At 36.6% G+C, this 144,179-nt stretch overlaps 6 protein-coding genes and 2 long non-coding RNA genes across 10 annotated transcripts; 5 read left to right on the forward strand and 3 right to left on the reverse strand.

Annotated features, from left to right (window-relative positions):
• Positions 1-3,849: 3,849 nt before the first annotated feature.
• adcyap1r1b (adenylate cyclase activating polypeptide 1b (pituitary) receptor type I) lies at positions 3,850-49,940 on the reverse strand. Its single transcript, XM_055212882.2, has 14 exons — positions 49,464-49,940; positions 38,037-38,211; positions 30,851-30,947; positions 16,203-16,313; positions 14,932-15,032; positions 14,027-14,124; positions 11,856-11,988; positions 11,358-11,511; positions 11,199-11,259; positions 11,017-11,086; positions 10,811-10,902; positions 10,577-10,706; positions 9,841-9,882; positions 3,850-5,726 (listed from the first exon to the last, which is right to left on the reverse strand). The coding sequence occupies exons 2-14, from the start codon at positions 38,091-38,093 to the stop codon at positions 5,538-5,540; spliced, it is 1,335 nt and encodes a 444-aa protein (XP_055068857.2). The 5' UTR covers positions 38,094-38,211; positions 49,464-49,940; the 3' UTR covers positions 3,850-5,537.
• On the forward strand, positions 18,510-21,409 carry LOC129426259 (uncharacterized). The gene is made up of 2 exons (XR_008638359.2): positions 18,510-19,592; positions 20,006-21,409. It is a non-coding gene; the product is annotated as an uncharacterized lncRNA (long non-coding RNA).
• LOC141365641 (uncharacterized) lies at positions 49,874-64,280 on the forward strand. The gene is made up of 3 exons (XR_012370721.1): positions 49,874-50,989; positions 52,988-53,075; positions 62,362-64,280. It is a non-coding gene; the product is annotated as an uncharacterized lncRNA (long non-coding RNA).
• Positions 64,281-71,356: 7,076 nt separating this feature from the next.
• LOC129451293 (membrane-spanning 4-domains subfamily A member 12-like) lies at positions 71,357-76,130 on the forward strand. Its single transcript, XM_073870957.1, has 5 exons — positions 71,357-71,515; positions 71,589-71,702; positions 71,790-71,846; positions 73,797-73,971; positions 74,023-76,130. Exons 1-5 carry the CDS (start codon positions 71,357-71,359, stop codon positions 74,196-74,198), a joined length of 681 nt encoding a protein of 226 aa, XP_073727058.1. The 3' UTR covers positions 74,199-76,130.
• A 6,368-nt stretch (positions 76,131-82,498) lies between these two features.
• LOC129450929 (membrane-spanning 4-domains subfamily A member 4A) lies at positions 82,499-92,531 on the forward strand. The gene is made up of 8 exons (XM_073870967.1): positions 82,499-82,568; positions 82,847-83,006; positions 83,087-83,200; positions 83,281-83,337; positions 83,802-83,933; positions 84,048-84,161; positions 84,548-84,644; positions 91,729-92,531. Exons 2-7 carry the CDS (start codon positions 82,848-82,850, stop codon positions 84,605-84,607), a joined length of 636 nt encoding a protein of 211 aa, XP_073727068.1. The 5' UTR covers positions 82,499-82,568; position 82,847; the 3' UTR covers positions 84,608-84,644; positions 91,729-92,531.
• Positions 92,532-100,280: 7,749 nt separating this feature from the next.
• LOC129450799 (immunoglobulin superfamily member 1) lies at positions 100,281-104,433 on the reverse strand. Its single transcript, XM_055213809.2, has 8 exons — positions 104,278-104,433; positions 103,020-103,099; positions 102,685-102,723; positions 102,190-102,480; positions 101,606-101,851; positions 101,469-101,510; positions 101,286-101,373; positions 100,281-100,840 (listed from the first exon to the last, which is right to left on the reverse strand). Exons 2-8 carry the CDS (start codon positions 103,063-103,065, stop codon positions 100,645-100,647), a joined length of 948 nt encoding a protein of 315 aa, XP_055069784.2. The 5' UTR covers positions 103,066-103,099; positions 104,278-104,433; the 3' UTR covers positions 100,281-100,644.
• On the forward strand, positions 104,344-118,091 carry pomgnt1 (protein O-linked mannose N-acetylglucosaminyltransferase 1 (beta 1,2-)). Its single transcript, XM_073870252.1, has 21 exons — positions 104,344-104,474; positions 104,619-104,721; positions 104,883-104,998; positions 105,562-105,627; positions 106,286-106,399; positions 107,267-107,384; positions 107,524-107,622; positions 107,754-107,881; positions 108,739-108,809; positions 109,752-109,827; positions 109,917-110,000; positions 110,089-110,130; positions 110,210-110,268; positions 110,459-110,531; positions 110,608-110,736; positions 110,956-111,081; positions 111,205-111,269; positions 111,375-111,419; positions 111,507-111,642; positions 112,490-112,599; positions 116,314-118,091. The coding sequence occupies exons 1-21, from the start codon at positions 104,355-104,357 to the stop codon at positions 116,393-116,395; spliced, it is 1,962 nt and encodes a 653-aa protein (XP_073726353.1). The 5' UTR covers positions 104,344-104,354; the 3' UTR covers positions 116,396-118,091.
• A 136-nt stretch (positions 118,092-118,227) lies between these two features.
• Positions 118,228-135,265, reverse strand: LOC129449930 (tetraspanin-1). 3 transcript variants are annotated; one of them, XM_055212253.2, is made up of 8 exons: positions 135,031-135,265; positions 133,799-133,861; positions 127,279-127,485; positions 126,946-127,020; positions 121,504-121,602; positions 120,563-120,709; positions 120,311-120,394; positions 118,228-119,252 (listed from the first exon to the last, which is right to left on the reverse strand). In XM_055212253.2, the coding sequence occupies exons 2-8, from the start codon at positions 133,853-133,855 to the stop codon at positions 119,187-119,189; spliced, it is 735 nt and encodes a 244-aa protein (XP_055068228.2). In that variant the 5' UTR covers positions 133,856-133,861; positions 135,031-135,265; the 3' UTR covers positions 118,228-119,186. The 3 variants fall into 3 exon arrangements, with proteins under 3 accessions (XP_055068228.2, XP_055068229.2, XP_055068230.2); XM_055212254.2 differs by lacking the exon at positions 135,031-135,265 and adding an exon at positions 134,218-135,015; XM_055212255.2 differs by lacking the exon at positions 135,031-135,265 and having other exon boundaries at positions 133,799-134,201.
• Positions 135,266-144,179: the final 8,914 nt, after the last annotated feature.

The raw sequence follows: 144,179 nt of genomic DNA on the forward strand, positions 1-144,179 counted from the left end.
CTTAACAGCATTGGGGGGTTGAATAATTTTGAACACAACTGTATATATATATACATATACATATACATATACATATACATATACACATATATATATATATATATATATATATATATATATATATATATAAATTTATGGTTAATGCTTTTATTATGCTTTAAAGTTTAATAAAGTATACAGAATGCTTTAAAAATAAACCATGAATTCAAAATTATAAGAGACTGTGAACTCAGAATACAGTTTACCTGTCACTGAAAAAAAATCACATGTATTTGTTAATGTTTGTTTTTAATATTGTATTGTTTTTCATTCAGCTTGTGAAAATTTTATAGGTGCCTGTTTAGATTACAACCTCTGCTGTCCTAATAGCAAGAGCTGTCTCTATATTCACCCACCTGCCTTAACGGAATCTGTTATGAGATGTGTACTGGTTTTGTTGAACTTTGAATGTGTTAATGTCTGTGTTATGTGAGAGACATATTATTATAAGCACTAGTAATAGTGATGTCACTCTGATGCCCCCTAAAGGATGTAATTTAAAATGCATTTTTAGCAGTTCTGTAAAGAAGTAAAGCAGGTGCATAATACTGTATAATACCCACCCACAGTGTCATCGTTTGTAGATTTGTTGCAATTGGCGGTAAGCAAAAATACACATTGATAAAAATAAGGTTTTGGGTACACCAAATTATTTTATATTTTTAAGGTAAGTGGTTGCAATCAATTTATTTAAGCTACATTAAAACAAAAGATTTTTATTTTATTTTACTTTACTACTATTTTTTGTTTAATGTAGCTTAAATAAAGTGATTGCAACCACTTACCTTAAAAAAATTGAGTAAATTAAATGAATATTTTTTTTAAAAATGACATAATGACGACCGTAATGCCTACACTGTAAAAATAAGCTGCAGTTATGCAGCTGGTTGCCAGTAACTTACTGTAGAAGATAAAGACTGGAAATGTTTCATGTTCATTTAACTTTGAACAAACTGTTGCCAGTAAATAACATAAATGTAAAATCTACAGTAAGTTGGCAGCTAGTTGCCAGTTATACTGTAATTTATACAGATTTTTTTTTACAGTGTACCGTCTTTACTCTCTCAGCTGTCTTTAGTGAGGAATAATTATTATTAGAAATTTTCTGCTTAACATTTTAAAATTATTTAATGGTGTTTCAGAAAACAATATTCTATAATCGGCACAAAGAATTGCAATACATAAAAACATAAAATGCCAACAATTAAAAAAATACACCATAAAATATAAACAAAATACACAAAAAAACTATTTACAAATGTAAAAACATGATTAGTTGCATTATGCTGCAACATTGTGTAAAACATTCAAAAAGATTACAAATCTACGCCCAATAAAAATCCTCTGATATATTAGTATTCTAAACACTATTATTCGGTGAATGATGTGCTTCATGTGGTTTAAAATAAGACAAACACTCACAATTTCCATATGTAGTTTGCCTTAACCACTATTTCCATTAAAGCAACATTGAATATACTATACATCTACGTATTATATTTTTTTCTACAGTACATGTTACTTACACATTTACACACGTTTTACATTTACAAGAGAAAGAACAACAAGAAAAGCATTCAAATCTAATTATCTGCTTGGGTTTAGTTAATGTTAAGCCAGCAGCCTATATATGTAGGACAGAGACAATCATTTTGATGTAGTTGATTTTTTTTTATATTGATGATTGTTGTAAGGTTAAAAGTTGTGCAGGTTATCTGGCTTCCAAACCCAGGTGAGGCCTGGGTAGATTTCAATGGTGACCTGTATGAGGGTGGTCTTGTAAAATAAACGTATGTGCAGTACAGTGAATTGTTAAAACAAACTTTCAAAAAACCTGAAAACAACAACAACAAAAAAATGAACCAAGTTACCTGGTTGCCTTAAAATTTTCAACAATATTAGTTGACTCAAAAAAGTTTTTGTCAACTAATATTTTAAGTTGAATTAACTAAAATATTTAAGGCAACCAGGTAAACTTACTTTTTTAAAGTTGAACCAATTTTTTGGTTCAGAGTGTACTGAATTTATTGAGAAATCCAAAAAGAGTGGACATGGTTGTTGGCCTTAAATTTAGACTAGATTATACTAGATCTCTTTTTTTTTTGGTGGTGGGACAGCTGTTTTTTTCTTCAAAAACAAGAATACTACTGCACATCAATACGATAAGCCACCTACTTTTGTTGTATGCTTTAATGCCCACAAATTACAGAAAAGCATGCATCGTTTGCAGCGAATCTGAACTTTACATTTAAACATCACAATGCAGAGAAAAGTTTTTGTGTTATTTTAACATTTACACAGAAAAGTACTCATAATCTCTGCATTAAGCATCCACAGTGTATCGCTCCAGCATCTTTACTGTTATAACGCTGAGCAAAGTGTAATGCTTCACACTGTTATTAAACAAGAATTACAGAGAATGATATACAGAAGTAGTGAAAATGCAAAGGGCATATTTCATAATTATTATTAAATTATTCATATTTTTGCTCATCGCTTCATTATAAATCTTGGACAAAGGGTATATCAGGTTAAAGTTCAGATGAATTGTGTAAACACTGAGCTTAATCATTCTGCATAATTCTTGATAGCTTATGGAGTTACTAAAAAAATCTATTTTGTAAATAAATAGTGATCATATAAAACATACCTGTATAACATATTTATAATTATGTGCCTTTTCTTTTTTTCCAGTTATGGTATAAAAACAAGGCATTTTGTTTGTGATGGATCCATCTAAAAACTATAATCACAATGCTTTACAAAGATTAGATCTAAATATAAACAGTTTGTTAAATAAATTTGAAAGTAAGATGCAGCATGTCTCATTTAATCATTTTCATTAAAACGTACATTATATTTAAGCAAATTACCTACATTCCCTTAACTATTGGAGTTCATCAATTAACACAAAAAGCAATTGCCATTTATTTTTAAAGGAATAGTCCATTTTCTTAAAAGAAAAAAGATAATTTACTCACCACCATGTCATCCAAAATGTCGATGTCCCTCCCCGTTCAGTCGAGAAGAAACCGCGTTCCTCGAGGAAAACATTGCAGGATTTTTCTCATTTTGTTGGACTTTAATGGACATCAACACCCAACACTCAACTAAACACGCAACAGTTTTCTCCAACGGAGTTTCAAAGGACTATAAACGATCCCAAACGAGGCACAAGGGTCCCATCCAGCGAAACGACCGTCATTTTTGACAAGAAAATAAAAAAATATGCACTTTTAAACCACAACTTTTCGTCTAGATCCGGTCCAGCGCGACCTAACGCAAATGCGTAGTGACGTAGGGAGGTCACGTGTTACATATATAAAACGCACATTTGCGGACCATTTTAAACAATAAACTGACACACTGAACAGTCCTCTTTCTCAACACTTGTAAACACTGGGGCGGAGTTTCGCGTTCATCCTCTGTGACCTCTTGACGTCATGACGTATTGCGTGAGGTCACGCTGACGCTTTCTGGAGCAGACCTAGAAGAGAAATTGCGGTTTAAAAGTGCACACTTTTCATTTTTCCTGTCAAAAATGACAATCGCTTCGCCAGACAAGACCCCCATGCCTCGCCTGGGATCGTTCACAGTCCTTTGAAACTCGTTGGAAAAAACTGTCACGTGCTGAGCCAAGCGCCAAGCGTTGGTGTCCATCAAACTCCACCAAAATGAGAAAAATCCTGCAATGTTTTCCCCAAAAAACACAACCCCCTCTGGACTGAACAAAGAAAGACATCAACATCCTGGATGACATGGTGGTGAGCAAACCGTCTGGATTTTTGTTTTAAGAAAATTGACTATTCCTTTAACATTAATGCCTTTTGTCTTGTCGGCTCTGATGAACTCTTGTTTTATAAGCGTAAAAATTAAAGCACTTTCAAGCAGGGATGCAATTTTATGTATGTTGTAGCATAACTTTAAAATAAAAAATGTCTCTTTGCAAAAAAGGCACTTTGAAGAAAGAAAAAAAATAATGAGAATATTTGAATATTTTCAGTTTAGTGACATCAGTTGCAAAGACTTTGCCAACGTGTACGGCAGGTGCTCTCTAGTAGGGGTAAAATACAAAAAAACCCTCTTTGGAATCTTTAGTGCTATATTTGTAAATGTGGTATCTGTGGTATCTTACTAGTAATATTAATTTCATGACATCAAATTACAAAATGAGCAAAAGGTCAAATAGTATCAGAAAATTCGTCTGAATATTTTCCTTTAAAAAAGTTTTACAAAATTTGCTTAGTCGATTAAATTATTCAGTGGTTTAGGTGATTTATTGTAAAGATTCAAAATTAATTTTTCATAATCATTTTCTTCCTCTAAATTCACTGTACAAGACCCAATAACCACTGTCTGTTGGGGAAATAGAAGTCTTATACCAAACCTATACCCATTTTACCCAATTATAGGTAAATATGCCAAATCTAGTGGCATGTCTGTTGTTGCATTGTCATATTTTAATTGACATTTTCTGTAATAGCGGCTGTTTAAAAAACTAGAAGCGCATCTAAGCACATTAAAAATTAAATGAGGAATCCTCTTAAGAAAACAAGTGATGTAACACGTGAGGTCATCAGGTTCCACAGGAGAAAAAATCTGATCCAACCAACCAACCAGAGTAGAGTATAAAAGTCTCTTTCAGCCCTTCGACTGAAATGTTCAGATTGATGTTTAAGCCTTATTTAAGGCTGTGACTGAAGCCCAGAAGTTTTCAATCCTCCTATTAGAATGCTAAATAGGTCACATGACCATGTGCACTGTACTGCTCCCAAAAAACATCTATATACCTGTAAAGAACAAATCTCCCAAAAAAAATCATGGCATTTATCATTTCTCCTTAGACTTGATTTTTCTGCATATAAAATATTTACATGACTTTGACATGAGTCTGTGCATCAAGATTCAGGGACTGATTAAGTCCTGTGGGAAATTTGTGGTTCGTCCTCCTTCAAAAACTTTTTCATGTCACATGTCCCTTTACCACAACACCAGCTATAACTCTCTTTATCTTCTCCATCTGTATCCTCAGAGATTTTTTAAAAAAATGTATCGTATTGAGCATAAACACAAGTTTCACAAAATAGAAAAAGCGAAACAGATTCACTGTTGGTATGTACAAAGACATCCACCTTGTTCTTCATTACCCGATCATCAGTTACTTAAAACACTGTCTTTCAATGGATTCATCAATTTCTATAGTACACAGCCTGTGGCCTTAGATTCCAATCCTTTTAGATCAACTCAGTTCATAGCAAAAGTATCCATCATTGTTTGGCACACAATAGATCAGTGATTGTGAGCTCCTCAGATTTCCATAGCAAAGCCTGCCCTCTACAGACCATCAATGTTCATTACACCTTTATCCAACACAATACAAACCCCAAAGATGAGGAAACCTTGCTTGGATTTTGATGTAGATTATTATACAGATGCAGTTTTGAGGAGTTTGGTATTCAGTCTGCACTTCTGAACCGTGTGTGTGGTCTTCTGAGCTCTCATGTGGCCGGAGTTTCAGCCTGCAGGCTGGACATGCGAATTTGTGAGCTGCTTTTGCTGAGGATGGAGAGCTGGGTGCCTCCGTTCACGCCACTGCTGGCCAGGGACGGATGCCTGTGCTTCATATCCACGGCGAAGTAGCGGTTCACCGTCCAGCTGCGCCATTTCCGTTTGATTTCTGACTGCACCTTTAGAGAGAAATGTCAAATCTGATTGGATCGCAGATAGATATCTTTGGATCTCTTTCTGTTCTCATCATGAATCTTAATTTGAAAATCAGTATCGTTAATAAATTATATATTTGGCAAGTGTAATGAGTACTGCAGTAAGAAAAAACTTTATCTTTTGTAATCAGTATTATTGTCACTTACAAAATATCGAAATAAATATTTTTTACAATTGCAAAAGTGCAGTATATGTAACTACAATAGTATTTATATGTGTTTTTAATAAATAAAAAAAACACCCTTACACTCAGTAAACCTCCTTCCTTAAAAACAATTTCTGAATTTTGCTAGAAGGCTGCTGAATGAAACCAGGTTGGGCTACCATTTCTTGATATTGAAGTGATGATGAAATGGGACACATACTGTAGTCTCCAGTTTCTACTTACTTATTACAAATAACAAGACCTTTACGGTAACACTTTACTTGATCGGGGTGTTCATAAGACCATCGGCCATGACACCTTCATAATCATGATATGACACGTGTAAGGAGCTTGAAGAAGAACATGAACATGAAGGAGTTATGCACGTTTATGACATCTGTCATTAAGTGTCATTTGTTCAATTATGTCATTTTTAATGCAAAGATGACATTGTTAAAGATGTCTTTGTTATGACTTGACAATAACCAATACATCTAACTTGCCATGACAACTTGACATAATCTGAATTTGTCATTAAAATGTCATTAAGTGTTAATACTCTGTCAAATTGTTTTATAACAACATCATGAATATTCTTCAGTTCATAATGTTTTTTTGTTTTTTTTTAGTTTTTCCAAGTGTTAGAGAATAATATTTATAATAATAATAATTAAAATGGATAATATGATATTTTATTGCATTTGGAGACCGATTTACCTAAAATTATATGAAAACGTTGCAGCGATGGATCCATATCGCTGCAAAAACAGTTAATTACATTAAATTAATTAATTAAATATTTTGTTAGCTTTTTCTTCTATGTCAGATAATTGCAGAACCCTTTGTGTGAGGAAGAACAAGTTCTGTTACACTGTCAAAAATAAAGGTACAACGCTGTCACTGGGGCAGTACCCTTTCAAAAAGGTCCTAATTTGTTCCATTTAGGTACAAATATGTATCTTTGAACTGCCAATATGTACCTTTGAATTACTTATATACACTTTTTGGGTACAAAGGTGTACCTTTTTGAAAGGGTACTGTCCCAGTGACAACTTTTGTACATTTATTTCTGAGAGTGTTGTTGTCAGTTTTTTAATGTATTGTGTAGATAAAGTTAATTATAACTTTTGACGTGTCTGTTATTTAAACTTATTTGACATTGTATTAACACTTAGGGCCCTATTTTAACGATCTAAGCGCATTGTCTAAAGCGCACAGCGCAACGTCTAAATGGGCGTGTTCGAATCCACTTTTGCTAATTTAACGACGGGAAAAATGGTTTGTGCGCCGAGCTCATGGTCGAAAAGGGTTGGTCCTATTGTAATGGGAGTAATTAGGGCATAACATGCAATAAACCAATGACAGTCTCAGCTCTCATCCGCTTTAAAAGCCTGTTGCGCTGGCGCTATGTCTAATCCCTATTTAGATGACAGACTTTGCAAACTGAAAAACTAAGCGGAGGAAGAAGATTCCCAGTTTAAGATTAATGTTAAATAATTGTGTTGTTCTTCACTTGTATTGAAATTGTTATTTTTTTATTAAAACCTTCAAAAATTGTTTTCTTTTAGTCATGGAAGTAAAAAATCAGGCTTTTAATTGCTTTAAATGGCTATCCAATATCATAAAAAAATAATTTACAAGTATGTAAGAAAAGGTTTGTACTCTAAAAATACTTTATTTGTAACAAACAGAAGATAAAGAATTTACAAGCGGCTCTCCGCACGTTTCAGCACTTGGAAAGCGTTTTTTTTAAGCAAAGAGTTTTTTTAAGCATTACTTTAAAATGTTTCTCATCTCACCATATCCACAGGTACAGAGTCATCATATACAATAAATTCGTGAGGTAGCATTTAAAAAAAAAAACATTTAAAAACAGATGCATTTGTTTAAAGCAAAGCATTTATTTACTTACCAGGCTGCAGGTGAAGCAGCCTTCTAACGTCTCATAATCTGTCCTCATTTATGTCCAAGAGACTCAATAATAATATTTTACATGCAATCCTTTAATCTTTCATATTTAAAAGCGTTTTTGTGCTGCTGCGCATTCATGTGTGTGATAAGCAAACCCGCGTTGTCCTCCCGTTTATAGGCGCATATTACTAATGTGCTCTTTAAATAACAAAAAAACATATTGCGCTGATATTTTGTCGGTCAATGGCGTAGTCTATTTTAGTTGCGTTAAAATATCAACGCGCCAACAATGTCCCTGAACACACCTCGTTTTTAGAACAGAACGCCCATGGGCGCAAAAGGGGGCGCAAATGCATTTGCTATTTAAACAACGTGGCGCTAAACGTGAAAATTATAATTGCGCAGGGTGGAAACTAGCGAAAGACACTTGCGTCGCGCATTGTGCTGCATTGCGCCGGGTGTAAGATAGAGCCCATAATGACATTTTAATAAGTTTAATTTGTACCACTGTAGTTGAGGTAAAGAAAAATATTCATGACACTGTTATAAAACTATTTGACAGAGTATTAACACTTAAAGGGACAGTAAGTAGGGTTTTATTATTCAAAATCAATGTCTTTCATAAATATGTCCTTGTTGGTGTCAAATGACCTCTGCCAGTGACCTGACTTTTCTTTGTAAGCTTAGAATTGTCACGATCGGTTAAACACCGGAAAGTAGAAACAAAAGGATGAACCCAAACGCAGAGGAATTGTATGAAAATATAACTATGAGTTTATTTACAGAAAATAAAAGAAACACCCACGATGGGGTAAAACAAGGAATAACAAAGTAATGTGATGAAACACAAATGGAACAAGGGAAATAACTACACAGGTCACAGGATACATAAACACTGACTTCGACAACGCACGCACACCACACAGAGAACACAAGGGCATTATAAAGACACCACATCAATGGGGAACAGGTGAACATAATTAATCACTTAAGACATGAGTACATAAGGGAGTAGGGTAAAAGTGACAAGACACTGGGAACACGTGTCACACATACATGATGTGAAACAACACGTATTCCCACGTAAACACAATGCTGCCCTGACCTTGCCCTCAGAACATAGACCTGAACCTATACTAAGGTCTGGCAAGATCACGACAGCAACAAGACACCGGAAACATGTGGAAGCCACGCACACAATGTGATTCCACATGCCCCCACACAGAACATAATACTGCCACGGTCCTGTCAGATGCACTCAGACCTACATCTAGCACAGATGTCTGACAGGACCGTGACAAGAATTTCTTCTCTTTATTTACATTGAATGGGTAAGACCAAGGAGGCTTCTATGTCGTTCTGCCATACTGATAAACTATAATAGCAGGGTGGCACAAAAAGCACTAGCCTATCAACGCGTTTTCATTCAGAACACGTGAACCAGCTGAAACGGACACGGAGATTCGTGATTACATAACGGCTACTGTAGTTGCAACACGCATTTGGAAAAGCGAGGCGCTAGAGAGCACTATTTGTTTGAATGCAAAATACAATTTCACCACTAGATGGGGGTAAATCCTACTTATTGCCCCTTTAATGACATTTAAATGACAGTTGAATGTAATGTTAACTCATAAAGCTAGGTAGTTTCTGAAGTTTGATAATTATTCTGCTATGTCATGTTTATGACAGATTTATGACAAGTTATGATGTATTGGTTTATGTAAAGTTGTCATAACAAAGACATCTGAACCAATGTCATCTTTGCATTAAAAATGACATAATTGAACAAATGACACTTAATTACAGTTGTCATAAATGTGAACATAATCCCCTTCATGTTCATGATACGTGTCATCTCATGATTATAAAGGTGTACTTATGCACACCCCTTCAAGTAAAGTGTTACCGACTTGCCTAAAAAGACAGGGATTGACATACACACTGAGCTAAAATTTCTATCTTGGACCTAGTGGTAAAAATAGGACATAATTATTTTTTATCGACAAAGAAACACTTACTTCTCCATTGAGAAAGCAGTAAAGGACAGCTACTACAAAACCCTAAAGAGAACAGAGGATGATGGGAAAAAATGTAAACCATGAAAAAGTACTGTATTAGTAGATATGCAAACCTAACAAAACAGAAAAATGAAATGAAAATGTATTACTGTAGTGCTTTTCACAATTTTGCACTGCTGCAAAGCTAAAACATATTTGTTAAGACAGACAAAGTAAAACAAAATATAATTTAAAGGTGCAGTGTGTAATTTTTAGAAGGATCTCTTGACAGAAATGCAAAATAATATACAAAACTATATTATCAGGTGTATAAAGACCTTTCATAATGAACCGTTATGTTTTTATTTCCTTAGAATGAGACGTTTTATCTACATACACAGGTGCAGCCATGTTTCTACAGAAACCCCTAACGGACAAACTTTTTTAATAAGTTGTCTCCAGCGATGACATGTTTGTCCGGTGGCGGCTACCGTAGCTTCTCCGTGTGTTTCAAAAGCAAGAGGTGAGCAGTGGACTGAGCCGTTGGTTGCAATTCGCAACTTCACAACTAGATGCCGCTCAAATTTACACACCGCACCTTTAATATAGGCTAGATACATTTTTTATTATTATTTATATTTACTTTTTTTAAAAAAAACATTATAGTATACATAAACACCAGAACAAAAAATAAACATCTTAAGTTCCGTTGTATGCAACTACATGACCCGTTTTAAATGAAAAGCTAGGTTTTTACCTGAAATGAGCCAAGACCTAGTTCAAACACAAGTCTTTCTCTCTTGCTGACATCTTCTGGTGTAAAAGCAAACACAGTATAGTGGATTCCAAACAGAGGAATGAGGAGAAGTGTGGAACGGGCCAGACGCCTGTCAATCACATCAGTGAACTTCACATGAATATACTGATGTTCATTTAAAATAAATATAAATAAAACCAATTTGTAATACAAAGTTATATATATAAGACTAACAGATAAATGCTGGATTCATTCCCTCCAACATCTGGAGATTGAAGCTTTTGCACCAGGATTATAATGATGCCAATGAAGAGTAGAAAATTAATCTGAATGTGCATAAAAAAATAAGGACATCTTAATTATAAAGCTGCACGGTTAAAAAAAAGTTTAAATACAATATCTTTAATTGTATTGTGTACAGTTAATGTTTTATAACATACCATGATAGAGGCAAGAACAGGACCCTTGATAACCCACCAGATGGCAGCATTGTCATTAATGTCCCAACACCTGCACACAAAGTCATTGTTCTTAGTCTGATGTTCTTACAATGATTTGTTTAGAAACAATATTAACTGTTAATATAATATTTATAGATTATATGAATAAATCATTTATTTACCCAATGTTATCAAAATGAGCTCTAAGGACAGCCCAGACTGTCACACAAATCGTTGGAGTACCTGAGGGAGAAAATGTGGGCAAACATATGAATGTAGGGAGTCTTTTCAGTTTTTTATATAGTAATAATATATGTATGTTGGCAAATTTTATATCTCACCCCATCCAATAATGGTGTACCAGTAGAAGTATCTTTTTTCGGGGAAAAATGTCTCAACAAGTAGTGTGAAAAGGTACAGGCCCTCTATAAACAGCCAAAAGTAGTTTGACAAAACGCAACAATGGAAAAATACCACCACCGCCTTGCACTCCATCTGCAGAATAAGGAACAAACCTTTATGTCTTTGTGATTTTGACGACCCATTGGACAAGCTTAACTACATTAAATATACCATGACCTAAAAAGACAACTCACTGGAGAATCATACTGTTCTACAGTATAACATTTAAAGCACATTTAATATGTTGGCCAAGCCAAAAGGAGCTGCGGTGACTAAAGAGACCTCATTATCTAAAGCAAATGAAAGCATATAACAGCTACACAGATGTGTCAGTCTGAAACTAATTCCTTTCACAAAGCAATGACATGGGCGAGCCGGAATGTTAATGGGTCCGTCACCATGACGGACTGTGTATGTGTGTGCGTGTTGTGACTCACGGTGTGCATGAAGCAATGGTTGCTGTCCTCCTCTGCATATAAAATGCCGTCTTTAATAAAGACTGCGATTGCCCTCAGGATGAAGGATACAAACAGGTTCATATGAATAAAGTTCCTGGTGCAATGTAGTTTCCTGGATGTAAAGCCAATAAAAATGATTACAAATGATACAAAAACATTTACATTAATAAAACAGTTCGTTATAGTCCTTTGTTCTGATCGGTCGATTTCCGATAAAACACAGCTATGACCGCTGCACCCATCCATTCTGTGTATCACTGTGTATCACCATATGAAACATTCTGTTGCTGTTCACAGTCAGTCAGGGACTGTGTTTTTCAGCGGAAGGAAGGCATTTAGTGATTTTACTTTAGAAATGTACACATAAATATTTGAGTTACTTTTTAAAAATATACTTTTTAAATAATGTACTGAATTAAACTGAACATATTAATGTAGTATTACGCAATCTGTGCGCCTGAGCGGAAACAGTTTAAGTCAGAAACGGAGATGGCAGACCAGAGCTTGAGATTTTTGCGATCATAAAAAACACCTGCAAGGCCTGAAAGAGATCAAGCCTAACCCAAGTAAGAAAAAGTAACGCAAAAGTAACTTAAAAGTAACGTAAACATTACTTTCCATGAAAAGTAACTAAGTAACCCAATTAGTTACTTTTTTGGGGAGTAACTTAAAATTGTAATGCATTACTTTTAAAAGTAACTTTTCCCAACATTCTGTATAACAAACATCTCTTTTCATGCGCTTGTCATTTCAGGCAGAGATTCCGCACAATGTAGGGGCAGGACGCTTTAGCATCTAAAAAGCATTTGATTGGACAGGAAGCTAAAGTGTAGATTGACGTCATAAAAATACTCGATTTTTTTGAGCGCAGTATGCTTTGAATGGTTATATCTTTTGGATGCGCATTTCATCAGCGTTTTGGACCATACCAGCTAATATATATCATTAAGCCTAACATATTAACACTATAAAGAAAAAAGTTTCATTTTGATTTCATGGGGACTTTAAAGGGACATTCCATTTTTTTGAAAATATGCTTATTTTCCAGCTCCCCTATAGTTAAACATTTGATTTTACCGTTTTGGAATCCATTCAGTGGATCTCCGGGTCTGTCGGTACAACTTTTAGCAGCTTAGCATAATACATTAAAACTGATAAGACTATTAGCATCGCCCTCAAAAAATGACCAAAGAGTTTCGATATTTTTCCTATTCAAAACTTGACTCTTCTGTAGTTACATTGTGTACTAAGACCGACAGAAAAATTAAAAGGAGTGATTTTCTAGGCCGATATGGCTAGGAACTATACTCTCATTCTGGCGTAATAATCAAGGACTTTGCTGGCTGCAGCAGGTGTAGTGATATTACGCAGTGCCTGGAAGTAGTCCCCTTAGTAACTTTCAATAGCAGGGGATTATTTTCGCATACTGCATAATATTATTGAGTCAAGTTTTAAATAGAACAAATATCGAAACTCTTTGTTGATTTTTTAGCGCAATGCTACTGGACTAATCAGATTCTATGGATTGTGCTAAGCTATGCAAATGGATTCCAAAACGGTAAAACACAAATATTTAACTCTAGGGGAGCTGGAAAATTAGCCTAGCTCCGCCCTCCTACGTGCTTCCGCTTAATTTTCATTTCGCTTCAGTACTACGTCTGGGACTGCTGTGTAGAGTTTCGTTTTCTCCTTTGAGTTAAAGTACGTTAATGGCAGCGGAGAAAGACGTGAGAAAAGCTATTCGGTCCGCTGTTGCAAAACTGCCGAATATACAGAAGTTAATCCTGGAGCAAGAACAATGTTTGCTAAGTTTTGTTGGTCTGATCATTCGGACTTGTTGTTTCTGACTGGTTTCGGCGCATGACATACGTCACGACCAAACGTTAGCGATTGGTTATGGCAGATTCAGAGTGACTCTGGGCAGATCCAACAGTTTTAAACTTCAACATAGGACCCTCCTAGAAGTAATGCTTTGCAATGGAGCGTGCCCAGACTCTCTGTACAAATGAAATTAATGTACAAGAGTCTAGTTGGACCAGGCTACTGGAAAATGAGCATATTTTCAAACAAGTGGAGCGTCCCTTTACGGGTATAATAATGGTTTATGAAATCTTCCACAACTGTCAGGTTAATCGGAGGTAAACTCTCACCTGAATCTGCAGAGAATGACCATGGCAGTGGTAAGAGACACCAGTGATGTGCTGTAGCCCACAGTATACAGAGCCTTTACTGACACATAGTAGATATCCTGCTCGACAAGGAAAGAAAATATACAGAGCATCATTGTTAATTATTTAATTAACTTAGAATTAACTATAGCTGCACAATATATTTGATTTATTGAAATATTGGACATGTGCATACAATATGCAGATCACAAAAGTTTACAATAAACTGAAAAAAGTTATCACAAGTTATCACATATAGCATTTTCTTTATTAATATCATACAGCCCAGCATTTTCACAATACACTGTAAATACATTTTGCTGCCTTGAAATTATAGTACAATCACATTGGCTTTACGAGTCATTACAACTTACTTTTTATGTTTTTACGTTAGCAGTTAATAATTATTTTAAGTTTCAGGAACTTAAAGCAACACTATGTAGTTTTTTACCTTTAAATAATGTCTGTAAAATTATTTCAGTGATAGAACAACTTTTAACTGGACAAATTGTACTGTTGCTGCAACCTGAGCAGCCTCCTAGCTGCTACAAGCACACTCTGAAAGTGGTGGTGGAGGGTAGAGCACACAGCCCCGCCCCTCCCCCCACCTGAAGAAGAGTGTCTGATACCAGGCACTGTTGCGCTTTTTAACCACATGGGGGAGCTGTAAATCATTTTTACATGGAAACTACATAGTGTTGCTTTAACACTGCATGGTTAAAATTAAACATAAACTGAAGTCAATCTGGTTTTGCTTAAAAAACAGAAGGCAATCAAATCTTTTTTACAGTGTACTGTACGGTTTATACTGGATTCATTCATTTATTTATTAGTCAGAGATTGTAAATAATTCAATTAATAGAATGACAAATTTTAGAGATACTTACTGGGTTTGTTCCATTGTCATTAAAAAGGCAAACGTCAACATAGTGAGGGAACATTTCCGACCAGCCATATTCTGTGCAGTTACGACTCACCTTTCCAAAGTCTACAAAGAAATAAGCAAACAATAAAAATTGTCAAAAATTACTTTCACAATAAAGACATAAAAACTCATGTTTTAGGGTAAGAGGTAGATTTTTAGTTTCAGAAATCCGGTGGATGGTAACTACTAAGGATGCACCGATATGGAAATTTTGGCCGATACCGATAACCGATAACTCTTTATATTTGGGGGCCGATAACCGATATATATATATATGTATATATAGGCCGATAAATATTCATATTATTTTCACAAAGAAAAACTCCCAGACCGCGGACATCTTGTCTTTGCGCTAGACTAGCATACTCTTCTTAAGCTTGCAACATGTGTCATCTTTGTGCGTTATCACAAAAAGCACCAATCAAAACTCCACATCGCCAGCAATGAGCAAGTGAAGTGGTTCAACAAACCAAAATAATCCATAATTTATCGGCTTTCATTTATCGGCCTAATTTTGCTATCAGACCGATAACCGATAATATTAAAAATAAGCAGTTATCGGCCGATAACGATATGTTGGCCGATATATCGTGCAGCCGCTGCATGCCATTATAAAGGTATCTACATGATTTTAAATGGAAATTAAAAATCATTTTCTCACTCTCATGTTGTTACAAACCTTATCATTTTTTTTCTGTTTTGATGAACATGAAGGAAGATATTTTCAGGAATGTTTGTAACCAAACCAATTATGAGCTCCATTCACTTCTAGGAAAACAAAAATTCTATGGAAGTGAATGGGGCTCATAAATGGTTAGTTACAAAATATCTCCATTCGTGTTCATCAAAACAATGACATTTATACAGGTTTGTAACAACATGAGTAAGTAAATGATTTTTCATTTTTGGGTAAACTATCCCTTTTAGTATATTGAAATGCCGGGTCTTTTATATAGTTAAGACATTGAAAGATTGGTGGCCGAAGTCAAGAGTGGCACCCATGATGTGCCTCTATACTATTTTTAAGTCAGCTGCTGAAACTCACATTTACATTTACAACTAAGGGGTTTTATATTTGACAGGGTTATGTGCAAATGGTCCTCATTTTATGATCTTGTCAACAAAATTCTGTGCTTCGTATAATTACTTAAAAGTTTTATTACACCTTTCTTCAAAAGGCCATAATTGCAATTGTTATATTTGGCTTGGCAAGCACTACAAAATAGTACTCACCATTGTTTTCTTCGCCCATGAAGTCAAATAACTCAGGGCAGGGCATCCAGACCACCTGGCCAATTCTTGCCGGCTGCCAACAGGTGAGATTGTCCCACATCCATCTGCAGACTGAGGAAATAAAAAGACATCCAATACATTAAAGGGGTTGTGTCTTTATCTCCTCATATATTGTAGATTACAAACATTCATTACCATGGACATTCCCTTGAATATTGGCTTTAAACAACAAAAAGTCTTATAAAAGTGAAATCAATTGTTGTAATGTGAATGAGTGGGTAAAATATTTATTTTCATCTTTTTGTAGCAAACTCTAATTTGCTACACATCTAACAAATGTTTAGAACGTGTTCCCAGGCCTTATTTTAGCAACTTCTAAAAAATATTTTTATCTACCATGCATAAACATACAGTAATTTACTTAAAAATAGAAACATGTTACTCGCATATTATTGTAGCACAGATTGTGCTAAATACAATATATGTGATATTAGCCATTAATATGTTTTAAGCCACTGAAAAAAAGACCAAATGTAAGAGCATGTCAAAACTTTTGCAAAGTTCCAAAACACGCTCAGACGCCAGAGGGTTACTTATATAAAGTATAACACTTTAATAAAAGACTGCCTCTCATAAGCAGACTCAGTCAGTGAATGGACTGTGAACGTGATGTCTGAGGCTGTGACCCAGAGTTCTGTAATAGTAAGACTCTGTCTCTGAACCAGTTTATATTGGGGTATTATGGCACCTGAGAATTGAACAGCCTAATTTAAGATATATTTAGGTGTGCTACTTGACACATACAGTGATACAGTGGAAATCAGTAAAGATGACAAGTGACAGAAGTAGTTCTTTATCTGTTCATAAGGAAATTGATGGAGAGCTCAATAAAACAATGCCACAGCATTTCAATGTGTGGGTGATTCTCACGAAACCATTGAAACACCACGGCACTAATGATTTTAGCTTTAAAATGTGTAATATAGTAACATTAAAAAGCATCAGAATTAACACAATACTGTGTTCTACCTTGCACAATGTGTGATTTCAACATAAGAATTTATAATTGTAAATTTTATCTCATTTTCTGCTGAAATTCTCATTACCGCAATGTGTCCGGCTGTGTTTGAACATGCGTTATGTTGTAATTTAATCAAATTAACACAAAAATATTAAGAAAAAAATAATAAATGGATGTTTTGCTAGACTACTTTAGATGACAGAAAAAATATTTACTGAATATTCATATATAATAATAATGAAGAAAAATTAGGAAAATGATGTGTCCATGCCTGATGTTCTCATCCCCCGCAACACTTTTTGAGAACAGTTTAAGCACACATACAGAATTTTAATAAAGTTTGATTTTGAGTGACCAAGCACATGGACCAGTTACTTCAAGATGGCTACCAGGTAAGATCATTTTTTTACAGTTAATTTGAAATATTGTCTTGTCAGAATGCTTACACGACATTTTGATTATCATTACCGCAACAGATGCTTATAAAATGTTAATTTAATTAATAGAAGCATAATACTTTGATTTTAAATGCATGTGCAGAATCTCCAAATTATGTTCTTTCAGGTTTGTCATGTCATTTTGAAAATATGTCAGTGTTGATGTTTTCTGACTGTTGCGGTAGCGAGATTTTTTAGGACTAATTTTTTAAATTATGTTACCAAAAGTGTTAAATGATAAGTAAAAGTTTTTAAATTAATGTTCCCATTTACTTCAGACTTTGTTTTTCAATGTCTGGTGGGAAAAAAAGTAAATTTAAGCAATTTTTACATTTTTATGCTTGACATTTTTAAAACCAAGTTTTCGTGAGAATCAACCGTGTATATTGTATAATAAAATCCATATATTGACATATATATGATTATACCAAATGCATGGTAAAAATCAGTTGTGGCGGGTAACATTATATAATCACTTGCCAATTTGGCGGGTTACTTTTTATAAATTATGTTCAATCGTTAACTGTAAAGCTCATGCAAGCCAAATCTGCACAGTTTTAGCTCAAATGGTCATAGTGGTATACTAAATACAGCATTATTTTGCAGCATCTGAGCATCTCTGGCTTACTTGAACACACCCGTCAATACGCAACAAACAACGCACGGTAGATTTAAAACTCTAACATAGTATTATGCCGATACTTAGCTGGGTTTACTAACCCCGGTGTGAAAAGGAAAGTCGCCCTAAACAACTAAGGAAACCAAGAGAAGAAGAGCAGAAGTTTTAATACCAAGTGGCAAACTGGACGTGCATGACTCGTCTATCCGTGTCTCAATCAGATCCCTACCCACGTAGAAGGTGACGTTCTCGCGACCTTTCGCAACGTTCCCTAAAAGTTCTCTAAAGAGGATGAAAAGACCTGAACCTTTAGAGAACATTAGGTACATTCCTAAAACGTCCTTTGTTGGTTATAAAAGTCTTGCAGTTCAAGGTTCCTCATGTGACTTTAGGGGGACGCCCGAGACATTTACAGAACATCCCCACATGGTACTATTTTGGTCATATCATAACGTTCCTGATATGACTGTATGATGACGTTCCATATTGGTTATCCTGTGGTCACATAAGAACGTTACAGATAGGACACCTGCGACTTTAACAGAACATTCCCACATGGTACTATTTTGGTCGTATCATAACGTTCCTGATATGACTGTAGGATGACGTTCCATATTGGTTATCCTGTGGTCACATAAGAACGTTACAGAAAGGACATTTGGAACATTAACAGAACATTCCCACATGGTACTATTTTGGTCGTATCATAACGTTCCTGATATGACTGTAGGATGACGTTCCATATTGGTTATCCTGTGGTCACATAAGAACGTTACAGAAAGGACATTTGGAACATTAACAGAACATTCCCACATGGTACTATTTTGGTCGTATCATAACGTTCCTGATATGACTGTAGGATGACGTTCCATATTGGTTATCCTGTGGTCACATAAGAACGTTACAGAAAGGACATTTGGAACATTAACAGAACATTCCCACATGGTACTATTTTGGTCGTATCATAACGTTCCTGATATGACTGTAGGATGACGTTCCATATTGGTTATCCTGTGGTCACATAAGAACGTTACAGAAAGGACTTTTGGAACATTTACAGAACCATCCTACATGGTCCTCTGTTGGTCGTATCATAACGTATTATGTTATACTCTCTGAATATAATGATGTAGATTGCAATGCATCTTGGAAACAGTAGTCAGTTAACAGCAAATCGTTCAATCCGCTTTATGAAAAGAACTACCTTTCCCATAATGCAACAGCTTACAAGAGGACCCGGAAGTCACATGAAATTCAAACTGCCACACTTGACGACGCGTGATCTTTGTTTTGTCTTTATATAATACTGTAAGGTAAGTTAAGATACTTTTCTTTTTAAATAGATTTCACTCGTTGTTCTACAGCGAGTTACATAAATGTTTTTTCTGTTTATTTGCTATTCTTTTCTGTGATGTTTTTTATTTCTATGTTAGGCTATATATTCTTATTTGCCATTTAAAGTATAATGATAAACATGCAGGCTTACAGTGAGCTAAACAATTTTCATAAAGAGGATGTTAAAAAAATCTTTAAGATGTTCGATCTTTACAAAATAAATTAATGCTCAGCCCACAAAGAAGCCAACCAAAGATCAAATGATTTGTGTACAAAACAAAAAATCAACACTTTTTGGAAATACTTTTGTAAAGGAATTTAATACCTAAGAATCATAAATTAGCGTTTGTCTTACAAAAAAAATGTAATCATTATTGTGCTTTGTTTGCAGAAGTCATGTACCACACATTGTCAAACCTGAAGAAGTGTATCTTCCTGCAATCTGGGTAAAGAAGGTGTAACTTTAACACACATTATTTAAAAACATAAGAGTCATGTTCATTATTTATCTTTGTGTAATTTGATTTAAATTACAATATTGAATGTATTGAATTTGTTAAATTTTGTATGAGGTAATTTCTTGTATGGGTTAATTTGCCTAATATTAGTATTAGATACAAAAGCACAAGTGTTTTGGCTTAAAAGTGACAGCATGTTTTAAAAATGTTTCAGGTACTGGGGCTTGGATTGTTTGAAGTAGTAAAGAATAATGGCAAATAATGAAGCAGGCAATAAAAAATACTTGACCAAGAAGTTTTGGAGCTTAACATTTTTGTAGTTTGTAATTGCTTTTTTCTTTAAGTTGGTAATTTGAAAATCTTTCTGGCAGTCTGAAATCTTCCTACATATTTTTTTCACATCTCGATTTGAATGTTAAAAATCTTAGTTCTTGGATTTGTGATGTTTTGTAATATGTGTTTTTGCCCTTACTTATGCATTTTATGTAAATATATTTTTAACTGGATTTGTATTTGTATGCTCTTATTCTGCAGGCTCCAGACCTGGGGCCTATAACATGAAGCTGGTTTAGTTGGTTAGCCAGCTTTGTTTAGGATTAGTTTGTGCAAATCCTGGGTTTTGGGTACCATGAAAATAGCTTTTACCAACAAGGCCTGCACATTGGCTTGGTTTTGTCAACCTGAAACTAATCCTGTAACCCTGAGTTTGTTGAACCATTTTCATGGTACGGGCCCCTGGAGATTGAAGTTCCTAAAGGTTGATGTTTATCAAGCTTGTGACCTTATCACATGGTGTTATTTTTTTACATTTATATATCTAATACACATTTGCACATCTGTAAACATATATTTAATATTTTGTGGGCTATTTTTTATTTTATTTAACCAGTTGTTGTATATTGAAATATGTTACATTTTATGCACTCCAAATGTAAATGTTTTGTTTTAATTGCATCTTTATTGTTTAAAACAATTTAATTAATGTGGGTTTTTGTTAGCTTTTATGTTATTCTTGTATTTTTTGGCTATTTATTTGTTTTTGTTTTTTATTATCCTTCTGTTAATTTGCCAGATTTTGACCTTCTATTTGTTTTTCCTGTAATCTCACTTCATTTGGACTTCATTTCCCATAATCCTTTTCACTCTCTCACCTGAACTGTGTATGTTATTATCCTCACCTGACAGTCATCCCCCTCATCACTCCATTGTCTAAATACCCTGCTTTTCCCTTTGTCTAGGTCAGTTCTTGTTTATAGTGATGTGTTGTGTGTTTTGCTGTTTACCAGTTTCCATGTTCCTTGTTTTATATTAATTAAAGATTATCATTTTGGATTCATCATGATCTCCATCTCATCCTTTATCCTCCACCACACCAACCGTATCAATTTCACAGTATAATTATATATTGTTTGAGTTATGGCTATGTTCTGGGGGTTCTGGATAAGTTGTGGGTGAGTCTCAAATGTTCTGGGAACTTTACTAGGCAATGTCCTTAACACCAGCGGTGTCGTTCTGGGAACGTAAAATTTCTACATAAAATATGGTTCCCTTAACATTTCCAGAACGTCCTGAATGTTCCGTGAAGGTCTGCCAAATAACGTCCTTCAACCTTTTAAAGAACTCCACATCACGTCAGTCTTGGAACGTTCTGGAATCTTTACTGGGCAACGTCCTTAACACCAGCGGGGTCGTTCTAAGAACATTATGGGAACGTAAAGTGTACATAAAATATGGTTCCCTTAACATTTCCAGAACGTCCTGAATGTTCCGTGGAGGTCTGCCAAATAACGTCCTCCAACCCTTTAGGGAACTCCACAGCACGTCCGTCTCATAACGTTCTGGGAACTTTACTGGGCAACGTCCTTAACACCAGCGGGGTCGTTCTAAGAACATTATGGGAACGTAAAGTGTACATAAAATATGGGCCCCTCAACATTTCCAGAACGTCCTGAATGTTCCGTGGAGGTCTGCCAAATAACGTCCTCCAACCCTTTAGGGAACTCCACAACACATCCGTCTCATAACGTTCTGGGAACTTTACTGGGCAACGTCCTTAACACCAGCGGGGTCGTTCTAAGAACATTATGGGAATGTAAAGTGTACATAAAATATGGTCCCCTTAACATTTCCAGAACGTCCTGAATGTTCAGTTGAGTTCTGCCAAATAACGTCCTCCAACCCTTTAGGGAACTCCACAACACGTCCGTCTCATAACGTTCTTGGAACTTTAATGGGCAACGTCCTTAACACCAGCGGGGTCGTTCTGAGAACGTTATGGGAACGTAAAATTTCTAGGGGGGTAGAGCCCAAGGCGCTCGGGCACTGGTAAGGACATTGGGTCACTATACATTGGGACACTTGATTACTTATTTTCCGGTGACATGCTTATAAGCATCATGCAAAAACAACATATCTCTGACTTATTAATTTATAAAGTTATAAAGACAGTGCTAGTACAGCGTTAAGTTTAAATAAATCAGTTAAATATATAAATATATATGTAATGGAATTTGTTCGATGCTTTATTTGATCTTCATTGTAGTGTGTTAATTTGCTTACCTAAAAACGACAAGTGAACAGGACAAGAATGAAAAAGTAAGGAAGGAGATGGCAGGATGACAGATTTTTGTTTGAATAATATGCAATTCAGATTGATAAATAAATGTTTATAAATAAAGATGTGACATAGTTAATCCAGCTATTTCCTTTCTTTCTAGAAGTTCTAAATGACCCGTAACTTAAACATTTAGGGCTCTATCTTACACCCGGCGCAATGTAGCGCAATGCACGACACAAGTGTCTTTTGCTAGTTTCGACCCAACGCAATTATAATTTTCACGTTTAGCGCCGCGTTGTTTAAATAGCAAATGCATTTGCTCCACTTTTGAGCCCATGGCCGTTCTGGTCTGAAAACGAGGTGTGTTCAGGCACATTGTTGGCGCGTTGCTATTTTGAGGCAACTAAAATAGACTACGCCATTAACCAACAAAAACCTGCTCTAAAGTCTAAAGTCAATGCCGCAATATGTTTTTTTTTTGTTATTTAAAGAGCGCATTAGTAATATGCGCCTAAACGGGAAGACAACGCGTGTTTGCTTATCACACACATGAATGCACAGCAGCACAAAAACTTTTTTAAATATGAAAGATTAAATGATTGAATGTTAAAGATTATTATTGAGTCTCTTGGACATAAATGAGGACTAATTATGAGACGTTAGAAGGCACAAAGAGCTGCTTCACCTGCAGCCTGGTAAGTAAATAAATGCTTTGCTTTAAACAAATGCGTCTGTTTTTAAATGTTTTTAAATGCTAGCTCACAGATTTATTGTATATGATGACTCTGTACCTGTGGATATGGTGAGATGAGAAACATTTTTAAGTAATGCTTAAAAAACTGACGCTGTCCAAGTGCTGATCCTTGCGGAGAGCCGTTTGTAAATTCTTTATCTCCTGTTTGTAACAAATAAAGTATTTTTACAGTAAACCTTTTTTTACATTCCGGTAAATAATTTTTTGATGTTATTGGATAGCCATTTAAAGCAATTAAAAGCCTGATTTTTTACTTCCATGACTAAATGAAAACGGGTTTTAAAGGTTTTAATTAAAAAATAACAATTTCAATACAAGTGTAAAACAACACAATTATTTAACATTAATCTTAAACTGAGGATCTTCTTCCTCCGCTTAGTTTTTCAGTTTACAAAGTCCGTCATCTAAATAGGGAATAGACATAGCGCCAGTGCAACTGGCTTTTAAAGGGGATGAGAGCTTAGACTCCCATTGGTTTATTGCACGTTACGCCCAAAATACTCCCATTAATCATAAAAAAATTAGGACCAACCCTTTTCGACCATGCGCTCGGCGCACAAACCATTTTTCCCATCATTAAATTAGCAAAAGTGGATTCGGACCGCCCATTTAGACGTTGCGCTGTGCGCTTTAGACAATGCGCTTAGATCGTTAAAATAGGGCCCTTAGTATTCAAATTGGCTGGTGAGCAAAAAGTTATATATTTATGATTTTTTACACAAAAAAGGCAAAAATCTCTATGTGCTGTGATCGTGTTTGTGTGTGCGTGTATGTATGAACATCATAACTTATTCATCCCTTTATCTGTTTTATTTGGATGAAAATGATTTTACGCCAAACTTGGCATGTAAGTCTTAAGCATCTTATCTTATCAAGGATTAAGGGCAAGTTCATGTCGGGAGGATATTGCGCAGATCTTGATTTACATGGCCAGAACAACATCTCTCTAAAGTGTTTTCTATACGCTCATAGTCATCAGCTCTAGAAGTACTTTCTTGCAAAGTTTTTACCAAAACAGAGGAGGTCTAATGTGGCATTCCTTTTGCATTCTGGGAGAATAATGGTCGCACACAGCACTCCTAATAAATGGTCCAAGTGTACACATCAGATAATATACAGGAGGGGGGACTTCAGCCACCCTGTATGTCGTCTTAGCCATCTTAAAATTAATAAGTCTATCAAACTATCAAAGATATTTTTCAGAAGTTTTATTTAGAAAATAATTTATTCAAATATAACCATTTTTGTATTAATAACATCCACACTGTCATAAAACTGTTAAAGGTGCAGTGTGTAATTTTTCTTCTCTTGACAGGATGTCTTGACAGAAATGCAAAATAATATACAAAACAATATTATCAGGGGTGTTTAAAGACCTTTTTATAATGAACCATTATGTTTTTATTACCTTAGAATAAGATGTTTTTATCTACATACACCGAGGGTCCCCCTACGTGGAAGTCGCCATGTTGTGCCACCATGTTTCTACAGAAGCCCTTAATGGACAAACTTTGTTTACTAAGTTGTCTCCATCGTTGACATGTTTTTCCGGTGGCGGCTACCCCGTAGCTTCTCTGTGCTTTTCAAAAGCGAGGGGTGAACATTGGACTGAGCTGTTTGTTGCAATTTGCAACCTCACCACTAGAAGCCGCTAAAATTTACACACTGCACCTTTAAGAGTAAAATAAAATGTATAACTGTATTGAAAAAATTAACAAAAATGGCATGTGCATAATAATATGAAACGCGGTGTAGATGATTCGACTATCAGGCGACGATATAAAAGGTTCAACAATTCTGATTCGAATATGTATTCCTAAAGTTATGTTACATGACCTACACTAGTTCTGGTAAAGAAAAAAAATCTTTGTCTTGATAGACACTTATTAAAAAGCAAAATGGATTTGTGGTCAATTTTAGTAAAGAATGTTTTCCTGTTTTAAAAAAGTACATGGCATTCAGAAAGTAATAAAGTAGATAGAAATTTACCAAATCTGTAATCTTTACTTTTACTGTTTCAGTAAGTGTACTTTTATGAGCAATAAAATAATTGTAGGCAATCATGTTATAGAGGTATAGATGAAATGTGTAAGGGTTAGATTGTATACAGTTGCTGGTTTGCGGTGGCAACACTCCATTGTTTACTGCAAGTCTGGGCCTCAAACTTATCCTGCTTAGGGCCCCCCAGATTTACAGAGCCGGCCCTGTTCCTAAAGTAAACTTTGACTATACACACACACACATATATATATATATATATATATATATATAATACAATAATAAACAGTAATAAATAACTTGTATACCTCTATAGCTGTTTACGAGTTTTGGTCACGATTACTACAACCGTGTAATTGTTTATTTTTTACTTAAACAGTATGGGACAGTAATATATGTATATGAATGTATTAATGCTAATTGATATAATAATACTGGTCCCAATTTATTAAAAGGCATCACAATGCTCTTTTCACATCATCACTGAGGGCTAAACCCCCCTAAGAATGAAATCCTAGAACCACCACTGATATACAGTGCATAAATTTAAGTGACATAGAGTTGACATTTGTTCCTTGGTGGTCTGAGTAAATGCAGCACATCTGTAATAACAAAAGCCTGTGAATTATCACTAGAATGAGTGTTATTGGACACAATCTTTTTACTAAGTGTTAACAATGTTCTCATTTGTGCCTCTTGTCTTTCCTAAGGAATTTTAGATCATTTAGGAGAAATTTGATACATACACGAGTAAGGTCCCTAATAATTCTAAAAGAGCAACCTCTTAATATAAGGTTAACATCAGTCTTCCTTTCTTTGTGTGGATAGTATTATACTCAGCATCAGAACAGCATAGAAAGATTTAATGCAAATAACAACAAAGACATTACTATACAAGCAAACACTGCATTTGAAGATCAAGAGTCAAGATTCTTAATACTGTAGCAATAAACTCCATAACTACATTATCTCTGTAAACACAAAGAAGCAAACAAATGAAATCAAATTCTTTGAAACTGCATGGATTTTAAAACCAATTCTTTTCCTGGAATACACTGCAACACTCACAAAAAATAACAGATTTTGCTCCTAAACGCAGCTGTAATTACTTGTGTAAATTGGACACAGATGCGTAATTAGATCAAAGGCAGAGCTGTTCGTCCTTTTACTCTACAATTTTTCAGATATATATGGTCCGGTACACACTGCATATTTTTTGGTTGTCATTTCACCTTTTAATGTTTAATCCTGTTCTGTACACACACAGTTCAGTAATTTACACGACTGACAACCGCATTCTACAACCGAATTGACTCCCACAAACTGCAGGTAGTGATAACCGCATTTACAGAAACTCTGCATAGTGTGTACCTAACCGAACTGAACAACTAGTAGTTAATAAAGTGTTTAAACTCGTGTCGCCATGGACATGACAGATCTCTCCTCTGACAAAATAAATGCCTAGACGGGCGAAAACGTCTTTTGTTTGCGCGGTGCAGAAAATGACAGAGGCACGATCGTTTGCTGAATAATGTTGCCAGATCTTGCACGAAAAAACAGCAAACAAGAAAAATCTAATAATAAACCAAAATAAATCTGAATGCTTTACCCCAAAGATCAAAATATTGGTACCGGCACCTTTACACTTTAATAACACCAAAAACAGTTGTCGAATCTAGCTACATTACATTGACTCCATTGGGGTCAATGTAGCTAGATTCGCCAACTGGACACAAGCTGGGGTCTGATCAGCCACAGCTGGGTCACCTGGATGAGGGTGTCTGATGTTGAAAGACCCGAAACACCCAATCATTCCAGGAACATCACTGAAGATGTGTCCAGTAGCATCAGTGGATGTATTTGCACAACACACTTTAATAACACCAAAAACTGGATCGCTTCATGAGCCAAAAGCCATAAACGGTTATGTACAAAAAAGACGAGGACCTGGCAACACTGCAAGACTGTGGAGCAGCTTCACAAATGCAAACACAACGCCAAGACGGAGGTTTATTGCAAAGCATAACACTTTTAAATTATTTTGGTCAAAGCTGTGAGTGATAAGCATGCGAGAACGTTGCTATGGTTATCTCCGTGTCAATCATCACATTTTCACGAGTGAGTCTTGCTACGTACAGACATGAATAATGAACATTAGGGGATCCACTCCCGCATTTAAATGCGGTTGTCACTCCCAAAAGATTGCAGTGCGTATGAGACCTATATATCACCATTCCAGAAAGGAGAAGAATGTTTGGCAGAATTATTAAACTTGACTATTTTATAACCAGTCATGAGTCAAAGAGCCAATTTTTGAATTACCAAAATAGGTCCAAGAAAATTTGGCAAAATAGCGGGATAAAGATGCATCTTTGTATCCCATACAAACTGCAGATAGAGAGTTTTCTGCAATCTTCAGAAAAACTGTATGTTATTGATGTGTTTACTTTCTTTTCAAAGGCAGAGTTGGACACATCGACACGGGAGACAATGGACCTAAAGATAATAGTCAAACAACAACTGTTTTCATACATGGCTACATTGTACAGTAGAATCACAAAAAAGACAGAGAGTTAAATGCTGTGATTCATGAAAAATCAACCAGAAGCTGCATTTTCAGACCTGAGCCTTTGTTTCAGAACCCGATGCTATTACTCCCTTGGTTCGTTTAGGCATATGTGAACATGGCAATTGTGCTTGGGTCCACACCAAAACAATCTATCCGAGACCACCTGGACGAGATGATCTCAGTCCGACTGCAAATGGACTCTGGAGCTGTTCGGTATATGTCTGAAAGCAATCCCACTTAACGGACTAACGAATAGGTTATCTTATTGCTTTTCCGTATAGCTCTGGCGAGCATGTCAGCCCAATTCAAAACCAAAGCGCACCTGTTCCTTATAAAATGTCTTCTGATAGCTCTTTTAAGAATGTTATCCGACCTAAGTTCTGATTCCTGCTCACAAAAATGAAGTAATATAACCACAGTTACTAAAAAGCCACACAATAAACCTAAAAAGTGCTGTCTGTCAATCCTGACGGACAACTTTGTGCGAAATCACAGAAAATAAACGAATGAACTCTGACCAATTAAAAGAGAGTTTACTCACATGTGACTTGTATTAACAAAGTCTGGTCCGTTTGGAAATATTGCCTTGTGAATGCAAACCGGACCAATGTGAAATTGCAACATTGTAGAGATTTAACCACTGGGTTCAGAACAAAGCAATCGATCTACAGGTCTGAAAACACCCTTAGATCGTGGTTGCAAAAAAAGCCAGCAGCTGGGCCAGCGATGAGCACCGAGTTGAAAATATTTAACTTTGGGTGAAAAGCTCAGCTTGTCAATGTCAGCTCTCACACAGCCGTCCAATCACAGTGGAGGAGAGGCGGGACAAATATCACAACAACCAACCGGCGCATTGTACAATGACTGATAAACAAAGTCGAAGTATCACAAACAACCAAAGCTTAAATAAAGCTTTATAAAGGGCTGAAATAAAGCTGGCCGGCGGCGTTTTCAGTCGTGTAAAAGCTTTGGTGAATCACTCTTTGATTAACTTTTATCTAACTTTTTAAACAATACCTATAGACATCAAGGTCAGAATCAAATACTAATCATATAACATCAACGCAATATAATGCCTTCAAGCATTATTCAAAGCAACATTCAAGCAACATTCAAAAATAACTTAACAAACCTAAGCAAATGCACTTTTCATTAGGGGCAAACGTCACTTGTAAACTTCTGTTCACTGTTCTTTTTTTTATAAAAATAGTATATGTATTTCTATATTCATTGAGTTAAATCGAGAACTGAGTATAAAAATCGGCCCGAGAACCGGAATCGAAAATCGAATCGAGAATCGAAATCGGACCGATCTGGAACATCTGAATCGATACCCAGCCCTACTTTCCAGCACAATGGTAACCTCCTACAACAACAAACAAAACACAAACTCTTTTAACTACCAACACAACAGAATACTAAACATTAATATGTCTCCTCCTTGTTTTATCTTGATTAAAAATGCATAAAACAGCACTTCATTTCTACATTTACTCTCATTATTCAGTCCCATGCAAAGCATGCTGGGAACTGGAAATCTCCTGCCTAAATTAAAAAAAATCATGTTGAATTAAAGGTATTGCAGAAGATTTTCTTTTTCCGGGTGGATCATCAAGACTATTGGTCCTCCTAGTTGTCAATCAGGAGTGTTGTGCAATTGCATTTTTTTTAAAAGTATAGAAGGCGGTTCTTTTCTAAAATTTGAGAAAATCCTCCGCTACACCTTTAAGATAAAAAATAAATTAATAGGGCAAAGTAGCAAATGTATTGTTTTGAGCTATTGACTGAATCATGTTCTTTCAAAATTAAAACATCGAGTTAAGCCAAAGAGTTACAAATTTCAAATTTGAAAGTTTTAATAAAAATAAATTGTTTAATTAAAGTGCATCTCTTTTTGCATCCCTCTGTGGGCTGTTTCTATTTCATGAAAATGCATTGGTCTGTTCGCTATAAGGACAGCTCCTTGTCATATTAAATTGTCAACATTTCATTACTGGCTGTGAATGTTGCTGTCCAAAGGATTATGATCAATTCCTCACGCAGGCAATGCTGAAGCAAAGTCAAAATCTGAGCTCTCGTGATCTTCCTCCCACTTCCAGCTAAGCATCAAAGTGTCTTAAGGATTAAGGAATAAAGAAAGACTTTATTTTCATTTCTCATTTATTTCAGATCACTCTGAGCTTGGTATAATCCAAAATCTAAATGAAACTTCTCTTTACATGCTCACAGGTTATTTAATTCCTTATATTTATATAGCGCTTTTCTCAGTACTTAAAGCGCTTTACATATGAAAGAGGGGAATCTTCTCAAACACCACCAATGTGCAGCATACACCTGGATGATGCGGTGTCAGCCATATTGCCCCAGAACGCCCAACACACACCAGCTTATTAGTGGAGAGGAGACTGAGTGATATAGCCAATTAGTATGAGGGATGATTAGTAGGCCGATGGGCAAGTTATATGTTAATTTTCAATGTCTCATATAATGTACTGTCAGATAATATTTTTAGCTTAGTGAATAAACATTTTACAATGAAATATGCTACATTTGTCAATTTTGAGCCAATCCAGTGGGTTAAATAACCCAGAAAATGTTTATATTTGACCCAACAGTGGATTAAAAACAACCCAGCATTTTGAATTAAAACAACTTTAGGGGACAAATATGACTCAAACTAAAATCTAGTTTGTTCAGCGTCAAGTTTAGTGCGTTAAACCCTAAAGTCGCTGTCCCAGCATCTCTTGAAAATCATGTAGAATTCAACCAGTCAGATGAACACTTCACATTTAAATTTGTGTGCTTTATGCATAAGACGTTCAGTCAGAGACAAGCTGAGACATTAAAGGACACCTGTATTGAGCACCACAGGGCTTGGAACAGTGTTCATTGATTCTTACCTAATTCAGGTTCACTGCTAGGATCATCCATTGCCATTCTTTCCATACACTTCTCTTTCTCTAGCTGCATTACACAGTCTGGGTGCATGCATGAGATCTAAAAGATAAAAAAACATGAGGTGCAACATTACAATCATGTTCAAGAACTATTTCATTTGTATGAAAATACTGCATGCTTTCAGGATATGAATATAAGAATAGCCAATAGCTTCCAATAACCTATAAAGTCGCCATGTACATTTTATGCTTAATCACATTTACCATGGCAGCCTGTAGAGTTTATAGTTGTTTGTGAAATGCAATGGGAAAACTGACATGTCAAACTGACATACATTAGTGTATGACACCTTACCAAACCCCTGTCAATTTGCACAGGTGTGGGAGGAGAGAGGACTCACTGTGCAGGTTATGTGGCGGGAGAGGAATACAATAATGGCGCACATTCTATCAGGGTGTAAGACCGCATTGACACAGGGGAGATACAGGTGGCACCATGACAGGGTGTTGGCAGTGCTCGCAGACATCCTGGAGCAAGAAAGGGGGAAGAAACAACCAGGCAAAGTAAGACCATTGCTGAACACAGCCAAAGACCTGTCGTTCACAGCCAAACAGTCAGCCCAGGGATGAAAATGTAGGTTGATCTCGGGAAGAAACTCCACTTCCCCGAGGCGGTATTGTCTACAACTGTCTACAAGGGACGATATCATCATGTGGTCTCCAGAGGGAAGGAAGATCATCCTGTTGGAGTTGACAGTGCCGTGGGAGGAGGCCTGTGCGGAAGCCGCAGAGAGGAAAAGAGCCAAATACCAACAACTTGTTCAAGACTGCCAGGACAAGGGGTGGACATGTTGGCTGATGACAGTGAAAGTCGGATGTCAAGGATATCCAGCTCAATCTGTGTGGAATCTATTGACAAAGGTTAGACTAAGGGGCCCTTGAGAGCCTCCTTTTGGCTCTGACATAACAGAGAGGGCACAAGCTAGAAGCTAGGATGAGAGGGGCAGTCACTGCTGACCCACCAACTAGGGGGTGTTGTTAAGGGTTGAAACACCAAGTAAAGGTTGGGGGATCACCTGACGACCTCTTTTCCAGGCCAAGACTTCATCGATTAGAAATGGGTGCATGATACCAAGGATTATTAGGAACTAATACTAATACTGTGTTTGACCCCCTTTCGCCTTCAGAACTGCCTTAATTCTACATGGCATTGATTCAACAAGGTGCTGAAAGCATTCTTTAGAAATGTTGACCCATATTGATAGGATAGCATCTTGCAGTTGATGGAGATTTGTGGGATGCACATCCAGGGCACGAAGCTCCCCTTTCATCACATCCCAAAGATGCTCTATAGGGTTGAGATCTGGTGATTGTGGGGGCCATTTTAGTACAGTGAACTCATTGTCACGTTCAAGAACCCAATTTGAAATGATTCGAGCTTTGTGACATGGTGCATTATCCTGCTGGAAGCAGCCATCAGAGGATGGGTACATGGTGGTCATAAAGGGATGGACATGGTCAGAAACAATGCTCAGGTAGGCCGTGGAATTTAAACGATGCCCAATTAGCAATAAGGGTCCTAAAGCGTGCCAAGAAAACATGCCACACACCATTATACCACCACCACCAGCCTGCACAGTAGTAACAAGGCATGATGGATCCATGTTCTCATGCTGTTTACGCCAAATTCTGACTCTACATTTCTGAATGTCTCAACAGAAATCAAGACTCAATAGACCAGGCAACATTTTTCCAGTTTTCAACTGTCCAATTTTGGTGAGCTTGTGCAAATTGTAGCTTCTTTTCCCTATTTGTAGTGAAGATGAGTGGTACCCGGTGGGGTCTTCTGCTGTTGTAGCCCATCCGCCTTGAGGTTGTGCGTGTTGTGGCTTCACAAATGCTTTGCTGCATATCTCGGTTGTAACGAGTGGCTATTTCAGTCAAAGTTGCTCTTCTATCAGCTTGAATCAGTCGGCCAAATCTCCTCTGACCTCTAGCATCAACAAGGCATTTTCGCCCACAGGACTGCCACATACTGGATGTTTTTCTCTTTTCACACCATTCTTTGTAAACCCTAGAAATGGTTGTGCGTAAAAATCCCAGTAACTGAGCAGATTGTGAAATACTTAGACTGGCCTGTCTGGCAGCAACAACCATGCCACGCTCAAAATTGTTGACCTATTAAATAGTGGGACATTTAAATATGCATAGGATTTCTGGAAATATATGTGGTAACTATACATTTCACTACTTACTGTATAAGTTATTGCACAAGTGTACAATTACAGTATTAAAGGGGTCATAGCGTGAAAATCTAACTTTTTCCATGTTTAAGTGCTATAATTGGGTCCCCAGTGCTTCTATCAACGCAGAAAACATGAAAAAAACAATCCAGTAACTTAATTTTGGTAAACCATTCTCTGCAAGCATTTCAAACATTTTGTCTGTTTTGTGAGGTAGGTAGCAAGGCCAATTAAAATAATACCACCCCTTAATCTTCACTGTCCAACCACTGCACTGCCATTTAGTGATCAGCGTTTGCATTTCATTCGCTCATTTGCATTTTTAAGGACACACCCAAAAACTCAACATTTTTGCTCAGGCCTACAACGTGGCAATTTTAACATGCTATAATAAATTATCTGTGGGGTATTTTGTGCTCAACTTTACATATGCACTCTGGGGACACCCAAAACTTATTTTACATCTTTAAAAAATCTCATAATATGACCCCTTTAAAGACACTAATTGGGTCTACTGGAGATTATATGAAACACTCAAATCCTTAATAGTTAAGTGTTATTCAGAAACCATGGAATGGCCATTTACATGATTATTTTTGCCTGGCAGTCGTTCACTTGGCCTTGTCAAATGAACAGATAAAGCTTAAGCATTTCTGACAGCGTTGGGCAGTTTGATGAGCTCATCATTAGCTTATCGCCCTGGATCAAAATCCGAGTAGTCAGGCCGTAAGTACAGATCCATTTCCACAATATTAAACCTTGGTTATATATTGAAAGGGTTGTGACTGGGAAACTTGTAACATGTACAATAATAACATGGTGTCATGCTTTTTTTGCAATTTTGGCTCATTAGAAACTTGTTGACATCATGGCCTTTATTAAAATGTAAAAAAAATATCTTTTATATTTTGTTTCACAGACAAAATGTGAAATGAGTTTTAAACATTTAGAAGTAGAACGTGCATTTTATTTATATATTTTATCATTATCAGCCATCTTGGCATTGGAAGCACTAGCAACATGTTCCACCAGTGGACCATTTAATTAAGTCCAACTTCATTTTAAAAGTTATTTTAAGGTGCCTGTAAAATCCACCTGTCTCCGTTTCTCTTAATTAGCATTTATACTGCAGAAAGTGTTAGGGGTGCTGTATTAAGGATAAAAAGTTGTCACAGTATCTTAATTTGGAGCTATTAATATATTCACGTCAAAACACCTTTCATGCAGAGAGGCAGTTTTAAAGCACTAACACTTTAAACAACATCAGTCAAGTAAAAACATCAGAGCACATGGATTACAAGGTTACAAATTAAACAATGACAGCAGCTCAACGGCAGCCAAGGTATGTGACGTCTTCAAGGAACTGTTTGCTATGAAAAAACATTAAAGGGCAAACCAAAATGCAGAAAATGAATAAACTGACCTAGGGGGCACATTTAATGAAAAACTATTAACATGTGATGGTAATATGAGATCCCTTGTGTGCTCATATTGAGAGATAATCTAATACATTTGAATTATACCTGAAGGTTGTTTATATTGGTTGTTTGACATTTTTTATTAAACATGCATAAGCCCATATTTTGGATGAATGTGTTATGCCAGCCTGGTCTCATGAGAATTTGTCGTCTTTTACGAGTTGGCTAATTCGTATAAAGTAAATCATACAAAAACATACAATTATCATAAAAAAACCCAACATGATCTCATGGAAAGTCGTGTTAAAGTCACGAAAAATGTGATTAATTTATTATTTTCCATGGCACGAAATGCTGCTTTTTTCGTGCCTTGATCACGAATGTCTTTTTAGTGTCACTCGCAAGAATTTCTATAAATAGTTTTCGTGTCCGTGGCACAACTTTTTTTCGTGTCATTTTATGTATTGTTTTCTTTTTTTTCCCCTATTTTTAAATCACTGTCGCTTGGGGTTAGGGGTTAGATTTGGGGTTTGGGTTATGTTCTTTTATGCATTGGTTTCTACATTGTTTTTCTTCCGCTTTCAAAACTCTTTTCACCTGGAGTTGGGGTTTGAATTTGGGTTAGGATGTCTAAAAATGTAACAGAAAGTGATTCTAACTCCAACCCCAAATGGCAATGGTAAAACTATGAAAAAACAATCCTTAAAATGACACGAAAAAGAAAGTCATGCCACGGACACGAAAAACTATTTACAGAAATTCATGTGAGTGACAGAAAATGACACTCGTGCTCAAGGCATAAAAAAGCTGAATTTCATGCCATGGACACAAATAAATTAAAGGGGCCATGGGATGAAAATCTGACTTTTTCCATGTTTAAGTGCTATAATCGGGTTCCCAGTGCTTCTATCAACCTAGAAAATGTGAAAAAGATCAACCCAGTAACTTAGTTTTGGTAAACCATTCTCTGTAAGCACATGAAAAAATGGGTCATTGAAATTTGGCTTCCCTTGTGATGTCAGAAGGGGATAATACCGCCCCTTAATCTGCACTATCCAACCAAAGCACAGCCATTTAGTGCAAAGAGAAAGAGAGAGAGAGAAATTAATTCACAGCACAATTGAGTTTCAATTGCAACAAACCACCATCATTGCGATCAGTGTATGAATTGCATCAGCTCATTTGCATTTTAAAGGACACACCCAAAAACGCCACATTTTTGCTCACACCTACAAAGTGGCTATTTTAACATGCTATAATAAATTATCTATATGGTATTTTGAGCTAAAACTTCACATGTTTACTCTAGGGACACGATTTATTTTACATCTTAAAAGTCTTGTGACATGGCCCCTTTAATTAAATTTTTCATGATTATAACACGACTTTCCATGAGATCAGGCTGAAAAAAACAATAGCGACCCCCCCAACCACAACATCACAGGGTCAAAAGCAAATCATACAAAATGTGGTCGCATTAAAGGAATATTCTTAAAAGAAAAATCCAGACAATCCACTCACCACCACGCCATCCAAAATCCCGATGTCTCTTTTGTTCAGCCCAGAAGAAACTACGTTTCTTGAGGAAAACACCGCAGGACTCCTCTCACTCTAATGGACTTTAATGGACACCAACACTCAACACCGAACTCAACACGCAACAGCCTCCCCCAACGCAGTTTCAAAGGACTCCAAACGATCCCAAACGAGGCACAAGAGTCCCATCCAGCGAAACGATTGTCATTTCATTAAAAATTACAAATATACACTTTAAAACCACAACTTCTCGTCTAGATCCGGTCCTGAAAGCGTCAGCGCGACCTCACGCAATACGCCATGACGTCAAGAGGTCACAGAGGACGAACGCGAAACTCCGCCCCAGTGTTGAAAGAGGACCATTCCGAATGATACTAATTAGTGTCTTTGTGTCAGTTTATTGTTTAAAATGGTCCGCAAATGTGCTTTTTTTATATATGTAACACGTGACCTCCCTACGTCACCACGCATTTACGCTAGGTCGCGCTGGACCGGACCTAGACGAAAAGTTGTGGCCCAAAAGTGCACACTTTCCATTTTTCCTGTCAAAAATGACAATCATTTCGCTAGATAAGACACTTATGCCTCGTTTGGGATCGTTTAGAGTCCTTTGAAACTCCATTGAAAAAAACTGTTAAGTGTTGAGTTAAGTATTAATTGTTGGTGTCTATTAAAGTCCATTAAAATGAGAAAAATCCTGCAATGTTTTCCTCAAACATTTCTTCTCGACTGAACAACGAAAGACATCAACATTTTGGATGACATGGTGGTGAGTAAATTATCTGGATTTTTCTTTTAAGAAAATTGACTATTCCTTTAATAAATATGAATTAGCCACATTGTAAAATAAGTACAAATTGCAATGAGAAAAAAAGCAACAGAAATGCCTGTAAAATTAAACAGAATATTAAATAAAGTTAAGAAATACAATAAATAAATCACCTATGAAAGCACTGGTGCCCCCGCTGATTTAAGGACCCTGTGGATGTGCACTGACATTGCAGTTAGTTTGATAATTGGTCTCAGAGCACTGTGCTCCTTGTGTGTTGCCTCGAAAACATGAGCAGAATTTAATAAACATGAGCCCTGCATTAATATTCAAGGCTGCACTGTCAGCTCTCTCCGCTCACCCGCATCACACAGTTGATTTCCATCATAAAGAGACTACACAATTTTCTCCTACACTATGGCAGTCACACAAAAATGCACATGAACACACAAAGTAATTGTATGTTTCTTTCTTTGCTTCTTTTCTTTGTTTCCTGCTCCATAATTAACATTCACTAAGTAAAAACAAGGGTATAAACGTTCCTTTGCAATGCACCTGCCTTACTGCTAAAACAGTGAAATAAAACAGCATGGCCTTTGCTGCTTCAAGTACTCACTGTACCAGAACTACATTGGCACTTGGACAGTTTACATTTGGCCTGTCTGGTGCCAGTGATCTTTAGATGCCAGGCGCTTCCTCGATGCCAATGTGTATGTGACGTAAATTATCCTTGGATGTTTGTTTCTACTTGGTTAGAAGCAGAGACGGTAGACTAAAGAGAGAATGATTAAATATAAACAAAACATTGCACTTCTCTCCTTAATTACGAGAGAATAGCATGAAATGATAGATTTTTTAGTGAATTGTTCACAGAAGGCAAAGAAAAATATCTGCAGAGAAATGTTCACAGGTCTCTTTTTCTCCATTCACACCCCACTATAATTTTTTTACACACATACTCTCTCTCTCGCTCTTATTCCCCTTTGTGCTTTCAGCCTTTATTCCCATTTTCGGAATACATCTCATCTGATGCTTTATGTTTCTCCAAGGATATTCTGTCTCATTAGTTTAAATATCTTAGCTCCAGAGACTTTCATTTTACAATGAAGAATTAGTTGTGCTACCGTGTTTAAATCACTGTCAATCTTTCAATCTCAGCATCCAATAATGGATCTGTCATAATTATATACAGTACAGTGACATAAAATGTGCACATAGCTTACCAAAGGCAAAAGGATGAGCAAAAACAAGTGCTGACATTTTCTCTCTGCGGAAGCCATTTTGTCTGGAGCACTGATGCGATTATATACTGATCAGCTGTGGAGATGAACTATAAAGTGCAGGATGGTAAACAGGTTCGCTGGAAAACTGCTGCAGTTCTTCAAATCATCTTTGAACCTGAAACACACACATACACATATAAACACAGTTTTAGATTTGGTTGCATAGGCCTACTAGTTTAAGTAATTATAGTCTACTCTACATTAAAAGTCTATTTGAAGTCTCAGTATTCTAAACACTGTGATTAATTTTATCTAACTAATTTATGCATGCTTAACTGAAGTCTTTATTGGTCACGCAGAGGTTCCTGCTGGAAAGCAGCATGAGTAGTCTCCAGGACAAAAATTTTGCTTGCTGATCCTCAACATATGCTACTGGTGTGCTGTTTTTTTAACATGGCGTGATTGGTCAACCACCACCACCAAACGTTCCACCAGCTACACCAGTTTCAATCCAGCACAAGACAAAATAAGGGTTGTGCTAATTGAAACACAATTTTCATGGCAATTTGTACATACAGTATTTTACGAAATGACTCATCTGGATGAATTTGTGTGACCAAATTTGTACGTTTTTTTGTAAGATTTGCTTTTGCCCATGACGTTGGGTTTAAAGGTGAAGTTGTTTTATTTCTAATAATCATATGTTTTTGTACAATTCACGTTGGTCACTTTGGTTTCCTACGTCACAAACGTAACATATCACACGGACTTAGCAGCGATGTGTCTGAAACTGCCGAATGTAGCATCTATGTACATATACAGTATATCTATGGTCCGGGACTGTGTGATAGAGATCACATAATGAAAAAAAAAACTCTTGAACTGTGTATTGCATCGGGATTACTGTTTCCGGCTCCAAGTCTACACTCATTTCAATAATAGAAACAGCTGTTAATGACCACTATTTTTGCATATTACAAAAAATATAAACTCACAGTGTACACAGCAGTCTCCAGGCTAATGGAATCACAGACAGCAATATATTAATAATTGAAAATCTATGCCCATGAATCCCTGTCTGTTCATCTTATAAATTTGATATGGAGATAAAAATTAGGATTGAGTGTTTTTGTTAGTTTTGCATTATGATTAAAGTGTATATAGTGTGATATTCTTGTTACTTCCCTATGGCATTTGAGATCGGTTGGAAACAGAAGCGATACATAACGTCAGACTTAACAAGCGGATATATAGACTATCCCTAATTTGCATACATATAAAGCAATTATATAGTGATTTAAAATGTCCCTTATTAAAGTGTGCATTTTCAAAATGTATATTTTGTACCCTACACAGGGGCCTCATACTGTGTATCATGTAGAAATGTCGTGGAGAAGATTTGCATTTAAAAAAAAAACTGTTACTCCCAAATTAGTATTGTATTTGTTCAGTATTAAAAAGTAAATTCTTCATTTTACGCAAAATTTAATATCTGCCGGGTTATTATGTCATCTTTTCTCCCTTTTCCCTGAACCATGACAAATGCCAGTCCTTCTTCTCTGTAATAAATCCGTTCAACAAATCACAGCACACCATTCCACGCATTGTAAACAACAGTGTTGGGGGTAACACATTACAAGTAACGCACATTACATAATAATATTAATTTTCTGAAGTAACGAGTAAAGTAACGCATTACTTTATAAATGTACACATTAATATTTGAGTTACTTTTTTAAAAAAGTAATGCGAGTTACTTTTCAGTTTAATTAATTCAATTTAAAAATAAAATAATGTAATGAATTAAACTGAACATATTTACGTAGAATTACACACTCTTTGCGCCTGAGCGGGAACAGTTTGAGTTAGAAACAGAGATGGCAGGCCAGAGCTTGACATTTTTGTGATCATAAAAAACAACTGCAAGGCCTGAAAGAGATCAAGCCTCAGCCAAGTAAGAAAAAGTAACAGAAAAGTAACTTAAAACTTACGTAAGCATTACTTTCCACGAAAAGTAACTAAGTAACGCAATTGCTTACTTTTTTGGGGAGTAACTTAAAATTGTAATGCATTACTTTTAAAAGTAACTTTCCCCAACACTGGTAAACAATAATGGCAGTGCTTTGAATACACACAGAATCCTAGTTTTCCTCATCTACTTTGTACTTCATGATCAACAAACAAACAAAAACAAAATGAAACAAGCCATGAAAATCGAATAATTTACGTGAAAGGCACTCTGGAAAAGGAAAAATGCGGGCTGTTGCTTGTTCGAAGTCAACGAAAATCGAGCAGGACTGAAACATTTTACAGCTGATCGCTGTCAAAAATGTTCAGCAACGACATCCAAAGGATGACAGCAGCAATGACAGTGTTCTTAATATGACAAAGTAAGTGTTTTGATTAATGCCATTAATGTTTTTTATCAGTGTATAGCACTAGTCAACTAAATGAATATAAAAAATGAAATTCAATAGATTTTGAAAAAAATATAAATCTTTGAAAATCAAATTATGGATTTAAATTTTTAATGTTATTATACTCTAAAGATGCTATGTAAAGGTTTGTAACAGAAAAAAAGTAGTTTTATCTCGTCACTTTCTTGGTGTAGAAAACACATTTTTTACCATATTAGTCAAAATGGATTTATTGCGTTTTGAAACCAAACTCTTCTTCAAATTGTAATGAAATTGTTTATCCGGTTTCATAGATCACAGCCGTATGACGCAACTCAGGCAACTGCACAGTACTGCTTGGGGATAGTTGCTGATTCGATTCTGTTCAGCACAAGCACCAATCTCATAAAGGCAGTGCGAGTAAGGGGACTTTGGTACAGTGAGGGAGAAAGGAATGAGATAATAGGGAGTATAAGTGTGATAAACAGATCGATGGAGGAAAAATGGGTGAACGAATGGAACAGCTGTTCTGGAAACTGTTCTTGCTGCAATTACTGGCTATAATGAAGCTGACTGAGAGCTTACCCAGTTGAGTATAAACAACACCCAGACACACACTAGGCAAGGGTGTTTGTAAAAACTGCACAAACATGCATACACTTTCACATCTTAAATAAGTGGCATTTACAGCAGGCATGCAATAAAACAAACAACACAAAAAGCAAATTCTCTTTTAAAGCAGCATGTAATTTTTTTAATGTTGATTAACATTCTCGTACTGCACTTTAACAACTATACACTGTAAAAAGTGAAAAGTTGAATCAACTTAAAAATGACTTTAATTGGTAACACTTATTTTTCTTTTATTTTTCACCTAAAGTGAAACTTATTTTTTAGGTGTTACCAATAATTGAGGTCATTTTATCCAATTTATCCAACTTTTCGCAACATTAAATTGTGGAAAAATAACCTCTTAATGATAACAATTTACGTTGCACCTAGGTGTGTCTGTGTGTGTGTGCACGTGCGTGCGTGCGTGCGTGCGTGCGTGCCTGCGTGCGTGCGTGCCTGCCTGCGTGTAAAGTGTGAGTCCGGTATCCACTGAGAAATACAGTATTGTCTCAGTATGTGTGCATGTACATAAGTGTCAACATTCCCGAGTGTATATTTAAACTACCAGGGGCCACAGAGAGGCTGTGTGCCAAAACACTTTGCAGATACCCTAATCCACATTTACCACAGCAAATCCTCTGCGAAAGCCATGAACAATTTATTGTATTAACAGAACAACTGACTGTCCTGTTTGAGAGTATTTCCGATATGACCCTAAAAATAAAATGCTTTTACAAAGTAAATCAAGTTTTGAACTCGCTGTTTTAGATAGAGGTTATGTGTTATGTTGCCTGTGTTTACATTTGGATGGCAAACACAGTTTGACTAGTTGAAGGACATACTTAAGTGACAGGTGGTATGGTCTGTATACAGTAGTATGTGACAAATTTAGTCATCAATCATTTTTTGGCCTTGAGGTCAATGGCAACCAAGGAAATTCCACTCTAGTATCAAACCACATGAGGTTTAATCCTCATATCATTTCAGAAGTAATGATAGTTGGGTTTGAGACAAGATTATGGTGTGTTGTGTAAATCATGTCAAAGTTATTATGACATGTCGATATGAGTATTTATTGAAGTATACACTTCTCACTAGATTCCTTGGCTAAGATTCTGTATGCAACAACAATTTCTAAACATTAGTTTCTTCTTTATAAATATTTATCTAAAGGCCAGCAAGACTGTCTGCACTCAGTAGGATTTTTCAACAACCAATGTTATGCATCAGTTCTTTACAGCTACATAGCACACTTTTAGCAAACAATTTCAAGCAAACAGATTTTTTGCATTATAGAACTATACAAACAAAAACTATTAGTTTGCATCTTTATTAATATACTTAATTATTAATTTAACCTACATTGTACATAAACAATATATGTATAAACTATAAAACTTATCTACCTTATTATGCTGATACCTTATTTGCGGTTACCTAAATCAGTGGTTCCCAATCCTGGTCCTCGAGGACCTCCTCACAGAAAGTTTTAGATGACTCCTTATTTAACACACCTGATTTAACTCATCAGCTTGTTAGGGAGACATGTTTACCATTTTTGAAGTAAGCTGATAAGTTGAATCAGGTGTTTTAAATAAGGAGACATCTAAAACTTTCTGGCAGGGGGGCCTTGAGGACCAGGATTGGGAAGCACTGACCTAAATAATCAAATCCCAGATACTCATAGCTCATAAAAATCTTTAGAAGGTCTGTAAACACAAAAAAAGTCAAGCTAGTACTCCCAAACCTCCCGGGGCCAGGGATTCAGCCAGGGTTATAACCACACTCCAAATGACTTTACAGAGGTAATATGGCATGTCAGTCTGGCCAGCTGACAACACTGGTTTTAACTCCCCACACTAATATCTATCACAGGTACCCACAACCCACAGACACCATAATATTCCATTGTTACTGCATTACATTTTAAGCTATGTGCACTGACTAGTGGTCACTACTATTCTCTCAAGCTAATTTTCTCACACGTCCTATTTATGTAGAAATTAAAAAAAATTGGAAGTGTGGGAGGAAGAAAAAAAGAAAGAAAAAAGAAAGAAAGAAAGAAAGAAAGAGGGAGAGAGAGAGAGAAGAATGGAAAAATAAAAGATGGAAGGTAAGAAGGAAGAAAGAAAGAATGAAAGAGGAGTGGAACAAAGAAGTCAGAACGAAGTGTGAAAAGAAATAATGAAAGACTGAAAGAAGAAAGTTAATTAAAGAATAAAGGACGAAAATAAGGAAGAAAGGGAGGAAAACATTAATAAAAGAAGGATGGAAGAATGAAAGAAGGAAGAGTAAATAAATAAATAAAAGAAGGAAAAAGGAAGAACGATAGAAAGGAAGAATGAATGAATAAAAAGAGAAAGGGGGAAGAAAAATAAAAGGAAAGAAGAAAGGAAGGAATTAAGGAAGGATGGATTTAAAGAAGGCCGGCAGGAAGGGGGGGATGCATAAATGAAAGACAGATGCAAGAATGAATGAAGGAATAATTAAAAGAAGGGATCAATTTCCATCCTGGAGAAGAATGAATGAATGAATAAATGGATGAAAGATGGAAGGAAAGAAGGGAGGAAACATAAATAAAAATTGATGTAAGAATTAAATTAAAAAAGAAAATTGGAAGGAAAAATGAAAGAAGAATAAAAGATGGAAGGAAGGAAGAATGAAAAGAAGGGCGTAGAAATTATTAAAAATGAAAGTGTGGGAGGAAGAAACAAAGAAATAGGGAGGGAAAGAAGGATGGAAGAATGAAAGATGGTAGGTAGGAAGGAAGAAAAAAGCATAAATGAAAGAGGAGTGAAACAAAGAAGTAAGAATGAAATATGACAAAAAGGAATGAAAGACCGAAAGACGAAAAAAGTGAATTAAAGAATAAAAGACAGAAATTAAGGAAGAAATGAGTAAAATAAAGAAAATAAGAAGGAACGATAGAAGCACGAATGAATGAATGAATGAATGAATGAATGAATGAATGAATGAATGAATGAATGAATGAATGAATGAATAGATGAATGAATTCAAAAAAATTAAAAAGAGAAGTTTGAATTAAAAGATTTTCATCCTAGAAAAGAATGAATGAATAAATGGATGAAAGATAGATAGAAGGAAGGAAGAAAGGAAACATGAATGAAAGATAGATGTAAGAATTTAAAAAGGAAGAAAATTGAGAGAAAAAATGAAAGATGAATGAAAGACGGAAGGAAGGAAGAATGAAAAAAGGGCATAAGAAATTATTAAAAATGAAAGTGCTGGAGGAAGAAAGAAAGAAAGAAGGAGGAAAAGAAAAAGGATGGAAGAATGAAAGATGGAAGGTAGGAAGGAAGAAAGAAAGCATGAATGAAAGAGGAGTGAAACAAGTAAGAATGAAATATGAAAAAATGAAAGACAGAAAGACGGAAAAGTGAATAAAATAAAAGACGGAAATAAGGAAGAAATGAATAAAAGAAACAAAAAAGGACGAACGATAGAAGCATGAATGAACGAACGAACGAATGAATAAAAAAAGAAAAGGGGAAGAAAAATAAAAGGAAAGAAGAAAGGAAGGAATTAAGGAAGGATGATAGAAGGAAGGCAGGAAAGAAGGAAGGAGGGGAAAATGCAAAAATTAAAGATAGATGCAAGAATGAATGAAGGACGAATTAAAAGAAGGGATCCATTTTTATCCTGGAGAAGAATGAATAAATAAACAAACGAAAGTTGGAAGTAAGGTAGGAAGCATGAATGAAAGATGTAAGAATGAAATAAGGAAGCAGGTTGGAAGGAAAAATTAAAGAAGAATTAAAAGAAGGGCATAAGAAATTTAAAAAATGAAAGTGCGGGAGGAAGAAAGAAAGAAAGAGAGAGGGAAAGAAGGATGTAAGAATAAAAGATAGAAGGTAGGAAGGAAGAAAGAAAGCATGAATGAAGGAGGAGTGAAACAAAGAAGTAAGAATGAAATATGAAAAAAGAATAAAAGACGGAAAAGTGAATTAAGGAATTAAAAAAAATTAATAAAAGAATAAAAAAGGACGAACGATAGAAGCATGAATGAATGAATGAAAAAGAGAAAAGGGAAAGAAAAATAAAAGGAAAGAAGAAAGGAAGGAATTAAGGAAGGATGATAGAAGAAGGGCAGGAAGGAATGAGGGGAAGATGCATAAATGAAAGACAGATGCAAGAATGAATGAAGGAATTAAAAGAAGGATAAAGTTTTATCCTGGAGAAGAATGAATAAATAAATGAACAATAGAAAGATGGAAGGAAGGTAGGAAGCATAAATGAAAGATGTAAGAATTAAATAAGGAAGAAAGTTGGAAGGAAAAATGAAAGAAGAATGAAAGATAGAAGGAAGGAAGAATGAAAAGAAGTGCATAATAAATTATAAAGCAAAGAAAGCCATTTTCATTCTGGAGAATGGATGAATTCTGTCATATAAAGCATACGATGGATCTCCAGCCTCATTTCTACACTGAATATTCCCATAAATCTTATTATAGAGTGTTAATACCACACACAGGCTGACCAATCATGAACATGAAGTCACTAATGTCTGCATAGCTATATTTAGGTTGAAAATTGTTGTTTGAAAAGGAAGGAGGGGACTTACCATTACCATACAGACACATTTAAAAAAAAAAGAAAAACAAGAACATGAATTCCTCTTTTCGATCTATCACTCTTAATCCATAATCCATTTTTAGTGTAATTTACAAGGGAGTTCATGGGGTGACTTCAATTACTGTGCCTTAGCCCCCAGGAAGAAAAAGTGATTTATTAATATGAAAACGGCACTGTGATTCTACAGTATGTGTGCATTTGATACAAACACAAATCATTTAAACAAGGTGTCAGAAGCAGACAACAAGCCAGCAAAATATATTTTTACAGTATCATCTCATACATGCAAAATGTGAAGTCCAATCTTTTACACATTATACAACACTGAAGGAAGTCAATTACACGTGTAATTTGTTTAAAATGTCAATCGTCTGCAGCTGACCCCAAGGGTGCATATTTGGTTTAAACATTGGGGGGTGGGGGATGAAGTGTCAACTGTACATATGTTTTAGTTAGACTAATTAATGTAATTATTTGGGGGTGTTATTGCTAGTTTTGATTATTAGGCAAGTTACTGTCCCCCCAACCAACCGGAAACTACACCCCTGGTTGACCATTTAGATAAGTCTGATGTGGTCTATTGTGAGAGGTGTCTCGCCTACTTTTCATCTATTATATCATCTATTATTTTATTATATCATCATCATCGAGAGTGAATGAAACACAACACCAAGCAGTGGTTGAAATCTAATGTGGTCTTTAGAGGTGCTCTGGCATAAGCCTGTACAATTGAACTGAATTTAAAACTTCAAAACTGTTCATTTGTTGTACACAGTGAACTGGCACAGTAACCTGATATGTCTGCTTTAAAAGAGACCAGAGAGTAACAAGATTGCCAATGAACTGTAAAAGGCACTGCAGTGAAAAACTGACTGAAATGTTTGCATTTAAATTAAACCAAATGCTTGCTTTTTGCTGAGTTGATTCAAAACAGAGTTCACAACGTAATAATACATCTTTTCTAAATGCAAGCATGACAGGCACTGATCGAATTTAACTTTTCCAAATGGTATTAGCAGCAATGAGGAGAAAGGTTGATACAAAGGTATTCACATCTATAAAATGTTATTTTATTTAATTGCATGTACATATGAAGGTCCAACGCTATCTCACAAGAATTCGTAAATATTTTACAAGTTAATTCGTATTAATTCACACAACCACATTTGTAAGTTTTGGTACGATTTGCTTTGACCCCTGTGACGTTGGGGTTAGGGGTTCAGTTTCGATGTTGTTGTTTTTTATGAGAATCGTAACACGATTAACTTCGTATGAATTGATACGAATTAGCCAACTTGTAAACTATGTACGATTTCTCGTGAGATCAGGCTGTAAGGTCCCACTTTATATAGGTGTCTTTAACTACTGTGTACTTACATAAGTGAAAAGCATTTAATACATTGCACTTACTGTGTACATGCTTATCATTTGGGGTAGCTTTTGGTCCAGGGGTGGGTTATTGTTAGGGTCAACATTGTAATTAAATGCACATACTTAAAATGTAAGTACAATGTAATAACATGCATACTACACAATAATTACATCATATATATTTTTCTCATGCAAGTACATAGTAGACACTACACAGACAACTAAAATAATGTGTGGGCCATATGAATTTAATATACATTTAAATGAATTTATGACATTTCCTTTAAACACAAAATACAATAAAAATACAAATTAAACACAATACCTAATTAAACACTCTAATGCTGCGTTTACACCAACCGCGTTTAGGCGACAAATTTCGCATCTACCACGCCTACTTTGCCACATAAACAGTTTGAATGCATTTGCGCATGTAGAGCGAAGTAGACGCGCAGAAAAAGCAAGCATTTGACGCGCGTCATAGGCAAAATCCGCTTCTTGTGGGAGGGGCAATTGCTATGCGGTTGTCTGTTTGCAAGATGACTGATGTTGTCCATTTATCATGAGAGTTACCGGTTTGTATTTGGTAACCTTACAATAGGGGGAAAATAAACAACGCGGGTCGATAAACATCACGTGACTCAAAAGTGAAATGTGTATTACAACTTACCAGGTTGCCCAATGTCCTCACTGACACTCTTCCAAGCGAGGTCCTTTTTATTCCTGTCTCCTCTATAGAAATAAGAACTTGTGTCGTATAGCTCCAGGTGACTGGTTACGGACAATATCAAGCGTTTCTTCAGCTTGAATGAGGGAATCCGGGTGGGGCTGCCGCCACAGCAGCAAGCAGGCTCCTGATTGGTTAACGTGACGCGAAATTCCGCAAAAGTTCAAATTTTTTCAACTCGGGCATCAGCCGCCAATTCGCGTCAAATGCAAAATGCACAATTCGCGCCATTCGCACGAACTAGACGCGCAAATGAGACGGAATCGCATCTTCCACGCCAAACGCCTCATCCGCGCCGCGAGACCTCCAGACGCGCGTCAACGCGTCTTCACATTGACTTAACATTGAAATCACTCGCGCTTGACGCCTTTACCGCGGCTGGTGTAAACGCAGCATAAGCAACACTCAATATGTGAAATGCATACCTACAGCTTATATTTTCTGTTACAAATTGGCAATTTTGTACCATATACTGTGATAATCATGGTAATGTTAAAGGGATTGTTCACACAAAAATGAAAATTCAGCCATCATTTACCCACTTTCGTGTTGTTACAAACCCGCATACATTTCTTTTTTTCTGATAAACACGAAGGAAGATATTTTAAGAAATGTTTGTAACCAAACCATTCGTGGACCCCATTCAATTTTATAGTAGGTTAAAAGAATACTATGGAAGTGAATGGGGTCCACGAATGGTTTGATTACAAACATTTCTCAAAATATCTTCCTTCGTGTTTATCAGAACAAAGAAATTTATACAGGTTTGTAACAACATGAGGGTAAGTAAATGTTGACAGAATTTTCATTTTTGGGTGAACTATCTCTTTAATGAAGTTTCAACATAGTTCCTACAGAATACATCTGATCAGAGGGGAGGATGGGGGAAGGTAACCCCCCAATAATCTAAACTAGCACCCCCCCATCATTTATATAATGATTAATGAAAACATATGTCTAGTTGACACTTCTACCCCCCAATGTTCCGACCTAAGTGTTCCTTAATGTTCTCAAGTATTATAGGCATCCATCAATGCAACAAAAATAAAATTATGAGAAACCTGTTTTTGGTTATATGTGTTATAAATGTGTTTTTGGTTATATGTGTTATATTCCAGGCACTTTTATTTAAATGCAGGGTGCATGTATAATTGTGTTATTCATGCATTTGATTTCTTGTCTTACTAACGTGTCTGAATAACAATATAAAGCCTACCAGCTCTCATCATGGGACGATAAAGCTGATCGTGTGGAATTTTAATGCATGTGTTTTTTTCATGAGCATTGGACTATGCACACATTACAGTCTGTTTAAATGAATCATCTGTGCACACCGCCTAACTCCTTGTTGTCTACTTTAACTACCCACATAACATACAGTTTAACGCTATACAGTATCTAGTAGCAAACAAACCTCAAACCAACATATCGTGTCTAAATAACAAATCTATATTTACATGCTATATTTACAAAAAAAAAATGCTGGGTTGTTTCAACCCATCGTTGGGTAAAATATGAACAAACCTAAAGAAAATGTCTATATTTGACCCAACCATGGGTTGTAAGAACCCAGCATATGTTAATTTAAACCCAACGCCTCGGTTTGTCTCTATATCTGACACAACCAGTGGGTTAAAACAACCCGGCATTTTAGAGCATAGAAAAGAAACGAAGAAACTAAATGGTCACATAAAGAATGTATAGTATTCAATAAAGCACGAATCTTACCGTCCATGTAGTCAGGAGGTTTCGCTAAAGGACGTGCCGAATGCAGACTGTCTCGCGCTGTCTGTCACGGCTGCGGCGCGCTCTTGTGCACAAACATTCCCTCAAGACGAACTGAAAAACTTCAAGTTCAGTAGACAAAGAAATGTTCTCCCTCCACAAAAATAAGAGGATGGTTGTCTCTTACAGCAGTCTGATTGTGCGAAATGAGAGATAGGTGGACATATAAAGAAAAGCAGAGATGCAAACTAAGAAACGTGGTCTGGATATCACTCGCTGTTCTCTTGTGTTGCAACACCGGGCGACTATCTGCGCAGACTCGCAATGTTCCCTGATATGCGCTGCGCATTTAGATGAAGCCCCTAAAACACCCACAACTCCCTCTCACACTCGCTCTCTTTATCTTTGGTGTTTTAAGGTTGCTGTTTTGAGTCCATCGACGGCTTAATGGAACGTTTTGCGTAAGGATATAGCCTTTATACGTTCTCCGCATATTTCCTGTCAGATTGCTCACATTCATAAGGTTAAATCTTCACAGAGAGTAACGGCGGTCTTGTGGTTACACATACCAGGCGAGCGAGTTGAAGGATTTCACCATTCAACTCATGCTTGACCCATTTGCAGGACCAGCTGCATGCGTTGGAGTGGAGCAACGCCAGAAAACGCACCAGGACCCTGGACAGCGGCCGAAGAAACTTCGAGTCGTTTCATTAATCATATTGCATTACCTTTGCATTGAAAAAAGCAAATCGTTAATAAAAAGCGCAAGCAATTTCATAAAATGTTAGCTTTTATGGAAACTGAAATGCTGTACCTTCGAAGCATTTCTGATTTAACTCAGCAGATATAATATTTTCCAAATTTTACATGTTTTAACATGTTAAAGTCCACATACAATTTTCTTTATTGGCACAGTTTTTACTAGATTAGCCTACAAGGGTTACTTTTTGGCCCTCATATTGGGAATCAACATCTGGAAATGGCGGCCATTTATTAATGACGTCAGTTTGACAGCTTAGGCAGAGCATCCTTTAACCACGCCCCTTCCAAATTTTGGTCTGCTTCGAGATCCGTTTCTGGCCTCTATCTTACACCCGGCGCAATGCGCGACGCAAGTGTCTTTTGCTAGTTTCCACCCTGCGCGATTATTATTTTCACGTCCCCTTTTGAGCCCATGGGCGTTCTGGTCTGAAAACGAGGTGTGTTCAGGCGCATTGTTGGCGCGTTGCTATTTTGAGGCAACTAAAATAGACTACGCCATTGACCAACAAATACCTGGTCTAAAGTCTAAAGTCAATGGTGCAATATGTTTTTTGTTATTAGAGCACATTAGTAATATGTGCCTATAAGCGGGACGACAACGCGTGTTTGCTTATCACACACATGAATGCACAGCAGCACAAAAAGGTTTTTAAATATGAAAGATTAAAGGATTGAATGTAAAAGATTATTATTGAGTCTCTTGGACATAAATGAGGACCGATTATGAGACGTTAGAAGGCGCAAAGAGCTTCTTCACCTGCAGCCTGGTAAGTAAATAAATGCTTTGCTTTAAACAAATGCATCTGTTTTTAAATGTTTTTTTAATGCTATGTCATATATGATGACTCTGTACCTGTGGGTATGGTGAGATGAGAAACATTTTTAAGTAATGCTTAAAACAAACTCATGACGCTGTCCAAGTGCTGAAACGTGCGGAGAGATGTTTGTAAACTCTTTATCTCCTGTTTGTTACAAATAAAGTATTTTTAGAGTACAAACCTTTTCTTACATACTTGTAAATAATTTTTTGATGATATTGGATAGCCATACATTTAAAGCAATTAAAAGCCTGCTTTTTTACTTCCATGACTAAAAGAAATTCAATACAAGTGAAAAACAACACAATTATTTAACATTAATTTTAAACTTGGGATCTTCTTCCTACGCTTAGTTTTTCAGTTTACAAAGTCCGTCATCTAGATATGGATTAAACATAGCGCCAGCGCAACAGGCTTTTAAAGGCACACCACAGACTTGTATTTTTCACGCCTAGCGCCCCTAGAGGCCACAAGCGCCGCAGCACTGTCGCAAAGGAAAGGAACTGGCCAACCTTAAAACTAAACTAAAAAGTAAACCTTTAAAACGCTAAACGATCAACATTTTGAGGCATCAGGGAGAAACGCAGTCATGTTACAACTTTCTGATAAGGAACTCGTGGCAGAAGCCATTTCTCAATCTGTAGGTTGCAGCCTCCGGATGTCGTATTTCTAAGCTGCATACGTCATCAAGACTGTCTTATTTCAGAATATTAACAATTATAAAGTTGACTATTATGCTTAATTAATCGTAAATTGTTGCAGTATGCTTATGACTTGCGAATGTAATGCTCAGTTTACCTTAATAAACCAGGCTTGATGACGTATGCAGCCTGCATATTTGACCCCCGGAGGCTGCAGCCTTCCAATTGAGAAACGACCAGAAGTATTTCCTTGCCTTTTTCCAAACAAATATTGTTGCATCATCTCTTTCTCCCTCGCCACCAGGATTTTCCGCAATGGCGCTTGTTTTTCCTCTCTTTTGTGTGAAAATTGTCGCTCCAATTCCAAGTAAACTGATGTGTTTCGGTCTGCCGCTTTGTAATACGTCACGCGAGTGACAGCGGAACGCAGCAAATTAGGAAGAGAGAAGAGAGAAACGCTCGGATCTGATTGGCGAATAAATAGGGATTGGTGAATGAATAGGGTTTGGTTTTACACTGTGTGAGTTTGAGCAAGTTTGACTGCTATAGCATCCTGGATTGTAATGTAAATACCATAGACAGTAAAAGAAAGGTAAATACGTGAACATGTGAATGCAGCATCTGAATACAGGGAACTATATGCAAGATAATTATTTATAAAGAAGATCACATTTATGTATGAATCAAGATCGTGAGTTTATATAAAAAATACCTTAAAGGGGAATCGGACCTGGGTCGCCCATGTCAAAGGTCTGTGACACTAACACGGCGCCACACAGTCACATAATAGAAGTTGCTCTCTACACTCTTTAAGTAGCCTCCAGCAAAATTCACGTTAAAAAATTGTGTGGAGGAAGTGACGTATGCCGTAAAGCAGTCGAATTTTGTAGGGGTTTTTTTGTGCTCTGGTTACTACCCGAAACCCTACGTTTTAAAGTACGAGTAAAAGCGATACAGACCCCGTCAGGCTATGGTAGACATCTCATTCAACCTATTTAAAGTCGATGTACTATCACAAGGGTCTTGAAAATTTATTATGAAGGTTGAAAAATTACATGGTGTCGCTTTAAAGGGGATAAGAGCTGAGACTCTCATCGGTTTATTGCACATTACGCCCAAAATACTCCCATTACTCATTAAAAAAATAGGACCAACCTTTTTCGACCGTCGATTTTTCCCGTCGTTAAATTAGCAAAAGTGGATTCGGACACGCCCATTTAGACGTTGCTCTGTGCGCTTTAGACAATGCGCTTAGATCGTTAAAATAGGGCCCTCTGAATGAAACTTCTTACTTTTATAAATCTAGGGTTGAAGACGGGGGAGGAAAACAGTGAAGACACAAGCCACGCCCTCTATTTCCGTGTCATTTGAAAATAGTCACAATGCTAATTAAGGTACGTATTTGGATTTACGCAGATTTAAAGGGGTTACATAAACTGTATATTGAGAAGCATAAACTTTTAAATTAAATACCCTGAATATTAAACATCATATATCTTCAGTCAAATTCAGCCATTAATGTGTCATATCTAAACTGTTTAAAACAGTGGTTTTCAACTTTTTCAGCGTGCAGCCCCCCTTGTGTACGGTGCATTCCTTCGCGCCCCCCCCCCCCAAAGAAATTTATGACAAAAACAGTTCTAAAACTTAACATTTTAATTAAACAAAACATCAAATCATACAAAGTAGTGCCGTTGGTTAGTAGCCTTATATTTTATTTAGGTTTAATTACACAGAGTTCATGAAAATTAATGTATAAATGTCATAAAACTGGGGCCACTGGCACCATCTCGCGGCCCCCCTGGGGGACCCAGCCCCCAATTTGAGAACCACTAGTTTAAAAGACAGACAAGCTTGCAAAATAGCACTCAGATTTTCTACAGTCTCTTCTTTCTTCTTAAAATAACATGTGCTTTTCTGTTTTTCCTCCTACAGGATGAGTCAATCACTTGCAGTTGCTTTAGTGTGTGAGAAAAAGTGAAGTGATAGCAAAATAAACTTTGTCAAAAGTGACATATAATGTCTTGGTTAGTAGGGTACACCAATCACCCTCTGACATCTGTATTTGTAATACCTCAAGTTCTTAGCAGCAACATTTTTCACTTTTGTTATACTTCATTTTTTTAAGGCATGACTCATTCTTTGGCTCTTTGTTACACTGCTGTCATGAATTCTAGTCCAAATGTTCGAACTATGTATTTTGTGCTTCATCTCCACATGATGCCTCATTGAAATGCGAAAAATATTGCAACACTGTGTGTAGTTACCACGGTAACAGGCATTTCGGATGTGAAGAAGCAAAGATCTGGTATCACATATAGCCAAGGGGTATGGGAAAGGGGGGAGGGGGGTTCATAGGGGTGTCTGTACTGTATGTACATGTGAGTGTGTGGATTTGATTGGGGTATTAAAGAAATTACCGAAATCAAAAGAGTTGAGGTTGCTGCTGGGAAAAATTTGGTCATAACAAGATGAGAGGACCTCTGATCACATACGGTTATATTACTAAAGATCACAGCTGTTCTTTTTCATGGCTGCTGTCCAGTTGCAGCTGTTTGAGTGGAAGTCTCTCTTTTAGTCTGGTGGCTAGAGTTTATTCAACCCCTGTTTCTTGGCTATCAAACTGCCTTTGATTCTTCCAGTAAAGCCGCTAAAGCTTTGAAGTTCCTTCAGAATCCAAATTGACTTGAAGGGGATTCATTATTGGCAAGTGACTTTGGCAGTGAACAAATGGGTTTTGCCAAATGGCCTTTCTCTTGTGGTCCATGTAGGTCATGATTCGTAAAAGGGATGTCATGCACCTATCTTTTCACTTATAATAACAATATATATGTAAAAAGAGAAACTATGGTGTTATATGGAAAAAAGATTTCAAGGGAAGGTTAGGAAGATGATGGTTTAAAGCATGTGATTTAAACATATTAATTGCATATTCTGTAACATTTCATAAGCAGAATGAAGGTAGTTAAGGTAGAAAACATTTATAAATCCATTCAAAAATGCTAAAATAATAATCTCCTTAGTTCTCTGAAACTATTGGTGTTGTCATGGAAACAGAATGCACTTTAAAGTTGGATTGCAAAGAGGGAGTACCACAGCTGTCACTGGGGCAGTACCATTTGGAAAGGTTCTAATGTGTACCATTAGGTACAGATATGTACAGTATACATTTGGTACCAATATGTACCTGATGTACTAATTTTAGCTCCAAAGCTTTACTTTTTAAAAGGGTACTGCCCCTCACTGTCAGAAAAAATATTCTTATTTTTGTCCATTGGTTTGTGAAGAACGTTATTTAAAGCCAATAGTTGGCTGGGTCTGCCGTCGCCATCTTGCTCGACGACAGTGACAGCAGTGGCAGTTCCCTTTCGAGAGCGGTCTCTCGACATTGCGTCCGCTGACGCTATGGGTTAACTCCTCCCACTTCACCAGACACTGAAATCTTATTGAACAACGCCATTGCATGGCACTGGACAATCGTCGCCGACAGCGTGACCGCTAGAAGCGTATAAAAAGCGGTGTTAGAGCGACGAGCGCCAGTATTCTCTTCTTCACTCAGCATGATATCTTCTATCAAGACTACAAAATCGACTACCTGTCTTCTCTGCGCGGGACCTTTGGAGCAGCCGGACTCCCATGAGCACTGCATCGGCTGTTTGGGGTTGGCGCACGCCGAGACGGCGCTCGAGGATTCTACATGCGAGCACTGCGCCGACCTCCCGATTCGAGTGCTCAAGACTAGGAGAGCCGTTGCTCGAAGTCTCGCCGGGGATGTGCCCGCCGCCGCCTCTGTGCCGCCGGCGGGTCCCCCACCATCTACTTCCTTTGCTCCTCGTCGGGACGATGACTGCGGTAGCTCTGTTTGCAGCGTTCCCCCGCCAAAACCTCCCGTCGTCTTCACGAAGGATGCTTTCCGCCCCCCTTCTACATCTCATGTGGCCGTCTCTTTTGGAGTGACGGAGGAGGACGACGACAACATGTCCCTGTCGGCGTCGACTAGCTGGTCGGAGGCGGAGCCTGAGCGTCCGAGTCACATGGACATCCAATCAGAGTTTTCCAAAATTATGGAGTTGGCGGCAAAGGAGTTAGATCTTAGCTGGACCTCACCCGACGAGCCGGCTAAGTGCAAATTGGATTCCTGGTTTCTCCAATCGGGCCGCCAGCAGGCCGCTCCGAGGAGAAAGACACCTTTCTTCCCTGACGTTCATGATCAGGTCTCTAAATCGTGGTCTGCGCCCCAGTCGGCGCGCGTCCATGCTCCGGGGATGTTTTCCCAGGTCGATGGGGGTGAAGCCCACGGTTACGTGCGCATTCCCCCTGTCGAGGAGAACGTGGCAGCGCACCTCTGTCCTGCTTCTGCAACGCTCGGCGCTGATCGCGGACTCCCGTCGAAGCCGTGTCGGATGACGGCCCATCTGGCGGAAAAAGCCTACTCGTCATCCGGGGAGGCGGTGGCGGCGCTCCACGCTATGGCCATTCTCCAGGTCTTCCAGGCGAAGATTTTACAGTCGCTGGACGGCGCCGTCGATGCGGACACGGTCCGTAACCTCCGCGCTGCCACGGAATTTGCGCTGATGGCCACGAAGCTCTCCGCTCAAGCCATCGGAAAATCCATGGGATTTTTAGTGGTCCTTCACCGTCACCTGTGGCTTACCCTAGCTGAGCTGAAGGACAACGAGCGAAAGGCATTACTTAATGCTCCAATTACTCCCGCCGGCCTCTTCGGTGACGCCGTGGAGTCCGTTGTTGAACGTTTTTCGGAGGCGCAGAAACGCTCGAGAGCTATGAGCCAGCTGCTCCCCAGACACTCATCTTACCAAGAGACCGCCAGATCGCGTTCTACTTCTGCCCCGCGATCAGCGCAGCGTCCTTCTAAGCAACCTCAGGCTGACTACACCGCGCCCGCTCGTACCGAGCCTGACGTGAGACAGAGGGATTGGCAGTTCCAGCCGAGGAAACGTCACGGACGTGGTCGGAGCCCTCGACGCGGTGGCGGGCAGCCTCAGGCGAGGAAGCCCTCTTCCTGACGAGAAAGCGGAGAGGAGGAGATCGCTCGTGGAGGGGCAAGCGTCAACGCGACGGGTTCTTCTGCCCCCCTCTGTTCCTGTGGGCGACAAGTTCAGTTATGTCAATGTTGTTTGTGTGAATGCAAATGTAATAAAGATACAAACATCATCACAAAAAGAGCTATTTCCTCCTCACAGCCCTTATGCAGAGACGGATGCCCTGCCGGAAGGCAGCGCGAGTTTGCAAAACATACAGAGTGCTTGTCAATCAAACTCAAACACCGCCAACGAGCTGTTAAACGAGAACCAGTTTCTACGCGCCGTTCCTCCGCCCACACCTCTAATGTTGCAAAGGTACGGCGCGAACGTAGAAAACACATTGCATGCATTAACGCACCGCCCGCTCAGCCAATTTCTAGACGCGTGGAAAGCTATCCCCGGCGTGTCAGAGTGGATATTGAGCATAATAGAGCACGGTTACTCTCTACAGTTCAGACGCAGACCGCCCCGTTTCAAAGGCGTGGTATCGTCATTAACAGCACCTCAAAATGCCCCAATCCTGAGACAAGAGGTACAAAACCTACTCGCAATAGGAGCGATAGAACGAGTCCCTCACAGCGAGTTAGAGAGCGGTTTCTACAGCCAGTACTTTGTAGTACCCAAGAAAGATGGCGGATTACGGCCGATACTAGATCTGAGACCCATCAATCGCGCGCTACGCAGACGTTCATTCAAGATGATAACCGTGAGACAGATCCTAGTGCAAATTTGCCCTGGGGACTGGTTCGCCTCGATAGATCTAAAGGACGCTTACTTTCACATTTAGATATCCCCCCGCCACAGGTGTTTTCTGAGGTTTGCGTTCGAAGGCACAAGCTATCAATACTCCGTTCTCCCGTTCGGGCTAGCTTTAGCCCCACGTACATTCACGAAATGCATGGATGCAGCTCTCTCCCCCCTCAGAGCGAGTGGGATGCGCATTATGAATTATCTGGACGACTGGCTGATTATGGCTCAATCGCGCGATCTGTTGATCAGTCACATAAAAGCATTGCTTCCCCACTTAGAGTCGTTAGGGCTGCAAATCAATGCTCAGAAAAGCAAACTCGTTCCGAGTCAATCCATTTCATACCTGGGCGTTCTGTTGGATTCTACATCGATGCGTGCTCATCTATCGCAACAACGTGTAGAAACATTAACGCTGTATCTGCGTCGCTTCAGACCCGGCCGGGTTGTCCTCCTGAGGGAGTTTCAGAGGCTTTTGGGTCTAATGGCGTCAGCCGCCCCGGTTTGTCATCTAGGATTGCTTCACATGCGTCCGTTACAGATGTGGCTAAAAGATCGAGTCCCGCCGAATATGTGGGCATCGACGTGCATGCGAGTTCACGTGACACACAGCTGTGTCAACACTCTGAAACCGTGGCGCGATCCGACCCTTTACAGTATCGGAGCCCCCCTAGGTCAGATAGCCTCTCGCTTAGTGGTCACCACGGATGCGTCGACATCGGGTTGGGGAGCAGTCTGCCAGGGCACACCCGCGTCCGGTACGTGGTCAGACCTGATGAGAGATTGGCACATAAACCGGCTGGAATTAAGAGCGGTAATGTTAGCGCTCAGGGCATTTCAACCGCAACTCGAGCGTCAACATGTTCTAGTGCGGACGGACAACACGACGGTGGTTTCTTACATAAATCACCAGGGTGGTATTCATTCGAAAGCCCTATTCGAGCAGGCAGCCAGCCTCCTACAATGGGCGGATCGTCACTTGCTATCTATCAGAGCAGCGCATATTCCAGGCGCTTTGAACAAGGGCGCGGATATGTTATCGAGGAACGACCTTCCCCACGGAGAATGGAGGCTTCATCCCGACTCGGTTCAGCTGATCTGGGACCAGTTTGGGAGAGCTTCGATAGACCTTTTTGCGACGAGCGAGAATACGCACTGCCCACTGTTCTTCTCGCTCACGGACGCCCCGCTGCAAGGGGAAGCGTTGACGTCGCGCTGGCCGAAAGTCAGTCTGTATGCCTTCCCTCCTATAAAGCTCATACCGCTAGTATTGTGCAAAATCAGGGAAGAAGGAGCTACGGTGATTTTAGTCGCGCCGGACTGGCCGAACCAACCATGGTATCCGGACCTGAGAGAGATGCTAATAAGCCCCCCATGGCAGATTCCCTTGAGAAGGGATTTGCTGTCTCAGGTAGAGGGCTCAGTCTGGCACCCCAGCCCGGAACTGTGGAATCTACACGCTTGGAAGGTGAGAGGATCGTAGATAACACGAGCGAACTCTCGCGTCGAGCGGCATTCACGCTGACTGAGGCGCGTGCTCCGTCTACAAGACGCTTGTACGACCTTAAGTGGAAAGTGTTCGAAAGATGGTGTCATAGTAACAGCATTGACCCATTTAATTGCCCTGTGTCGGATATTGTACTTTTCCTGCAACATAGAATGGACGCCGGCAGCTCGCCGTCGACTCTAAAAGTCTATGTGGCTGCTATTGCTGCGTTACGCCCCCCCTTGGAGGGACAATCAATAGGGAGGAACGCGCTCGTCGTTCGATTCCTAAGAGGCGCGAGAAGATTAAGACCACGCCGTACCCCTTCGGTACCGCCATGGGATTTAGACATAGTGCTGAATGCGCTTTCTCGAGCACCGTTTGAACCGCTGGAGTCTAGCTCTATCAAAGATCTAACCATCAAAACAGCCCTCCTTCTCGCCCTAGCTACAACGAAACGCGTTGGGGATTTACAAGCGCTCGCTGTCAACGAGGACTGCATGCGTTTCGGTCCGGCTGACTGTAATGTTATCCTAAGACCAAAGGTTGGATATGTTCCCAAATCTCTCTCCACTCCCTTCCGAGATCAGGTAATATCACTAACGGCGATATCTGCAGCACCTGCAACATCACAGGATGCGACTAACCGAGAGGTGATTTGCCCGGTCAGAGCTCTGAGAATGTATGTGAACCGTACGGCTGAATTTAGAGCGTCGGATCAACTGTTTGTTTGCTACGGCGGCGCTGCTAAAGGCAGAGCGGTGTCTAAACAGCGGCTCTCGCGCTGGGTAGTGGAGGCTATTACGCTCGCTTACGAGAGCAGTGGACTAGAGCCCCCTTTCAACATCAGGGCTCACTCTACGAGAGCTATCGCCTCTTCATGGGCTTGGTTTCAAGGTACCACTATTCAGGATGTATGTCGTGCAGCGGGTTGGGCTTCTCATAACACCTTTGCAAGGTTTTATTTGCTAAATATGCAATCTCTAGCTGCAAAAGTCCTGTCGGTGAGTACTGACCACTCTTATGCTTCGATGTAATGGCAGCAGTGTGTTCTCGCAGGTCGTCTTGACTTTACGTAGATGCCTGCGTCATTCGGTGGATAATAGGTATGTGTGTGCTTGTGCATTTCTCTACCCTGCGCTCCACCAGGTCGTCTTTGCAAAGACGACGCTCGCATACACGGCGTTACCGCTAAGGCCGTTAACTCTGTGTTGTGAGTCTACATTAACTGCAATTTGCCCGGCAAAGCCGTGCTATTTACTACTCGCGTGTTATTTACTTTTCGTATTTACACCCAAATTACTTATCTTTCTACCCTAGCAGTGTAGTGATGAGGATTCACGTTCCTTAGGTTGAGATATGCAAATTTCATACCTCGGGAATATCGCTACCTTATTGGTCAGACACGCCCCCCTAAGGGTATGGCCGCTGCGTTTCAGAATATTATTGGCTGTTTCTTTTACTGCGTAGCGTTGCTGGGCTGGCTCCCCGCTCTCTCGCCGTGTTTGAACACTGTTCCCATAGCGTCAGCGGACGCAATGTCGAGAGACCGCTCTCGAAAGGGAATGTCTCGGTTACTATCGTAACCTCGGTTCCCTGAGAGACGGGAACAAGACATTGCGTTACGCGCCGAGTTCGCGGCTAGCCATCTGTATTTTCGTTCAGTCGAGAATACTGGCGCTCGTCGCTCTAACACCGCTTTTTATACGCTTCTAGCGGTCACGCGGTCGGCGACGATTGGCCAGTGCCCTGCAATGGCGTTGTTCAATAAGATTTCAGTGTCTGGTGAAGTGGGAGGAGTTAACCCATAGCGTCAGCGGACGCAATGTCTTGTTCCCGTCTCTCAGGGAACCGAGGTTACGATAGTAACCGAGACGTTCACCCATCACTGTAACACGGTCTCACACCCATGGCGTCAATATTTGACGACACTTGACCATGCGTCAATATGTTGACGCGGAGGGTATACCTTTCGCGTCATTTTTTGACGAACTGGGGACTTCAATACTATTAGGTACGCGAAATTAAACAGTTGTCGCCTGGCCACACCCTTAATTATGCAAAACTTTAAAGCTTAATATAACTTAATTAATGCCATCAAAGATATTATTTTGTTTTTGTTTGTTTGTTGAACACGAAGCACAAAGTATATGATGGAAAACTAGGATTCTGTGTGTATTCAACGCACCACCATTGTTGTTTATAATGCGTGGAATGGTGCACTGTGATTTGTTGAGCGGATTTAGTGCACTCTGCAGAGAAGGACGAATGCCGTTTATCGCGTTTTGGGAAAAAATGGAGAAGAGATGACAAAATAACACGGCAGATATCCGATTTTGCCTAAAATAAAGAATTTACTTTTTAAAACTGACCAGATACAATACTGATTTTGGTTGTAACTATTTTTTTAAATGGCGTTTAACGTGTTTTGGAACCAAACTCTTCATTTAAAGACGATTTCAGCAGTAACAACATAAACAAGCGGCTGTCGGGGTCCGCACGTAACTTCCGGTAAACTCCGCTAAGAATAAATAACAACAAAGTTCTTTAAACGTAGTTTATTTATATAACAAGCAACAAAACAACACATAGATTACCTAGGAAACCAAAACATTTGTTATTTTCAACGAAGCATTTGTTCATGAGATCAGTTTAGCAACTAGTCAGACCATTAAAAAAAAAAAACGGAAGTAAAGTTTGGATCCAGATGTGTATCGCCTCAGCGCACGTGCGTCCGATGAAACAGTGCAGACAAAAATAAATAAATAAACAAAAAGGCAAAATAATGATAAAAATGTATACACAAGCAAATATCCATGTATCAGACAACTTTTTTCCACTCACTCTGGTCGACTTGGTAAACAAATAAATTCAGTTCAATTTCTTGTAAGTTTGGTTGCACTGCACAATTAAAATATGCAATCCATCTAATAAAATGAGATAAATCAGTATCATTACTATGAAAAACAGTTTGAAAGAAACCCTTTAATTGTTCATTGTTTTAAGATTGAAGATCCGTCAGTGTCAATAATGTTTAACAGTAAGCTTTTATTATTAATTGTTTAATAATTGGAAATCCATTAGTGTCAATATTATAAAAAGAGTTGTTTGTCAGAAACCTTTGTTAATTGTTTAATCCATAGAGATCCATCAGTGTCAATATAATGAAAACAAAAAGACAGAAATGTTTATTGTTAATTGCTTAATTATTTAAGATCCATATTATGAAAAAAAAGTTTGAAAGAATTCCTTTTATTGTTAATTGTTATATTATTGAAGAATCAGACAGACCCTGTTTTTAACCCTACATCAGGTCGGTATACATAAAACTAATAAGACATATAAAATCCTGCTTTTTATTTATTTATTTATTTTTTATCTTACTCTTGTTTATTCTCCTAGTTTGGGCACCATGCTTGTCTGCATGCTTTTGGGGCAGCTCCACTCATTGAAAATCTCTACATGGGGTCCTTATGCCACTCTGTCCAGTCTTCACTATTATGTCACTAAGCAGCAGAATCGTCATGGTGACAGCAACACCAGCCAAAACAGTTCATCAAATATTCTCTCAACCATACACATATTTGTGGTTTTCCTTCACAATGAGACACAACATCGCTTTCCTAAAAACGCTACCCTTTATGCTCCTCTCAGCATTTTATATATCACAGCTAACATCACAAACAATTTGAGTAAATTATTTTTTGTCAGACATATTTCATATTTAAACATGGGTGATGGCAATAACCTCATTTTAGTTTCTGTTTAGCTACAACATAAATCTCAGTATCTCAGTTCTTAGAGACTGAAGAGGTCAGCAAGGTCTTCTTCACACATCTTCCAAAGCCCAATATTATCCTACCTTTATTTTGTGCCTTTAAGTGAGCCACTTCACACCACTTCACGCCTCAGGCCACGTGTGCCAGCAACAAATATACTGTAATGCTGCGTTCGTACTAGACTTTCAACATGTACAATTTTTACAAAGACCCCTGCACATGGTCTGCAGCCAGATATGATATCACACTGCACCGTTATTGTTGCTATTATTGTACAAAATATTATGTGATACTGTTATTTTTAACAGTTTCCTCCTGAAAAGGTCATGCTGTGACATATTTTAAAACTGTAATGCATACATGGCATCTGTCACGTCTTTACATGATACAGATTTGTAGGTCAAAGTTCACTAAAGTTAAACTGTGGAGCGTGCCGAAATGGGTAATGATTTGCTGCAGTGTGAGTACTGCAGCTTAGGCTCATCTGCTATTGTAACCAATGCTATCTCATTGCAATTCATACGTATTTTACGAGGCGGCTAATTCGTAATAATTTGCATGACCACATTTTGTGTTTTGTACAATTTGCTTTCACCCCTGTGATGTTGGGTTTTTGGGTGGGGTTTCATTATTGTTTTTATGATAATAATACGTTTTGTGGGATTCACTTTGTACAAATTCATACGAATTAGCGAACTCATAAAATATAAACATGTTCAGGGTTAATTTTTAACGCAACGGCTTTTTCCTTTTTTGAACCAATGCTGGGTTGAAATAAACATTCATTTTGTAGAGCAAACTGTAGGTTTATTTTGCAGCTAAAACAAAATTTGTTCAATCTTTATTTACATTTGAAAATGATCTTTGGATTTTTTTATTACATAGGGCTACATTTCCATTCAGAAAAAGGAAATGTGTCCTTGCATTGATATTGCAAAGTTAATTATTAATGCATTTGGACTGAAATACATTTTTGAAACACATTTTACAAATGATACATTAGTAGAAATATTTGCAGCATGTTGTTACGCCAATACAACTTAAGTGGAGTGTCTAACATTTGTTTCAGTGCATTGTGTTGCGTGTAGAATTCTGAGCCAGTGTAAAATCTCGGCCATTATCACAGAATAATCACTGTTATTGTGTTGTAATTGTATCCTGTCAGACTGTGAAATGTGTATAGAGTGATTCTGAATAACAGAGGCATGCATGCCCAGTTTCTCTGCTTAAAATACCACAACGTTTTGGTACATTTAACAAGATAAGAAATATAAGCAAATATACTTTGCTTTTTCATGTACTAGTCAAATTTTTGTATTGTCTGCATGCAAGAAATGTAATGTAAGATTTATTATTACATCCTATAGGGAGACAAAAAATGTATTGTGGTACTTCGTATTATTCTGACAAATAGTATAGAAATATTAAGAAATTAAATTATATTAATACACTTAAGGTATTTAGTGACCAGTTGCATTTCCTAATTTTTTCATTTTAAATAGTAAAACCATAGCATCTGGGTATAATTATAGGTCCAGATTTGCTTACGGTTATCGCTTTTAATGCTTCTAGGGTCAAGAATGGATAATAAAAACATGTGGTGTGAGAAAAACGCTTGTATTTATTTTGAATATACATTTTTAATTCTCTGCGTGGTTCAGTGTGGTTCAATCTCTGCCTACTTTGACTCATTTTCAGCTTTTTGAACACTACACAAAATCAATTTCCACTCAAGGATTCTGAAGGACTCCTTCATGGGGTTTCTTTACGAGCAAAAAATGCCAAACATGAGAAAAGATTACTGTATTTAGTATGTATGTGAGTATGTCAGTGGGTTGACAATGTTTAAGGGCAGAAAGTTCATCAAGGGGCAATTTTCCTGTTTGCTAAAGATGAACTTTATTACATTTTTTTTGTCTACAAAATTAGAATATATTTTTGTTGGATATAAATCATACTTTAAGTGGATTTCAAAAGTCAAGTTTCTTTAAGATGAATGAAAATATTTTGATCAGAAGATCCTGCATTGTGAAGGCACAAGCTTTTCCATGCTTTGTTGCCATGGTGATGTTCCTTGAACACCATCCTTAGCCTGTACTGTATATGAATAAGTAGCCCTTTCAGTGCCCTTGTCGCAATGTGAATAAAACAATGTGTTTGTCAATGTCTTTAATGCTTTCTAAAGCCAGCCTGTATTTGTAAAAAAAAATTTTATTTAAAAAAACTGTGACATATTACAAATACTATTTAATTATCATTTAATAAATTACATTTTTATTTGACATGGACATCACAATTATGGACAAACCATGTTTTGGCTTCTACCCAGTCTCACGAGGGTTCGTGATATAGTCACGTAATTTTTTTATTCTTTTTTCGTGAAATTATCACGAATTTTTGTGTTTTTCGTAATCGTATAACGAAATCCTGTTTTTGTGTGATTATCACGTATTGGTTACTCAACTGATTTTCCCTATTTTTAAACCATGTCACTTTGGTTTAGGGTTAGATTTGGTGCTTGCTTTAGAATGTAACTTTATACATTGGTTTATACAATTTTTTCTGATTTATTTTCTTTATATGTCGCCTGGCGTTAGGGTTAGAGTTGGGTTTGGGTAGGGATGTCATTTTATGTAAATCTAACCCTAAACCGAAGCGACAATGGTAAGAAAATAGGACAAAACAGTAACCAATACGTGATAATTACTCAAAAACAGGAATTCGTTATAGGATCACGAAAAAACACGGAAATTCGTGATTTTATCACAAAAAAGAATAAAAAAATACCTGACTATATAACGAAATTTCGTGGCAAGTCACAAAATTTTAGATTCATTTATTCATGCTATTGCTATTGTTTTTTGTGCCCCTGAAGCACGAATGTGTTTTTCGTGGCACACAGCACGAATTTCTAGAAACAGTTCGTGTCATTTTATTTATTTATTTTTTCTCATTGTTTTTCCTATTTTTAAATCATTGTCGCTTGGGGTTAGGGTTAGATTTAGGGTTTGAGTTATGATATAATTTTATGCATTGGTTTCTACATTGGTTTCTTACTTCGCTTTTAAAACTATTCTCGCCTGGAGTTGGGGTTAGAGTTGGGGTTTGGGTTAGGATTTCATAGAAAGTGATTCTAACCCAAAATCCAACAATAGTTGATAGTTGACAAAACAATGAGAAAACAAAATATAAAATTACACAATACAGAAAGTCAGGCACGAAAAACTGTTTCTAGAAATTTGTGCTGTGTGCTACGAAAAAAACATTCATGCTCCAGGGGCACAACTAAACAGCGGAAAAATCGTGTCAGAAAGGCCTTTCGAAAAAAAAAAAATCTTAATTAAACTAAAAACTGAATCTGATATGCATTTTAATAAAAAATGATCTCATTGCCTCGTAATTGTACAGTTAAAATCGCTAAATGAAATGTACCTGAAATGGATTAGCCTCACATTGCAGGGAGCCCAGCACTTTAAATTGAGCCTGTGCTTTCATAAAGGAAGCATTCAGACAGAATCTGGCTGACTGACAGTTTAATTTTGGCAGCTCAGGACTCAAATGGGTTGGGGATTATTTTGCAGTGATTGGTTGTTGACTAGTAACTCTGAGGAATGTTCTCAAATCATGCTTGGCAGACAGAAGTTTGTCACTTCCACTTAGTAATTAGCCAGTAATTGACCCTATAGTCCCTTAGTAGAGGCCCCATTACTGGGGGGACAGATTAAGGGTGTTGGGAGAACAAACGGAAACTATGCTACTAGCACTGGCAGTTTGATAAGTGCTACCAAATCTAATGAAAGATCCTGATTTACTGTATATAATAGAGCGTGCACCAAGCATTGTGTAATTATCTCTTTAAAACTGTTTCACCCACTTAAATGTTTTTCCTTCAAATATACTTTATATATCTGTGTGCTGAGAGTGTATCAGAAGGAAATGCATTGCGTTGGACTAAATCTAATTGCCATAATGGACACTACAGAAAACCAGCGAGTCCATTGAAGGCCTAAATCCATCATGCTTGCTTTTCTGACTTCCATATGAATAAGAGATTTAATGTGATTATTGACTGCATTAGAGTTTTCTTGAAGAGGGAGGAAAGAGGTTAGAGTGTATTAAAATACATGGACAACTGACTAACAACATTGAAAGAAGATGCTTGATATTCTACTGAAAAGGTCAGGAAATGAATTTTGATATACTGAAAGGGTAGCAAGTCTGCAGTTGTCTATTTACACATTCAAATTAAATTGTAACTGCGCTCCCTCGAATTGAATTATGGGATACAGACAGCTAAACCACAAACAGCTATTTACAACCTACAGACAGCTATAAACCCCCAACATTTATTTACAACCTACACAGAGACGTCTATTAACTGCAAACAACTATACAACTATATAATGTGTGCCCTTCACAATAATTTGTTTTATTTCATCTTAAAAATAATAAAGTATTTAATGCGTGAGGATTATAAAACAATGATTTCTCTGTAATTATGTGAAGCGTTTGGAAGGTTAAAGTGCAATAATGGAGCTAATAGCTCTTTATTATAAGATTATAATGAACTTCTCATGTTAATTATGACTGCCTAAATAATAAAAACCTTTTGCATAATGTGAGTGGGAAAAGCCACAGAATATTTTTTGAGAGCTCTGTAATGCATAACAACCACTCTCACACCTACAATTAATTTCCACGCTTCCATATAACACATGGCTATGCTGGTGATAGTGATATTAATAGTGTCTGTATGGAAGCCAATGACCAGCAATGGGGTAATTAAAAGACTGATGAATGTAAATGTGATATACATCCTTGTAGATACAAATAAAACATCGAATGCTTTATACTGTTACAGATGTGACCTCTTGGCAACAGACATTTCTTGATACAATGTGTTGATCTGAACAACACTAGTAATTGAAAAAAATGTCCCACTCTGTATATCAAGTCTGCAGAGACCAAAGCAATGAGATGTGTTAAGTCAGGTGTTATAAGTGGCTGAGTCATAGAGATGGGAGTAAATATAGAGATACTGTACATTAGCATATTACATTTAAATACATTTATATAAGCATATATTAGCATAAATACTTCAATTAAGCTAGTGCATTAAAAATGTGATTCAAACTAGTTATAAGTGTTTACTATTGATGTAGCTTATCTTTACAGGACAAACATAAAATGCATGGTTTTGTTTCATACAAAAGGAGTAAAATGTTACAATTCACCCCATATTTCTGTTTTATTTGTAACATAGCATGTGGTGAGATGTAACATATTGAAATAAGGAATATGACAAAATGGTAAACTCGTTCCCTTGTACTTAATTCAATTAAGTAATGGGTCTCCCAAAAACTTTACTTTGCTTAACTTGGTGGTCACATAGACTTTAATTGTTAGGTCTACCAAACTTGAAGTTTGTACAATGCACTTAAACAATTAAGTTTACTTGCTGTTCACAAAGACTGAACTTTAATTGTCATTTAACTTTTTGTAACAAGGTGTAATGAAAGGAATTCAGGACTGACTCAATGTCAGTCCATGAATGAACTTTATTTTCCACAGAAGCACACAACAAACTGCATTGTTCGCATGTATATTTTCATTATAATGGAATATACTGAGGTGAAGATGGTGCATGCATACCAAAGCAAACACTGATCACCTGAATGGTGACTTCACAAAAAAAACAGATAATTTACAAAAAGAGCGTCATTGGAATGCAGTGTTTCCCATACATTCAGTAATTTCTCAGTTCGGCATAATGGGATGTTTATCTCTGCTAAAAGGGAGTTTGGGAACTTACAACAAAGCACTGATGACTACAGGTTTGCTCGAGACAGAGCATGCAGAAAGGTAAAGCTAATCTTGCATTTATTGATAGTGCTGGTAGTGAAGATTGTCTCAGGCCAATCAGTGATCTACAGTGTTTCATGTTACATTTTAGTATCAGCTCAAATCGCTTTAAACCTCAACCGAGGTGGTACTAAAAAAGTATTGCGTACTATGTACTGTACCCAGTGGAAAAGCCCCCGAAAGTGAGGGGACCTGACCCATCCCGTGGGGTACTATACAGTGGAAAAGCACCATAAGTCTATACACTCAAAAAAAAAAAGGTGCAAATGTGTACTTTTTGAAAGAACCCAGCCTCAGTGACAACTATTTTGAGCAATTCTGACAGTGTAGTGTGCTACTTTCGTGTGTAATGGAATGATTAAGGAAAGCATAATAGCCTAATTGGTTAAAAAAGTCATTTTAAACATCTAAATGAATATACTAAACATACATCTAAATACTGTAGATTTCATGATTTCATCTAATCCAACACAAATTAATGAGACTGTTTAAAGCCACTTTAAAGCAGTGGCGGAACTAGAATTTTATCAATTGGGCTAGATTAGGGGGTCTATAGTCGATTAAAGATGTAACCCTGTATCAAAATAGCATAAATAAAATAATTATTGCTGATTACTTTACATTACCCACATTAGATTAATATTCAAAATATTGTTCTTACTGGATGGCCGCAGGGGAGACCTCTTCAGGGATGTGTCTGCTGCACAGGGCTCGTACCACGGCAAGCAAAGGCTATCTTCGGTTCTCAGCCTGAAAGCGGAAGGGGAAGACGCTAGGCCTGGATTCTGCTGCAGGGCTTAGATCGACAGTGAGGAGGAAAGGCTTCTTCTTCTTTGGAGCAGCGAGAGGATTGCGCTGAAGGAGATAAAGGTAAGCGAGATGCCGTTTCTACCCACACTTATATAGAGCGTAAGCCCTGCTCTTTCGCGGGTTCAAACACCATTGGTCTGTAATTTTTACAGACGTTAACCAATAGGCTTCAGTCACAAAGTAAACAGGAGTTTACCTCGTGACTGAATCTGTGATACAGAATCGCAGCCTTGCGATTCAGAATCGATTTCAGACATGTCTTTTTAATGGGACACGCGATTTATCGTTACAGCCCTATTGCATTTATTTTTAAATGTTTTTTTTAAATGCTATCCCATGGAATTATTGTATATGATTGTATATGATATACCTGTGGATATGGTAAGATGATAACTTTTTTTAAGTAGACTAATGCTTTTCAAAACATTCACGGAGTGATGAAACATTTCAGCTCTCCACACGTATGTAAATTCTTTATCCCCTGTTTGTTACAAATAACGTATTTTAGAATATAAACCTTTTAATTGTAAATTATTATTTGAGAACACACTGATCATGCAGGCTATCCATACATTTGTAGCAATTAAAAGCCTGCTATTCTTACTTCCATGACTGAAAGACAATGACTTTTTGGTTTAATACAAAATAAAATACAAATTTTAATACAAATGACAATTTTAATATCAATCTTAAACTAGTGGTCTTCTTCCTCCACTTAGTTTTTTAGTTAACAAATTCTGCCATCTAAATAGGGAATCTGCATTGTGCGTGCGCAGCTGGCTATTAAAGCGAATGGGAAATAAGAAGAATGAGAACAACCCTTTTAGACTTGGGCTAGGCGCACAAACAATTTTCCTGTTGTTAAATTAGCAAAAATGGATTCGGATATGCCCTTTTAGACTGTGCGCAGTCCATCATGCACTTTGTTTATTAAAATAGGGCTCTTATTTTTTACAAAGTTACCGAAGTTAGTCAGTTAAGAGCAGTGAGTTATTTTCTCTTCTTATTTTGTTATTTACTATAATTAACTTATGACAGAGACCTCAACAGGCTAGATTACTGTTTATTTGACATAAGGCAAATTTTTTAAGACATACAGTAACCAATTACTCACTAAAGGGGCGTAAAAACCAAAGTGTTTAAACATGGCTGAAAGTAGCAGGCGGATGCCGACTGTAGGTGCTTGCCAGCTTTTCTCAGCTGAGCGCTTTGGTTGCTATGATACTTCTGCTTTGTTTATCAGTCATTGGTTGTTATGATTTTTGTCTCTCCCCTCGTCCACTGTGATTGGATGATTGAGTGAGAAGTGACATTGATGAGCTGAGCGTTTCACCCAAAGATAAACATATTTTAACTCTCTATATGAATAAATGGTTAAAGTATTAATCACAGTCAACATGAAATCAAGCATGACAGAAAGTTGCTGTTGCAGCGCCTTTGTATTTTTAAAGTAAATCATTACATTTGTTTTTAAAGACCAGGAAGAATGCTATTCTAATCATTAATTTATTTGCAAAATTGTTCACATTTAAGAGGAACACTTACAAGGGTGCAGGATTACTTACACAGAAGCAGACTGCAAGAGTACCAAGAGCTAACTGGATTTCTTCCAAGGTAACAAAACCTTCATGGTATTGTAAAATGCCTATTTTCTTCACTGATTCTAGAAATGCAACACTACAGCTCTTTTGTTTTGTTTTTTCACAGACAGGTAAGGGCTGGTGCAATGATCTTTTACTATTGTGTGCTGGTGCTGTTTAATTTTGTGCTCTTTTAAAAATGTATTTTAAGAATGTACTGTATATTTTGACAGAAGAACACTGAGCTTTTTAATTCATGTTTAAGGCTGAGAGAAAAAGCGGTTTGGCTCATTAAAATGTATTAGGCCTATTTAATACAAATTAAACTGATTTCTTTGGTCAATTTAACATTTTATATTCTTAAGGATGTCCACAGCTACTTCAGTTGATGTGAATGGCCTAACAGTCAATCAAGAACTCCCACAACAAAGGGCTGGAGCAGGAACCATTTATGAGAACATGACCACAGTTCAGTCTTTTCCTCATCTGGAATTTTTTCCAAAAACATATGCAGTGGCACTTGGGGTAAGAACATTTTCAAAGTAAATTTTCTACATTTCAGATTTTCAAATATTTAATGAAGTCTTTATTTCCACAGACTGTCCAGATAATGACTGGTATTGTGATTGTGTTACTAGGCATTGTCATAGAATTTAATGCATACACTATAGCTGGTGACGTCACCTGGATTGTGTACTGGGGACCCCTTATTGTAAGTCAGTTTTGTTTTGGCCTTGATAACTTAATCAAATTAATAATAATAAAACCACAAATAATACATTGTTTTTGCTTTTCACAGTTTATTGTAGCAGGTTCTTTAACCATTGCTGCAGAGAACAAACTCAGTCCCTGTCTGGTAATATAGCCTTTTAATGCCTGGCTCTTTATTTAGCTCTTTATCTTTACACTCAATAGCTTCAATGGGGGGGGGGGGGTTAACTTGCTTTCCTGCTGGTTTTGTACATTTGCCCACTAAATTTATTTGAATTTTAATGTGTGAAATAATAAGTATTTGACCCCTTCGTAAAACATGACTTAAGTGGCAAAACTCTTCTTGGCAATCACAGAGGTCAGACGTTTCTTGTATTTGACCACCAGGTTTGCACACACCTCTGGAGGGATTTTGTCCCACTCCTCTTTGCAGATCCTTTTCAAGTCATTAAGGTTTCAAGGCTGACTTTGGCATTTAAACTTTCAGCTTCCTTCACAGACTGGCTAGGCCACTCCAGGCACTTCTTGAGCCATTTCTTTGTTGCCTTGGCTGTGTGTTTTCAGTGTCATGCTGGAATACCTACAGCATCCACAACCCATTTCAATGCCCTGGCTGAGGTTCTCACTCAAAATTTGACGGTACATGGCCCCGTCCATCGTCCTTTTGATGCGGTGCAGTTGTCCTGTCCCTTTAGCAGAAAAAGAAAGCATAATGTTTCCACCTCCATGTTTGACAGTGGGGATGGTGTTCATGGGGTCATAGCATTCCTCTTCCCAACACAGCGAGTTTAGTGCTGAAATGCTAAAGAGCTTTGACCACAACACTTTCACCCACTTCTCCTTTAAATCATTCAGATGTTCATTGGCAAACTTTAGACTGGCCTGTACATGTGCTTTCTTGAGCATTGGGTCCTTGTGAGCCCATTCCAGCCTTGGTCTACAATCTTGTCCCTGACATCCTTGGAAAGCTCTTTGGTCTTGGCCATGGTGGAGAGTTTGGAATATGATTGATTGATTTCTTATGTTAACAGGTGTCTTTTAAACAGGTAACAAGCTGATATTAGATATCAATTTATAACAGTTTTTATTTAAGTGTCTTGCTGCTCAAATAAACCATTAAAATTATAGACTGATCATTTCTTTGTCAGTGGGCAAACGTACAAAATCAGCAGGGATCAACATTTTCCCCCACTATATAAATCTATGAATTAGGTTGTTATGCTATATAAAAAGTTAAATTACTAAGCCATGTGTCACAGTGTGTGGAGGACGAATGGTAACAATACACTTTTAACTTTAATGATGAATAGCAGGTAAATACACAATACATACAACGTGGCAAAGACGAGAACCGATAGTAAATAAAGACAGTGATGAGTATAAATATAGTCCAGGTAATGGTGAACAGGTGAAGCCGGTAATCAAAGATGGTGGATGACCGGGTGCAAAGGATGATGGTTGATGTAGTCCGGTGAGTGAGGGCAGATGACAGGGTCTAAGTGCTATAAACACAAACATTTTCAAATAGTCGAAAAGATTTTGTTTTGTTTGTTTTTATTTGGATCCCCATTAGCTTCAGCATAAGCTAAAAGCTGAAAAGATGATTCACATTGATCCCATAGAAGAACATTTTCTGTCTGAATGGTTTAATGAGGAACCTTTAACATAACATTAAAGTAACAGTATGTAAGAAATGTATATCAATTAATCATGAAATAGCCCTAATATGTCATTAGACATTAAGAAATAATTTTCATTTCAAATCCTTATATCACTGACAGCAGTGGTCCGGCCAGGATATTGTCATTTAAAAAGTGGAGTTGCAGCCCTCAACTGATGTTTATGTTTTCATGTTGTGTATTGGCCACCAGTAGTGTGATTGCAGTACCAGTTTTAGCCACAAGTTTTGTAATTGCAGTATCAGTTTTGGCCACAATCCTACATACTGTTCCTTTAACATTCCATGATTACAATATATGAAATGGTTATTACTGTGAAGAACTTTTAAAGCACTTTGTCTTAAAGAGTGCATTCTGATAAAAATGTCACCCATCAAGTACATGTGTTTATACAACTGTTTTTTTTTTCTTAATAGGTAAAAGGTTTTCTTGGAATGAATGTGATCAGTGCAATAACTGCGGGAATTGCCATCTTTTTACTGATGGTAGATGTTTTCATTGTCACATTATGGATGAATGATTTTGAATACGATCATTATAACTCATCGGCATCTCAAGACTGGGGCTCTAAAGATTGTGCATTTTGGGTATGCATCTGACAAAGATTGCATGTTTAAAATACGTATTTCTTTACTTTTTACAATTTATTTGATTTAACACTGTTTATTACTGATTTCATTCAGTTATACCTTCCTGGGATTAATGGTGTGTTGGAGGTGTTCTTCCTCCTTCAGTTTATAATGTCCATCTGTCTGTCTGCATTTGCATGCAAAACCATGACCTACTGTGACCTTTCAGTGAGTATCACATCATTATAATGATTATTTGTATGTCTGATGTTTTGGTGTTAACCAGCGCTGTCCTGTGAACGGGACACCTGAGTTTATTTTGCATGTAAATTTTATCTATCACGACAAATTATGCATCATTGGAAAGGTCTAAGCCTCTAGAATAAATACAGAGGCGTCATGCCCATTCAAACTGAGGGGGCACCTGCCCCCTTGGTTTTTTTTTGAGCCAATGGATTTTGCATCCAACCTCAAAATCAAATAAGCATCCATTAATCTGTTATTTGACTTTTAATCTGTTTAATATGCACAATATTATACATTCTGTTCTGCATCCTTGTCAGTTTTCGGAGATTTTCGCCGTTTTGATAGTGTTTTGATCATGTTACATTACTTTTATTCTGGCGGCAGCTGGCTGCAGTCAGCGCAGTCGCAGACGTCATCAGCGCTCTCACGAGCTCTCTGCTGTTGCTGGCTTGCTGCTTCATTTGGCTATCTGAGGAATTAAAACGTGTTAGAAATGCTCACAACATTTCCAAACCCCAGTACGGTAATGTGCAGTTAACCTCCTCTGTGTAGAAAATGTATGGTTTTAAATGTGACGGTCTCAACGTTATATTAGTAGATATTCATCTTCTTGGCACAACGCCAAAGTTCGCCAGAGTTCACGCGGGCGCGGAATCTCGCATGCTCACATGAGGTAAAATTTAATGCAAAAATCCATTCCTCTAATAATTTTATCTAAACATATTTTTTTAAATCATTATTTAACATTAAAATCAATCACGTGGCTATAGCTTATGTCATTTTCGTTGTTTACATACTTTATGGATTTAAAATTACATTAATTTTATATGATAATGTAGTTGTTGTGCAAAATGCATTAATGACACAATTAAACAAGCCATTAAGACTTAAATAAAACATGCCGTTTCAGATGTAAATATGATGCAAATGTGTCATTATTCCGATTGAATAGTATTTGATATTAAAGCTAGTCATCACTCTTATTTTGGAGGTTTTTGCATGAAAGCAGGGGTTTTCAGATTGTTAGAAATGTAAGTGCCATGGAAAAGACTGAAAGCTCTATAATATTTCGTTGTATTTCTGTGAGCTGTTGACACTGTGCCCCCTTAAAAAAAATTGGTTCATGACGCCCCTGAATAAATATTTCAAATATATGTAGGGAGAGTATCTGATTTCTTTATGAAAAGAGTATGCCTCAAAACATTTATATCCTGCAAAATGTTACTGTCCCGCCAGCGGGTCCCCTATGTTTATTTCAGTGTTTTGGATGTGTTTTGCAACTATATATCATTTGAAAGCTCTAAGAGTGTATTTTTCATTTTACATCACCATTTTGGGAAAATTATAACGTATTGAGAGTCCGTTTCTAAAATATCACACGGCCACAGGTGGACTCAATTTGTTTTTACATAATGTATAGCACTTATACCCTGTTCTAAACCTAAACAATCTTGACAAAGTATATAATAATAATAATAATATGTTTCATTTCTACAGCGCCTTTCCCATGCTCAAGAATGCTTTACAAAGACAGTTATAGTACAGCAAACATTATACACGAAAAAGACCAAAGAAATAGATAGTAGTCATTTGCTACAGTGCAAAACATAAAAGATTGCAGTTGCACATCGCAAGAGTTCAGATATTTAAACACACACAGAAAGCTGAAGAATTAGAAGACATACCTTATGACTGATAGTACTGAGCAAAGATATAGGTTTTTAGATTAGACTTTCTGAAGTGATGTATATATCATTAGAAAGAATAGAAGAAAAAATAGTTTTCATATTTCATCACCATTTTGGGAAAATTATGACATGGTGAAAGTCAGTTTCTAAATGGATCATGGGCCCACAGGTAGGCCAAATTAGTTTTTACATAATTATAACACTAAAACCCTACTCTAAACCTAAAAAAATCATGACAAAATATATATCACCGGAAAGTTCTCAGAACGTAGGTTTCATATTTTAGGGTCATCCTGTACACTCTAAAAATGGCTGGGTTATTTTTGTCCCATAATAATGGGTAAATATTGGACAAAACACATGCTGGGCTAAAAATGACCTCATGCTGAGTTAAAAATTACCCAATGTTGGGTTGTTGTTATGCAACCATGGTTTATAATAACCCAGTAGCTGGGTTAAAACAACCCAGGATTGGGTCAATTTTAACCCAGTGGGGTCCAATATTGACTGATTATGGGTCAAAAACAAACCCAGCCATTTTAAGAGTCAATTGTGCTCTAAGCGAATTCACCCTTTTTAGGCCATAAACATTTTTTGTTTCATACAGTTAACATCTCCCCACTATCTGCTAGCTGCCTGTCCCCTGAACAAACTGTAAAAAATGCAGTCTCTGTAGACAGCCCAGGCTCCACAAACTGCAACAATAACAAAGTGGTCAAACTTACCACCACGAAACATAACAAAGTGTTCCAGCCAATAAACGACAAGAAGGATTTGGGAGTGGGGGTTGTTTTGTGCTTCCACGTGTGGACATTTACCGTTCCTGTTTTGAGACAACCCAGCATTTGGATTGAAACTGTTTTTCCATATTTGACCCAATTAAAACAACTCAATATTTTTAGAGTGTATGATGTATAAAACAAACCTTTGTGTGTTGTTTTTCATAAGCAGGCAGTTGTTACTTTAACTCCAAATGAACAGTCCTTCTCTGAGCCGGTTCCTGTCACCATTCCCAGTGTCGCAGAGGTAAACCATCCATGGCCATTTACAATACCTGCCTGCATAAGAGACAAAGCCCCATCTAAATCTCTTTAAACCTGTTATAAACCTAGACTATTAAATGTCTGAATTCAATAGTATGTGAAAAAGAAACATTGTTATGTAAATTTTGAAAATGCTATTAACACTTTAATGTTTTCTCATGGGGTTTACAGGATTATGTTAATATGAATGTGATGACGTCTAGAGTGGTCAGTAGACAAAGCGACCCCCTTCCAACACCAAGAACCAATACGATTGGCCAAAACAATGAGAATCATTATGAACAACCAAAAGACAATTACATGCTCACAATACAATAAATACAGTTACACAATGCAATTACATATACACAACAGACACTATATTATGTATCAATTCTATGATCATATAATCTACATAATTTAGAGGCATTTTCCCAGACAGGGTTTAAATTAATTCAGGACTAGGCCTTAGTTATATTAGGATATTTAAGTAGTTGTTACAAAAAAAAAATACAAAAACAATAATGTGTGCATGTTGAGAAAAAAAATTATAGAACTGATGTGAAGAAATGTCAGTGGAAGACATTTTCAAATAAAGGCACCTCAAACATGCACTTTAGTCTGGGACTAAGATAAGCCCTGTCTGGGAAACTCTCTCTCTCTCTCTCTCTCTCTCTCTCTCTCTCTCTCTCTCTCTCTCTCTCTCTCTCTCTCTCTCTCTCTCTCAGTACAGTATACAACCTAGTAAAATCTATTTAACATTATAACGCTGATGTTCCCAGAATGCATTGGTCATATAACATGTAATAAGAGTTTTATGTACACTGTTGTTATTGTTCATTTTTGTGTAGTGACATGTTGTTTGATTTATATCAAGGAGTATAGAAGCCCAAGAGGCAAAACTCTGTTGTGTTATGGGTAACAGTCTGTAGATGGCGCTGCGGAGCCACGGCCGCCATTATGGACTGTAGCTGCTGAAATCGTTAGCGCGCCTCACAACTGTGAAGATGAGCAAGTGGTTAAAACGCAAGCAGTGTTCTGCAATAAATTGCAAAAAATATCAGTCCACCAGAAACTTGTTAATATTTTTGTGATATTCTATGTAAAAGATGAACTCTTAAGAAATGTTCATTTATAATTTTATTTATTTATTTTTCCAAATCATATATGGTGATGTTCACTCATTTCAAAATCAACATTTGAATAAATATCTTATTACTGTGTGTCTGCCTATATATTATTTCATGAATTTGCATAATATAACATAAATATTGATAGATTAAAGGTTTGCAGTAATTTTATAATTGTATCTTTGCAAACCGTAAGTGGTAGGCTAATGAAGCCGATTCGGTGGGGGACATACCCTTACGAAAAAGAATCTTATAGTATTTTTGGACAAAATAGTATAGTAATCTTATAGGAATACTATAGTAATTTGGGACATGCTATAGAAGTACGATATAGAAATACTATAGCAGCTTTAAAATATTTTAGAGGTATTAGAACATCACAGAAGTATGTTATGTTCTGTAATACCTCTATAGTATCCTGGAGCCGCTGTGGTGTTTCTGTGGTGGTCTTATCGTACTTTTATAGTAATATTTTGTCCCAAAATACTATTTTCCTAAGGATAATTAGGCCATGCATAACCACGTTGTTTTCGTATTTAGATATGACGACCAGAAAAAAATAAGTTATGCCAAGTTTTTGTTACGTTGAGTTGGTTCAGTGCCATTGACTCTCATTATTTTTCGGCGTTTTCCTTCAGTTTTCACTCCATAATGGCGGCCGCGCCGTCACGTCATGGGGCAACTGTTGCTATGGAGCGTTCTATTGAGTTTCGCCTCTTGGGCTTCTATACTCTTTGTTTATATTCTATTTAAAATTACTCACTTATACTTTATAAGTGTATATTTGATTTGTAAAATTTACTGTGTGCAAAAAAATAAACTTTAAAAATACTTTATTTTCAGTGCTATTTTTATTTTTATTTGAAAACAACAACATGCTTATTATGTTTTAAACATTTGTATAAAAACATAAAGAATTGTATGTATATTATTGAATATATGGTTACACTTTGTTTTGATGGTCCACTTTGGACATTCTACTAACTGTGACTTTGCAACTACATGTCAACTAACTTTCGATAATTTGCAACTATAGGTCAACAAACTGTCATTAGAGTATTAGTAGACTGTAAGGGTTGGGATTAGGGAAGAGGTTTGGGTTAGTGGAATAAGTTGACATGCACCTGCAAAGATACTTATAGACAGTTGAATGTCTGTTGAGATATCATCGCAATAAAGTGTTAGTAGATATTAAGCAGACAGTCTACTAATTCTCTAAAGATTGGTAGTTGATAGGTAGTTGCAAAGTTGCTTGTGGTTGGTGGAGTGTCTAGGGTGGACTATCGAAATAAGGTGTTACCGAATATATATCTGTAAATCTGACCTCAGAATGGATATTATCACTAACCATAAGGTTGCCAGTAAGAAGCCCTGATGGTCAGTCAGGGAGGGTTCTGGCAAGTGCAAAAGTTAACATGTACAAAGAACATGGCACCAAAGTACAATACACCTTTACATTACATTGTAAGGAACACGCTGAGTTATGAAATGACCAACCCATTCTTACCAAAAAACGTACAAATGACACGCAGTGTGATTATCGTGCAATAGATACGCCAAATTCCGATTTTGCGTGCATATGATACGCCAGTCCTTCCCATTCACTTGTGTGGCGGGTCGTTTCGTGACGTTTTGTTTGTTGTTTTCTCGTTTGTTTTCTGTTTTTTTTGCCATTTTCGCTTGGGTTTAGGGTTAGAACAACTTTTTATTATATAAAAATGACATCCTAACCCAAACCCCAACTCTAACCCCAACTCCAAGCGACCATGGTTTAAATATAGATAAAAACATAGAGAAACCTGTATATTAAATAACCTGCTTAAACAAATGTGAAATCTAACCCTAAACCCAAGCGAAAATGGTTTAAAAAACAGAAAACAAATGAGAAAACAACAAATAAAACGTCACGAAACGATTCGCCATATAAGTGAATGGGAAGGACTGGCGTATCATGCACACAAAATCGGAATTTGGCGTATCTATTGCACGATAATCACACTGCGTGTCGTTTGTGCGCATCTTGGTGAGAACGGGTAGGAAATGACACTTTGGGGAACGAATGTTTATTATAAGGATTTGTGTCTGTCCTGTTGTGAAAAGTGTCATGCACAGATCAGGACATAAGAACCTGATTACCAGGTAATGGTGAGTGGTTCAAACTAGTAGTTCATAAAAGTATGCGGGGTGGAAGATGCCATACCCTATAGTAGAATGTGCCCTGACTCTTATAAGCTAGCAACAAAGCTTCCACAATTGACTGATATTTATGGTTCCAAAACAAACCAAAAGTTGATCAGATCTTATCACGTATTCTTCTAATGCCCTAACAGGGCATAATAAGAATAATCTTGTTGATCCTCCGACTCATGAGGAGGAGGATGAAAGGCCTGAAAAATTAAGGTCCTGGTCACATGACTAGAAGGTACTGTATATAACTCGTTTTGGGGTATAGAATGGATTTAATTCTGCCAGGAGTGAACTCCAGACATGAAAGAGAAGCAGATAATGTATAAAGGTCACCATTTTGAAGCAAAACAAAGGGCACTTATGTATTTTAACATGTCAGTGCAAGTTGTTTTCAGTTTGGACAGCTCTTACATTTATTTTAGTCTAGGACTAGTCCAATCCCTGTCTGGGAAACAGCCTCAATAGGTTCAAAGGATGCCATGATCCCTTCCAAAATACAGTAAAGTCCAATATCGGAACTCTCACTGAGAAGGAGGACTCATTCTGAATGTACAATGCAGGAAACAAATGACTAACTGGGCATTTCCGCCTTCCGTTTGGTTGCCACCGAACATTTCCGCCTTTTGATTTTGATCAAGTTATTGTTTTGTATATATATCTCCTGAATAAAAATAAAAATGTGTTTGGTCTGATTTAAAAAACGATATATATTTAAAACGTATTTGATTGGTTTGTCGATAGTGAGTGCGGAAATGTTTGGTTGTTTGATAAGCATAGCGCCACAGCTTAACGTTAGTTGTAATTTTTAAAAAAAATGCTCACTTTGTGTCTGCGCTCTCATTTGTTTCGATTTCTCCTCGAGAGACAGCGCAGCCTTGTTAGCGTAATTGCAATATGCGCTTTTGGTCGCCATTGAGACTAAAGGACGCAGAATCATTATGGCGTTTTGATGATTGTTATTGGCGTGTTAATCAGGCTAGGCTACTTGTCCGGTCGGGGAAGTAAAATTCACTTGGCCTTTTAAAAAATCCACTTGTCCCTGATAAGCGGACAAGCATTGATGTTGAGCCCTGTGATGTGTGTTTAAACTGCTTTAGTAGGCTAGGTCCAATCTTTATGACTCCTCCATTGTATAGACCCCTTAAAAGTTTGTAAACATTGCGGATGGCACCAGGCTTAGTTGGAGGCAAAAAGAGGCATGGATGCAGTGTTGACAAGCGTAATCTAGCACGTTTTAGGAGGGATTTATTATAAAATATAATGATGAGTTGATAACATTACAGAAGGCTACTTTTTTTTAGCTAAGCCTGGTGTAGTTCTTGTATCTTGTTCTCATTGGAAACATATAACCAGTTTTTGGATATTTCCTAGACAACATATGCATTTCTTTTGGTTGGTTTGGGGAATTTAGTCAAGGCTTATTGTCTAATGCAACCACAATTGTCTTGTCCTGCAGTATTTGCGATCCTTAATACCTTATAAGGAGTGTATTTGTTTCCCAACATGCAAAGTTACAAAGAATACTCTGCTAACCATCCAAATGTACGATTTTGTGTACGCAAGGAGTGGGCAGACGTGTCCGCTCAGTGCGCGTGTCGGGCCCTGTATTTTAAGTAACTTTGCATGCGGCTCACTCTTTCTCGGGATGCTGTTCTTCTTGTTGTTGTTTTATTGGTGGGTGTTTTTGAGTGAGATGTTACAGCTAATAATGCCGACTGCTTGAATGTACCCGAAATCTATCAAATATGCCCAGTGGGATTTTTTTATAGAAATATTAAAAATACAGGAGAAATACAGGAAAATATTTAAACAGGATGATATTGAGATAGAATGGTAAAATATGGGAGAATTCTAGGAAAAGTGGGAGGGTTGACATGTATGCTTCAGGGTGGAATGATTATGGAAAATAAGTCTAATAATTGGTTAAATAAAGTCATTTTAAATATCTAAATAAATATACTTAATGTAAATTTAAATAAATTCATGGTTTCATCAAACCAAGCACAAATGAATGATACCTGTTTAAGTGTGGAAAGTGACATCACATTGTAACTCAGTAAATAGGGCTGACCATTACAACATAACTCATGATTACAAGGAATTAAAGTACACAAATTGGCACAAAAAAGTATTGAAAGTAAAGCTTTAACATCATAGGAAATTGCTGATGCGTGTGTACTTTGTATTTCAAAGTAAATCATTACATTAGTTTTTGACAAACCAGGAAGAACTATATTATAATAATTCATTTATTTGCAAAATTGGTTTAGTCTGCCAGGGGTACATTACTTACACACACAGAAGCATACTGCAACAGTGGCAAGAACTGGCTAGATTTCTTCAAAGGTAAAAAAAAAATCATGATAAAATGCCAATGGTATTTTTTGTTCTTCATTTATTCTAGAAATGCAACACTACAGCTTGTATGATTTTATTTATTTTTTTAATCAGAAACAGGTAAGGGCTGGTACAATGATCATTTACTATTTTGTGCTGATGCTGTTTAATTTTGTGGCCTTTTAAAAGCTTATTTTAAGAACATATATTTTGACAGAAGAACACTAAGCTTTTTAATTCATGAAAAGCTGATTTCTTTGGTCAATATAACATTTTTAATTCTTAAGGATGTCCACGATAACTTCAGTTGATGTGAATGGCCTAACCGTCAATCAAGAGCTTCCACAACAAAGGGCTGGAGTAGGAATCGTAAATAATAACATGACCACATTTCGGACTTTTCCTCATCTGGAATTTTTCCCCAAAACACATTTAGTGGGGCTTGGGGTAATAACACTTTAAAAGTAAACTTTCTACATTTCAGATTTTCAAATATATAAACTTTATTTCTTTATTTCTTTCCACAGACTGTTCAGATAATGACTGGCATAGTGATTGTGCTACTAGGCATTGTAATGCTATTTGATGCATGCCCTACAGTTGGTGTCTCCATCCTGATTGTGTACTGGGGACCCCTTATTGTAAGTCTTTTTTTGCCTCGAAAACTTAATTAAATTTATAACAATAAAGCCACAAATAATAGTTTTTCCTTCTTTTACAGTTTATTGTAGCGGGTTCTTTAACCATTGCTGCAGCAAATAAACAAATTTCCTGTCTGGTAATACATCTTTATAACTTCTGGCTCTTTGTATATATTTTTTATATAAAATACTTGAATTAATACATAGTAAATACACTCATTATGAGTCTATAAATCAGGCTGTTATGCTATATGAAGGATTAATCCGGGATTAGGCCTTAGTTATAAGAGGATATTTAGGTAGTTTTTACAAACAAACCATACAAAACAAACAATACTGTGTACATCTTGAGACAAAACAATGCTGATATATATGTGTTTCACAAAGGTTCTTTGTGGTGAAAAAAAATTATTTAGATATTACAAAGGATTATGGTTCTTTTAAGAACCTATTTTAAGAACCTTGCTGAATGGTTCTTGGAGGATACCTAAAATTGTTATTTTATAGTATTACTGTGAAAAAAACTTTTTTTTAAGAGTGCATTCTGATATAAATGTCACCCGCCGTGTACATATGCTTAAACAACTGTTTTTCTTAATAGGTGAAAGGTTCTCTTGGAATGAATGTGATCAGCGCAGTAACTGCGGGAATGGCCATCTTTTTACTGATGTTAGATGTTTTCAGTTTCCCAAGGTTTTCTGATTGTCCACGATATCCAAATGTTCCATCCCCGGTATGCATCTGACAACTTTTATTTGAAGATTAGAAGTTTAGAAGACATACTGCTTTACTTATATCAATTTATTTGATTTATCACTGTTTATTACTGAAACCCAATGTCATTCAGCCGTACCGTCTTGGGATTAGTGGTGTGTTGGTGGTGTTATCCCTTCTTCAGTTTATAATTTCCATCTGTCTGTCTGCATTTCCATGCACAACCATCACCTACTGTCAACCTTCAGTGAGTATCACATAACTATCATGCTTATTATGTCTGATGTTTTGGTGCTTAAGAAATATTCTGGTTTTAGTACAAATTGAATTATTAGTATTTGTAGCGAATCCTGTTGGCAGTAAAGGCAGTGAATTGTGTTACTAAACTATATGTAAAATTATATCAATAACACTTTACAATAAGGTTGAGTTTGTCAACATTAGAGGCATTACTACATGTTTTTTTAGCATATAATCCTTGTTAATGTTAGTTAATGCCAATTAAATTGTTTATGTTCACTGTGAATTGACTAATGTTAACAGTTACAACGTTTTAATTTAAAAACTAAACTAAGGTTATTAAAAGCTGCAAAAGCTTGAAAACTTTAAAAAGCTTTAAAGTGTCTTTTAAAGGACAGTTGCTCACAAGATGCTACATGGGACTACAGACTACAGTCGGAGGGGTTGGGGTAACGCCCAAGCATCAGAGAATGTTCACAAGAAGGCAGAAGTAATTTTTTTTATTTTGATTGAGGTTTATGAGGGCACATGAATTTGTAAAAAAAAAACATTACATAAAAAAAAATAAGAATTGTCAGTTTTGATTTCATTGGGACTTTTATCGTCTTTACGCATGAAGATCTCAATACCAATGCGACATGCACAATTCCCAATAAATATTCATCCACAGAGTATTTTCTGATGAGGGAACACGTTTTTAAATTTGTTTAATAAAATTGGAAAGAGCTGCTGGAAGCTTGGTTGTGATCCAAAATGGGCTTTTTGTCAGGGAACTAGGCGATGTTATTCCTGCCGCACTCTGTTGTTCATTGTTAGTTCAGTTGGCTAATCTAATGTTAACAAATACAAACTTATTGTAAAGTTTTACTATTATATCCAATATTACTTGAATATCAAACTGGGCCGGGTTTCCCAAAAGCATCGTAAGGCTAAGTAGATCGTAAAAACGATCGTACGAATCTTACGGCTGTTTCCCAGCTTCGTAACTTAAGTTGCACTTGAAAATCATCGTAGATCTACGAGTGCTCTGGAGTAATCGTTCATTCATAAGTGCATCGTAAGACAACAGAGTTGGGGGTCAGTCACACCAAAAGCGTTTATAGCAGTTGCAGGCACCTTTTTTGAATGATATTCTATGGGCAGGGCGCGTTTGCGCGCTGTTTATGCGCGCCGAGCGCCTTGCGGTTTTTTGCCACCTGCTGCGCACGCGTGTTTGAAGGAGCGCTGAGAGCGAAGAAGCGCCCGACGTCATTCGCGTCTTTCTATTGTCCAATCGAATGAGGGGAGAGGCGGGCCTTACGTTGTGGTGAGGGAAGTGGGAAGTGGGAATTCTACAGTTGCTTTGAAGAACCAGACTCCACTCGCTCACTCTCTCCTGCGTGTTTGTGCACCTCTCACCCTCAAACAAGGTCAGAGCAAGCGCCCTCTTTTTAAAGTTTCTGCTAAAATGACAGTTAACAGCAAAAGAGCGCTCACGCTTCACTATTTGATTGACAAGACAGCTGACTCAGTGGTTGCTTAGCAATATGAAAAGCCGCGTCGCACTGCTCTTTTTTAAGCGTTTAAAGCGCTTTTGGTGTGACTGGCCCCTTACAAGGTCACCTACAGGACAACCAGCAAATTGCACTCCTGCAATGATGATAATTTAATGTTTTAAATGTTTATTTATTTATTGGGTTCTTCTTTGTTTATTTTATATTAAATATATAATATAATATATTTAAAATTCAAATGAGAAATCAAATTTAAATGACTAAACATAAATTAATAAAGAAGGAAAAGTTGGTAAAAGTTTTCTGTATTTTGGTAAAAGTTGGTATAGCAAATTGATAAATGGTTCATACCGATTGCTGCTATAATTCATCTAAACATTGTTTTGAAGGGAAATGGCATCTAATTAAAGAAACCAAATAAATATCCAGGGTGTGTTAATTTTAACACATTGCTTTGTGTTAAACTATTTAACACATTATGTGTTAATTTTAACACATTATGTGTCATTTTGTGCTGATTTAGAGTTCATATAAATAAAAGGGACAACACAAGATGTGTTAAAACAACACAAAGTGTGTTGTTCTAAAAATAACACAGAGATGTGTTAAATTAAGGACAACACACTAGGTGTGTTGTCCTTAACTAGACACAAGATGTGTTAATTTAACACATTAGTTTTAAGAGTGTAGAAACGCAGAAGGCATTTCGCATTGGGACAAGTGCTAACTAAATACGGAAAAGAATTTTTAATAAATTATTAAAACATTTAAAAAGTAATTGAACAATAATGAAAATATATTATTAAAAATATTAGTGCACATCGGCTGAAGATCATTAGCCTAAACAACAGGGACGTCACTAGGATTGGAAGACAGGGGGGCTCAGCCCACAGAGTATTTGTAACTTCGTCCCCTTGGAATTATAAGGTTCTATCTGCGTTCTGAGCAGTTTTGAGATATTGAGCTTCAAAGTTTTTGCATTACATATAGGAAAACTTACATGGGGAAGAAGTTTCTTTCAAACATGAAAATAACAGGGACCCTAAATGCATTCTAAATATACAATATCAAAATCCTCTCAAATTTCTAAATGTGGATTTTTGGAAGGGGTCAAGTGCAGATAGAACCTTCTAATTCTAAAACAACACTTTTCGCTAAGAATTATAAGGCTCTATCTGCCAAAACATTATTTAAACATTAAATATAAAATTAATGTTGTAACAATTTTTTAACATGTGTTAGAAAGTAACATTTTAAATCTTTTCTATGACATTTAATATTTTTATTTTTAGCACTTTTATCTCTAAAAGTCTGATTTTACATTGCTCTTTTACAACATTGCTTCTTCCCTCTTCTGCCTCAGTTTCTCTACCATCCTCCTGTATATGTCAGGTTCATTGCAAAATAGACAATTTTGTTTTAGCATGTTATACCATTCCATACTGAAAAATCCAGCCAAGACCAGCACAAGCTGGTGAGCTGGTCTGAGCTGGTCTCAAAACTTGGTTTTAGCAGGTCTCCCAGCTTGGTTTTAGCAGGTTTGCTGGTGTAGCAAGCTGGTCCAGCTGTGTTTTGGTCACCCCTTAAGCTGGTCCAGCTGGACTTAGCCACTGCCACCTTAAACCAGCCAAAACCAGCCACCAGCTCACGCCGGTCTTTGCTGGATTTTTCAGTAGGATTGAGCAGCTACAGGCTACAATCATTCTGAAATCATTTTAATACTGGGGTAATTGCTTTAACAATCTTTCACATGTTTACATTTTGACATAACAATCATAACTTACTGTAAACACACTTTTTTGGGGGGTAGGATAGGTTAGTTCGTTTTTTCTGTTTTTTTTATCTTAGTGCTTGCCTCTTAATATCAGGAACTAAGAAGCTAGCACTGCTGGCTAGTGTGGTGTCTAACTATGAAAACAATCTCCTCAGCAAGACCTAAAAAAAAAGACTGCCCCTACTGAAAAATCCAGCAAAGACCAGCATAAGCTGGTAGCTGGTTTAAGCTGGTTTAAGGTGGCAGTAGCTGGTGTAAGCTGGTCCAACCAGCCTGGCAAAGTTGGTCAAGCTGGTGGGTCAGCTGGTCTTCCAACATGACCAGATAAGTCCAGCTAGACAAACTTAAAAGGGACCAAAACACAGCTAGACCAGCTTAAAAAGTGACCAAAACACAGCTAGACCAGCTTAAAAAGTGACCAAAACACAGCTAGACCAGCTTAAAAAGTGACCAAAACACAGCTAGACCAGCTTAAAAAGTGACAAAAACACAGCTAGACCAGCTTAAAAAGTGACCAAAACACAACTAGACCAGCTTAAAAAGTGACCAAAACACAGCTAGACCAGGTTAAAAAGTGACCAAAACACAGCTAGACCAGCTTAAAAAGTGACCAAAACACAGCTAGACCAGGTTAAAAAGTGACCAAAACACAGCTGGACCAGCTTGGAAAGTGACCAAAACACAGCTAGACCAGCTTAAAAAGTGACCAAAACACAGCTAGACCAGCTTAAAAAGTGACCAAAACACAGCTAGACCAGCTTAAAAAGTGACCAAAACACAGCTAGACCAGCTTAAAAAGTGACCAAAACACAGCTAGACCAGCTTGGAAAGTGACCAAAACACAGCTGGACCAGCTTGAAAAGTGACCAAAACACAGCTAGACCCGCTTGCTATACCAGCAATACCAGCAAAAACCAAGCTGGGAGACCAGCTAAAACCATCTCACCAGCTTAAGCTAGATTTTACAGTAGGGTGAACTTGCCTAAAATTCGGGCTGTCGATCTTAAGGTTTCTTAAAAACTTTGAGTTGCGTGCCATAATCCTCACAGATATTGTGTGTCTGTGATTTTTCCTGTCGTCAATGACAAAGCCGGCAACACCACATATAGGGACAGTTTCACGGACAGGGATTAGACTAGTCCTAGACTAAAATAAATGTAAGAGCTGTCAAAACTGAAAACAACTTGCACTGACATATCTTAAAATACATCAGTGCTCTTTGTTTAGCCTCAAAATGCACAAAAGTAATACTTTTAGTAAGGCATGTTTGTTAAATATTTTCTAATGAAACTAAGTTCTAGTTCTGGCTTAAGCTAATCCCTGTCTGAGAAACCACTCCATAAAGTTGATTGGTCCCCTTCTGTGCATTCGAAGTGCTGATTAGCTCACGCAGATAGAACCTTATAGAGCCAACTAAGAGTTCGATTTTGTAGATAGAACCTTTTTGTTTTTTTAATAAAACGTCCCAAAATGTACAAAACTTAAAATAAAACATCACATAATGTAAATAAGTTGTCACAGAGTAAGAATATGTGAATAACTCAATTTTGACAAAAATGTTAGATAGAACCTTATAATTCCAAGGGGACGACTTGTGTTTGCAAAATTTTTGCACTCACATCTAGGTCTAGGTCTGTTTGCTCCTCTCTCCCTGGATCAGTTTGGTCTCCCTCTCTACTTTACCAGGTAAGCTATTGATACGGATCCTTTTTAAAGTGGCTACTGTATAAATACAATAACCTGATGGCGGAAGGAATAAAAGATTTGGAGTAATGATTACTGTATAATATGTACTGTATGACTGCTTTCATTTTTGTTTCACATGTGTATCTGTGGAGAGTGTGGGCATGTACTCATCTTTAGCCTATTTTTAGGTAACATCTACGTATTTAATATTTAATTTATCACATTATATGATTAAAATAGTCTCAGGCCTAGTTAGAATATAGCTAGCATATTAAATATAATAAAAAAATGTAGTGTATGCTATGCATAGTGCCTAGACCTGCCAACAAATGCTTATTGTTATAAGAAATTCAAGAAAAGAAAAGAAAAGAAAAACTATCCTTAGACCTATAGACTATTACTGACCTCAATCACACCGGGTCCGGCTCCCTCAGAATCAACTGGCCTGCCAATCTCCTGCAGCTGCTTCTCTTTCTCTCTCCTAAAATATTTTCTAATATCCATCTCATCTGCTCAATGAATTGAAGGATACAACAGTATTGCATTAACAGGGACCCTATGATGACATTTAGTTTTCAGTGACAACAACATTCTATGGGGATTGATACTGTTGAATATGCCTCTTTTAGAGATATTTTATTTTAAAGATTATTAGGCCTATATTGTTGGCAAAGAATAAAGAGTTGTGATTAGATTGCTAAGTTAACAATTTCTTGTATTTTGCTTGTGCAAGACTAAAGTTTTTCATGACATAGCAAACCAAAATATTCCCATTCCTTTACCTCAAGAAAACGTAGCTAAAGGTAAGCAGCCAGCAGGTAATTAAAAACAACTTACAATTTCACTCCTCCGTATCACGACACTTACCAATCTTTATTTCACCATTAGCGTGCGTACTAGCATGTGTATCAGTATCATTTTGTGTGTGTGTGTGTGTATTGTGTAATAACAAGCTTCTTCTTCTTCTGGTGTTTAATGGCGGTTGGCAAACCAACTAAAGGTGCATTTTCCGCCACCTACTGGATTGGAGTATGGAGCACAATTTGTAATAACAGGCAATCGGAAGCGATCGCCGTTTTCCGGTTTGGTCACTTGACGTTCGACATCTAGCGTATTCTGTCCGACTTGTCAGATGTTTTTTTTTGTAGCTGGATATATAACATTTGTTGAGTCTAAATATTAATGAGGATACGGTTTTTGATAAATCAAATTTTATTGTTGTTCTTATAATCATTAAGGGGGGGCTTAGGAACATTTTGGGGTAGCTTCAGCCCCCCTAAAATAGGCCTAACGACGTCCCTGCTAAACAAGCTTCTGCTACAAATTCGAGTCATTCTATTGGTGACATTTCAGCACTTGACAAATGGATAGCGACTCGTAAGTAGCACTTAAAACCCAGCTGCGAGCGATCGTTTCACGTGCATCTTTGGGAAACGCACGTAAATGAACAACGAATGTTCGTTAAGTAGCTCGTAGAAAGCGCTCTTAAGTGCTAAGTTCAATTGTTATCGGGCCGGGTTTCCCAAAAGCATCGTAAGGCTAAGTAGATCGTAAAAACGATCGTACGAATCATCTTAGAATTACGGGCTGTTTCCCAAAAGCTTCGTAACTTAAGTTGCACTTGAAAATCATCGTAGATCTACGAGTGCTCTGGAGTAATCGTTCATTCATAAGTGCATCGTAAGACAACAAAGTTACATGGTCACCTGCAGGACAACCAGCAAATTGCACTCCTGCAATGACAATAATGTAATGTTTTAAATGTTTATTTATTTATTGGGTTCTTCTTTGTTTATTTTATATTAAATATATAATATGATATATTTAAAATTCAAATGAGAAATCAAATTTAAATGACTAAACATAAATTAATAAAGAAGGAAAACGTATTTTGTACAAGTTGGTAAAAGTTTTTTGTATTTTGGTAAAAGTTGGTATAGCAAATTGATGAATGGTTCATACCGATTGCTGCTATAATTCATCTAAACATTGTTTTGAAGGGAAATGGCATCTAATTAAAGAAACCAAATAAATATTTACGGTACAATGCAATAATCCATAATAATAAATAAACATAGATAATAAACAACAAATAATAATAATAATAATATAAACTATAATAGAAACGCAGAAGGCATTTCGCAGTGGGGCGAGTCCTAACTAAATACGGAAAAGAATATTTAATAAATTATTAAAACATTTAAAAAGTCATCGAGCAATAATGAAAAATATATTATTAAAAATATTAGTGCACATCGGCTGAAGATCATTAGCCTAAACAAACTTCTGCTACAAATTCGAGTCATTCTATTGGTGACATTTCAGCACTTGACAAATGGATAGCGACTCGTAAGTAGCACTTAAAACCCAGCTGCGAATGATCGTTTAACGTTCATCTTTGGGAAACGCACGTAAAGGACCAACGAGTGTTCGTTAAGTAGCTCGTAGAAAGCGCTCTTAAGTGCTAAGTTCAATCGTTATCGGGAAACCCAGCCCAGGTCAGTATTACAATATTTATAACTATGTGTGTATGAAAGTCTTCATTTAATATCTGAAGAAGAAACATTTTATTTTAAAATGTAAAAATGCTATTAACACTGTAATGTTTTTTTTTTCATGAGTTTTACAGGATTGTGCTAATATGAATATGACGAGAGTGGTCAGTGGACAAAGTGACCCCCCTTCAACACAAAAGAGCAATACAATTGATGTTTCGCAAAGATCTGCCCCCTTTTGTTATGATCGACACCAATCGAAGCGGTCCCACTCCACTAGATATGATTATTTTTAAATAATTATAGCAACAACAAAAAAACTTTAATTTTAGACAAAAGTAGACAGAAGGTCTGAAATATGCATCCAAAGTATAAATCTAGGATGTGAAATTTGTAATGAAGTAAATAAAATAAAACAAAATCAAAACATCTGCATCCCCTGGCGATTAGGACTTTTATTGAATCACAACAATTACTGTTTCGGTACACCTGGGTATAGCTCTCTATTCACTATTATCATCATTAAAAAGCAAAATCAGTATGTATTTAAAACACAGTATGTATTTATAACACCACATCCAGCAAATCATCCTAGTTACACTGTAACAGTAGTGTGCTAACCAAATGACAATTACATGCTCACAGTAGGCTAAATACAGTTATACAATACAATTAAATATACACAACAGACACTATATTATGTATCAATTCTATGATCTTAAAATTGACATCATATAAAGACAAAATGTTTTGAATAACATTAATCGTTCATTATTTTATTCTCAGTTGTGTTAGAATTCATATGTCATGAGCATCAGGGAGACACATTATTTTTTCCACAGTGCGAGTTTGGTGAATAGAGTTACTGCTTAACTTTTAGTAACATTTGTGGAATTAGACCTAGGGAACAAAAGACAATAGGGGAATTCACAGGCTGCATAAGGAACAAGGATGTAAACAACCCCCAATGCTAAGTGTTAATTCAAGTATTAACTGTTAAGACCTTAAACTTGGTTAATACTTTAACAAACACATAAATAGTCCAAAGCACTTTTTTTCTTTAGTGTAAATATTCTGTTTGTTTCGTTACTGTACAAGAGACAGGGAACAGCAACTGGGAAAAATTTCACCTTACTAGAGAACAACAAGGATGCCATTTTGACTTATGTGTCTTTATATACAGCTACTTAAATTAATTTCCATCTTTTTGTACATTAAACAAATGATTTTGTGCTGAATTACAGTTTTCTCATTTACATTTTATAAGTAGGCTTATCTTACAAGGTAAGCATGAATTGAAAGTGTAAATTCTACATCTGATTTAAAAGTGTATATTTTATAGGCTTGCTTTTTGTGTTGGCAATCACAATTTGAAAACCTATTAGAAGGTACAAAACAAAGTAAAATTACTTAACATTATAATGCTGGTGTTCCTAAAATGCACTGGACATGTCTATTTAATAAGGTTGCATTTGGCTGTTTATCAGTTTTATTTACACTGTTGTATATTGTTTGTTTGTTTTGGTTGTAGTGACATGTTATTTTATCAATATTCTACTCAAAATGACCCAATCATACTTTATAAGTGTATATATCATTTGTTAAATGTACTGTGTGGAAATGATAAAAATAGGTTAATTTTCAGAGCTTTTTTCTTTTTTGAAACAACAAAGTACTTATTATGTTTTAAACATTTGTAGAAATATGAATGATTTTTGGTGGTTAGATCATTTTTATTGGTGAAATAAAATCTATTATGCAGATCAGTAATTATCTGGAGTAAATTGTTCAAGTCAATGACACAATTGTTCCAAAATTTTCTAAAGTGTTTAGGTCCTTGAGGCAAACGCTATAATAGCCTCCAGCTGCATCCAGTTGTCTATAAAAGTGCACTTGAAAACGTTCATGGCATTGTGCAAATTAAACATCCAATTTACATTACTAGCTGCCACAATAGATTTCTATAAAAGAGCAAATTGTCTCATTTTTCAAAAGTAATCAATTCAACACATCATTCGTCCTGCAGCACATTTTCATATAAAAATCCTAAATTGTGTGGCTTGTTGAGAAGTTGAATGCTTGCACGTTTCACGTAACTCCAGAGCAATCCGTCTAAAGATGTCATGGGATAAGCTACTTAATAATGCACTGTGTAAATATTTGTTAAGTACTTGATCAGGCCAATTTTACATAAAGCATAAAAAAACAGAAATAAACCTCGGCCTAACCAGTCAACATGGCTGAAAAAAACAAATTAATACTCATGACAGGGTAAATTTGTTTTTAAAGCCACAGAGGACACAGCAGTTTTGTTCAATTGGACCGTAAGTGGACAGCAAAGTGGACTTCGCATGGTGCTCTGCCATTTTAATTACATGTAAGATTCAAATGCAGGGAGCGAACATGTTTATTTCAAATGGTGATGTGAACGGCATGAGGAATAAAGGAACATCGATACATTACTTTCAGGAAGTGGAAAGGAAAAATCCCCCAACTGTTAATTCCACATCAGACATGATGGAGTTTAAGTATTAAGCATTTTGTTATCATACAAACTAGACTAATTCTACTGTATTTACACTAGAGAATATGGCCCAAAACACACTACAGTGTATTGGTTTTTGTTGGTCTCTAATGGTATGTATTGGTTCTATTGGTTCTATGTATTGGTTCTAATGGAATATGTATTGGTTCTAATGGAATATGGCCCAAAACACACTACAGTGTAGTGGTTTTAATGGTAAAAGCTAATGGTTCCTATTGGCATTTTAATGGAAGCCATTAGAATTTTCTGTAATGGTTTTATTGTTTTTTTCAGCAGGGACTATACTATAACAAAACATTGCCATGACACATGGAGCATGAGTCAGGATTCCAACCATGTTGCAAACTAGAAGTGGTGCCAGCCAGACACCATGCTCCACCTTAAAACACAGCAAGACAAAGGACATGGCACAAACCCAGACAGCAGATGACTGCGGACCAGATCTGCGCCTAATTCAGCAGCTCCAGTTCAGATCCGGTGCAGATCCGACCCAGAGTTGTCTGGACAAAGCAACCCCTCTTCAATACCAAGAACCAATACACTTGACCTTTCGAAAAGATCCGCCTCCTTTTGCTCTGATCGACATCAATCAAAACGGTCCCACTCCACTAGATATGATTATTTTTAAATAATTATTTCTGATAAAAATACGTGTTAATTTCAGACAATAGTAGAAAGGAGGTCTAGATATGCATCCAAAGTATACATCCAGGATGTGAAAGTGACTCGGAATGAAGTAAACAAAATAAAGATTAAAGCTATACATGTCATCAAACATCAAGTCCTGCATTATTTGGCGATTAAGACTCAAAGCAGAGTGTCTCTTTTTCAATGTCTGTGAAAAAACACATCAAGGGGCCATGTGCCCAGAAAAAACACACCTACATAGCTGATAGGACTGTGTCAGGTTAACATTTATTTACCCTAGATATCTTCAACACAATTTACAGGAAAGTAAGAGAAGTTTACTATCTTAAAGGTGCAGTGTGTAGATTTTAGCTGCATCTAGTGGTGAGGATGCAAATTGCACCCCTCCCTTTTGAAGCACATAGAGAAGCTATGATAGCCATCACAGAACAGACATGTCATCATCTGAGACAACGTAGTGACAAACGTGCTCTGTAGAGCAGTTTGTCCATTTAGGGCTACTGTAGAAACATGACGGTGCAAAATGTCGGCTTACATGTAGAGGGACCCGCAGTGTTTGTAGACAAAAACGGCTCATTCTAAGGCAATAAAAACAATACAGTTAATGAAATAAGGTCTTTATACACCACTGATAATATAGTTATATTTTATTGCATTGCTGTCTAAAGATCCTTCTAAAATTTACACACTGCACCTTTAAATAAACTCCACTTATCCAGTATCATTTTCTATTTCCGTTACTTATTATGTATGCAAAGTGATTTAGTAAAATGCTAACTATAGTCTTCCAATAAGAGTTCTTCATATTAATGTGTGTTTGTAATTTGGAATGTTCTGTATGCTGTCCTCTGAGACTAGCAGTCGGATGTTTTTTTATGTTTTATACGGCACTAACGGTGGAAGAGCTGTTGTAATTAACACAACTAAAAGTAGTGTAACCACGCATAAACAACAAAAACAACTTCAGTGCACCAGAATATGTTTAGTTATTTATAATAGGGGTTGTATCAAAGGCTCCCTAAAGCAGTGGTTCTCAAACTGGGGTCCGGGGCCCCCAGGGGGGCCGCGAGATGGTGCCAGGGGGGCCCCAGTTTTGTGACATTTTTATAAAATACATTAATTTATCATGAATTCTGTGAAATTAAAACTAAAAATAGGTTAAGGTTTTGTTTAATTAAAATGTGAAGTTTTAGAACTGTTTTTGTCATAAATTTTCTTGGGGGGGGCACGAAGGAATGCACCTTACACAAAGATGGCCGCACGCTGAAAAAATTTGAGAACCACTGCCCTAAAGAACCGAAGCCTTGCTTTCAGCCTACCATTTTCTCTTGTTTCTAGAAAGCACACTTCTTTCATTTTTACCATTTTGCTGTCTGCAGATCTCTCTTTCCTCTCCCCATTATTCCCTTGAAATGACTTAAAATGCTGTAATTATATTGACAATGTAAAATCACAGAACATTTACACAGAGCATTAACTCCACTGAAAGGATTATGGCATACAAAAGAATGGATAGCACGAGTAGAAACACTGTAAAAAATTCCGTAGAAATTATAATGATATTGCAGCTGGCTTGCCGGCAACTTACCGCAGATCAAAATCTATGTTATTTACTGGCAAGAGTCTGTTCAAAGTTAAATAAATTTTAAACATTAACAAGTCCCTATCTTTACAGAATAAAACCATACAACAACAGCCTCATGCAAAGAATTCTGGGAACCAGAAATCATCATCAACCTTTTTCTGTTTTTTGCTTATATTTTGTTTCCCAGAATGTTTTGCTTGATGCTGCTTTTTTAGTTTTACTCTGTAAAGACAAAGACTTGTAAATTTTTAATGTTCATTTAACTTTGAAGAAAATGTTGCCAGTAAATAACATAAATTTAAATCTACGGTAAGTTACCGGCAACCCAGCTGCAATTTCTACAGAATTTTATTACAGTGAAGATTTTACTGGATAGGCAGAAATAAAGAAAAAACAAATAAAGACAGTAGAATCTAATAAACAACTTAATGTAATGAGCAAGTGTCCTATTAAGGATGAAGAGTTGTTTTTGTGATGAACGGCCAAAATGCATAAAGGTTTTCTGTGATCATTTTAATATGAATATTATCATTATGATTTCTGTCATACTGTTTTTTTTCATTCCATTAAACAGAATGAAATGTTTTAGAGTTTAGACAAACAGTCAGTCAATCCATAAATTGGGGTTTTGAATGCAGTAGCTCATCACAGGGGTAAATGATTCCTGCGTGGAGGCCATATGTAAGGTTCTGCAGTGTGGCAAAGTGTTCACAGTTGGTGACCCGGTTTGAAATGTAGCTGAGGGAGAGCAGACCAAAGCATGATGGAATGAGAGTGGCTATATTGTTCTGACATGAATGCATTTATCAATCGCTTGCTCGATGCATAGATCACCATGGCAACCTCAGCCAGGTCTCACCACCCATTCTCCCATCTGTCATAAATGAGAACAGAATGCTCTAAAATGAAACACTTATCATAGCTGTTCTCTTATTTATAGTCTGTATTTTGTCAATCATTGTATAGTGTGTTTTTCCTGTGAAATTAACATAGCAGCCAGCAACACTGCTTAGTGTAAAGATGTGTTCTTTCAACACCAAAAGTATTAAAAAGATTTACTGCCTTGTGCAAAATAAATAAATTATAAGTGAAGCTGTCCACCCTCTCCTTGGCACAGTCGTTTATTCTAAATATATTTGAAACTAGTAGCACAGAAACATGCACATTGTTTTTCCTGTTCTTGTGATAAACCCTTTGTGTGAACTGGTTATTTTGTATTTTGTAGAGAGTATAAAACAGTTGCGTGTGTGAGGGAATTAAAATAAAAAGAAAGTTATGTCAATATATTTACATTTTTGTTCAAAAAATATAATTATAGGCCTAAGAGAAGTGCCCTTTTTTCCCGATCCTTGGGTTCAAACTCCCTACGAGGAAAGCGACCTAAGTCCATTTACCATTATTTATTAAGACTGAATGCGCAGGCAGGCATAAAAATTTTTAATGCTTTTGTAAACACGTATTCCTCTTTTAGTCAAAATTTCAACACTGGGACAATTTGCCCTTTGACCCGTGTCTCCAAGGTGCCCCTCTCAAACTGCCAGTCATTTGCAGGAGAAGCCAGACAGGGCACTGTAATGCTCAGACCCCTGCTGCTGATTGTCTGTCACCCAGCATCTGGCTAAAACACAACATGCAAAAGAGAGGGAGAAGAAGAGAAAAAGAGAGAAAAGACACAAATACACACAAGTAGAGAGGACGACACATACACTAAGAAGAAACATTTTCGTGTTTGCCAATGTGGTAAACTACTGCAGAACGCAATATAAAGTCAAGCATGTCCTCTACATGAAAAAATGTTAATGCTTATTTTATTTTTGTATTTACAATGTTTCTTCATTCCTAAATTGATTATACCACCACTACTGCATCTACATTGGGTGCAGAATGTGTTGACAGAAGAGGCCTAGGTGGATTCATTTTTTACTGCAGGTGTTCCCAAACGTTTGACAGGACAGGTCACCTAGACCAGTGGTTCTCAATTCCCGTCCTCGGGACCCCCCTCCAGAATGTTTTAGATGTCTCCTTATATGAAACACCTGATTCAGTTCCTCAGCTTGTTAGTGTGTTAATTAAGGAGCCTGATGAGTGAAATCAGGTGTTTCATATAAGGAGACATCTAAAACATTCTGGAGGGGGGTCCCGAGGACTGGAATTGAGAACCACTGACCTAGACAAGAGTTAGCTAGGAATCTCAAGACCCAACAAAATTTTACATGGAAATATAAAAAAAACATTTTATTTAAAATAAGTATGAAATAATCATTTGAAATAGTTTGAAATAATATATATATATATATATATATATATATATATATATATATATATATATATATATATATATATATATATCAATTGTATACAATGGCCCCATTCACTGCCTTTACCACCAACGTGATTTTTTTTAACTTTAGTAATAATGTGTGATGTCATGACTCAGATAGGGACAAAGCAAAAACACACTGCCCTCTAGTGTTATTTTTCAGTGTTACTGAGGTGTCTTAAGAGACCAGACATGCATTTCTTTGAAATGTCCATCTTTGTTAGATTACTGTCACACTGTCTACACAAAAAGACTCAATTCTTATCATTATCTATTTTAATAGTGACACACTGTTGCCATATGGTCAAAAAACTATAAACACACACAGACTTGCACAGGGATGCCATTGTGAATTGGCAGAGGAAATATAACCAGAGGATATTTCATTTTTCATCACTGTACATCATTGCTTCTTTTCAAACACCAGTACAGTCTACAGTAATGCAGTCAATGTTGATAACATTGATAAAGAAATACTAATAGTATATTGCATGCTATGTGTGATACACTGTAAACAGCCAGAAACATATTAATGTAGGTTTTGTATGTTTTTAAATGTTCCCTTGTAAAATACTTTAAAAAAACAATTGTTAATCTGGACATAATATTTGTATTTATCAAAACATGGTGCTCGGTAATCTCAAGATCCGAGTAAATTCACTTGGAAAAGATGGGGTCATTAAATTGTGTTTTAAAAGTGAAGAAAATGTTCTGAAATTAACTTCAATTTTACCTTCAAAGTGTTTTAGGATGCTAAAGAACATTTGAATGTGCATTTACCTCAATGTAATTTCAAGTTACAGAGTTCGGCTGACATGGTTATCAAGAGTAATAATAATAGTATATATTTTAAACATTTCAGTATATTTCATTAAAGTACACTAATGCATGACAAAAAAAGTTATTTATTTAAATGTACTTTACCCATAACATTCTTATTTATGGGCATTATTTATTCATTCAAAAGCTATATTACACTGTAAAACAATTCTGTAGAAATTACAGTATTAATGGATATTACTGGCAGCTGGTTGCCAGTAACTTACTGTAGATTTTACATCTATGTTTTTTTTCAAAGTTAAAAAAACATGAAACATTTTCAGTCTTTATCTTCTACAGTAAGTTACTGGCAACCAGCCGTATAATTACAGCTAATTTTTTACAGTGTACGGAAACAGATTGTTATTGGTAAATATGTCATTAGTCTACTGTTTGTTGCCACCTGGAATGTTTATTGGTGACCTCTGCATTTGATTTTACACAACCTCTTTCTTTAGACGGTTTCATCGGACGCACGTGATACACGTCTGGATCCGAACCTTACTTCCGGTTTCTTTTTTTTAATGGTCTGACTAGTTGCTAAACTGATCTCTTGAACAAATGCTTCGTTGAAAATAACAAATGTTTTGGTTTCCTAGGTAATCTATGTGTTGTTGTTTTGCTTGTTATATAAATAAACTACGTTTAAAGTACTTTGTTGTTATTTATTATTAGCGGAGTTTACCGGAAGTTACTGCGGACCGCGACAGCCGCTTGTTTATGTTGTTACTGCTGAAACCGTAAATCAGATATATGTTGCAATAATAATAATAATAATAATGTCATTTTATTATATATTTATGCATTTGGCAGATGCTTTCATCCAATGCGACTTTTATTGCATTACACGCTATACATTTTTTTTATCAGTACTTGTGTTTCCTGGGTTCAAAACCAATGACCTTTCATGCTGCAAACGTAACTGAGCTATACAGAAACACTTATACACTCCTGTATACACTATGGTTTCATAAAGAACTTTTAACATTCACAGAACATTTCTGTTTCGTGAAAGGATTCATGTACTAGAAAAGGTTTTACAGACTAAAATGGTAAAAAAAAATAAATGACTGAAATACTCATTGGGAAACCAAAAATGGTTCTTCTATGGCGTCACATTTGTTTTTAAGAGTGTAAATAATCAACTTTATTGTAGAAGAATGGTTTGATGCCAGGAATTTGTTGCTTGTCCAGCAGATTGGTCATCTCCATCCAGGGAAGATCCCACTGGATTTCAGTCACGTCCTGCTTGGTTTTAGGCATTTCCTGTTGGATTCGTTCCCTTCTGGATGCCCCATTGAAACAGGCAAGCAATTTCTCCCTGAAAACCATGCGTAAACATTGCTGTTTACTTTATAATGAACAATGTACAACAGAAGTTTATTCAATAAAATTAATGTAATACACTCATAAACATAAGCTATCACAAACTGTACAAACAAAATGCACATACTGTAATCAAACAAACCTAGTTTAAAGTTTTAAAAGACTTAAATTACATTGCATGCTTATGCATTTTTAAGTTTTAAAGTATACCTTTAACATATCCTAAATGGACTGACTGATGCTATTATTATATTTTTTCACTTTCAAAAAAGTCCCAAAAAATGTCCTACTATGTAGAATTTAGTTACAGATATACATTTGGTGCCAATATGTACCTCTAAGTATCTAATACAAACTCTTTCTGTGTCATTTTTGAATAGTGACAGTCAGGGATATTTTTTCTGATATTGCAGCAATGTGAGAAAATTAATATACTGTACCTGAGACCTGGAAACAGTAGCCAGAGCACAGGAAGAACCACCAGAAGAACCAATATTATCAAGAGCACTGGCAACCATACCAGATATCCTGGTTAACATAAATACCAATTATAAACACAGGCATTATTATATATATATATATTACTCCAACATCAATCACAGGTATGATGTCAGATTTCTTACCTGTAGATGTTGTTTCATCTTTTGCGTCAGCTGTGGAGTTCTCTACAGAGGCAAGTTTACGAAGTCACTAAATTAGAAAGTGAAATTACATGCACACAGTGGTTAAGCAGACCTTGCACAAAAATCATACATCGCACCTCTAACTGAAAGCCAGTTCTCTGAACTCTCCAGACTTGTATTGGCAAAAGCACATTTGTAGAAGCCCTCATCATCTTGGGTGACATTTTCGATTGTCATCTGAGTGCCGTTCACTGACAGGACTTGGACTCCATTTTTGTAGAGGAGAGTCTGGCTGAGCTTATACAACCAGGATTTGCATTCCAGAGTTATTGACTCTCCTCTCATCACTGGGTGAACAGGGCTCAGGAGAACTATCTCACCATCTGGAGATATAAGAACAGTGACTGATGCAATATCCAAGTTAAGCCAGCAAATGGTTTTGGACAGTAGCTGGTTTATTAGATGTTTCAAGGTGGTAGTCCATCTTGGACCAACATGTTACAAACCAGCTGGTCATAACAACTTTAGGTGGTCAAGATGACTTTCTGCATCTACATTTTTCTCATAGAAACATCAGTTAAGCCAATTTCAACAAATTTAGATGCAATAAGTCACTAGAAAATTTGGAGATCATTTTTTTTTTACAGTAAAACAAACATGAAATGTTTCCGTTAAATGTAAATTGTGCTTTAAAATATATAGTTAACATTTATGTTCTTACAGCTCACAGTGATGTTAACAGAGTTGCTTTTCTTGTCTCCGTCAGAACTCTCACACCAGTACAATCCGCTGTTCTTGCTATCAATGTCTGTAAATCGACAGTTTTCAGGGTTGCCTGGAGATTCTGTGCCATTTAACGGCAAACATCCAGATATCACTTCTGCTCCTTTTAACCTCCGCAATATCCAGCCTGTTGAATTAGCGTCATTTACAGAGCAGTGAAGGGAGAACTCTTTACCCCTAAAGTGTTGTCTGCTGTCAGGCCAGACCGCCAGGGAAGCAGGGGGTATATCTGAGTGAGAAGGCAGAAGATTGGAAAAGGAAGATGACAGCAACCAAATAACAGTGATTTAATCATTTCATGGAAAGAGTAAGGAGAAAATGGGAAGTTGTTACATTTGGGGGAATATTCAAATAACAGTAAACATTACATGATGTGTGTTGAATCAGCAAAATGTATCCATTTATTTATATTTAATAAAGTATTATTTCTTACTTTCATAGGCTCCATTTGGTAACAAAGATGAAAACAGCACTAAAAAGATACATAATGCAATAACATTATGTTACAGTCCCACAATTTTTACCTCTGTATCTTTTAATTGAAACATTCACATTTGATGCATCTGGTACACCATATCTCCTTAGCCATATATTTAAAACAAATCAATCCCCACATAAAATACAATCTCTAAAATGAGTTAGAGTTAAAATGCTCACCAAAATAAACAGCAACCAACAAAGGTCTCATATTATCCTTTGGTGCTGCTAAATGGCAGAGAGACTTAATGACCAGTCAACATCCAACAAAACATTTAAAGGCATATTTACCCCTCCTTTCCGTTTCTTCCAGATAAACTGATAAATTCGTTCCCATGCCGTTTGTAAACAGGGAATCTGGCTTTAAATCTCTGCACGTGAAAGAAATATAGTAATAGAAAAAAAAAACTATTTGTTGGACTAAAATTAAATCTAAAAAGTTTAAATAAATACCAAAAAGAACAATTGTAAACTTTACTATAACTTTTTACTAAATATGTGGAAACTTGCAAATGAATACTTTTATCACTTGGGGACACTTCTGGCATTAGAAGCCAATGTACATTTAAATTTAAAACAATTTTGTGATGTGGGCCATCAAAACGTACTTCAGTAATTCAAAGGGGCTTCTGCTTATTATTTGTATTATTTGGTTTGTAGGTATTTTGATAACACATAAACATTGTATCAGGTTATTTATTATTGCCCTTTTACAAATTGGTGGTCATACCAAAGGCACATGTAGTTATGATTATAAGTTCTTTATTATTTACCACAAATATGACTTAGGATGTTATGATTTTAATAAAATGTTTGTATTGCACTCATTGTACCTTGTTTGGAAAAAGTCTCTACCAAAAACAAATGTAAATGTGTTTTGTTACCAGGTTTATTCATTTTTATGTTATTTAATCGTAAATTATATTTTTTACATACTTCGTTTTATTTATAAAGCAAATAAATAAAATATATTTAATAAAAATATATAATAAAGTATATATATTCTTTAAATTTGGTTGTATTTATATATTTTTTGTAAATAAATTCATAAACAGTTGTTCACAGGAATGTGGCTTTTATTTTGAAAAGCACAGCAGTGGGAGTCTAGTCTTGCTCTCTCTCTCTCTGGCTTCACACCGCTCATTCCTTGCATATGGCCAAATGGTACTAAATCTGCAATAACTAAATTACACTTTTGTCTTTTGATGATTCCGGACGTCGCTTTTGTGGCGACATAACACGATACTGAGGTAAACCGTCAACGGCTTTTATTCTGTACTGTGTTATTGAAGTGTCAACAGAAATAGCTTTATAAAGAATTCCAACTAGTTCTTATCTAATGTTACTATTGTACGTTACCTCAACATTTGCACTATTTGATAAAATTAAACGTTCGTTTCTACATCTCGTGCACGTGCCTTAATTATCTACTGAAATGTGCAATTTTGCAGAATTTCGAGAACATTAAAGTTGTTCCACCTGCATCGTGTTTATTTTTTACATTGCAAGACATATGGCTTAATTATACTCATTTACAACCGCTATTTACTGTGTGTTGTTTAGATGAAGAAGACGTGATCGCAGGTGCTGTTGGATACAGGCAGGTGTTAATAGTGTACTGCAGGTATGGACACCTGGACACCCAACCCAAAAGCCAAACCGTTCATCCCTCGCCAGCAGCGCAGCCTCTACCTCACCTGGAAATACAGACTGACCAACAAAAGATCATTACGACGAATCTGCCAGGCCAGCACGTTCGACTTAATCAGATTATCTTTTGCTTTGTATCCAAAGATGAAACCAAGCATGGAGTACTTAATATTAAGGTAGCAGTAATGTATATAATTCCAATTTATTAAGTTAAGTGAGTTTCTCTTGCTGGATTTGCAGGCCAGTGCTGTCCTCTTTCTACTGATCACAGTGTTTTTGAATATCAAACTCATTCTTGACACAAGGAGAGTTGCAAATGAGGATGATGTGGCCCAAGATTACGGTAATTGTTGATGTTTGTAATGCTTTTAATGCTGTCATTTGGTTATTAATTAGATTGTAAACAGACTAAAATTGTCAATGTTTTAAGCTTTACAAACTTTTAGTTTTGCATCTTGTTTGTTAGCTCACATTGTTTTTTTCTCGCATATCTCGATTTCTCAGATGATGCGCTGCCTAACATGGAAACTCCACGCAGACCAGCCAGTGGGAGGAAGGTTTTGGATATTGAGGTGTACTCGAGTCGATCTAAGGTCTATGTGGCAGTGGACGGCACCACTGTAAGTTATTCTGAGCCTCTTTTGTTGTATAAAATAATATGTGGCGGCTTTTGACTGCTCTTCCGAGGATGCGCTACTTCAAAATAAGTGTTCGGATTGTCACGTGTGGTTCCCTTTTCCAAAATATGTGTCATGCGTGTGGAGAGATCCTGTGTGCATCACTTGTTTTGTCAAAATAAGTGCCTGCTGGAGACACGTCAAAACCGTTTATGATAAAAGAGACACCTACGTTCCCTAAATACGTGCAAGACACTCCCATTACACTAAGCTCTGATTATGCATGAGATTGTGCGAGTATCTGGCCTTTCAATTTCAAGGCAGCAGGCACTTATTTTGGCATGGCACGTGGTGCACACGCGATCTCTCAAAGCCCAGAACACATATTTTGAAATGACGAACCACACACATGACAAGCTACATACATGTTGTGACGAACTTCGCATCGTGCGCTTCAAAAAAATAAGTCACCAGCCGCCACTGGAGGCAACAATATGTTATTGGCACAGCGTTCATGTGCTGATCTTTATTAATTTACTTTAGATCATATACTTTTTGTCTTGCAGGTGCTGGAAGACGAGATAAGGGAGCAGGGCAGAGGCATACATGTTATAGTTCTGAATCAGGCCACTGTGAGATCACATCCACACTATTAAACACATTTACCGTATTTTTCGGACTATAAGTCACACTTTTTCCAAAGTTTGGTGGGTACTTGAACTTATAGTCAGGTGCGAGTTGTACGTCAAAATTATTACATATGAATCAGTAACCAACTATGTTGCTCATGTATTTGTGTAATTCAATGGATTCAGTGATGCGGAATGACTTTGGGACCTTTTTGAACTTGATTTGGCTTGTCGTGTTAATTTAGCCTATTCAGCCTCCCAGCTATGTTCTGTATGCTATTGTGTATCGTGTAAATAGCTGTTTATATTACTTTAACATGTACAGACAACTATTCAGCCTGCTGTTCTGTGCTGTTGTTTAGTTGAATAACTTACCTTTCCAGATTAAATGTCTGTTCTTGGGCTTGGATTTTGTGAAATAATTTTTTTAATAAATGCGACGTATAGTCCAGTACGACTTATAAATGTTTTTTTCTCTTCAAAACTTTTCATTTTTGACTGATGCGCCTTATACTTCAGAGCGACTTATAGTCCGGAAAATACGGTACATATTTCCCTTATGTAATAATAGTATCCTTTTCAGATATCCTCTCCATGACTTGGCTGTTGTTGGGTATTTTTGTGGTTGTATGACTATAGTGCTCTTCTTATGCTTTTTTAGGGTCATGTGATGGCCAAAAGAGTATTTGACACGTATTCTCCACATGAGGATGATGCCATGATCCTCTTCCTCAACATGGTCACACGTGGCAGAATCCTTATCTTCACTATTAAGGTTTGATTTTTATGATTATATATATTTATGTATTTTAATCTTAATGCATGTTACAATGCGTTTAAAGTATATTGGTTAATGTATATTTGTTTCCTTGGCTTTACAAGCACTGTGCTTTACCAGCTACAGCAGTGGTTTTCAGGTTTAACACCACAGAATTTATGATAAATTAATGTATTTTAAAAAATGTCATAATCCTGGGCCCACCGGCACCATCTCGGGGCCGCCTTCAGTTTAAGAACCACTGTTCTATTGCATAGTACCCCACGGTTTAGGTCGGGTCGGGTCAGCTCAATTTGGCTTGGTTTGCTTTTCTATCAAGTTTAGTAACACTTTGGAGTTGGGGGTATTATAGGCGTGTCGTTATTTTTGCTCTGCCTACTGCTGTGACATCACATGAGTGAGAGCATTGTTGGAATGCTATACATTCCCAAACATTCATTTATTTCTCAATCTGCCACAAAATTAAAATTGGCCACCACAAATAGATGGTGTTCCTGATTCTCAACCTGTGGATGTTTTTCATTGCTAAAAGGGAGAACTTGCAGCAAAGCACCGATGACAACATGTTTACTCGAGACAGCGCAAGCTAGCACGAAGGTAAAGCTAATCTTTTATATTATACCGATGACGCTGGTAGTGACGATTCTCTCAGACCAATCAGTGATCTACAGTGTTTTCACGTCACTTGGAACCCCAACCGAGGTGATACTAAAAAAAGTATTGGTTAGTACGTACTGCACCCATTGGAAGGCCCCCAAAAGTAAGCTGACCCGACCCAAACCGTAGAGTACTATGCAATGGAAAAGTGCCATTACACATGTTTTTGCTTGCTAATATATGTACACTTCTCCTTGGTATCTTAAGGATGAGGGTACTTTTCATCTGAAAGATGCTGCAAAGAATCTTTTGAAAAGTTTTGGGAGTCAGGTGGCTGTCACCTTGAGTTGGAGAGATATGTGGACTCTGGTTGTGAAGAAGGGAGGTAAGGACACTGAGTTTTTATCACCTTTCTCACCTCTTGTTCTCTCCCTCTTTCATGAACACACATGATGCTTGTTTGATAATATCTATTTGTATACTTACTGTGCCACTGTAATACACATTTACTGTTATTTGTTTAGGTCAAGTGTATGGGGAGAAGCACTCCAAGTCTCCAGCTCTCTCTACGTGGGGTGATCCTGTGCTGTTGAAAACTGAGGTTCAACTTACTGCTTCTGAAGGTATTTCTGCCTTTTTCTGAGTTGGACTGTGTTAGTAATGGATTGCAAATAATGTTTCTCACTATTATGGCCCTTATATACTGTATAGTCATTCTCTTTACAACTCAACTAACTTCACTCAATTATTTCAGAGGCAGAGTGTCACTGGCCGGATACAGAGCTGAACCGTAGGAGAAAACTTTTTTGCAGTAAAGTGGAGGGTTACGGGAGTATTTGTAGCTGCAAGGATCCAGCACCTATAGAGTTCAATCCAGATTCAGTAAGACACGCAATCTCACCTGAAATGAAAATTCTCACACTCATGCCATCCCAGAGTATTTGAATTACTTTTTTAGTTGAACACAAACAAATAGTTTTATTGTATACATACGTTATTTACATTTATACACAAAGTACCGTTCACTAAATACGCTCAAAATATGAATTGTTTTCTCTTACAAATGTATTGTTTTACTTCAGAAGGCATATGTATTAACCCAAAGGAGTTATTTGTGGAAGGAAATATTATGAGACTAAATTATGAGAGAATGTTTAAATTGGGTGAACTTTTTCCATTTACATTAGATTATGTTTACAATAGTTATAGAAACTTTAGTACTGTTTGTTAATATGTAATGACTAATAACAGCACAGACTTTAAAGGGGACATATCATGAAAATCTGACTTTTTCCATGTTTAAGTGCTATAATTGGGTCCCCAGTACTTCTGTCAACCTAGAAAATATGAAAAGATCAACCCAGTAACTTAGTTTTGGTAAACCATTCTCTGCAAGCATGTAAAAAAAATTGTGATGTTAGAAGGGGATAATATCGCCCCTTAATCTGTACTATACAACCACTTCACTGCCATTTAGTGCAGAGATTAGCTCATTTGCATTTAAAAGGACACACACAAAATGGCACATTTTTGGTCACACCTACAAAGTGGCAATTTTAACATTCATCATAAATGATGTATGAAGTATTTTAAGCTAAAACTTTACATATGTACTCTGGGGACACCAAATATTTATTTTACATTTTTTTTAAAGTCTTGAAATGTCCCCTTTAACATTTTTTTTTGTTAGTCCTTATTCTGAGACATGTGTTGACTAAACATTTTTATGTCTTATGTAGCTGCCTAACAACAATGTCTACAACATCCCAGTTGCAGTTATAGCCGGAAATAGACCAAACTATCTGTATAGGTTAGTAGACTTGCTGTTTTTTCCATACTACTAAATTGTGCAGTTGAATATATTTTGGTAACATTTGTGTCAAGTATTTGTGTTTTCTATGTCTAAGTACAGTACTGTGCATAAGTCTTAGGCCACCATCACCAGCTTTGTTGTTTTAGCAAAGTTCAATGTCCATCCATATTTATTTTTCACTCTTTTTATTAAGATACAAACAGAAAATACAGGAAATATTTACACAAAATTAAAAACAAAACAATTTTCAGAACTTTAATGTTTAAATTTTAAATGTCTTTAAATGTAGTTTACCCTAAATATTTGATACCTCAACTTATACTTTTATACTGTTTTTAATACTACATACACATTTCCTGTATTTTCTGGTTGTATTCTAATAAAGAGACTGAGAAATAATTATAATATATATCAGTGGTTCCCAAACTTTTTTAGCGTGTGGTCCCCCTTGTGTACGGTGCATTCCTTCGCGGCCCCCCCAAAGAAATTTTGTGACAAAAACTGTTCTAAAACTCAACATTTTAATAAAAAAAAAAACATTACATTATACAAAAAGTAGTGCTTTTGGTTAGTAGCCTTATTTTTTAGGTTTAATTACACAGAATTCATGATAAATTAATGTATTTAATAAAAAGGGGCCATAAAACTGGGGCCCCCCTGGCACCATCTCGCGGCCCCCAGTTTGAAAACCACTGATATATGTGATCACTATAACATTGCAAAAACAACACACATCAAATGGTAGCATGGTGGCCTAAGACTTTTGAACAGTATTGTATATACTTATTTATCTTTCCTGACCAATCAGGATCCTATGAATGTTTTTTTTTCTGAGGTTTTGTTTCTATCAATAAAAATCTGGAATTTTGACTGTATATATGAACACCTACCATAGTACCTGACTATCTAACTAAATCATAAGTCACATTGTTTTTCTAGAATGTTGCGCTCTCTACTTTCCTCTCATGGCGTAAATCCACAGATGATCACTGTCTTTATTGATGGGTACTATGAGGTAACGTCTTTGCTTAATGTTTTTGCATTCTTCAGTCACTTCTTTAAATTTTTGTGAATACGTAGGTCCTTTTTATTTTTTATAATTAGGAACCCATGGATGTGGTGGAGCTTTTTGGTCTCAAAGGAGTTCAGCATACACCTATCAGTATTAAGAATGCTAGAGTATCACAGGTGATTTATTTGTCATTTTGTACTGTATGAATGGCTGGTAATTGCCTTATGCATAACAGTAACATAACACATGTATTTTTTTCCACAGCACTACAAAGCCAGCTTGACTGCAACATTTAATCTGCATCCAGTATGTACTTAACAACCTGTAAGCAATGAAATGGTTAAACAGCTTGTAAGCGTTTGACTTAAAAAAAATATTGTTTTAGGATGCAGATTTTGCCATTGTTGTGGAGGAGGACCTGGATATTTCCATAGATTTCTTCAGGTATGGTCAATGTAATTTTGCAAGTTGTAATATTGCAAAGTGGTCACTAGGGGGTAGCAAATTCTAACACTATTAAATTTTGCTAGAAGGACAGCTATTAGTTCTAATAATTTTAGTGAAGATTGAATAACAACATTTGACATCACTTAAATATATGATTAACCAGCTTCTCTCTATTATTTCTTTTCAGCTTTCTCAGTCAGACCATTCACTTGTTGCGTGAGGATGACAGTCTGTACTGTATCTCAGCCTGGAATGACCAAGTGAGTGAATAAAGATACATTTTTATTTTTTACTTTGCCAGGGTCTATCCTAACCAATGAAAATGCTGTTTTTCAGGGCTACGAGCATACAGCAGAGGACCCATCTCTGCTTTACAGAGTAGAAAGTATGCCTGGCCTCGGCTGGGTGCTTAAAAAAAGCCTTTACAAAGATGAACTGGAACCCAAATGGCCAACTCCTGAGAAGGTGAGGGAGCTCATTTCAATATTTATTTATGTCAGTGGGTATTAAGAACCAGAAGTATTTGCTATGTATTTAGCTGGGCACATATACCGCCTCCCTTGATTCTAAAAATAGTAAGGACAGTAGTTCCAGTCATGTTATGGAGATTATACTCTTCTTCTTATCAGATACATTTATTCAGCCTAATCTTTCCGTTTCATCCGTTTTATTGTCGTCCCTTAGCTCTGGGATTGGGACATGTGGATGCGAATGCCAGAACAGAGGAAAGGGAGAGAATGTATTATCCCCGATGTCTCTCGCTCGTATCACTTTGGTATCATTGGCCTTAACATGAATGGTTACTTCCATGTAAGTAAGATTAAGTGTGTTGTACATGGGACACTGAATTTGGGATTTATGAGTTCAGTTATGTGGTGTTTTTTATTAGAATAGGAATACCACAATTTGACCATGATTTTCTGTTTTCTATAGGAAGTTTACTTTAAAAAGCACAAATTCAACACAATTCCAAATGTTCAGATGAAAAATGTAGATGGGTAAATCTGTTATCTTTTTCACTGACAATTGCTTTTCTATTAATATCCTACTTGGTTGTTAGAAATAGTGAAAGTTAAATGTTGATGTTTTTTCTATATTTACAGTTTGAAGACTGATGCTTATGAGATTGAAATCCAAAACCTACTACGGTAAGTATCTTCTAAAGATCTTGCTGCTCTATATGGAGACGCTTCAGTAGTGCACTATTACTGCAATGATACGTTGTGTGTCTACAGTGAGGCGGAGGTCCTAGACCACAGTAAAAACCCATGTGAAGATTCATTCATCCCAGATACTGAAGGAAAGACCTTTGTAATGTTCATCAAAATGGAGCAGGAGACGGACACAAACACCTGGACTGAATTGGCAAAGGTACGACTTCAAACTGGAGATTAAATCAACACTATGTAGTTTCCATGTAAAATGACTTACAGCTCCCCCATGTGGTTGAAAAGCGCAACAGTGCCTGGTATCAGACACTCTTCTGCAGGCAGGGGGAGGTACTGGGCTGTGTGCGCTACCCTACACTGCCACTTTCAGAGTGTGCTTGTAGCAGCTAGGAGGCTGATCAGGTTGTAGCAACAGTACAATTTTTCCAGTTAAAAGTTGTTCTATCACTGAAAAAAAATTTAGAGACACTATTTATAGGTAAAAAAAAACTACATAGTGTTGCTTTAAATGCAATATTTAGGACTGACTGTCTGAATAAACAGATTACATTTTCTGACTTGAAGTTGAATAAGAATGATGTAATAGACAGACTTAGACTTTCACACACAGTGCCTGTGAATCAAACAAGAAACATAAACTACAGAAAGTTGGTCAAACCACATAACATTAGTACAAATTACACGATAACATAAGATATTTTGGGATTGGATTAAATATATAATATATAAATATGTTCTTGTATACACGTTATTTATATTTTAGTTATATTTATACTGCAAAGAAACTAAATTGATTCAAATCCGATTAGACAAATCTTCGTATCTCCACCATCTTCATACTTATTGAGCGCCTATGGGTTACATTGAAGCACAGGGAAATGGTGATGTGTCTTTCCTGTAACAACTGTGAGCTAAAGGTACAAATCTTGGAAGTATGGATATAAACGGCTCATTGTAAACACAGAGAGGAAAGACATAAAAAAAACTTGGGGTGCGGGTAGTAAAACTGTAGTATTATCTTGTGGCCTTATCTTGTTTATTGCTTACAGTGCCTGCATGTGTGGGACCTGGATGTACGAGGTTATCACAAAGGACTGTGGAGGCTCTTCAGGAAAAAGAACCATGTCTTAGTAGTGGCTGTTCCAATCTCTCCCTACTCGTGAGTATATGTTGGTCTAGTATAGGGCTGTTCCGAATACTTCGAAGCTCTAGTAGAAATCAAATCGAATATTCGAAGCTTCGGAAGGAGGGGCTGAACATTTTTTTCTCTTTAATAAAGGCAGGAATATGCGTGTGTGTGTGTGTGTCTGTCTGTCTACAGTTTTATTATGTGGCGGACGTGTTGCTGCAGACCCAAGGGAGCGTAGTGCCTTTTTTTTCGTGCAGTATGGACATGTGACACGTTTAGAATTAATAAACTTTAAAAATACTACAGAACAGCGCAAGCCGGAAGCGGCGTGCCTGTCACGTGTCCTGCGAGAACAGCATTAGTAAAACAAAACAAAAGAGAAATACTTCTAATAAGGTAGCCTAACATTTTTTTAACAAACAAACATTCCTGTATCAGAAATTAGCAGCACAGTAATAACTGACAGCGTAAAGGGTAGGCCATTTAAATAAAACAACGAAAATAAATGAACGAAGTTCAACAAACTGTAATAAAACGGTAGCATACTTTCAAAATCAAGTTTATTTATGATATTACATCATCCACTGTTTTTTTTCATCAGCAGAACAATAAGGAAGATATTTTGCAGAAACCCCAGTGCTCCGTCATGCAAGTCAACCGATCCGCACACTTTAAGAGCCAAATCATATATATCCAATACAAAAGTAATCCCCCATAACTCCGTGTGACATATTGATGTCTTGTGAAGCAAATCAATCAGTTTTTGCAAGAAACTGAACGTTATTTACAACACTATTAGCGTGAATGCCAAAGCAGGAAGCGTGCTTTCTGTTTGAGGCGATCTCTTCCACTGGTGGGGTTTGGTGGCTGTTGGCTACGGATGTTGGTCTCTCTGCGCCACCTATAGAGCGGGAGCGTGAAGCGCACTTCCTGCTTGGCAAAAGCTCTGCATTAACGCTGTAAAATATTTATATATATATTCGAATCTCAAAACTGAAAATCGAATGTCAACCCACGGAACGAATTTTCGAATATTCTGGTCCAGCCCTAGTCTAGTATATATGTAACTTCAAAGGACTGGGCCTTGAAATAAATAATCTGCAATACTGTTTAAATATTGTAATTTGTGCCATTGTAAGACATCATCATTTACTCACTCTTATGTTGTTACAAACCTGTATAAATGTATTTGTTCTGATGAACACGAATGAAGATATTATGAGGAATGTTTGTAACCAAACCGTCTGTGAGCCCCATTCACATCCATAGTAGGAAAAAAATAATACTATGAAAGTGAACGGGGCTCATGAATGGTTTGATTACGAATATTTCTTAGAATATCTTTCTTCGTGTTCATCAGAACAGAGAAATGTATACAGGTTTGTAACAACATGAGAGCGAGAAAATGATGACAGAATTTTCATTTTTGGGTGAACTATCCCTTTAATCCATAGCATTTTTCTTATAATTTGTTGTGTGTTATAGGCCTGTGGTTTCACAGAGAGGGCTTAAATTAAGCCAATCTTTGTAAAATTAGAACATTTAAGCTTTAATAAATCTCCAAATGTCCTTACTGGTGTGCATCTTGAGACAACGATGGCAGTGATGTACAGTCAAACCTAAATTTATTCTGACATCTTTAAATTTTTTCACATTATCACAATTTATTTGCTATAGTTTCGATGATGGTAAGAAAATATGACAAGAACTCAGTTTAACTATTTATTTCACTGGTTTTGGCCATCCTCTGTTAGAATGTTGAATAGCTGTCAGCTGTTAAATCTACACAATTAGTTCATACAAATTTAGGTCAACCAATTACCAAGAAATGCTTAATTTTGTTCAGTCTGTGGTGTAAAAGTTTGCATTAGCAATTAAAGGACAGGTTCGGTATTTTACACTTAAAGGTGCAGTGTGTAAGTTTTAGCGGCATCTAGTGGTGAGGTTGCGAATTGCAACCAACGGCTAAGTACACTGCCCCCCCTTTCGCATTTGAAACACATAGAGAAACTATGGTAGCCACCACCGGACAAACATGTCATCATCGGAGACAACTTAGTAAAAAAGGTTTGTCCGTTAAGGGCTTTTGTAGAAACATGGCGACACAAAATGGCGACTTTCCATGTAAGGGGACCCTCTGGGTATGTAGATAAAAACGTCTCATTTTAAGGTAATAAACACATAACGGTTCATTATGAAAGGTCTTTATACACCCCTGATAATATAGTTTTGTATGTTATGTTGCATTTCTGTCAAAAAATCCCTAAAAATTACACACTGCACCTTTAAAGCACTGTTTTCAGATTGTTTATGATGAAATAGAACGATTTTGACTGAAATTTGGACATATGATGCTGGCCCGAGAATTTTCGGGTGTTTATTCTTCCCTTGCCAATTGCAAGAATACAAACAAAGTTCCTGGCGCGGAGTAATACCGTACCTCACAGCACATTTAATACAAGTCAATGGGGTATGGACAAAACTACGATAAAACCTGTTGGAATGCGTCTTTTGCAGCGATTGTTGTGTGAGCATATCAGTGAACACCCCTGACCACTCGGTGAGTTTCACGTCTTTGTAAACGAAAGTTGCATTTTAGGAAGGACTGCTCCAGTGCACCTATTCAGCCACCGTAGAGATGGGAGGTGATACAATAAACACCCGAAAACTCTCGGGCCAGCATCATATGTCCAAACCTCAGTCAAAACCGTTCTATTTCATTATAAACAATCGGAAAACAGGGCTTTAAGTGTAAAATACCGAACTTGTCCTTTAAAGAAAAAACACTTGGTCAGTTTCCCAATTTTTTAGCAGTTTTACTGGTAGTCCACTATATAAAGGATTTTTGGGTATTATAGGTCACAGTTTACTTTATTTCTCTGTCCTCAATTGATTATAGTGTCATACAAAATTGTAAAAAAAAATCAAAAATTATATCTGGTGTCTGAATAATCTTTGGTTTGACTGTATATAATAATGTTATTTCAGGATATTTTCAGTTAAACCCCTCAAACATGCATTTTAGTCTGTATCTAAGCTTAATTTAGGTATTAGTTTTACATTTAGTTTTAATTTAATATATATAAATTGTTTTAGATAAATTAAACATTTATTTAGTTTTATTTATTTAATAAGAAATAAATTAAATAAATTAAATATAACATGGTCTCTGGGTCAATTCTTTAACTTTTCACATTTTTATGCTCTGTCTTAAGCCCAGGGAACACTGCAGGATTTTTGCACTCCTATAAGATTATTACCTTATCACACTGTGCGGTTGTTTAAACTTGGGTACGACAAGCAAGCATGTAGACTGTACGATGATGACACGGAGGCTTCGACGGCTGCGACACACGTTAGCGCAACGTCACCAGCATGTGCTAGTGGTAAACAAATACCAGTACGCAGGTCGTAGCAGCAAACACACTGTGGGTTGATCAGCCTGAATTTCTATCAGAAAACTATAGTAGGATATCTTTGGACGCAAGACCGGGAAAATGACCGTCTTTGAACCTCTATCACTGTACGACATAGAACCACCGATCGTGACGATTGTTTTACAATGCCAATCTTTCATCTGGAACAACCAAAAATCGTGCAGTGTATCTCAGGCTTTAATCGTTGGTTTTTATGGGGCAGAAGAAAATCTTTTTTTTTTTACTATTCTACAGTAAAAGCGAAACTATCAAGATATATTGAGTGTATTATACATCTGTATAACCAAACTGGCATCTTTCCCCACAGTGTTAAGAAGCCAAGTAATATCACTCCTATTGTCCTGGAACCGGCACCTAAAGAGGAAGGACCTCCTGTGGAACAGATTTAAAGTTCCAATACTAATTCCACCCAGGGGCCTTTTCAAACCACTGACACGCAGGCCTACGTCAGGCCGTCACTGGGCCTTATGTTACTATTCAGGCAATCGCAAGATTGAAGAGTGTGAAGTGTGGAATGAACCCCTGTGAACTGTCCTGCTTGGGTATCTTCTCTGACCTTCAGGCACGATCTTTTAAACTGGACTGATGTGAGATCTTCTGAAATGGCGTGTAACTGAATCTCCTCATGTTGTTGGTTTGTGGTTTGCTGATCGGGACCTAATTGTGAGGTCATGACATTTCACATGTTTATGCTGGGAGGTTTGTCACTAGAAGTTTTTTACTTAATGGTATTATAACAAAGGCCAGTGCCGGTTTTAGTTACTGAATGTGATGGTGGAAATCAGAATGCTGTGAAGACAAAAGGGATAAGGGGGAAATGGCAGGCAAATTTTTTTATTTTTTTTAATAACACTACTGATGTGCTGTGGGCCGTCCTGCACATATGTTTTAACTTATGTCTATTTATTTTGTCAGTATCGAGGTTTATTTGACTTCGTGAGCTTTTACTCAAGAACGATACTTTAAGCAACAAAGGCCTGGATTTGTTTACAGCTAACTAAATTTATCTACAGACATATATTTTTACAGCAAACGTTTGTCATTGTTTTTTAAATATTACATTTTGGATGCCGTGGTTTTAAAATGGTCATTGGTGACTGAAAAAAGGGTACAAAATGTGTTACTGGGGCGGTACCCTTTTAAAAAGTACACATTTGTACCAAAAGGGTGCCTATTGGAACCTCAACGGTACACACCTATAACTAAATGCTACGTATAAGATCTTTTTTTAAAGGTACCATCCCAGGGACGGGTTTGCACCTTTTTCGTAATAGTGTATGTTTTTATAAACCCGTATCTATTCAAGAAATCTTTAGAGTTTTTTAATGTGGTACACTGATGAGCTGAGATTGCCCTCCAGCAACAGCTTTGTGTATCCTTGTTGCCCCAGAGAACTCAATGTGATGGATTTTTCTAGAATGAGAAGATCTACACAACCACTAAAGAGCCGTAAGAATCAACCGAAGATCAACACTTCATAATCGTTTGCTTCATTAACCTTTCCTTAACAAAAGATACTGTATCTGAGGATAAGTGGGAAATGTGGATGCATTATGCAATAATGGTCAAATCATTTTATGGGTAAGATTTCAGATTCAAGCGTTCTGAAGTCTTTGGTTAGTCTGAAGCTTCAGTGGTCCAGTTTTACACACTTGCAATGCTATCTCATGGCAACTCGTACGTATTTTATACAAGGTGGCTAATTCGTAACCATTTGTACGACCAGATTCGTACAGTTTGATTTTGCCCGTGACATTGGGGTTAGGGGTGGGGTTTGATTATTTTTTATAATCTTATGTTTTTGTACGATTCACTTCATACGATTTAGCCAACTCGTAAAATACGTAGTTGCGTACGAATTCTCATGAGATCAGGCTGAATATTTTTACAACAAACATTGCCGTAAAACATTTATTCATAATATCTGGAACATGTGCAATACCAGAACAAAAATATTTTGATTTCAAGATTTCAAATCTATCAAGTTTGGTTTATCAAAGGCTTATTGCATTAGTTTTGTACTGTATATCTAAGTAGTTGAAAATGGTTTGTTATTGTATACAAAATAAAATTGTTTTCTGAAAATTCTTTGTTCATTTTTTTCTTTTATTTGCTTGAATCATTTTAAATAGCTGCAATCAATGTGAAGTGTTTATAAACAAACAATACTGTATAGTCATTCTTCTTGTTAAATATTTATTTATTTATTTATTTATAAATATACTTTCAAAACTTAATTCTCAGTACAGTAATATGATTTACGTTGTTTTTGCTATATATTTCATGGCAGATAAGCAGACAACAGGCTAAGTGTGTGGAAATTCATAGCAGCCACAGAGGAAATTATGTGGTTATTGAAATCGATGCAAATTTACCGTGTGGCTGATCGTCTGCGTAAATGTGTGGTTCAATGCACCAGCTGGACTGACCATGTGTTATGTTATTGATTTGAGGTATTGAATGAATTAAAACCTTACTTACTGTTTATTTGAAATATAAATGATCTAAAATTATAAGGGATAAACGTCACCCCACCCATTTGTCTTTCATTACAACTCAGACAGCAGAGGACTGAAGTCAGCAGCTCTGGTAAGGATCTGGCCTGGAGTCAGCTGTCAGGAAGTGTTCTGAACTAAACCACAAGTTTATATTACTCAAAAGTTAAACATGTAAAAGATTTTAATAGATAAAAGAAAAATATTGCCCTACATATATTTTACATGTATATCCATACTATATATACAACAAAAGAGCAGCTATAAAAACAGGTTTTGGGTTTGGTGTGAAAAGCACATTACTACATTTATATGAAATCTCACAATTTCTTTTCTCATTCTACATAAAAAATTAATTATGACTAAGAAATGACAAGTCTGTGTCTTATTGCACATCTGTCAGTGCAATACACATTTTGCTTTAACATTTTATTCTGTTTTATGTCATACTATGATATAGTTACTTTTTTATTTCATAAACATTTTTTTATTTACAGAATGAAAAGAAACAATACACTATTTTACAAATTGTCACAAATTTTGAAATGTTATATCAAAGTATATCAATATACTACAATTTATTTTACTTTACCTGGTTACAAAGTGTTGCAAATGTAATCTTACAATAAATAATGAAGTAGCTTATTATCTACCAAAAGACAATGGACATTTTTTATAATCTTCATCACTTTGAGATGTCTTTATCATACAGGCAGCAATAGAGATAAACGGAGAACCCCATCATTAGCAGCTAGGAAAGAAAAAGACATTGTCCTCTTTAGGTGTTACCAAATGTTTTGTCAGTGGATGACAAGGTCATGTAAATTAGATTATGACAAAAGCTTGTGCAGGACATGCAAAGCGGTAACTTCGGTATACCAGACTGGGCTTAATCGATCCTGTTGAAGATTAGTATAACTCAAAAGCTTCTAATATGCCTATTTAAATAAACAATGCTTCGGGTTGCAAACGGATGGAAAGTTTCTGGTAAATTTCAATGGGAACTTAATCTGGGGAAATATTCCAAATTGGAAACTTAACGGGAATTTAGGGGAATTACTTGGAAATGTATAAAAACGATATCATATACAAACATAAATAAACATTTTGCTTGATCATGAGCAGAGATGCATGCGAGTCATACAAATTTGGAAGAATCCTGATCCTTGCACTCATCAAGACATGTATTTATTTGATCAAAAAATGCTGAAAATCATTCTAATATTATTGATTTCTGAAAGATTTTTGATCAAATAAATACAGGCTTGAAAGACATCTTTCAAAAACATTAAATATAGTAATGTCTAATGTGTCCAAACTTTTGGCTACATGATAGTTAGCCTTCATTTTTAATGAAATATTGCTAGCATACATTTAGACATCAAATGTAAGATTAAATATAGATTAAATAAAAAAATTAAATAAAAAGATTAAATAAATAAAATAATATATATATATATATATATATATATATATATATATATATATATATATATATACAGTATATTTATTTATTTATTTATTTATTTAATCTATATTTAATCTTACATTATATATATGTGTGTATATATATATATGTATATATATATATATATATATATATATATATATATATATATATATATATATATATATATATATATATATATATATATATATATATATATATATATAAGTTCCCTATTACAGGCAACTCTCTGCAATTTTTCAAATTCCCAGTTTACTCCCATTAATTCCCATATATTCACGTAAATTCCCATGAAAGTTTCCAGCTTTTGCAAAACAATGTGATGGATGTGTTGTGTTTACCTCAAGAAAAGCCACTCCAAGTGCTATGGCAGCAAAGATATGGAGATTTCTGGTGACGAGGGTAACAATTTTTTTATAACATCCCTGGGAGGAAAAATCAATATCAAATAAAAACAGGTCAAATTCTCACAATTTCCAAACAATTGAACAATGTCATTGTGAATGCACTATAATGTTAGCAGCTAAACATGACAAAACTGCTCTTGGCAGAATTTGCCTTGGAATTATTTGAAAGTTCCCAGGTTTTCTCACCATCATGTGACTGAAAGCTGCGTTTTTCTCAACACATGGGTAGCTTGGCGGTAGCGCACAGCAGGTTGGAGGGTAAAGAGGCTGATTTTGTTGGTAATAGTACGATTCGGAGAAGTCTGTGTAGTTGCTGAAGCCACAGCACCTCAACTGTTACACACAACAGAGGTACACAAACAGTCAGCAAAAAGTTTTAATTAGGAAAAATATTGAAACTCTTTGGTTATTTTTGAGCGCGATGCTAATGGTCTAATCAAATGCAATGGATTATGCTAAGCTATGCTAAAGTGCTAGCGCCAGAGCCGAAAACCGGCTAAAAGGATTCCAAAACGGTAAAAATCAAATGCTTAACTCTATGGGAGCTAGAAAATGAGCATATTTTCAAGTGGAGTGTCCCTTTAAAGTAACTGAAGTAAAAAATATATGTTGTTTGACAAATATGCTGCATTTACATGTATGTATAAAATCTTTGCTGCCTTAAATTTTTTGTTGACTCAACTTAGATTTACAATTCATGTCAACTTACTACTATTTATCTTGACTAGAGATGAGTTGCTACAACTTATAAAATGAAGTTGACTTTTTCCAACTATGTTTTAGAACATCTCATTTCTAGACAAGATAAATAAGTTGACATGAAAAAAATTTAAGGCAGCAAAAAAAATTGTACAGTGTTGTAAAATACAATATTGCTTGTGACAAGCCTCGGTCTCTCACATATGCAAGAATTGATCTGTAAGCCCTGTGAATGGTCAAATTTTCGCTAGTCTTTTTAGTAAGCCAATTCTCACATTTACTTAACAGATTTTCTGGTGCTGTTAGCCATTAAATATGACATGACGGATGATCCTATTTGACTACATACTGAAGCCTGAGGACAAATCGATACGCACTGATGTTAATATAACTGATGCATGTTAGGTATTTGGTTAGCCATGGCTTACTGTTGTCATGGTTGAGTTCCACAACTTTGTGAAAGCGTTAGGTTTCCCATATTGATGCTTCAGTTGAGGTTTGGCCCAGTCTCGTATGGTGATCTCAGTCTTTTGAAAATCATAGACAATGACATATTAATGGAGAAGAAAAGGTGTACAAAAATAGCAGAACAAAAGTCACTTATACATATAAAACTGTAAAGCTTGACTCAGCACATATAAACACATTTCAAAGCAAACATCGTTCACTATTTTGTTTAACCACAAGGATCTCTCTATGCCCTGCTAGGAGCTACCCAGTCTTGCGAGGTTTTGTGATATATTTCGTGATTGCGAGGTCACGGAATTTTTTTATTCTTTTTTCATGATATCACAAATTTCCGCGTTTTTTCTTGATTGAATAATTAATTCATGATTAATTCCTGTTTTCGTGTGATTATACGTATTGGTTACTCAACTGCTTTTTCCTATTTTTAAACCATTGTCGCTTCGGTTTAGGGTTAGATTTGGTGTTTGCATTAGAATGTCACTTTATATATAGGTTTATACTATTTTTTCTGATTTATTTTTTTATATGTCGTCTGGCGTTAGGGTTAGAGTTGGGTTTGGGTAGGGATGTCATTTTATGTAAATCTAACCCTAAACCGAAGCGACAATGGTGAGAAAATAGGACAAAACAGTTGAGTAAACAATACGTGATAATCACACGAAAACAGGAATTCGTTATACGATCACGAAAAAATTCGGACATTTGTGATAATATCACGAACAAAGAATAAAAAAAATTAAGTGACTATATAACAAAATGTTGTGAGACTGGGCTGCTAGGACATTTATTATGGCCTTTTTCATTTTATGATTTTATAAAGAGAGTGTGTGTTTAATATGTCATTATTTTGTAAAATAATAGACATTTATAATACCATATTTTTATATCATTTCGGTTTCACTTTACAATAGGGTTGTTTTGTTATTAGCGAACATGAACAATACTTTAACAAAGAAACAAACAAAAATAACAAAATGCATTGATTAATATTAGTTCATGTTAATTTCAGCATGTATTAATACATTTTTAAATCAGAAGTTGAATTTGTTAATATTTGTTAATGCAAAAAATTGACATGAACACTTATCATTATCTAACATTAACATAGATTAAAAAATGCTGATAAACTATATTGCTCATTGAAAAATTAAATTGAAATGGCAAACTTTCTGTCTTTCGGCAGAGTTCTGAATTGTTCTACTTTTAACTTGTTTCTGTATATTGATGTTTTTTCTGCGGGTTAGAGATGTAAGGATTTGGTTCAGTAGTTGTTGGTATTTGGGCTGTAAATAGTCATTGGGATGCTTATGAACTGTTTTTGAATGGCCATTGGGCTGGTTTTGTTATGCGGATCTGGCAACACTGATTAGGGCGGCAAATTCATATATGGTGACAATTTTAAGTCTCATGTGCCTTGTTATCATATAATGTTACATCACACAATTCGCAAGACCAAATGAAGTGTCACCATATTTGAATTAAATGCTTGTTTTGGTTTCAATTTCACTAAATGTTAATTTACAAATATTAATTGTTTTTACTTCCAAACATATTGCTTAGTTTAAGGACCCATATACAGCGGGGAAAATAAGTATTTGACACATCAGCATTTTTGTCAGTAGGGGGATTTCTGAGTGGGCTATTGACACAAAATTTCCACCAGATGTAGCCATTAATCCAAATATTGAATTCATACAAAGAAATCAGAACATTTAAGTATACAAGTTGAGTCATAATAAATAAAGTGAAATGACACAGAGAATAAATATTGAACACATGAAGAGAACAAGGTGCAAAATGGCATATAAAGCCAGGAGATCACCTAAAATCTGTCAGTATTGATAGAGAAACCCTGCCCCATATCAGTACTAATTGATATCAGCTGCTTTAGTCCTAATTGATGGCTTATAAAGGCTTCTCATTACCCAGGATGCACACAAGAAAGACTTCATGATGGGTAAAAGCAAAGAACTCTCTTAAGATCTTCGTAACCTTATCGTTGAAAAGCATTTTGATGGGAATGGTTCTAGACGCATTTCCAGAATGCTGAAAATTTAAAAAGGGTGGACATTTCAGCAAGACAATGATCCCAAACACAAGGCCAAGGAAACAATGAAGTAGTTTGAAAAAACCTTCAAGATTTAAAGACCATTTGTGTGGAAGAATGGGCCAGAATCACTCCTGAGCAATGCAGACAACTGGTCTCTCCATACAAGAGGTGTCTAGAAGCTGTAATCACCAACAATGGCTTTTCTACAAAGTATTAAATAAAGTGTGTTCAAGACTTATTCCCTGTGTCATTTTAATTTATTTATTATGACTCAACTTGTATACTTAAATGTTCTGATTTCTTTGTATGAATTCAATATGTGGCTTGATGGCTACATCTGGTCAAAATTTCCAGCTAAAAAATTATTTGGGAGAAACTGAGAACTGTTGCTTTAAGTCTCTGCCTCTGATTAAATAAGTTGGAATTTGATTAATAAACCTAAATGAGTTTTGGTCTCAGGGTGACTCTCATGACAAGTGCGATGTGTGTGTGTGTTGACGCCAGAAAAACTGGTCTTCAGAACAGCATGCCTGTGGGTATGTGCAGACAAAATGCAATTTAAAGTGTCCAACCTCCCATCTACAGTGCAAGGGAAGGAGCACAGATCAGTAGAGTTATTGCGTGCCAGCTAATCCATCAATGTCTGCAACAATTCCCTCACAGTCTCGACAGGACAAAGCACTGTACAGAATAATATGAGATGGCTAATTGCTGATCTGAGACCAGTGTGTATTAAACTAATCTGGACTGGTTCATTAAAAATAAAGCATGTTTACTGTGGTTCTTCTGTTTCTAATAACAATCTTTCATTTAAACGGTGACAATGTTATTGTCAAACATTACCAAACTGTCAACCTTAACTGGGTGTGATTGTGTATTAGATTGCATAGTAAACAGCTGTAGCCAATTGAACATTAAAAATGTAATCTGTAAAATTATTCAGCTAGTCTGTAACAATTTTCACATTAATGTAAACATGTAATACCATTCAAATTCATATTGTGTGACTTTTTTATGACTTTGTAAGGCCTAGTTTGTATCAAAACTGCAATGGGGGCAGCTGCTCACGGTACATGAATTATTAAAACACCAATTTCTACTGTCGTGATGATAAATAAATGAATGGATGAATGTGCGATAGTGACAAACTACACATTAAATGGATATTTGCATGCTTAATGTTCCCCTGAACGATTTAGACAATCTATTATTCACAAAAATGTCCTATACTCTTCTTTCCCATGATTCCCCAGTAGCATTAACCTCACTGGCTTGCTGATGAAGTGCCGTGTTTTATCCAGATAAATGATGCTGTATAAATGACGCTTTATAAGCAAACTGATTTTCTGCTTGCATAAATACCTAAAAGGCCATTTGAACTCTCAATGGAGTTCAAGCACAATTACCAAATATCAAAGGGTATTTCTTCAGCTTTCAGCTAGTGGACTTTGGACTTTTGGAAAATCTCCATTCTTCCAAAAACAAATAAAAAGTAAATGTTGGATCTACTTAAAAAATACTTAAACTGGTAACACTTAAAAAAATAGTTTTATCAATTTTAATTGTGTCACTTCAAGTCAAGAATTTAAGTAAACTTGTAAAAATTACTTTCATTTGTAACACCTAACAAATGTAATTACATTTTTTTACATTTCAAATTTTTACTTAAAGGGACAGTAAGTAGGGTTTTAAGTGTTTTATTAATCAAAATCAATGTCTTTATTCATAAATATCCTCGTTGGTGTCAAATGACCTCTGCCGGTGATCTGACTTTTCTTTGTAAGCTTAGAATTTCACCTCTTTACTTACATTGAACGGGTAAGTCCAAGAAGGCTTCCATGTCGTTCCAACGTATTGATAAACTATAATAGCAGAGAGGGACAAAAAGCACTAGCCTACCAACGCGTTTCCACAACGCGTTTTCATTCAGAACACATGAAGGAGATCAGTGATTACATAACGGCTATTGTAGTTGCAACACGCATTTGGAAAGGTGAGGCGCTAGAGAGCACTGTTCGTTTGAATGCATAATACAATTTCACCACTAGATGGGGTAAATCCTACTTATTGCCCCTTTAAATTGAGAACATTTAGGTTGAATGTTTTTTTTAGCTGTTAACAATTGACGATTTTTTTAAGTTAATCCAACTTTCACCTTTTACAATGTATTAACGTTTATGTATTGTTCATTGGCTCGTAATCTTAAAGAAACCACTTTAAGTGCTATAGCACATTAAGTGCTGCTATGTAGAACCATCTTTGTAATTTTTTTCTACTGTATGTAATCTCCATTTCTAATGATGTTAACCATATGTTGTGGAAATTACATTTGTAACCTTTTAGTAAAAAAGTGACAGACTCATTTGTCTTTCTAAGGTTAATTTCAGAGCTAGTATTTTATATATCACCACATTGGAATTATACAGTTTTATCTGCATTCTGGATAGTTTTGAGATATTGAGCTTTAAAGCTTTTTTATCTGTTTTATTTTATTTATTATATTTATATTTTATATGTGTAAATATATTTGTGTGCAGATTTATATATTTATAAAGATATGTAATTAGGCTATTTAAATTATCGTCATATAATACTGTGTTCAATTTCACTTAACATTTGTATTATTAAAAATATAAAAAGCAGTTTGTTTTTATTGAAAATCCATATCCAGAGACAACCATACATAAAAGACAAAGTAGAAAAATATCTATAAAGAATGTATGGTAGGCCTACATGATTTTTCAAGACCTAGATTGAAAACATTGAAATCTGTTTTAATGAAAAGTAACCCGTAGAACAAAAAAGGTCATACATGTGAGGATTTTATCATTAAATACGTATTAGAAATAAGTTAAAAAACTATATCATATCTTTCAATACAGCAAGACTTTTAAATGTATTAAATGAGATTGCTTCCTGTTCAATGAAATGAATTTTTTATTTCGCTCTTAAAGACCTTTGTGTTTTTTAATTAAATGGCATTACTCTCTTAACATGCCCTCTATAACTCATTCATAGTTGTTGTAATTATTATACATTTCACTAAATGGGTGAAACTCTATATGTAAATAGCCTGTTTTGCATATAAAATGCCTGACCGCCGATATTGTGGTGCAATAAATTGCTCAAAGTGAGAGTACTGGCATACTGCCTGAGGCAATCTGGGAGTTATTAAGTGGGTGAATGTGCTGGAGCCAATGCAAACCCCCCTAATTTAATAATGGTCAAAATATGATGTAAATTTACATTCAGCTAAATGAGGGGGGGAGAGAGAGAGAGAGAGAGAGAGAGAGAGAGAGAGAGAGCAAGGGTCAGATTTAGTGATTCAGTGATTTAGTGGTGCAAGACTTACAGATCGGGATAAATTAAAGACAGCTGCTCCGGCCGACACCTGAGTAACCCAAACGATCACGAAGATGGAAAAGAACTGATTTTACAAAGAAATGGAGAGAGAGAGAGAGTGAGAGAGAGAGAGAGAGAGAGAGAGAGAGAGAGAGAGAGAGATTGGTATAATGAGGTTGACTATGCAATTAGGTTATGGCAGAAAGAGGTCACACGTAAATGCTGTGGCTATAAGGGAACAGCACATACAGTATTTTAATTAAGCACACAAGCAAAACATTTTTATGTGTATACACAGCATTTCGTATTACTAAAAGAAAGTAATGAAATAAATGAGTTTTACCGTTATAAGAAGACATTTGCTTTCTTTCTGGGCTCCACAGCAACCCAGCAATCCCATCATAACCATAATCGATCCCATAATGATGAATAAGACGCTCACATTGGCATGCTTTAGGTAATCCGTCATGAATGGTACTATAACTCTGAGAAATTCAGTTCCACCAACAATCGCCCATGTCCCTGTAGCTGTCAGGCACGCACCCATGAGCTGCCAAAATAGTGTTTGTTATTTGATTATTTACTTGCCAATAGATTTTAAAATTATACTGATGCTCTATTTTTATCAATTCAATGGCCCGGTTTCACAGACTATGCCTTAGTTAAATTGGGATATTTTATAAAAATGACTTTTATAAAAACATTACTGGTCTGCATCTTGAGACAAAACAATGACACTCACATACATTGTAAAAAAAAAGAATTTCGTAAAAAAACGGTAAAATTCCATAAAATAGCAATAAATTACAAAAATTTTCCGTAATACAAAAATACAGTTTTTTCTGTAATTAAGATATGTCAGGGCAAGTTATTTTCAGTTAAGACAGCTCAAACATTCATTTTAGTCTGGGATTAGCCTTAAGCCTTTTCTGTGAAACAGGGCAAGAATCAAATAACAAGGATCCATTTCAAAGATAATGAATAAAAATTATTCCGTATATGACCAATGTTTACACTGAACTAGCTAAGCACAGCACCCTTTCAAGATAAGCATCACGATCATCGTGAAGAATCCGCTCCTTTATTCCATGATTTTTTCCAAACATTACTGTATGTTGTATGATAAGAGTCCCTGGATGGATTTCCTTTTATTTCCAGAATAGAACCAAGTTATGGATGTTCTACCAGTGACAGGTCATTCAACTATGATAGTAGATCCATAGGAAACCTTTATTGACCATTATGTGCTTGAATGTTCATTTATGTCCTTCAAGACTCTTAACAGACAGGTTTGGTTAAGGATCTCCAGTGATGGACACACAAGACCATTCCCATGTTTTCTGATCATTCAAGAGCTTTGAAAGCCAGCAAGATCTTTCAAAGCAGGATGATATGCCTTCAATCAGATATCAAAAAGTCTATATAGAGCGTATTTTCTCATCTTGATATCAGCATGTTAATTTACAGTTGATGCCGTAACCAATTCTGAATCCACAGATATTCTGGCAAACCAATCACGGCTGTTAGTGCTGCTCACATCCAACTGGGCTGGCTGACAGCTGAACACAAAGCACTCAATGCTGCATTAGGCTATACTTCATCCACGTAAGAATTATTTTCATTTCGTCTTTTCACTTTTGCTTTCATGGAGCTTTGGGATTTGTCTACATGTTTTTAGCAGTCTAACTGTCTGCTTTTATAATGGACACGCCTCTCGGGGAATAAGATGTGACAGGCATATTACCTTCAACTTCTTATCTCCAAACATTTCTCCCTGACTTTCATAATTAGTATTGGTGTTGGGTTTTCTTTTAGTCAATAATCCTTTAATGAAATGACATTTGCTGGGAATGGGGTGTCAAAAGAAGATGCACAGGAAGAGATTACATGTAAATCAGGTTATGTATGGGTAAACTGAGGAAATGAAATTGCATGTTGTATAGGTGTGGAAAAAACCTATTAGACCTGGGTAGAGGAAAATTGCAGATTTATATGACAATAGAGATAGGGGCGTTGTAGAGCCCAAAATGCAGGAGGAATTGAATAGGGGGAAAGTAATATAGATGATTGCCGAATGGAAATGTTGATCTGAATACTCTATTCAAACAGAAAAAAAGCTTTCAAAGTCAAAGATATACTTTTTGTCAATACAATTGGCTTTGTTGCAAGTTCTTGGCTTGCAGTTTGACTTGAAATTAACTCTTTCCAGCCATTGACGAGTTATCTCGTCAATTAAGAGAAAACATTTGCATGACAAAAAATGTCTTCCTGATGAGTTTTTATGTTAATATGTAATACCGTGATTATCCACCTGAAAAAAGTACTTATTTTATGTTTTGCTAATCGTTCTGAATCTGATCTCTAACAAAATTCCTTTTCTAACAAAATTCCTTGTTTCTTAAATTTTTTTAAGAAAAATAGCCATATTTAAGAGTTTATAAGCAGAGAAAAAATATAGATAGGATAAAAGTTTTTTTCCCGTTTTGTTTGTTTGTTTGTTTGTTTGTTTGTTTGTTGTTTGAAAGCAGAGGATCTGTTCTTTCATTTGATATATTTGTATGTATTTTTGGAAGAATTTTGTGAAACTTTTGTAAAAATCACAAAAAATGGTGGCAGGCAACTGTTGGGGAATGAGTTAAAGGGCACATATTATTCCCATTTTTACAAGATGTAATACTGTAGAAGTCTCAGGTGTGCCTAGAATGTGTCGGTCTAGTTTCTGCTCAAAATACCCCACAGATCATTTGTTATACAGTGTGTCTTAACTCTTTCGCCGCCATTGACGAGCTCTCGTCAATTAAGAGAAAACGCTTCCACGACAATGACGAGATTTTACGCCTTTCAGCAATACCGCTATTATCCACCCGGTGGCGCACTTTCGCAACTTATACAACCCGGAAGTAGCGCCTCACGTGAAAGAGAAAGAACTCCATGTGTGTTTTAAAGATCGCTCTGCATCTGATCTCTATTAAAAGTCCTTCGCAAAAATGTAATTATCTCAGCTTTTTGCTCAAATTTGGGTGTTTTTGAAGTAACCTACCCATGTTTGAGAGGTGATTACAAGAGAACTACTGAAGGTAGGATGAAACGTTTTTTTTTTTTTTTTTGAAAGCAGAGGGTCTGTTCTTTCATCTGATATATTGTTTGTTTATTAAAGAAAAAAATTTTCTGGAAGTCATTAAACTTTTGTGAAAATCATGAAAAATGCTTGCGCGGGCTGGCAACTTTTTTAAAAACACTGGCGGGGAAAGAGTTAAAATGCCCCTATTTGAATGGGGGCAAAAACACACTGTTTTTATGTCTGTACCTTTAAATGCAATAAATGAGCTAAATTAAATGAGCTACTGCCCCTTATTTTCTTACCAACAGACAAAGAGCGCTATAGTTAAAGGGGACATATCATGAAAATCTTACTTTATTCATGTTTAAGTGCCATAATTTGGTCCACAGTGCTTCTATCAGCCTAGAAAATGTGACAAAGAACAACCCAGTAACTTAGTTTTTCTAAACCATTCTCTGCAAGCATTTAAATTTGGCTCCCCTTGTGATGTCAAAAGGGGATCTTATTATAATAGTACCACATCTTAATCTGCACTATCCAACCACGGCACTGCCATTTAGTGCAGAAAGAGAGAGAAAAAGAGAGAGAGTGAGTGAGAGAAAATTAATTGACAGCACAATTGAGTTTCAATTTCAACAAACCACCTTCATGACGATCAGTGTTTGCATTTTAGCTTATTTGCATCTAAGGCGACACACCCAAAAACTGCACATTTTTGCAAACACCTACAAAGTGGCAATTTTAACATATTATAATAAATTAACTGCGGGGTATTTTGAGCTTAATCTTTACATATGTACTGTGGGGAACTTTATTTTACAACTTGTGAAAGTGTCCTTTAAAAAATCTGATTTCTTAGAGTCTAATGCTGCATTCACACCAAACGCGAATAAAGCGTCTGGTGCGAATGATTTCAAGTTTAAGTCAATGTAAAGATGCGTTTACGCGTGTCTGGAGATCTTGCGGCATGAAAGAGATGTTTAGTGTGGCGCAGGAGACGTGAATCCGCCTCATTCGCGCATCTAGTTTGCACAAATTGACATGCGAAAGATGCGAAATTGAGTGTTGCCGCGGGAAATGCGCGAGTTCAAAGATCTAAACTTTGGCGGAAAACTGTGCCACGTTAAACAATCAGGAGCTTGCGCTTGTAGTGACGTGATTACAGGATGCAAGCGGAGTTGGAGAAGCCCCTCCCATGAAGCAAATTTCCGCGTGAATGTCTCGATGACTAGAATTTCACGTGCGAAACTCAAACTACAACGTGCTAACAATCACATTTAGAAAAGCTTTTGGGTAAAATTAACCAGTCAGTCAGTGACCGTTGGTGGGACTTTGTTGCTTTTGTGATCACAAGAGAATCAAAACAGCATGTTAAATGAGACTGCTTTGGTTTAATGGGTGTGTTTTTTCATTGTATGGTCGTTGTCTCCACACAAAAAGTAAAAGTGGATTTTGCATAATATGTGTCCTTTAAAGGAACAGTATGTAGGATTGTGGCCAAAGCTGGTACTGCAATCACAAAACTTGTGGCTAAAACTGGTACTGCAATCACCCAACTGGTGGCCAATACACAAAATGACAACATAAACATCAGTTGAGGGCTGCAACTCCACTTTTTAAATGACAATATCCTGGCCGGACCACTGTTGTCAGTGATATAAGTATTTGAAATGAAAATTATTTCTTAATGTCTAGAGACATATCAGGGCCATTTTATGATTAATTGATATACATTTCTTACATATTGTTCCTTTAAAACCAGTATCAGTATAAAATGTAGAAGAATAAACAGTTTTACTGTTTAAATGAGACTGATGGCTAAACTGATAGCTGATTATGCATGCGTACATGCAAGGTCACTTTAATACTCTACATAAACTATAATCTCCTTGTCTGTGAAGAGGTCAGGTTTGATTGTTATGGAAGGTATTTTTGGTCTTTTTAACATTAATTAAATGATAAAATAAAAAAATAAATCGCAAAATATGTCCCAAATTTGAAAATTAAATGCTAAAATAAAATTTAAAACATTAAATTAAATTATTTCATTTTCAACGTGATGAAGCATCATTCTGGCCAAATTGAAAAATTAAATTAAAATGATGATTTGACATTTCATTTTCCATATTATCTTGAGGCAAGACAGCCAATATTAAAATAAAAAGGCAAACTTGAAAAGGAATCTGTAAAAACATTTTTTAAAAGGCTTTCTATTCATGCAATAATAGGGACAAAATTAAAATGTAAAGTTTAGTTTTAATTTTATGTTCAGTTTTTTTCATTTTCGTTTTCGTGCAAATTCAATGTTAATCAGTGGGTGGGGCTTACTTGCTTAAAAAATGGGATTGGCTTAAGCAGTGTTGCCAACTCAGCGACTGTATGGCCAACTTAGTGACCTTATTGCTACATCTAGCAACATTTAGACCCATTTAGACAAACTTAGCGACTGTTTGGAGGAATCTTAGCTTCACATCTGTACAGATAGGCTACTGTGTCGGTTGGGCAACGAGTGCCGGGTGTCGCTGTCCGGGTGAAATGTGCGTCTACCCTCTGTGCATAGACTGTAAATTTAAAAAGGACCAAAAATACCTTCCATAGAATTGTAGCATGAGTACACGCTAGTACAATACAGTACAGTAGAACCAAAAACATTTGCAAACCAGAAATCCCAGGTTTTCAAGACGATGCAATGCATGGTGTTTTATGGAAATCAACAAGTACAGCATATCTGTGATATTAAAGGTGAACTATCTGTCATAAATAATAGCGGAGAATTGGAATTAACACATCCCAAATCGTACATGTTAAAATAAATGTATTCTTAAAGTACCCACATGGTCTCTTATTTTCAGTAAAAAGTACAGATCCATGACGTGTTACCAAACGAATATATAACATAATAGAGTAAATATTACATTACATATAGTAAACATTATACATAACAGACATAAATGCAAGGAATTGTATCTTGATGAGTGTGATTGTTAACAATCTCTATGCATGTCTACACAACAATATTCGGTTTAAGTACATGTCCCAGTACTGTCCCAGTACTAGGCCTACACTTTTGCTTTACAAACACTTCCACGTTTTCAAATAGGTGCACAGACACTCCCTATCCTAAAATGGCACAGTATGTTATATTCATCACATTGCAAACTTTTACTTCATTTAATTGACATAGTTTGAAATCTTTGCAAAAAACCTAAACTCGTATTTTCTACAGTATATAATGCAATGTCAGTTGGTTGTCAGGGTTGTAACAAGCAAAGACAAGTATGATCAAGTCACTGGTTTAGATTTAGAAACTAGCAATATACTTAATGAAATATAGCACACAATAACAATAATGCTCTCTAACGTTTCCCTTCCCCTGTTTTGTTCCAGCATCCGCAGCATTAAAATCCTTCAGTCCCACAAGCGACTGATTGCGTTCAATTTAAACTCTTGCAAGCTTTAGCTCTCAAACAAAAGTGGTAATACCAGCATTGTGTGAACAATAATAAGATGAAAATTGTTACATTTGAATGAGTGTGATTGCGTTAGTCACATTCCCACTTAGTGTTATTATCAAGGAAATGGATTCTTCTGTTATCAGCTTGCATTAGTTCAATTTATGTGTTCGTTTGTAAAGAGGAGTGGATAAATTTCCTATTGCTCATTTGGAGACAGGCTGGCCAAATCTATTTCATTCTTTACACCTCATATAAAAACATTGGCCAATAGATAAAAAATGCAATTATTCTTTTATACATTCCTTTGCCTCAACGTATGCATATAATGAGAAAAAAAGGATACTTACCAAAACAATCAAGTTGAACACAACCATCATAAATTTGACACATGTGAAGCCGCTCATTTTTATCTGTAATAAAGCAATAGATAAATCAGTGCTGCTCTTTCTCTACATCTAACACACACAAACTATAATATTATTTAGACTTAGTATTTTTTTTACCAAACCAATTATGTTTTATCCCCCACCACCAAAACCTAACCCTCACAAAACTCTTACAAACATTATTAGGTTGAAAGTAAAACAATTTAGTTGATATATGAGCTGTTACTTGTCAGTTTTGACGTTATTTGTAAAACAAATTAAAATTTACCCTTTCACCCCACAAGCCAGACCTTCAGTAAAAAACTGCCTTTCACTTAAATGCATTTGTGTCAAATTTCATTATTTGAAATAAAATAAAGTCTTCTATGAAAGAGACGCACCTGTTTTCCAGCTGCAGTACACTAATAGAAGTCAATGCAGTTGAGTTGAGTAAGCAGTTAAGCGAGTGATAGAGAGTGAAAGAGGAGGGGAATGAAAGAGGGATTAAGAGGAAAAGACAGAGGAAGAGATGTGCACAGGTGAGATGGGTGTGGTTAGGGTTTAGAAAAGCTGGTTAGGGTGCTGCTCAAAGTGTGTTTTTATGTCACATGACTGAAATTGGACTTCAGTTTAGCAGGTGCTACTTCCTAAAATGAAATTCTCCAAAATTACAAACCTGTGACTGGAGTGGTACTGTACCTTATCAAAAAGTACACCTTTGTACCGCATATAAGTGCCTCACCAAATGTATACATATATGTACCTGTATAGTATATTAAGACCTACTGTCCTAGCTTTTATACCATTTCTTTTAAGGGCCAGTGTGTACAGGACCGATCACAAGAAAAATGTTTGACATTGTTCACTGAAAGTCATTTAAAGGTGCTGCATTCACCAATCCATACATTGAATGTATCCACATATATGGCTGTATATGACTTCCATGGTTAAATTATGAGAAATTGCCTCCTCTAACACTTCAAGGTCAAATAGTCTCCCCAGACAAAAGGCCAAGGAGAAAGTAGAAAGCTTTTATGGATGTTAGGTTTAGATTTACTACCTATCAGGTGTTTATGTACAGATCCCATACTTTCCTTTGTGTGTTTTCTGCATCGTATTCCTTTGTTCTTTCGTTCTCAACCTGCTTCTGCCAGAAGAGGGCAGTGTTGCAGTGCCAAGGCTCTGTAAAAAAGCTTCAGTAATATCGTAGATACCTGGAGATGATTGATGGTCCCTTAGTGGAGGAAAATGTCTTTCTTTGTCCAGTTTCCACCATACAAAACCAAAACAAAGAGATAATGAAATCACCCCACCAAATGGTTTCCAAGATCAAGCTGTGTCCAAGAGCTTTCCTAGGTCAGAAGAAAGGAACAAGATTTTGTGTTTGAGATTTATCCAGTATGCAGCTGCATACTTTTTCTGTTTTAAAGACAGCATTAGAAGGGAATATTTATTTTAATCCCTCAGTAGTGCTTACTTAATTTGTGTTGTTTCTTACATTTACACATTTGACAGACACTTTTATTTAAAGTGCATTACAAGATATGCACTTTGTATAGTATTCCTGGGTTTAAACACATGACCTTTTGCGCTGCTAATGCAATGCTTTCTAATGAGCTATTACTGTAAATAAAATGTAAAAATGCAGCATGAATTTTAAACAATTTAATTATGCGCGCCAATTCAACCTACTTTTTAAAGTTATGACTTGTGATAAGTTGACATAACTTAAAAAAACAAGTAGAAATTGTTTAATTTAATTTTAGTAAAAGAAATAGTTAACCAAAAAATGAAAATTCTGTCATCATTTTCTCATCTTCATGATGTTATAAATCTGTATGAGGTTCTTTTTTCTACAGAGCCCCTAAGGGGACATGGAGCAAAAATTAAATAAAGTTTAGTTTTGCGTGCGCAAGTAAACATTGCGTGCGTGCGCACGTGAAACTATCGAACGTGCACGTGAAACTATCGAGTGTGCACGGAAAACTATCGAGTTTAGTTTCACGTTTGCACATAAAACTATTGCGTGCTCATGTAAAAACTTCCACGTGCGCATGCGATAGTTTCAACTGTGCGCACTGTTTTTTTCTACGCAGCCCATAAGGGGACATGGAGCAAAAATTAAATAAAGTTTAGTTTTGCGTGCACAGTTGCAATAGTTTTATGTGCGCACTCGAAACTAAACTCAATAGTTTCACATGCACACGTGAAACTATTGAGTGTGCACGTGAAACTATTGAGTTTAGTTTCGAGTGCCCACATAAAACTATTGCGTGCTCATGTGAAACTTCCACGTGCGCATGCGATAGTTTTAACTGTGCGCACGAAAGTTTCACATGAGCACGCAAATCTAAACTTTTTTTAAATTCTGCACATGAAGGTTTCGTGTGGGCACATGAAACTAAACTTTAGATTTTTTTACTCCAATGTCATCTTAGGGGCTCTGAATTTTTCTAATGAACACAAAAGAAGATATTTTGATAAATGATGGTAAGCACACAGCTTATTGTTACCATTGACTTTCATAGTAGGAAAAACAAATATAATGGAATTCAGTGGGCACCATCAACTGTGTGCTTACCATCATTTATCAAAATATCTTCTTCATCATTTATCACAATACTTCCATAATATTTGTTTCCCTACTATGGAAGTCAATGGTTACAATCAATGGCTGTGGGTTTACCATCATTTATCAAAATATCTTCTTTTGTGTTCATCGAAATAAAATAAAAACTCATACAGGTTTAGAACAACATGAGAGTAAATGCATTATTCCCTTAAAGGAAAACATCTCCGTTTTTCAATATTTTATAACATCATCACTCCTGTGAACTTCCCCCTTTTTGCGCAAACTACCAGTCAGGAGTGATGATGTTAATGCATGCCGAGGTCGAAGTGCTGCAAACTAAGTGCTCTTCCGTCCTACAATATAGTTCTCATTTTTTTATCTGCTTAAAAAAATTGCATTTTACGTGTTATTTTGTGCCACCATACTTACTCGTGTAACTACTCATGTAACAGTCTTTAAATAGGGAAAACATGGACGTTTTTGGTGGCTTCTAAATTCATCCCTGTTTGGATCCTAAGGAATGAATGGGGCTAGGCTAAATGCTAACACATTCACAATGCGCTGTGCAAAGATGAAGTGCACGCATTGATAAAAGATAGGTATGTATTAATTTGTTTAAGTTAAGGTAAGAGCAAAGTAAAATATTGTAAAATGGTGGTGTTTTCCTTTAAAGTAACATAAAATATATGTTGATTTGATATCATTTTACTTCTTTTTACTACTTTTATTATTTTTTCTTTCTTTCCTTCCTTTTTCTTTCTTTCTTTCTTTCTTTCTTTCTTTCTTTCTTTCTTTCTTTCTTCACGGCCAGCAATTTAACATTCCAGGCACATCTAAAACTGGGAGCCCTGCAGGTAAGAAAATCACAAAGAAGAAAAACTTGATAGATTGCCTGGTGCCACCGTGCCAGAGTTAAACACATATCAGCACCAGCCCACTTCGTAATATCACTTTAATGGTCCTATTGTGAGTTATGACAATCTCACCAATTCCATCATTAACACAGCCGGTCCTTAATCTCACCTAGAAGAGCAACTGTCAGGCATCATTAGGAATTAATCCACTTTATAATCTCCACACGTTCTCTTGTATTTGACAGAAAAGAGAAAAAGTATTAAGTGAACACTTTTTCATTGTAAGTAAGGCAAGTGATAGAAGATTCAGCCCTATTGGCAGAGCCAGTAAAAGACGGCCAGCAGTAATGCTATATTAACTATTATCTACTTGCTTCAGTGCAAGAACTAAGGTGATACATGGTTGGTTTCTTGTTGATACAGCCATTCAGAGGGATGCCATCATTAAGAATCCCCTCCCAGGACAGGACCCTTGAAACAGGATGGCCAATAAAATCCCCCGCAAACCTGCAAAACAAGCAGCTTTGCTCTAACAAGAACACGACAGGAGATCGTCACCGTAACGGCTTTAGGTAAGAATCTCAGTTTCATTTGACTGGAAAAAGCTAAGATTGTGTAAAAGTCTGATTTATTATATCATTAACAATGGCAACACTGCACTTCTCCCCAAAAACATATTTGTTCACGTACACCATCTGGACAAAACAAATACCCTAAAAATCGTGCACAGATAGTCGTGGAAGAAAAGACACTCCTATTTCTTTATTAGCACCACAAGAGAGCCCACCCTGACAGCAGTCAGTATAATCACATTGTAAACACAGGCTGTAAGTCCCTGTGCGAGACTTTCCTTTTCATCATAGTGAGGTGGTAGTGACTGTGCCTAAACACAGAGACTCCCCTGTGACCTCTATTGTCTGCCGTAGTATTAATTTATCACGGGAAGCCATAAGCAAATGCATATTAATTCAAGCTGGTATATCATGCCATAGGAGAATAGACCTATAAATCAGAGCAGGGAGCCTAACACAGCTTACAGAGAGAAAGAGAGAGAGAGAGAGAGAGAGAGAGAGAGAGAGAGAGAGAGAGAGAGAGAGAGAGAGAGAGGCAGTGCCCTGAAACATGGTGTTATTCCTTTGTTCTATACATTGTACTGTACATTGAGAGTTGAGACTGTGGCTTTAATTACACTAAATGCACAAAGAATCTCTGTCTGTATATTTTAATATTAGAAAAGTTGTGTCGAGGAGGCAGCATGCTTTTAATGTCTCCTCAGGTTAGATTAAACCATCAAAATACAGAATTTTTTCAAAAAAAAAAAAAAAACACTCTTTAAAAAGGTCCTAATATATACCATTAAGATACAGATACATGTACATTTGGAACCTTTGAGGTACCATACATGTATATGCGTGGTTCTGATATGTACCTCTGGGAAGTTTTAAAAGGGTACATCGAGTAACGGCTATTTTTGACCATGTTCCCGACAGTGTTTGGTGTAACACTAAACTTTTAAGGAATTTATTAGATTTATTTATTTAATTATTTATTTATTAGATCAATTATTTATTAGACAAAATAATTTGTCAAAAAGACAACATTGCCAACAATTTTGCTGTTATTGATATTTGTTGAACCATTTTTTGTGGTAATATTTTATAGTCATTGTCCTTGGCTGTGGCTTTATATACTTTGCACGTGTGTTGTTGTGAGTATTTTTTTTTTGCCAAGCCTCCTTAAATTCTTAAAGCTAAGCTTCAATGCAATACGCATATTTTTTTTAAATGGGACATATCACGAAAATCTGACTTTTTCCATGTTTAAGTGCAATAATTGGGTGCCCAGTGCTTGTATCAACCTAGAAAATGTGAAAACTTAGTAACTTAGTTTTGGTAAACCATTCTTTGCAAGCAGAATGAAAAAATTGGTAATTGAAATTTGGCTTCCCTTGTGATGTCAGTAGGGGATAATACCGCCCCTTAATCTGCACTATCCAACCACTGCACTACCATTTAGTGCAGAGATCAACTCATTTGCATTTAAAAGGACACACCCAAAATGCCAAATTTTTGTTCACACCTTGAATATGCTATTATAAATTATCTATAAGGTATTTTGAGATAAAACTTCACATGTACTCTGGGGACACCAAAGATTTATTTTACATTTTAAAAAAGTCTTGTATTTTTTTAAGCCATTGTATAAGATATAGACGGTTTCAGCAGTAACAACATAAACATGCGGCTTTCATGGAAAACAGGTAACTTCCGGTAAACTCCCCTAAGAATAAATAACAACAAAGTCCTTTTAAAGTAGTTTATTTATATAACAAGAAAAATAAACGACATGAAGATTACCAATGAAACCAATTTTTTTTTTATTTTCGACGATGTATTTGTTCAAGAGTTCAGTTCCAGCAACTAGTCAGACCATTAAACAAACAGAAACCAAAAGTTAAGTTTTGACCAGACACGTGATCGCGTCACAGCACGTGCGTCCGAAGAAACCGTATAAGTGCTGCTTAAAGGTGCATTCTGGTAGTTTTAGTGGCATCTAGCGGTGAGACTGTGAATTGCAACTGACGGCTCAATTCAAAGGTCACATGACCTTTTCGAAATGCATAGTAAAGCCACGGTAGACAAACACCTCATTGTCTGAGACAACATAGTGACAAAACGCGCTCTAAAGAACTACTACATGACGGCTACTTCCATGTAAGGGGACCCACAACGTTTGTAGATAAAACATCTCATTCTAAGGTAATAATAACCATACAGTTCATTATGTAAGGTCTTTATACGCCACTGAAAACAAGATTAAAGATGAAAACTTTCCTTTTGTGTTTAATGAAACAAAAATAACAGGTTTGACGTGACGCGATGATAAAGATGAGTAAACAATGACAAATTTTAGTCTTACTAAAAATGTAATCGATCTCTTTTATTAAAGGCCATCTTTTACATTTACCATGATTTATTGCATAGGACATGACCACATTTAAAGCTCTTAAACTGTTTAATACCCCCTCAAACTGTTTTTGAGAAAGACAGATACGCATTTGAAGACAAGAAAGGTCTAGCCATGTGACACTGTGGTTGCACGGAGCCCCTGGTTTCTTTTCAAAGGATTGATCGTGATATGGAGGCTGTCATGCAATAAATGGCTTCAGGGAGAGCTGGAGATGAGCATCCCCGGAGCGTGGCTCCCCTTAACGACGCCTCCCCTTTCACCTACGGAAATGTTAAGTACGGGCTCGGGAGCACTGAAGCGGAGCCACGTCCGCCTGGCCATATTTCATGCAGATGGGCAGGTTAAATTTGCCAGCCACGCATTCGATGCTGGCCAATCTTTTCTCATCGCCCTCCCTCTCTCTTTGTGTTCTTACCTCATCGACGCGTTTTTCCATTCGTACTATTTTCGTGCACGTGGTATAAGTGTCTTCCCAAGACATTAAGGGGGATGTCACGCTGTATCCTGCTAAAGGTTAATGCTTCAAATGATTGTAAAGTGTTTTGATGGTTTAAAGGAAAGAGAGAGAAAAAAACTCACAATCTTAAAATGTAATTGACTGCTGAATGCATTGAGGTCTTTTTCTCAATGTTTTAGGGTTAGGGATAGTTTCAAGACAAAAGTGTAATTACATGCAGATACACTGAAAAAAATAAAAAAATAAAACAAAATTTTAAAAAGTAACATTTACTTTAAAAAACCCTCGTAACAATTTGCACACATTTTGGAAAAGTAAAAGTAAAGTAAAATGTATTGCTTTTTGAAAGTACAACTTGCCTACTAAAATCAAATAAAATCTACTTAATAATGCATGAAAAACATTTGTTAAATAATTAAGTAGGCCTAAATGTCACTTAATTATTTTTATTTTAGATGTTAGATTTATTTTAATCGTTTAGGTAATTACTTTTTTTTTAATATTGAAGCATCCCAGCGTTGGGTCAATTTAACCTAAAATGATAGGTTGTTTTAACCCATTGTCGGGTCAAATATAAACATTGGTTATTTTAACCCAACGACTGGGTTGAAGACAATTCAGCATTTTTTTTTACTTTATAAAGTGTGACCTTGTATTGTAATTGTAAAATTGTACATTTTACATTTTTATTTATGTCTTTGGCAGACACTTTTATCCAAAGCGACTTATAACCTAGCCAACAGACGACTCTGGGCCGGATCCAAAGCTGCTGACTTTGACCCGGATCCGGCCCAGAGTCGTCTGCTGTTTGGGAGTGCATTACAAGATATACATTTTTCTCATTATGTGTGTTCCCTGGGATGGAACCCACAACCTTTTTTGCCAATGCTCTATTGCTGAGCTATAGGAAAACATTTTATTAACCGTTGCAACAGTTAATCACCCTACCGATGGCACGTTCACACACAAACCACCCATAACTGCTCCCCCCCACACACACACAGTCTCAGTGAGGCATATATACAACTCTCTCGCTTTCTCCCCATCCTTCACACACATATTCATCAGTATTTATTACCTTTGCCCCTACGTCCCCCTCTTCATTTTCCCGTCCCCCCTTCTCTTCCATTAGCACATGCATTTGTATGCCTGCGACTATACGGTCATACGCACACAAAGACACATAAACCATGAGACTTTCGGTCGGTCTGAAATATTTCTCTCTGATAAGCCACATGGGGATGAAACACAACAAAGAAAGAGCGAAAGAGAAAGTGGGAAAGAAAGGGAATGAGAGAAATTTGAACAATCTACGATGCCATCACGGCGTGACCAACGTCACCTTGATTAAAATTTAATTGAGAGCAGAACAGAGTGTGTGTATCAGTAAAATTTTGATTTATTATTTATTAGACATACTGGGCAGTTCAGACCCCATGAATCATTTATTGTTTCATACCTCCCTTATATAGACTCATATAGCTGATATGAGAAACTCGTAAAAGTGAAAGATCATCATGCAGTGATGTCATGGATCTCACTCGCCATGCAAACAGCTCTTTGTCTTCAAGTTGGTTCCCAAAACTGTTGTCCTTGCTGCACTGTGCACACGTTTACCCCATCAATGACAACATCATCTCCGCTTCCCCACGCAACAGATGGACCATTGCCTCATTAACTTTAATACGTCCAACATCAATTAGAGAGGAGTTAATTGGGATGCTCGAAAGGTGACTGCCGGCAACCGTGCCGCATATGAAAGCCCTCCACCACTTAATAAATGAAAGTCGTCAAATACGCCAATGGGGCTCCGTTGCGAGCGGGGACCGTGCTGACGTTTCGCCAGCTCATTTTTCTCACGTCACGTATGTGAGGAGTTGACCTTGAGGGGGGAGCACGGGTTCGTTCCACGTGATGCCTCCCCATCCTTTGTTGTTGTCACTCGTTTTGGTAATGATTACTCGCTCTTGTACCCCCACTTCTCAACCAACCCTTCCCGGTTTTGATTTTCTTTATCTCTCAACAGCTTCATTATCTCGTGCCTGTGAAAGATGAGTGTCCCACTTCCTGTTATTGTTGTTGTGTTTTGTTGTCTAGCAGGTCGTGGTCTCGAGGGACGTCTTTTTGGATGAGATTGAGCACCATGTTTCTGTCAGGCCTGTTCGCTGACTCAGCGCTTCTCGCGCCATGTGTCTTCCTGGAACGGGTGCCGCTCGGTGCCAGATGAAAAGACGGGACATGCTTTCAAAAGCAACCACTTCGAAATGAAGACAAATGGTTTATTGGTGGTGCGTGTCACATGTAGACATGCACATGAATACATTTAAGGTCTGAGGACAGGCTGTTTCAGACAACAACAAAAAACCCAGAGAGATGTCCAGGGAAGAGAACAATCAGTTATTATTACTCATCCAGATCTGGAACTGGCAGTTTTGAAGAAATGACAAACAATTTTAAGATTCAAAACTAACGACAAGAGCTGTCATACTCAACATGCTGTTTGCTGATTCTCACAATGTACAGCAAGTGTTTTCAGATTTCATTATCCTTAGGGGCTGTGCTATAGAAAATCCCCTTATTATATGTAGTTTCAGGCTTACATCCCCAGACTATCAAAAGTGTCTAAAAGTGGAAGGTCATTTTCCTACTTAGCCCCTAAGCTCTGGAATGATTTACCAACCGATGTCCGAGAATCAGACACAGTCGATAATTTTAAATCTAGACTTAAAACTTTTCTCTTCAACAAAGCATTCGCATAATTTGTCTAGTAAAAGTACTTAACTCGAAATAGTTATCTGTACAGAACAAAGCACTCGCGGTCATAACACAGATCAACCAAATAAATAAATAAAAATCTTATCTTAACCTATAGTCGGATTGCGATTTTGGAACTTTCGTGTTCTTGTGAATAGTATGCCATACAAACCCGTTTGCCACTGAACCTGCATTAACGACGACAGTGGGGCTTTTGGCCTTAGTCAAACGGGTTGGCACGTATGGTTGGGTTGTGATTTTGGCGCTTTCTTTCTATTGCGAATAGTATGCAATATAGACCCGTTTGCCACTGAACCTGCATTAACGACGACAGTGGGGCCTCCAGCCTTAGTCAAACGGGTTGACACGTATGGTCGGGTTGCGATTTTGGCGCTTTCTTGTGTCTTGTGAATAGTATGCCATACAGACCCGTTTGCCACTGAACCTGCATTAATGACGACAGTGGGGCCTCCAGCCTTCAAACGGGTCAAACGGGTTGACACGTATGGTCAGGTTGCGATGTTGGCGTTTTTTCGTGATCTTGTAAATAGTATGCAATATAGACCCGTTTGCCACTGAACCTGCATTAACGACGACAGTGGGGTTACAGACCTTAGTCAAACGGGTCGACAGGTTTCATTTTCTCTTAAAAATCGGAAGGTGACCCTTAGTTACCATATATACCGTCGCAGTGGGCCCCCAATTTGCAAAATCCTCAACTGTGGATAATATAATTATGCCGCAATAGGTAGTCTG

This window comes from Misgurnus anguillicaudatus, chromosome 8 (assembly GCF_027580225.2).
Source record: "Misgurnus anguillicaudatus chromosome 8, ASM2758022v2, whole genome shotgun sequence".
Classification (NCBI taxonomy): Eukaryota; Metazoa; Chordata; class Actinopteri; order Cypriniformes; family Cobitidae; genus Misgurnus; species Misgurnus anguillicaudatus.

Bases quoted from the DNA above. Each gene is read 5' to 3' on its own strand.
- adcyap1r1b (XM_055212882.2), bottom strand. From the start codon at position 38,093: ATGGCTTCCGCAGAGAGAAAATGTCAGCACTTGTTTTTGCTCATCCTT. The intron at 10,903-11,016 runs GTATGTTATAAA...ATGCACATTCAG, and splicing joins CTGTTCTTGCCTCTATCATG to ATTAATTTTCTACTCTTCAT. The intron at 5,727-9,840 runs GTAAGTGTTTCT...TTCTCTCTAAAG, and splicing joins ACTGCTTTCTCAATGGAGAA to GTGCAGTCAGAAATCAAACG.
- LOC129451293 (XM_073870957.1), top strand. From the start codon at position 71,357: ATGTCCACAGCTACTTCAGTTGATGTGAATGGCCTAACAGTCAATCAA. The intron at 71,703-71,789 runs GTAAGTCAGTTT...TGCTTTTCACAG, and splicing joins TGTACTGGGGACCCCTTATT to TTTATTGTAGCAGGTTCTTT. The intron at 71,847-73,796 runs GTAATATAGCCT...TTTTCTTAATAG, and splicing joins ACAAACTCAGTCCCTGTCTG to GTAAAAGGTTTTCTTGGAAT.
- LOC129450929 (XM_073870967.1), top strand. From the start codon at position 82,848: ATGTCCACGATAACTTCAGTTGATGTGAATGGCCTAACCGTCAATCAA. The intron at 83,338-83,801 runs GTAATACATCTT...TTTTCTTAATAG, and splicing joins ATAAACAAATTTCCTGTCTG to GTGAAAGGTTCTCTTGGAAT. The intron at 83,934-84,047 runs GTATGCATCTGA...AATGTCATTCAG, and splicing joins ATCCAAATGTTCCATCCCCG to CCGTACCGTCTTGGGATTAG.
- LOC129450799 (XM_055213809.2), bottom strand. From the start codon at position 103,065: ATGGGAACGAATTTATCAGTTTATCTGGAAGAAACGGAAAGGAGGG. The intron at 101,852-102,189 runs GTAAGAACATAA...TTATATCTCCAG, and splicing joins TGTTAACATCACTGTGAGCT to ATGGTGAGATAGTTCTCCTG. The intron at 101,374-101,468 runs GTAAGAAATCTG...TATGTTAACCAG, and splicing joins AGATGAAACAACATCTACAG to GATATCTGGTATGGTTGCCA.
- pomgnt1 (XM_073870252.1), top strand. From the start codon at position 104,355: ATGGACACCTGGACACCCAACCCAAAAGCCAAACCGTTCATCCCTCGC. The intron at 107,385-107,523 runs GTAAGGACACTG...TTATTTGTTTAG, and splicing joins TCTGGTTGTGAAGAAGGGAG to GTCAAGTGTATGGGGAGAAG. The intron at 110,131-110,209 runs GTATGTACTTAA...ATATTGTTTTAG, and splicing joins CAACATTTAATCTGCATCCA to GATGCAGATTTTGCCATTGT.
- LOC129449930 (XM_055212253.2), bottom strand. From the start codon at position 133,855: ATGAGCGGCTTCACATGTGTCAAATTTATGATGGTTGTGTTCAACTTG. The intron at 127,486-133,798 runs GTAAGTATCCTT...CTATTTTGGCAG, and splicing joins TGTTCAACTTGATTGTTTTG to CTCATGGGTGCGTGCCTGAC. The intron at 120,395-120,562 runs GTGAGAAAACCT...TTTTCCTCCCAG, and splicing joins CAGCTTTCAGTCACATGATG to GGATGTTATAAAAAAATTGT.